The 144,179-nt window shown below is 46.7% G+C and overlaps 2 protein-coding genes and 1 long non-coding RNA gene across 8 annotated transcripts in view; 2 read left to right on the top strand and 1 right to left on the bottom strand.

The window, feature by feature from the left end:
• Positions 1 to 1,659, top strand: part of si:ch211-218d20.15 (uncharacterized) — a 4,049-nt gene extending 2,390 nt beyond the window's left edge. Inside the window, exons 5-7 of the mRNA XM_056426868.1 lie at positions 488 to 606; positions 1,301 to 1,446; positions 1,551 to 1,659. Of these exons, the coding sequence (XP_056282843.1) occupies positions 488 to 606; positions 1,301 to 1,446; positions 1,551 to 1,659 (374 nt within the window). The remainder of the gene's footprint in view (positions 1 to 487; positions 607 to 1,300; positions 1,447 to 1,550) is intronic.
• Positions 1,660 to 45,599: 43,940 nt separating this feature from the next.
• Positions 45,600 to 84,938, bottom strand: ppp2r3b (protein phosphatase 2, regulatory subunit B'', beta). 6 transcript variants are annotated; one of them, XR_008834610.1, is made up of 16 exons: positions 84,840 to 84,938; positions 83,902 to 84,298; positions 59,074 to 59,259; positions 58,651 to 58,754; positions 57,304 to 57,406; positions 55,882 to 55,956; positions 55,696 to 55,782; positions 54,785 to 54,941; positions 54,137 to 54,185; positions 52,256 to 52,345; positions 51,585 to 51,760; positions 50,146 to 50,264; positions 49,625 to 49,731; positions 49,196 to 49,517; positions 48,843 to 49,004; positions 48,071 to 48,159 (listed from the first exon to the last, which is right to left on the bottom strand). XR_008834610.1 is itself a non-coding variant. In XM_056439086.1 (14 exons), the coding sequence occupies exons 2-14, from the start codon at positions 84,253 to 84,255 to the stop codon at positions 48,021 to 48,023; spliced, it is 1,746 nt and encodes a 581-aa protein (XP_056295061.1). In that variant the 5' UTR covers positions 84,256 to 84,298; positions 84,840 to 84,938; the 3' UTR covers positions 45,600 to 48,020. The 6 variants fall into 6 exon arrangements, 2 of the variants coding, with proteins under 2 accessions (XP_056295061.1, XP_056295085.1); XR_008834611.1 differs by having other exon boundaries at positions 49,501 to 49,517; XR_008834609.1 differs by lacking the exon at positions 49,196 to 49,517.
• Positions 84,939 to 85,074: 136 nt separating this feature from the next.
• On the top strand, positions 85,075 to 126,579 carry LOC130209464 (uncharacterized). The gene is made up of 3 exons (XR_008834619.1): positions 85,075 to 85,176; positions 86,128 to 86,282; positions 126,503 to 126,579. It is a non-coding gene; the product is annotated as an uncharacterized LOC130209464 (long non-coding RNA).
• The last annotated feature ends 17,600 nt before the right edge of the window (positions 126,580 to 144,179 follow it).

Genomic DNA, 144,179 nt, shown 5'->3' with positions numbered 1-144,179 from the left:
AGTACAAAGCTGTCGACAAGCAGCTGGTTTCTGATTTAATATCAAAAGGCGAAGATATTTGCCTTTTTTTTTACTCTTTGAAAACGTCAGTTACGATCAACTTTGCAAAAGGAAGATTTCACACACGATACACTGGAGACGCATCCTGGCGCCTCGTTGTAGAAGAACACCGATAAACGGTAGTTTACGAAAAAATATAAATAAATGGGCTCCCCCTTGCCTTCACATTAAATGTATACACACGATAAAACACTCATCATCCTCCACGGCGAGCGCATCCGGCTGATAACCCGCCTGTGCTTTTATGTCCCGGTATGAATGTGGGACCGACTATTTTTTTTAACACTATGGTAACACTACCTGCTCTCCAGTGGAGGAGCTACATCATCATACCGGCTGTTCACGTGATTCAAATGCATCTTCCTCCTCCTCCTCACCCGCCATGAAGAAATGGACTCACGTGAGCCGATGCTTCCTCTTCCTGCAGAATACTTCTCCCACGTCGCCAGACTGAACCAGCTCCTGGTGTTGAGTCAGCAGCTGGAGGAAGACATCAGGCACCTGGGAAGTCACAGATACATCGCCCACCAGCTGTCGGTCATCTATGTGAGGAGGAAACATTCCCGTCATGCATCGCCCCCGCCGGCGTCCGAAATACACGAGGGCAAAGGGAAAAACTGCCCCTAAAAAATATAATTTTGCCCCCGACATCACGAAAGGGGCAACAAATGCCCCCAGAGTTTAGATAATTTAATAGCGTTTTGTTTTTGTTCTTTGCTGTGTGTGTATCTGTAGTTCCTGTACTCGGTAGGTACACAGAAAAATCAATAAATATCATTTTTTATTATAGAAAAACTAAGAAATAAGTTATAATTGTTGATAGTTGTTTACAAATTTAATAATAGCCACAAAGAAATAAGAAGAACATTGAATATAATTGTCATATTTATGTTTTGTTTGTTTTTTGTTAAAACAATCTAAGAAAACTCTTTGAATCTGTAGACTACTGCCTAATAGTCTAATTGTTGCCTTTTTAATGACAATTGCTCCTATACTGTAAGCATACTGTAGCATAAATAAGTGTATTTATTATTTTTAACAAAGGTTAAATGTTACTTCACAAGTTTCAAAAAGTGACCCAATTTCTTTTTAAATGCCCCTGGATTTCAGTCAATGGGGGTAAAAACGGACCCCTCAAAGATAGTTAAATGTCCACCCTGACCCTTCGCCCTCTTCTTGTCCCACTGTGCTTTTTGAACGCGTCTCTTCCTCTCCTCTTCCTCTCCTCTCCTCCTGGCAGCAAGTCGTCAGCTCCTTCAGAGGAATTCAGGCTTTCTCCGAAATGAAGAAAGACATCGAGGCCAACTTCAAACAGGTGAAGCGGTCTCTGGCAGCGGAGGAAGGCACCAGGCACTCGCCGCAGCTCGCCACCCACTACATCAACTGGTGAGTCAAGAGTCCACGCATTAGGTTGATGACGATGATGACGATGACGATGATGCTGCTTAGTGGAGCAACCGACTGACGTGAACTCTGCTCCCCGCGTATAGGATCTTAGAGCTGACTGAAGGCTTAACGACGGTGGTGTTGACGCTGCCGGAGGAGCTCACGGAAGACATCGAGCAGGCCGTGACCTTCGTGTCCCAGTTCCTTTCCTAACCCCCCCCCCCCCCCCCCCCCAATAAAACAGACGCCTCTACATCTCCGATGCTCTCGGGCATTTCTGGAGATTCTCAATGAACTGGTGTCGTCACGACTGTGAGAAAGGTGCTACGGATGCTCTATTTACAAATCATGTAGGTCTTTTTAATATATCGCTCCCCCCCACCTCCCCCGAATGTGGACCGTATTAGTCCCCTGTGTTGAGTCAATCGGAGATGAATGTAATGTATGAATCCCTCCTTGCACTACTGTTATATCAACTGTTATGCTTTTCTTTCTTTTTTTAACCTAAAGTGGAATAATAATAAAATTGAAGGAAAATAGGGAAATGTGTTTGTGTCCTCCCTGTCCCGAGCACATGTGATGCTCATGAGCTAAAAGGCGTGAACTTTGACTCCTCACTGCAGTTCAATCAGAGGATCCAAGTGAAGGATCCACATTAAAGACCCTGAATTCAAAATATACACTACCGTTCAAAAGTTTGAGGTCACTTAGAAATGTCTTTATTTTTCAAAGAAAAGCACTGTTTTTTCAATAAAGATAACATTAAATTAATCAAAAATACACACTATACATTGTTAATGTGGTTAATTAATATTCAAGGTGGAAGTGTTTGGTTTCTAATGAAATATCTCCAGAGGTGTATCGAGGCCCGTTTCCATCAACTATCACTCCAGTGTTCTAATGGTACATTGTGTTTGCTAATCACCTTAGAAGACTAATGTCTGATTAGAAAACCCTGGTGCAATTATATTAGCACAGCTGAAAACAGTTATGCTGGTGATATAAGCTATACAACTGGCCTTCCTTTGAGCTTGAAGTTTGAAGAACAAAATTAATACTTCAAATATTAATCATTATTTCTAACCTTGTCAATGTCTTGACTATATGTTCTATGAAATGTTCAATTCATTTGATAAATAAAAGTGAGTTTTCATGGAAGACACAAAATTGTTTGGGTGACCCCAAACTTTTGAACGGTAGTGTATATTTGTTCCAGTTTTTCAGTGATGAGCTCCAACACAAACACGACTTGTTTGGTTTGTTTCACATGAGATATTTTCTCTGTTTGGGTTTTTTGTCATTGAAGTGGGCGGGGCTCCGTTAACAAAGTAATTGATCATACAAGAGTATTCAAAAAACTGGTTATAAACACCCCAAAGTGTATTAATACTGGTAGCGTTCAACATTCTACTGCAAACGTCTACTTTAAAGTAGCATTAAGTAAAAACACCTCCTTTTGCAGAAATTAGATAGATACAGGTTATTAGTGAATACAGGAAACATTAAACACTATTTTCAGTAACAGTGACGATGAAAATATTGTGGCCTTCAATGTTTATGCCAAAAAAGTAGCCGGACACTTCAGGGAATCGAACCCCATCACAGTAAATCAGGAGTACCATTACCAGTGTCTTTTGCTATTTGAGGCTACATCGGAGGTAAAGTGTGTGTGTATCAAAAATCTCAAGGACTTTATTTTTTCAGCAGTTTGAATATTTCAGTTTGATCATGGAAATTTGGTTTAAAGTCATGGAGAAGTCATGGAAGTCCACTGCACTCTAGCGATGATGTCACAGCTCTAAGCTTCCCCACACACACTCATTGAAAACTGCAAGACGAGCTGAAAAACACATAACTAAAACGGGGACAGTTAAATAAATAAATATAAGAGCTATCTAAAAAATATGAATTATAAATCAATTATAAATTATGTCTTTAGCTGAATGTATGCCGATATTGTAAGCTGTTAAAGTTGGAAAAGTTTAAGCGAATTTGAAGATGTCATCCATAGGATCCCATTCATTTTTTATTCCATCAAAAAATAATCATTTCGAAATTTGAAAAGATAAAAAATATCTGAAAATATACAGTAATAGTTGAAGGTTTCGTCAAAGTTAGAACATTTGAATGGTGTCTTAAGCTGAAAGGATGACGATCTTAGAAGCTTTTAAAGTTGAAGACTTTCTCCATTGTGATCCCACTCAAAATAACCATAACATATTTATATTAATAACAGTTGAACAGTTAGAAATATGAAAAGTCTTCCCCACAATTCCTGAAGGAGCAGATTTTTTTAAATATTTGAATAGTTTCTATAGCTGAATATATGAAGGACTAGATGAAGTATGGAATAAATAGAATAAGTTTAAGTAAAGAACAATCGTTGGACTGCTGAAGCATCCCAACTAATAAACTTCCCAGCTGCTCCTTGAAGAACGAGTCTGGACCTTCCTGGAGGTCGATGACGTGGCGTCTCACGATGTCCTCTCTCCTGGTGTCGATGTCAGACTGAAACGGGGGCGACAAATCAAGAAATAAATTATTTTTTCCGTGTATGGCGAAAGAGAGGGGGGAGACCCATAGTCTGCTCGTTTAACGACTCCATTTTTTTTTTTTGTGCAGACACTCCGCGACGGCGCTTTATTTTTGTAATTGGTTTAATTAAATGCATCAGACATATTTAAATGTGTCACCTCTAAGAAGGGCGTGACTCGTTTTTTTGTATGTAGCAGCATCTTCCTTACTTTGAACTAGTATGAAGATAGAAATATTTTCTTAAATAAGACCGTTTTATGAGCATGTTGTGCACCGACAGATATGCTAGAGAGGTTCAGGTCATTTATGTTAGCTTTCTCTCATTCCAGGCTTCCTGATTGTTTTCACCTGTCATCCCACCTGTCTCCTATGCTCATCAGTGTCAGCCCCGCCCCTGATTGGTCCCACCTGTGTCTTGTTACCATGTGCTTAAATTCCCCTGTCTCCCAGTGTTCCTTGTCAGTTCGTCTTGTCTTTTGCCATGATCAGGTCAGGGTATTTTGTGCTCTTGAAAAGTTTTTGATCCCTCACTACGTGGCGCTTTCATTGCTCACTGCAGAACTGAAAAATAAAGTACTTACAAATACTTTATCTCTGGCTCCCGGGTCGTGCAATTGGGTCCTACTTCCTAAGTGTCTGAGTTCGTAACAGAGCAGACTGACCATTATGGACCCAGCCGACCCAAGAACGCTCACGCCGCTCTGTCGGTACAGGCGTGACGATTTTTCATCACGAGGAAAAGCTGGACAAAGTCAGCCAGGAAATACAAGAGCTGAGAGGACGCCAGGCCGGGTTCAGGAAGAATTATCTACACAGATGCAACAACTGGTTGCCCAAATGAATAATTTTTCACTCATCAACAGACTGCTCCTCCGGTGGCGTCATCCACAGCTGAGAGTTTGCCTGTCAAAACTCCAGCTGACTACCCAGGAATCAGGCAGTTTCTTCCCCTTTACGGCTGGCTCTTCCGGAGAGATTTTCCGGAGACTCTTCGAATTGCAGAGCCTTTCTGGTACAGTGTGATCTGCATTTCCAACACAACCCAGCAGCTTTTATCTGAGCATGGTAAAGTGGCGTTTATTGTGTCTCATTTAGCGGGAAGAGCTGCAGCCTGGGCTACTGCAGAATGGTCTAGAGACACCGAACTATGTTACACATTGGCCGATTTCATAGAGACTATGAGCCGCATTTTGACCATTCATCGCCTGCTACGGAGGCCAGCAGAAGACTGTTTCAAATCGTCAGCTCAACCGTCAGGTGGTTGATTATGCCATCGAGTTTCGTACAGCAGCAGCGGACAGCGGATGGAATGTTCCGGCTCTTCGTGGCGCCTTCATGACAGGACTTTCGAACCGATAAAGGACCAGCTGGCTCCATTGGAGACACCGGGATCTGGAATCCCTCATCGCTGTGGCCATCCGGATCGATAACCGTCTTCGGAAAGAGAGAGGGCGTCGGCAACCGAGTGTTATTCCCAGCTTCCAGAATTCGCCTCGGAGGTCGCGCCCAGCTGAGGATTTCAGCTCATGTTACCGGACCATCAGAGGACTACACTTCCGAATGACTCCGGTGAACCCATGCAGCTTGGAAGAACCAGGCTTTCGCTGGAGGAGAGGCAGCGCCGTCACGGGAGGTTGCTGTTTCTACTGCGGCCAGCGGGTCATCTACTCGCTTCATGCCGGGAAAGATCGTGCTCACCAGTCAAAGGAGGCGCTGGTGAGCAAGTTTCCAGACTTCCCTCCTCGACCTGTTACTCAGGTAGACATTTGTATTAACAATCAGACCATTGACCAGGGTGTGTTAATAGACTCAGGGGCTGACGAAAGCCTTATAGACTGGGGCCTAGTCAAACAGCTAAAAATAAAAACTGTCCCGCTATCTCATCCTGTTAGTGCCAGTGCCTTAGACGGCCGCTTGTTGTTCACAGTTACCCATTGCACTGAGCCCATACGGATTACTATAAATAAGGACCATACAGAGAGCATGCAATTTCATATTTTTGAGTCGGCTCAGTACCCGATTATTTTGGGGTTTCCTTGGCTGAAGATCCACAATCCTCACATAGACTGGCTTTCAGGGAAAGTTAAGGAATGGGAGAGGATTGTAAGGGCAGTGTAAACTTCGCAACCTGTTAATGCACCAACAGACTCTAGTAGGATCATTATAGATCACCCTGACTATCCTGATCTACAGAAGGTACCTTCCTGTTACCATGATTTAAAGGAAGTTTTAACAAGTCTAAAGCCTTGTCGCTACCTCCTCACCGAGATTTTGACTGTCCCATTGATCTCTTACGGAGCCCCCATTCCCAAGGGAGACTTTACTCGATTTCGAGACCTGAGAGAACAGCAATGGATGAATACATCTCCTCTTCACTCAAATCAGGGATTATCCGTCCTTCATCGTCTCCAGCCGGAGCGGGATTCTTTTTTGTGGGAAAGAAAGGCGGGTCTCTGAGACCTTGCATAGACTACAGTCCACTAAATGACATTACGGTGAAGAACCGCTATCCTCTGCCACTCATGTCATCTGCTTTTGAACTGCTTCAATCGGCCAAGATATTCACCAAGTTGGATTTAAGGAGTGCGTGTCACTTGGTTAGAATAAGAAAAGGGATGAGTGGAAGACTGGATACAACACTCAGAATGGTCACTATGAGTACTTGGTAATGCCTTTTGGACTGTGCAATGCACCGGCTGTTTTACAAGCTTTGGTGAATGAGGTTTTGCGGAATTCTTGAATATTTCAGTGTTTGTGTATCTGGATGACATACTGATTTTCTCCCCAGGCGCTAAATCTCATGTTAACCATGTCCGCCAGGTTTTGCAGAAACTACTGGAGAATCAGCTATATGTCAAGGCAGAGAAGTGTGAGTTCCACACAGAAGAGGTGTCTTTCTTGGGATACATAGTCTCACCTAATCATATCCAAATGGCTCCTGCGGACGTCAGTGCAGTATCCCAGTGACCCACACCAGTCTCCAGGAAAAAGGTTCAGCAGTTCCTAGGTTTGCTAACTTCTATAGGAAGTTTATTAGAATTTCAGTTCTGTTGCTGCCCCTCTGCATGTTCTGACTTCTCCTAAGGTTCCTTCAAGTGGACCCCCCAGGCGGATCTCGCTTTCCAACTTCTCAGAGATAGATTCACATCAGCTCCCATACTCACCATTCCAGATCCCCAGCGCCAGTTTATGGTCGAGGTGGATGCTTCCAATGAGGGAATTGGAGGAGTACTGTCTCAACGTTCTGCAGAAGACAACAAAATGCATCCATGTGCTTACCTGTCGCGGAAGTTGACAACGGCAGCGGAATTATGATGTGGGAAACAAGGAACTGTTAGCTGTAAGCTGCCTCGAGGAATGGAGACACTGGCTAGAGGTGCAGAGCAACCGTTTTAGTCTGGACAGATCACAAGAATCTAGAATATATAAGAAAGGCTAGCGTCTCAACTCCCGTCAGGCCAGGTGGACACTTTTCTTTAGTAGATTCAACTTCACACTCTCTTTTCGTCCGGTCTCAGAATCAAAAAACCCGATGCTTTGTCTCGTCTTTACGATCCCGAACCACTTGCGGTAGAGCCAAGACCATCCTTCCACTTAACCGTGTGATCGGAGCCTTTTCCTGGCAAGTGGAGTCAGGCGTTAAAGAGGCAAATGTCATGAATCCAGCACTAGCGAGTGTCCCAACCATCTGCTGTTTGTTCCTGAGGCTCTTCACTCCAAGGTCATCCACTGGGCTCACTCATCTGTGCTTTCGTGCCATCCGGGAGTAGCAAGAACAATGTTCAGGATTCAACAACGTTTCTGGTGGCCATCCATGAAGAAAAATGTGGAGTATGTAGCGGCTTGTCCGGTGTGCGTGTAATAAGACCTCATCTCAAGTTAAGATGGGCTTGCTCCAGCCGCCGATTCCCAACGTCCTTGGTCACACATTTCGATGGATTTTGTGGGGTTCCTTCATCCAGAGGCAAGACTACGGTTCTAACAGTGGTTGATCGATTTTCAAAGATGGCTCACTTCATCCCATTGACCAAGCTTCCCTCTGCCAAAGTCACCGCAGAGGTCATGATGAATCACATATTCGGATCCATGGATTCCCTAATGACATTGTTTCCGACAGGGTCCACAATTCATTTCCGCTTTCTGGAAAGAGTTTTGTCGACTCATAGGTGCCACCGTCAGCCTGTCATCAGGATATCACCCTCAGTCAAATGGACAGTGGGAGCGTCTGAACCAAGAACTAGAGACTACGCTACGTTGTCTCGTCTCCCGGAACCAGACCACCTGGGTGACCACCTCACATGGGTCGAGGTTGCCCACAATACCCTTCCTCGGGCCACAGGTCTCTCTCCATTCCATTGTGTCAATGGTTTCCAGCCTCCACTTTTCCCTAACAACGAGGAAGAGGTGATGGTTCCATCGGCACATGCCATGATCAGGCGTTGTCGCATGAGTTTGGGCTGGTGCTCGCCAGTCTCTTCTCCAGTTCAGCTCGGATGAAGGCTGTTGCGGACGTTCATCGCAGGGTCGCTCCTCCTACAGTCCAGGCCAAAAGGTTTGGCTCTCTACCAAAGACTTACCACTCCATGTCGCCTCAAAGAAACTGGCTCCGAGATTTGTGGGTCCGTTTCCAGTGTCCAGAGTCATCAACCGGCGTCGATGCGCTTGCAACTCCCAGGACCTTGAGAGTGCACCCAGCGTTTCACGTTAGTAGAATCAAGCGGTGTGTGAGCACACTTGTTCCCGCCTCAAGCCCCTCCACCGCCCAGTTCTTTGAAGGGGTGACGTTTACAAGGTCCGTAAGCTACTGGAGGTCCGTAATAGGGGAGGGCAAGCAATTCCTGGTAGACTGGAAGGTTACGGTCCTGAGGCTAGAAGCTGGATAGCTGCTTCATTTATCGTAGACAAGACTCTTATCCACGACTTTACAATCAGCCTGGGCCATCAGGAGTTGGCCCTAGAGGGGGGGGTACTGTTGTGCACCGACAGATATGCTAGAGAGGTTCAGGTCATTTATGTTAGCTTTCTCTCATTCCAGGCTTCCTGATTGTTTTCACCTGTCATCCCACCTGTCTCCTATGCTCATCAGTGTCAGCCCCGCCCTGATTGGTCCCACCTGTGTCTTGTTACCATGTGCTTAAATTCCCCTGTCTCCCAGTGTTCCTTGTCAGTTCGTCTTGTCTTTTGCCATGATCAGGTCAGGGTATTTTGTGCTCTTGAAAAGTTTTTGATCCCTCACTACGTGAGCGCTTTCATTTGCTCACTGCAGAACTGAAAAATAAAGTACTTACAAATACTTTATCTCTGGCTCCCGGGTCGTGCAATTGGGTCCTACTTCCTAAGTGTCTGAGTTCGTAACAGAGCAGCTGGACAGGTGATGTATTAGTCTCAACAAAATCATAATCTTTGAGTGATTTGATGTGATTTATTCCCGCCAAAAAAGAGATAAACATCTTTTTAATCTATTTTGATAATTCATTTATCAACGGATGAGTCGACACAATGACTGTTGGTCTTCAGGTTCAAGGACAATAAGTGCGTGTGCGTGTGTGTGTGTGTGTCAGGACACAGAGGGGTAATCGCTGTCTCTTCCACTCTGAGGTGTGCAGCAGCAGGTAATCTCATGTCTCCCATCAATAATGGCACCTTTGTTTGTTTTTTGTCTTCTTTCTATCTTCTTGTTCTTCACCTGTTCATCACCTGCTCTGCTCTTTTTGTATTGTTTGCGCATCAGTCTTTCCTGGACATGTGTGACGTGCTGACGGCTCTGCAGGTGTGGGATCCCACCTCCTTCAGCCCGCTGCTCTACACTCAATGTGCTCAATATGCGCTGTAACACCTCAGGGAAATGTCCGATCGACCCCAAACCCCCCAAAAAAAGAAATCGGAACTCTGGGACCTTTAAATCGAATTTACCAAAACATATCTGACCTGGTGATTCGACGCAGCTACCCACCCAGAATATGTGTGCCAAGTTTGGGGTCGATCGGATGTTTCCCTGAGGAGTTACAGCGTTTCAAAGTTTCGTCGATTTTGGGCATTCCAACGCCTATAGCGGGACGATTCCTGGGGCTACCGGGAGCAAAAGCACATGCCTGGAACCGGGTGGTCATGGGCTATCACGCGAAAAAGATACCGAAACTCTGGGACCTTTAAATCAAATTTACCAAAAAATATCTGACCTGGTTAGTCGGCGCAGCTACCCACCCAGAACATGTGTGCCAAGTTTGGGGTCGATCGGACGTTTCCCTGACGAGTTACAGCGTTTCAAAGGATCGTAAATCAAATTTCCCAAAAAAATATCTGACCTGGTGAGTCGACGCCAAGAACATGTGTGCCAAGTTTGGGGTCGATCGGACGTTTTCCTGACGAGTTACAGCGTTTCAAAATTTCGTAAATCGAATTTACCAAAAAAATATCTGACCTGGTGAGTCGACGCCAAGAACATGTGTGCCAAGTTTGGGGTCGATCGGACGTTTCCCTGAGGAGTTACAGCGTTTCAAAGTTTCGTAAATCGAATTTACCAAAAACATATCTGACCTGGTGAGTCGACGCCAAGAACATGTCTGCTAAGTTTGGGGTCGATCGGACGTTTCCCTGAGGAGTTACAGCGTTTCAAAGGATCGTAAATCGAATTTACCAAAAACATATCTGACCTGGTGAGTCGACACCAAGAACATGTGTGCCAAGTTTGGGGTCGATCGGACGTTTTCCTGACGAGTTACAGCGTTTCAAAGGATCGTAAATCGAATTTACCAAAAAAATATCTGACATGGTGAGTCGACGCCAAGAACATGTCTGCCAAGTTTGGGGTCGATCGGACGTTTCCCTGACGAGTTACAGCGTTTCAAAGTTTCGTAAATCGAATTTACAAAAAAATATCTGACCTGGTGAGTCGACGCCAAGAACATGTGTGCCAAGTTTGGGGTCGATCGGACGTTTCCCTGAGAAGTTACAGCGTTTCAAAGTTTCGTAAATCGAATTTACCAAAAAAATATCTGACCTGGTGAGTCGACGCCAAGAACATGTGTGCCAAGTTTGGGGTCGATCGGACGTTTCCCTGAGGAGTTACAGCGTTTCAAAGTTTCGTAAATCGAATTTCCCCAAAAAATATCTGACCTGGTGAGTCGACGCCAAGAACATGTCTGCCAAGTTTGGGGTCGATCGGACGTTTCCCTGAGGAGTTACAGCGTTTCAAAGGATCGTAAATCGAATTTACCAAAAACATATCTGACCTGGTGAGTCGACACCAAGAACATGTGTGCCAAGTTTGGGGTCGATCGGACGTTTTCCTGACGAGTTACAGCGTTTCAAAGGATCGTAAATCAAATTTCCCAAAAAAATATCTGACCTGGTGAGTCGACGCCAAGAACATGTGTGCCAAGTTTGGGGTCGATCGGACGTTTCCCTGAGAAGTTACAGCGTTTCAAATCTGACCTGGTGAGTCGACGCCAAGAACATGTGTGCCAAGTTTGGGGTCGATCGGACGTTTCCCTGAGGAGTTACAGCGTTTCAAAGTTTCGTCGATTTTGGGCATTCCAACGCCTATAGCGGGACGATTCCTGAGGCTACCAGGAGCAAAAGCACATGCCTGGAACCGGGTGGTCATGGGCTATCACGCGAAAAAGCGAAACTCTGGGACCTTTAAATCAAATTTACCAAAACATATCGGACCTGGTGAGTCGACGCAGCTACCCACCCAGAACATGTGTGCCAAGTTTTAGGTAGTCATCAGACATTTCGATCGCACATTTCCCTGAGGAGTTACAGCGTTTCAAAGTTTCGTAAATCGAATTTACAAAAGAAAAATCTGACCTAGTGAGTCGACGCCAAGAACATGTGTGCCAAGTTTGGGGTCGATCGGACGTTTCCCTGAGGAGTTACAGCGTTTCAAAGTTTCGTAAATCGAATTTACCAAAAACATATCTGACCTGGTGAGTCGACGCCAAGAACATGTGTGCCAAGTTTGGGGTCGATCGGACGTTTCCCTGAGGAGTTACAGCGTTTCAAAGTTTAGTCGATTTTGGCATTCCAACGCCTATGGCGGAATGATTCGTTCCTGAGGCTACCAGGAGCAAAAGCACATGCCTGGAACCGGGTGGTCATGGGCTATCACGCGAAAAAGAAAGCGAAACTCTGGGACCTTTAAATCAAATTTACCAAAACATATCGGACCTGGTGAGTCGACGCAGCTACCCACCCAGAACATGTGTGCCAAGTTTGGGGTCGATCGCACATTTCCCTGAGGAGTTACAGCGTTTCAAAGTTTCGTAAATCGAATTTACAAAAGAAAAATCTGACCTAGTGAGTCGACGCCAAGAACATGTGTGCCAAGTTTGGGGTCGATCGGACGTTTCCCTGAGGAGTTACAGCGTTTCAAAGTTTCGTAAATCGAATTTACCAAAAACATATCTGACCTGGTGAGTCGACGCCAAGAACATGTGTGCCAAGTTTGGGGTCGATCGGACGTTTCCCTGAGGAGTTACAGCGTTTCAAAGGATCGTAAATCGAATTTACCAAAAAAATATCTGACATGGTGAGTCGACGCCAAGAACATGTGTGCCAAGTTTGGGTTCGATCGGACGTTTCCCTGAGGAGTTACAGCGTTTCAAAGTTTCGTAAATCGAATTTACAAAAATATCTGACCTGGTGAGTCGACGCCAAGAACATGTCTGCCAAGTTTGGGGTCGATCGGACGTTTCCCTGAGGAGTTACAGCGTTTCAAAGTTTCGTAAATCGAATTTACCAAAAACATATCTGACCTGGTGAGTCGACGCCAAGAACATGTCTGCTAAGTTTGGGGTCGATCGGACGTTTCCCTGAGGAGTTACAGCGTTTCAAAGGATCGTAAATCGAATTTACCAAAAACATATCTGACCTGGTGAGTCGACACCAAGAACATGTGTGCCAAGTTTGGGGTCGATCGGACGTTTCCCTGACGAGTTACAGCGTTTCAAAGGATCGTAAATCGAATTTACCAAAAAAATATCTGACATGGTGAGTCGACGCCAAGAACATGTCTGCCAAGTTTGGGGTCGATCGGACGTTTCCCTGACGAGTTACAGCGTTTCAAAGTTTCGTAAATCGAATTTACAAAAAAATATCTGACCTGGTGAGTCGACGCCAAGAACATGTGTGCCAAGTTTGGGGTCGATCGGACGTTTCCCTGAGGAGTTACAGCGTTTCAAAGGATCGTAAATCGAATTTACCAAAACATATCTGACATGGTGAGTCGACGCCAAGAACATGTGTGCCAAGTTTGGGTTCGATCGGACGTTTCCCTGAGGAGTTACAGCGTTTCAAAGGATCGTACATCGAATTTCCCAAAATAATATCTGACCTGGTGAGTCGACGCCAAGAACATGTCTGCCAAGTTTGGGGTCGATCGGACGTTTCCCTGACGAGTTACAGCGTTTCAAAGGATCGTAAATCGAATTTACCAAAAACATATCTGACCTGGTGAGTCGACGCCAAGAACATGTGTGCCAAGTTTGGGGTCGATCGGACGTTTCCCTGAGGAGTTACAGCATTTCAAAGGATCGTAAATCGAATTTACCAAAAACATATCTGACCTGGTGAGTCGACACCAAGAACATGTCTGCCAAGTTTGGGGTCGATCGGACGTTTCCCTGAGGAGTTACAGGGTTTCAAAGTTTCGTAAATCGAATTTACCAAAAATATCTGACCTGGTGAGTCGGCGCCAGAACATGTGTGCCAAGTTTGGGGTCGATCGGACGTTTCCCTGAGGAGTTACAGCGTTTCAAAGTTTAAATCAATTTACCAAAAATATCTGACCTGGTGAGTCGGCTACCAAGAACATGTGTGCCAAGTTTGGTGGTCGATCGGACGTATCCCTGAGGAGTTACAGCGTTTCAAAGTTTAAATCAATTTACCAAAACATATCTGACCTGGTGAGTCGGCGCCAAGAACATGTGTAAGTTTGGGGTCGATCGGACGTTTCCCTGAGGAGTTACAGCGTTTCAAAGTTTCGTAATCAATTTACAAAACATATCTGACCTGGTGAGTCGGCGCCAAGAACATGTGTGCCAAGTTTGGGGTCGATCGGACGTTTCCTGAGGTTACAGCGTTTCAAAGATTAAATCAATTTACCAAAAATATCTGACCTGGTGAGTCGGCGTAAGAACATGTGTGCCAAGTTTGGTCGATCGGACGTTTCCTGATGAGTTACAGCGTTTCAAGGAAGGATGTCATCGAATTTACAAAAATATCTGACCTGGTGAGTCGCGCCAAGAACATGTGTGCCAAGTTTGGGGTCGATCGGACGTTTCCTGATGAGTTACAGCGTTTCAAAGTTTAAGTAAATCAATTTACCAAAAATATCTGACCTGGTGAGTCGACACCAGAACATGTGTGCCAAGTTTGGGGTCGATCGGACGTTTCCTGAGGAGTTACAGCGTTTCAAAGGATGCGTAAATCAATTTACCAAAACATATCTGACCTGGTGAGTCGGCACAAGAACATGTGTGCCAAGTTTGGGGTCGATCGGACGTTCCTGAGGTTACAGCGTTTCAAAGATAGTAAATCAATTTACCAAAAATTTTGGGGGCCCAACCCCCGGGGGGCCCCGGTTCCCTTTTATTCGGACCTTTTTGAAACCCAAGCTTTCCAATTTTTCAACTTTTGAGGAGTTGGTTTTTAAATTTGTTTTTAAAAAAAAAAATTTGCCTTTGGGATTTCCGGGGACTTTTTTTAATTTTGGGTTCAAATTTTTTTAAAAAAAATTTTTTACCCCCCGGGAACCCCGGGCATGGTAAAGGGGGGCCCTTTCAAATTTTAAACTTTAAAAAATTCGATGGGAACCAAAAACCCCCCGGGTGGGGTCCCCAAGGGGTTAAAGTTTTAAACCCCTTTTTGATTTTTCCCAAAAATTGAAAGGGGTAAGCCGAAGTTTTTCCAAGGGGGGGTATGGATTTCCAATTCATTTTTAAATTTCGCAATTTCCAAAAATTTGCCGGTGGGGCCGCCAAAAAAATGGTCCTTTTTTTGGGGTATCATTTAATTCATTTTAAAAATTTTTAAATCAATTTCCAAAAATTTGCCTTTTCAGGAAAAATTTTCCAATTTTGGGGCCGGTTTAAATTTAAAAAAAAAAAATTTCAATTTGGGGCCCCCGTTGGGGAAGTTTGGGTCGAAAAAAAATTGGGGTTTTTTTAAAAAATTTTTTAAAAAAAAAACGCCTTTCCCAAAAAATTTAAAAATTTTAAATAAACCCCCAAAAATTTGCCTTTTTAGGAAAAAAAAAATTTCCTTTTGGGGCGAAAATTTCCAATTTGCTTTTGGGCCCAAAAACATTTAAAAATTTGGGTCCCGTTTAATTTTCCCTATTTTAAAGTTTTTTAAAAATTTTACCTTTAAAAAAAACCCCTTTAAATTTTTAAAAAAAAAGGTTTTAAAAAGTTTGGGTATTTCCAATTTTTAAAAAGTTTTCAAAAAAAATTTCCTTTCCCGGGATTTAAAGGGGGAAGGGTTTGGGGACATTTCCAAAAGATTTTTCCCAAAAATTCTCCTTTTAAAAAGACTTTTGAATTTTGGAAAAAAACCCAATTTTTTTTGGGTTTTCAAAAAATTTTTCCCCAAAATTTTATCGGACCCCTGGGGTTTACGCCAAAGTTTTAAAAAAATTTTACTTTTGAGGGAGAAAAGGGCTTTTCCAATTTGGGGTTTTTCCCAAATTTAAAAGTTTTTTCTCCTGGGAGGGGGGCCAAGTGGTGAATTTTGGGGGGAACTTTTCCCGGGGGTTCGGTTTCAAATTTTAAAAATTTAAAAAAATTGATGGTGGGGCCCCCAAGCAGTTTTTTTGGGGGGCTTTTCCCTAAGTTGCGTTTCAAATTTTTAAATTTTTTACCAAAAACGACCTGGGGGCCCCCAAAATTTGGGGTCAAGGGCCCGGGAGTTTTTAAATTTTCTTAATTTAAAAAAAATTTTGATTACCCCAAAAATTTGGTGGGAAAAAGGGGTTTTGGGGGGAATTTTTGGGGTTTGGGTTTCTTAATTTCCCAAAAATCCCCTTACAAAAACCCCAAATTTGGGGGTTGGGCCGGGGGGTTTCATTTTTTTAAAATTTCCAAAAATATTCCTTTCCCCAAAACATTTCCAATTTGGGGCGAGGGAGCCCGGGGGGTTTCTTTTTTTGGAAAATTTCCAAAAATCTCCGGGATCGACCCAAAATTTAATTTGGGGGGTGGGGCCAAAAATTTCCGGGTTCAAATTTAAAAAGGGTAGGGGGAAAAATTTCCAATTTGGGGGGGGTTTTTCCAAACGTTTTAAAAAAAAAAAAAAAATTTTTGGGGGGAAAAACAGGGTTTGCCGGGGGTGGGGCCCTGGGGTTCCCGGGAAAAAAAAAAAATATTAGGGGGGTTCCCCAAAAATTTGAATTTGGGGGGGCGGGTGGAAATTTTTTTGGGGAAAAATTCGCTTTGGGGGATTTTAAAAAAATTTCCCCAAAAAAATAAATTTTACCAAAAAATTCGGGGGGGGCCCAAAAAAGGAAGTTTGGGGGTGGGTTTTGGGGTTAAAAAAATTTTTAAATTTAAAAAAAAAGACCTGGGATAAAAAAAATTTTTTTTGAGGACCCCCAAATTTAAAAAATTTTTTTTAAAAAATTTTTTTCCAAAAAATTGCCGGGGGGGAAAAGGAACTTTGGAATTTTGGGGTCCAGTTTCCCCGGGAATTAATTTAAAAAAAATTTTACCTTAAACCCCAAAAATTTGGAATTTGGGGTCGAAGCCTGGGATTGGTTTTTAAAGTTTTTTTTCCAAAAAATTCCCCTTTCCAAAAAAGACGGGAAGGGGGGAAAAGGAAAATTTGGGGTTCCTTTAAAAAAATTCCCCTAAATCAAAACCAAAAAATTCCGGGTGGGGAGAACTTTGGGGTTTTGGGGTCTTTTTTACGTTTCAAAAAATAAATTTACCTTTTGGGTGACCCCCAAGAACATGGTGCCAAGTTTGGGGTCGATCGGACGTTTCCTGAGGAGTTACAGCGTTTCAAAGTTTCGTAAATCAATTTACCAAAAATATCTGACCTGGTGAGTCGCGCCAAGAACATGTTGCCAAGTTTGGGGTCGATCGGACGTTTCCGGGGGGGTTTTTGTTTTTTAAAAAATTTGATTAAAAAACGCCCCTTTGGTCCCCAAAAATTTTAAAATTTGGGGGGGGGGTTCCAGCCCCCAAAAAAAAAATTTCCAAAAAATTTGGGTGACGGTCCCAAGAACAGTTCCAATTTGGGGGGTATGGGATTTCCAATTACAGCGCAAATTTTAATTTTTAAAAAAGGGGGAACGTTCCAATTTGGGGGGTATGGGATTTCCAATTAATTTAAATTTTAAACTTTTCCCAAAAAATTTGCCTGGGGTCGAAAAACAGGTAAGTTTTCATCATTTCCCTGGGATTTAAGCTTAAGGGGGTCAAACCCCCCTTTTAATTAAGTTTTTTTTAAATCAAAAAAAAATTGGGCCTGGTGGGGCCCAAGAAATTTCCAATTTTTCCGCCTGGGGCAGGCAAAGTTTTCTTTTTTAAAAAATCGCCCGGGGCCGGGAAAACATTTCCAAGTTTGGGGTATGGGATTTCCAATTGGGAAACTTTTTTTCCCCATCGGCTTTTGGGGTCACCCCAAAAAAATTTAATTTTAAAAAATTTCCGGGAGTCGGGAAAATTTGGGTAATTTTAAAATTTTTTTCCTGGGATTTAAAAAAAATTTGCCGGGGAAACCCCGGGGGGGCCTTTAAAAGGACGAAAATTTCCCAAAATTTTTTTTTACCAAAAAATCATGGGGTCGACGGGGTTTTTTTTTTTCCCCCCCAAAATTTTTCCGGGGTTTCCCACTTTCCTGAGGTTTCCGGGAAAAACAATTTAAAAAATAAAATTTTTTAAAAAGGGGGAAAAAACGGTCCGGGGGTACGGCTTTTCCCGGGGGTTAACGTTTCAAATTTTTTTTTCCAAAAATTTGCCGGTTGGCCAAAAACGGGCCGTTTTGAGGATTCCCCAGGGTTCAGGTTTAAAATTTTAAATAAAAAAAAATACTGTGGTGAGTCCCCAAGAACTTTGTGCCAAGTTTGGGGTCGATCGGACGTTTCCCTGAGGAGTTACAGCGTTTCAAAGTTTCGTAAATCAATTTAAAAAAAAACCCCCTTTGCGGGCCCAAGACATTTCCGGGTTTGGGTGGGAATTTTGAGGATTTTCCCCGGGAATTTTTCCCGTTTAAAAATTTAAAAAAAATTTACCCCAAAAACGACCTGGGGCAGTAAAAACAGTTCCGGGGGGGTTTTTAATTTAAGGTTTTTTTTTTGGGTTTAAAAAAATTTGGGGGGGGGTCAATTTTTTTAAACATTTCAAATTTATTTCAAACCCAAAATTTTGGGAAGGGAGGACCCAAGGGGAAGGGTTTTTTAAATCAAATTTCCAAAAAATTCATGGTATAATCCCCAAAAATTTGCCTTTTGGGGTCGAGGGATTTTTGGGGAAGTTGGTTTCAAAGTTTCAAAATCGTTTCCAAAAATTCTAGGGGGATCCCCAAAAATTTGCCTTTGGGGTGATGGGACGCCGAAAAAATTTTCCGTTTGGGGCACCTTTAAAACGCTTTTTTTTTAAATAAATTTAAAAATTTCCCTTTCCCCCCCTTTTTCCCCCGGGTCTTTTTTTTAAAAATTTCCCGGCCCAAAAAAAAAAATTTCCAAAAATTTTTGGGGTCGACGGATTTCCTGGGAGTTACGGTTTCAAATTTTCTTTTTCCCAAAAAAGGGGTTAGCAAAACTGGGCCAAGGGGGCAGGATTTTCCTGAGGGTTCAGGTTTAAAAGGAAAGAAAAAAAAAAATTTGCCCTTTAAAACCCCAAAAATTTGGGGCCTTTTGGGGTCGAGGGAGTTCCAGACATTTTAAAAATTTTTTAAATCAAATTTAAAAAAAAATACGCCTTATCAAAACCCCAAATTCCAATTTGGGGTGATGGGACGCCGGGGAACAGGTTTCAAAGTTTGTAAATCGAATTTCCAAAAATTCGCCTTAGTCCGAAACATTTCCAATTTTCACGGGCCCCGGGAAGACATTTTAAATTTTTAAATCAAATTTCCAAAAAATACGCCGGTTCCCCCAAAACATTTGGGGGGGGGCCCCCGGGGGGGTTTTTAAATTTTTTTAAAAAACCCGGGGCCCCGGGTCCAAAGGGGGCATGGCGCCGGGGTTCGGTTTAAAAGCAAAAAAATTTACCAAAAAATTACCATGCCCCCCCAGAACATTTTCCAAGGGGGGTGCATTTTTGGGGTTTCACGTTTCAAATTTTCAAAATCAAAATTTCCCAAAAAATATTGGGGGGGGCCCGAAACCAAGTGGTCCCAAGTTTTGAGGATTTTCCCAGGGTTTTTCAAAGTTTCGTAAATCAATTTACCAAAAAATACTGTGGTACGACGCCAAGTTGCCTTTTGGGGTCGAGGGAGCCCCCAAGACAGGTTTCAAAGTTTTAAATCGAATTTCCAAAAATACTCCGGTGATAAAACCCCAAAAAATTGCCTTTTGGGGTCGAGGGACTTTCCTGGGGTTTACGCGTTTCAAATTTAAAAAAATTTCCAAAAATTCGTTATCACCCCCAAAAATTTGCCTTTGGGGTCAGGGACTTTCCTGGGGTTTACGCTTTCGGGGAAAAAAAATTTTAAAAAAATTCTAGGGGATAAAAAAATTGCCTTTTGGGGTCGATGGCGTTTTGGGGTTGCGTTTCAAAGGTAAATAAATTTAAAAAAAAATATTCCCCACCCAAACGGGGCCCAAGTTTGTGTCTTTTTGGGGTTCAGCGCAAAGTTTGTAAATCAATTTACCAAAAATATCTGCCCGGTGGTCCCAAGAACATGTGTGCCAAGTTTGGGGTCGATGGGACTTTCCCCTGAGGAGTTACAGCGTTTCAAAGTTTGTAAATCAAATTTACCAAAAATATCTGACCTGGTGAGTCGGCCAAGAACATGGGGCCAAGTTTGGGGTCGATCGGACTTTCCTGAGGAGTTACAGCTTTTAAATTTTGAAATTTTACCAAAAATATCTGACCTGGTGAGTCGACCCAAGAACATGTGTGCCAAGTTTGGGGTCGATGGGACTTTCCTGAGGAGTTACAGTTTCAAAGTTTCGAAATCAATTTACCAAAAATATCTGATGGTGAGTCACCCAAAGAACATGTGTGCCAAGTTTGGGGTCGACGGACTTTCCTGAGGAGTTACAGCGTTTCAAATTTGTAAATCAATTTACCAAAAATATCTGACCTGGTGAGCACCCAAAGAACATGGGGCCAAGTTTGGGGTCGATCGGACGTTCCGGGGAGTTACACCCAAATTTTTAAATCGAATTTACCAAAAATATCTGACCGGTGAGCCCCACCCAAAGAACATTTTTCCAAGTTTGTCGATCGGACGTTCCTGGGGGTTACAGCCAAAGTTTCAAATAATTTACCAAAAATATCTGACCGGGGGGGAAAAACATGTGTGCCAAGTTTGGGGTCGATCGGACGTTTCCTGAGGAGTTACAGCGTTTCAAATTTTAAAAAAAATATCTGACCTGGGGCCCCAGAACATGGGGAAGGGGGTCGATCGGACGTTTCCTGAAGACAGTTTTAAATTTTAAATCAATTTCCCAAAAATATCTGACCTGGTGAGTGGGGTGGGGCCAAGTTTGGGGTCGATCGGACTTTTCCCCTGAGGAGTTACAGCGTTTAAAATTTTCTAAATTTCCCAAAAAATATCTGACCTGGTGAGTCGACGCCAAGAACATGTGTTGCAATTTTGGGGCCGATCGGACGTTCCCCTGAGGAGTTACAGCGTTACAAAGTTTGAAATCGAATTTAAAAAAATATCTGACCTGGTGAGTCGACCCAAGAACATGTGTGCCAAGTTTGGGGTCGATCGGACGTTTCCTGAGGAGTTACAGCGTTTCAAAGTTTTAAATCGAATTTCCCAAAAATATCTGACCGGGGGGACCCAAGAACATGTGTGCCAAGTTTGGGGTCGATCGGACGTTTCCTGAGGAGTTACAGCGTTTCAAAGTTTCAAATCATTTACCAAAAATATCTGACCTGGTGAGTGACCCCAAGAACATGTGTGCCAATTTTGGGGGTCGATCGGACGTTTCCTGAGGAGTTACGGGTTTACAAAGTTTCGTAAATCGAATTTCCCAAAAAAAATATCTGAGGTGAGTCACCCAAAGAACATGTGTGCCAAGTTTGGGGTCGATCGGACTTTCCTGAGGAGTTACAGCGTTTCAAATTTTCAAATTTTCCAAAAATATCGACCTGGTGAGTCCGCCAAAACATGGGGCCAAGTTTGGGGTCGATCGGACTTTTCCGAAGACAGCTTTCAAAGTTTTAAATCAATTTACCAAAAATATCTGACCGGTGAGTCGACCAAGAACATGTGTGCCAAGTTTGGGGTCGATCGGACGTTTCCTGAGGAGTTACAGCGTTTCAAAGTTTCGAAATCAATTTCCAAAAATATCTGCCCGGTGAGTCCCCCAAGAACATGTGGAAGTTTGGGGTCGATCGGACTTTCCTGAGGAGTTACAGTTTTCAAAGCAAATAAAATTTCCAAAAATATCTGACCTGGTGAGTACCCAAGAACATGGGGCCAAGTTTGGGGTCGATCGGACGTTTCCTGAGGAGTTACAGGTTTCAAAGTTTCGAAAATTTCCAAAAAACGCCCGGGGGGCCCCCCAAGAACATTGTGAAGTTTGGGGTCGATCGGACGTTTCCTGAGGAGTTACAGCGTTTCAAATTTCAAATTTACCAAAAATATCGCCCTGGGGCCTACCCCCCAAACATGTGGAAGGGGGTGTGGCTTCCTGAGGAGTTACAGCGAAATTTTTTAAATAAAATTTACCAAAAATATCTGACCTGGTGAGTCGGCCCCAAGAACATGTGTGCCAAGTTTGGGGTCGATCGGACTTTTCCCCTGAGGAGTTACAGCGTTTCAAATTTTTAAATCGAATTTACCAAAAATATCTGACCTGGTGAGTCGCGCCAAGAACATGTGTGCCAAGTTTGGGGTCGATCGGACGTTTCCTGAGGAGTTACAGCGTTTCAAAGTTTCGTAAATCAATTTACCAAAAATATCTGACCTGGTGAGTCGACGCCAAGAACATGTGTGCCAAGTTTGGGGTCGATTGGACGTTTCCTGAGGAGTTACGGGTTTCGTTCAAAATTTCTGAGGAGTCGCCCCATGCGTTTCAAAGGTATTTTCAATTTTTAAATCGAATTTACCAAAAATATCTGACCTGGTGAGTCGACCCAGAACATGTGTGCCAAGTTTGGGGTCGATCGGACGTTTCCTGAGGAGTTACAGTTTCAAAGTTTCAAATCGAATTTACCAAAAATATCTGACCTGGTGAGTCGACGCCAAGAACATGTGTCCAAGTTTGGGGTCGATCGGACGTTTCCTGAGGAGTTACAGCGTTTCAAAGTTCTAAATCGAATTTACCAAAAATATCTGACCTGGTGAGTCGACGCCAAGAACATGTTGCCAAGTTTGGGGTCGATCGGAGTTTCCCTGAGGAGTTACAGCGTTTCAAAGTTTCGAAAATCAATTTACCAAAAATATCTGACCTGGTGAGTCGACGCCAAGAACATGTTGCCAAGTTTGGGGTCGATCGACGTTTCCTGAGGAGTTACAGCGTTTCAAAGTTTCAAAATCGAATTTACCAAAAAATATCTGACCTGGTGAGTCGAGGGCTCCCCAAGAACATGTTGCCAAGTTTGGGGTCGATCGGACGTTTCCTGAGGAGTTACAGCGTTTAAAAGGGTCGTAAATCAATTTACCAAAAATATCTGACCTGGTGAGTCGACGCCAAAGAACATGTGTGCCAAGTTTGGGGTCGATCGGACGTTTCCTGAGGAGTTACAGCGTTTCAAAGTTTCGAAAGCCATTTATGGGCACCAAGCCAAGTTTGGGGTCGATCGGACTTTTCCCTGAGGAGTTACAGCATTTCAAAGTTTCGAAATCGAATTTACCAAAAATATCTGACCTGGTGAGTCGACGCCAAGAACATGTTGCCAAGTTTGGGGTCGATCGGACTTTTCCCCTGAGGAGTTACAGCGTTTCAAATTTTCAAATCGAATTTACCAAAAATATCTGACCTGGTGAGTCGACGCCAAGAACATGTGTGCCAAGTTTGGGGTCGATCGGACGTTCCTGAGGGTTACACGTTCAAAGTTTCTAAAAACAATTTTCAGTTTCAAAAAAGTTTCGGGGACCTAAATCAAATTTACCAAAAATATCTGACCTGGTGAGTGGGAAAGAACATGTGTGCCAAGTTTGGGGTCGATCGGACGTTTCCTGAGGAGTTACAGCGTTTCAAAGTTTCGTAAATCAATTTACCAAAAATATCTGACCTGGTGAGTCGACGCCAAGACATGTGTCCCAAGTTTGGGGTCGATCGGACGTTTCCCTGAGGAGTTACAGCGTTTTAAAGTTTCGTAAATCGAATTTACCAAAAATATCTGACCGGGTGGTGGCCAAGACTGGGCCATTTGGGGATCGGAGTTCCGGGGTTTAAAAGGGTTTCAAATTTTTAAAAAAATTTACCAAATATACCGACCCAGAACATGTGTGCCAAGTTTGGGGTCGATCGGACGTTTCCTGAGGAGTTACAGCTTCAAAGTTTAAATCGAATTTACCAAAAATATCTGACCTGTGAGTCGACGCCAAGAACATGTTGCCAAGTTTGGGGTCGATCGGACGTTTCCTGAGAGTTACAGCGTTTCAAAGTTTCGAAATCAAATTTACAAAAATATCTGACCTGGTGAGTCGACCCAAGAACATGGGGCCAAGTTTGGGGTCGATCGGACGTTTCCCCTGAGGAGTTACAGCGTTTCAAAGTTTCAATTTTTCAATTTACCAAAAATATCTGACCTGGTGAGTCGACCCAAGAACATGTGTGCCAAGTTTGGGGTCGATCGGACGTTCCTGAGGAGTTACAGCGTTTCAAAGTTTCGTAAATCAATTTACCAAAATATCTGACCTGGTGAGTCGAGCCAAGAACATGGTGCCAAGTTTGGGGTCGATCGGACGTTCCTGAGGAGTTACAGCGTTTCAAAGTTTAAATCAATTTACCAAAAATATCTGACCTGGTGAGTCGGCCAAGAACATGTGTGCCAAGTTTGGGGTCGATCGGACGTTTCCTGAGGAGTTACAGCTTTCAAAGTTTGTAATTTTCCAAAAATATCGACCTGGTGAGCCCGGTGCCATGTTTGGGGTCGATCGGACGTTTCCCTGAGTAGTTACAGCATTTCAAAGTTTCGTAAATCGAATTTACCAAAAATATCTGACCTGGTGAGTCGACGCCAAGAACATGTGTGCCAAGTTTGGGGTCGATCGGACTTTTCCCCTGAGGAGTTACAGCGTTCCAAAGTTTCGAAATCAAATTTACCAAAAATATCTGACCTGGTGAGTCGACGCCAAGAACATGTGTGCCAAGTTTGGGGTCGATCGGACGTTTCCCTGAGGAGGTACAGCGTTTCAAAGTTTCGTAAATCAAATTTACCAAAAATATCTGACCTGGTGAGTCGACGCCAAGAACATGTGTGCCAAGTTTGGGGTCGATCGGACGTTCCGGGGAAGGAGTTTCAGGTTTCAAATTTCTAAATCAATTTACCAAAAATATCTGACCTGGTGAGTCGACCCAAGAACATGTGTGCCAAGTTTGGGGTCGATCGGACTTTCCTGAGGAGTTACAGCGTTTCAAAGTTTTGTAAATCAATTTACCAAAAATATCTGACCTGGTGAGTCGACCCAAGAACAGGGGCCTTTGGGGTCGATCGGACGTTTCCTGAGGAGTTACAGCGTTTCAAAGTTTCGTAAATCAAATTTACCAAAAAAATCTGACCTGGTGAGTCGACCAAGAACATGTGTGCCAAGTTTGGGGTCGATCGGACGTTTCCTGAGGAGTTACAGCGTTTCAATTTTAAATTAAAAATCTGACCTGGGTGGCCCAAGAACAGGGTGAAGTTTGGGGTTCGATGGGATCGTTCCTTAAATCAAATTTGCCAAAAATATCTGACCTGGTGAGTGTTTAGAACATGCCAAGTTTGAAATTCGATCGGTTGTTTCCCTGAGGGTACATTTCGAATTTCGTAAATCAGTTACCAAAATATCTGACCTGGTCGACACAGCTACCACCCAGACAATAATGCCAAGTTTGGGGTCGATCGGACGTTTCCCTGAGAGTACAGCGTTTCACCAGTTTTGTAAATCGAATTTGCAAAAAAATATCTGACTAGTAGTCGACGCAGCTACCCACAGGACTTATGTGTGCCAAGTTTGGTCTGATGGACATTCCCTGAGGAGAGTACAGCATTTAAAAGTTTTATCGTCGAATTTGCAAAAATATCTGACCTGGTGGAGTCGACATATAAAATATATATGATTTGGGGTCGATCGGACGTTTCCCTGAGGTTAGCGTTCAAAGTTTAAATGAAATCAAATTTACCAAAAAAATATCTGACCTAATTGTTAATTAAGCCTTCAAGAACATGTATGCCAAGTTTGGGGTCGATCGGACGTTTCCCTAAAGGGTTACGTTTCAAGTTTAAGTAATCAAATTTATAAAATATAAAATATAATTGAGTGTTGTAAGAACATGTGCGCCAAGTTTGGGGTCGATCGGATAATTCCTAATAAGGAGGTACAGCGTTTTCAAAGTTTTGTAATCCAGATTTGCAAAAATATCAACCTGGTGGTGTGTAAGAATATGTATATGCCAAGTTTGGGGAATTGATCGGACCGTTTCCTGATTGCAGCATTTCAAGTTTCGTAATAAATCAAATTTACCAAAAAAATATCTGACCTGAGTGAGTCGGCGCCAGAACATGTGTACCAAGTTTGATTCTGATGGACGTTTCCCTGAGGAGGTACAGCGTTTCAAAGTTTAAATAAATCAAATTTGCAAAATATCTGACCTGGTAGTCAGCTACCCACCCAGAACATGTGTGCCATGTTTGGGGTGATGAGACGTTCCTGGTAGTTACAGCATTCAAAGTTGCGTAAATCGAATTTGCAAAAATATCTGACCTGGTGAGTGTGTAAGAACATGTGCCAGTTTGAAAGAATTCGATCGGACGTTCTAAAGGTACAGCGTTTCAAAGTTTAAATAAATCAAATTTCAAAATATCGACCTGGTGAGAATGACTACCCACCAGAACATGTGTAGGTTGGGGTCGATCGGACGTTTCCCTGAGGGAGTTACCTGGCGTTTCAAAGTTTCGTCTGTCAATTTACCAAAAATATCTGACCGGTGGTGGCGCCAAGAACATGTGTGCCAGTTTGGGTCAGTCGAGACATTTCCACGAGGAGTTACAGCGTTTCAAAGTTTAGTAAATCAAGTGACAAAATATCTGACCTGGTGAGTCGACACCAAGAACATGTGTGCCGAGTTTGGAATTCGATCGGACATTTCCCTGTGAGGGTTACAGCGTTTCAAGTTTAAGTAAATCAAATTTACCAAAATATCTGACCTGGTGAGTCGACACCAAGAACATGTGTGCCGAGTTTGGGAATTCGTCGGACATTCCCTGAGGAGTTACAGTGTTTCAAAGTTTAGTCGATTTGGGCATTCAACGCCTATAAGCGGGGCGATTCCTGGGGGACCAGCACATGCGGAACCGGGTGGTCTCATGGGCTATCACGCCAAAAAACCGAAACTCTAGGACTGCTGATCATTTCCATGTCGACCTGGTGAGTCGGCCTTCCAAGAACATGGCGCAAGTTTGCGAGGGTGATCGGACGTTCCTAAAAAAGGAGTTACAAAGCGTTTCAAAGTTTGCATAAATCAAATTTACCAAAAATATCGGCCTGGTGAGTCGCGCCAGAACATGGCCGCTTTGATTTTGGATGATGGACGTTCCTGAGGAGTTACAGCGTTTCAAGTTTAAGTAAATCAAATTTACAAAATATCGACCTGGTGAATTCTGACGCCAGAACATGTGTGTGGTTTGGGGAATTCGATGGACATTCTAATTTACAGCGTTTCAAAGTTTAATAAATCAATTTAAAATATCGACCTGGAAACGTCGGCGCTGGCTACCCACCCAGAACATGTGTGCCATGTTTAGAATTGATCAGACGTTCCTAGTTACAACATTTCAAAGAAGTTTATTAAATCAGATTTACCAAAAATATCTGACCTGGTGAGTCGAGCCAAAGAACATGTGTGCCAAGTTTGGGGTCGATCGGACGTTTCCTGAGGAGTTACAGCGTTTCAAAGTTTCGTAAATCAAATTTACCAAAAATATCTGACCTGGTGAGTCGACCCCAAGAACTTGTGTGCCAAGTTTGGGGTCGATCGGACGTTTCCTGAGGAGTTACAGCGTTTCAAAGTTTTAAATCAAATTTACCAAAAATATCTGACCGGGTGAGTCGACCAAGTTTAACAGCGTTTCAGAACAGTTTCAAGTTTGAAATCAATTTCCCAAAAATATCTGACCTGGTGAGTCGACAAGAACATGTGTGCCAAGTTTGGGGTCGATCGGACGTTTCCTGAGGAGTTACAGCGTTTCAAAGTTTCGTAAATCAAATTTACCAAAAATATCTGACCTGGTGAGTCGACGCCAAGAACATGTTGCCAAGTTTGGGGTCGATCGGACGTTTCCTGAGGAGTTACAGCGTTTCAAAGTTTCGATTTTGGCATTCCAATTAAGCGGGACGATTCCTGGGCTCCCGGACAAAAGCACATGCCTGGAACCGGTGGTCATGGGCTATCACGAGAAACCGAAACTCTGGGACCTTTAAATCAAATTTACCAAAAATATCTGACCTGGTGAGTCACGCAGCTACCCACCCAGAACATGTGTGCCAAGTTTGGGGTCGATCGGACGTTTCCTGAGGAGTTACAGCGTTTCAAAGTTTGTAAATCAATTTACCAAAAATATCTGACCTGGTGAGTCGACGCCAAGAACATGTGGCCAAGTTTGGGGTCGATCGGACGTTTCCTGAGGAGTTACAGCGTTTCAAAGTTTCTAAATCAATTTACCAAAATATCTGACCTGGTGAGTCGCGACCAAGAACATGTGTGCCAAGTTTGGGTTCGATCGGACGTTTCCCTGAGGAGTTACAGCGTTTCAAAGAATTTTCTTCGACCTGGAGTCGAAGTGTCCAAGTTTGGGGTCGATCGGACGTTTCCTGAGGAGTTACAGCGTTTCAAAGTTTGTAAATCGAATTTACCAAAAAATATCTGACCTGTGAGTCCGCCAAGAACATGTTGCCAAGTTTGGGGTCGATCGACGTTTCCTGAGGAGTTACAGCGTTTCAAAGTTTCAAATCAATTTACAAAAATATCGACCTGGTGAGTCACGCCAAAACATGTGTGCCAAGTTTGGGGTCGATGGGACGTTTCCTGAGGAGTTACAGCGTTTCAAAGTTTAAATCGAATTTACCAAAAATATCTGCCCTGGGAGTCACGCCAGAACATGTGTGCCAAGTTTGGGGTCGATCGGACTTTCCTGAGGAGTTACAGCGTTTCAAAGTTTGTAAATCGAATTTACCAAAATATCTGACCGTGTACGTTTGGGGTCGATCGGACGTTCCTGAGGAGTTACAGCGTTTCAAAGTTTCGTAAATCAATTTACCAAAAATATCTGACCTGGTGAGTCGACGCCAAAGAACATGTGTGCCAGTTTGGGGTCGATCGGACGTTTCCCCTGAGGAGTTACAGCTTTCAATGTTTCGTAAATCAAATTTACCAATATAATCTGACCTGGTGAGTCGGCCAAGAACATGTGTGCCAAGTTTGGGGTCGATCGGACTTTTCCCCTGAGGAGTTACAGCGTTTCAAAGTTTGTAAATCAATTTACCAAAAATATCTGACCTGGTGAGTCGCAAGACATTTAACCACCAGAAATTAAAGTTTGTAAATCAAATTTACCAAAAATATCTGACCTGGTGAGCCCCCCTGTGCCAAGTTTGGGGTCGATCGGACTTTTCCCCTGAGGAGTTACAGCGTTTCAAAGTTTCGTAAATCAATTTACCAAAAATATCTGACCTGGTGAGTCGACGCCAAGAACATGTGTGCCAAGTTTGGGGTCGATCGGACTTTCCTGAGGAGTTACAGCGTTTCAAAGTTTGTAAATCGAATTTACCAAAAATATCTGACCTGGTGAGTGGGACCCCCAGAACATGTGTGCCAAGTTTGGGGTCGATCGGACGTTTCCTGGGGGGGGGGGGGGGGGGGGGGGGGGGGGGGGGGGGGGGGGGGGGGGGGGGGGGGGGGGGGGGGGGGAGGGGGGGGGAGGGGGGGGGGGGGGGGGGGGGGGGGGGGGGGGGGGGGGGGGGGGGGGGGGGGGGGGGGGGGTGGAGGGGGGGGGGGGGGGGGGGGGGGGGGGGGGGGGGGGGGGGGGGGGGGGGGGGGGGGGGGGGGGGGGGGGGGGGGGGGGGGGGGGGGGGGGGGGGGGGGGGGGGGGGGGGGGGGGGGGGGGGGGGGGGGGGGGGGGGGGGGGGGGGGGGGGGGGGGGGGGGGGGGGGGGGGGGGGGGGGGGGGGGGGGGGGGGGGGGGGGGGGGGGGGGGGGGGGGGGGGGGGGGGGGGGGGGGGGGGGGGGGGGGGGGGGGGGGGGGGGGGGGGGGGGGGGGGGGGGGGGGGGGGGGGGGGGGGGGGGGGGGGGGGGGGGGGGGGGGGGGGGGGGGGGGGGGGGGGGGGGGGGGGGGGGGGGGGGGGGGGGGGGGGGGGGGGGGGGGGGGGGGGGGGGGGGGGGGGGGGGGGGGGGGGGGGGGGGGGGGGGGGGGGGGGGGGGGGGGGGGGGGGGGGGGGGGGGGGGGGGGGGGGGGGGGGGGGGGGGGGGGGGGGGGGGGGGGGGGGGGGGGGGGGGGGGGGGGGGGGGGGGGGGGGGGGGGGGGGGGGGGGGGGGGGGGGGGGGGGGGGGGGGGGGGGGGGGGGGGGGGGGGGGGGGGGGGGGGGGGGGGGGGGGGGGGGGGGGGGGGGGGGGGGGGGGGGGGGGGGGGGGGGGGGGGGGGGGGGGGGGGGGGGGGGGGGGGGGGGGGGGGGGGGGGGGGGGGGGGGGGGGGGGGGGGGGGGGGGGGGGGGGGGGGGGGGGGGGGGGGGGGGGGGGGGGGGGGGGGGGGGGGGGGGGGGGGGGGGGGGGGGGGGGGGGGGGGGGGGGGGGGGGGGGGGGGGGGGGGGGGGGGGGGGGGGGGGGGGGGGGGGGGGGGGGGGGGGGGGGGGGGGGGGGGGGGGGGGGGGGGGGGGGGGGGGGGGGGGGGGGGGGGGGGGGGGGGGGGGGGGGGGGGGGGGGGGGGGGGGGGGGGGGGGGGGGGGGGGGGGGGGGGGGGGGGGGGGGGGGGGGGGGGGGGGGGGGGGGGGGGGGGGGGGGGGGGGGGGGGGGGGGGGGGGGGGGGGGGGGGGGGGGGGGGGGGGGGGGGGGGGGGGGGGGGGGGGGGGGGGGGGGGGGGGGGGGGGGGGGGGGGGGGGGGGGGGGGGGGGGGGGGGGGGGGGGGGGGGGGGGGGGGGGGGGGGGGGGGGGGGGGGGGGGGGGGGGGGGGGGGGGGGGGGGGGGGGGGGGGGGGGGGGGGGGGGGGGGGGGGGGGGGGGGGGGGGGGGGGGGGGGGGGGGGGGGGGGGGGGGGGGGGGGGGGGGGGGGGGGGGGGGGGGGGGGGGGGGGGGGGGGGGGGGGGGGGGGGGGGGGGGGGGGGGGGGGGGGGGGGGGGGGGGGGGGGGGGGGGGGGGGGGGGGGGGGGGGGGGGGGGGGGGGGGGGGGGGGGGGGGGGGGGGGGGGGGGGGGGGGGGGGGGGGGGGGGGGGGGGGGGGGGGGGGGGGGGGGGGGGGGGGGGGGGGGGGGGGGGGGGGGGGGGGGGGGGGGGGGGGGGGGGGGGGGGGGGGGGGGGGGGGGGGGGGGGGGGGGGGGGGGGGGGGGGGGGGGGGGGGGGGGGGGGGGGGGGGGGGGGGGGGGGGGGGGGGGGGGGGGGGGGGGGGGGGGGGGGGGGGGGGGGGGGGGGGGGGGGGGGGGGGGGGGGGGGGGGGGGGGGGGGGGGGGGGGGGGGGGGGGGGGGGGGGGGGGGGGGGGGGGGGGGGGGGGGGGGGGGGGGGGGGGGGGGGGGGGGGGGGGGGGGGGGGGGGGGGGGGGGGGGGGGGGGGGGGGGGGGGGGGGGGGGGGGGGGGGGGGGGGGGGGGGGGGGGGGGGGGGGGGGGGGGGGGGGGGGGGGGGGGGGGGGGGGGGGGGGGGGGGGGGGGGGGGGGGGGGGGGGGGGGGGGGGGGGGGGGGGGGGGGGGGGGGGGGGGGGGGGGGGGGGGGGGGGGGGGGGGGGGGGGGGGGGGGGGGGGGGGGGGGGGGGGGGGGGGGGGGGGGGGGGGGGGGGGGGGGGGGGGGGGGGGGGGGGGGGGGGGGGGGGGGGGGGGGGGGGGGGGGGGGGGGGGGGGGGGGGGGGGGGGGGGGGGGGGGGGGGGGGGGGGGGGGGGGGGGGGGGGGGGGGGGGGGGGGGGGGGGGGGGGGGGGGGGGGGGGGGGGGGGGGGGGGGGGGGGGGGGGGGGGGGGGGGGGGGGGGGGGGGGGGGGGGGGGGGGGGGGGGGGGGGGGGGGGGGGGGGGGGGGGGGGGGGGGGGGGGGGGGGGGGGGGGGGGGGGGGGGGGGGGGGGGGGGGGGGGGGGGGGGGGGGGGGGGGGGGGGGGGGGGGGGGGGGGGGGGGGGGGGGGGGGGGGGGGGGGGGGGGGGGGGGGGGGGGGGGGGGGGGGGGGGGGGGGGGGGGGGGGGGGGGGGGGGGGGGGGGGGGGGGGGGGGGGGGGGGGGGGGGGGGGGGGGGGGGGGGGGGGGGGGGGGGGGGGGGGGGGGGGGGGGGGGGGGGGGGGGGGGGGGGGGGGGGGGGGGGGGGGGGGGGGGGGGGGGGGGGGGGGGGGGGGGGGGGGGGGGGGGGGGGGGGGGGGGGGGGGGGGGGGGGGGGGGGGGGGGGGGGGGGGGGGGGGGGGGGGGGGGGGGGGGGGGGGGGGGGGGGGGGGGGGGGGGGGGGGGGGGGGGGGGGGGGGGGGGGGGGGGGGGGGGGGGGGGGGGGGGGGGGGGGGGGGGGGGAGGAGTTACAGCGTTTGTAAAACACAGAATCAATTTACCAAAAAATATCTGACTTGTGAGTCGACGCCAAGAACATGTCTGCCAAGTTTGGGGTCGATCGGATTTTTCCCTGAGAGGAGTTGTCGAAACACTGGGGAATCGACTTATATAAAAATATCGATTTGGTGAGCCGACGCCAAGAAGATGTGTGTGCCGCCTGGGGTCGATCGGACGTTTCCGAGAAGTTACAGCGTTCAACGCTTCAGAATCGAATTTACCAAAGATCGACCTGGTGAGTCGACAAGAACATGTCTGCTGGAGTCGGGTCGAACGGACGTTTCCCGAGGAGTTACAGCCGCTTCAAAGTTCTTTTGCCGATTTATTCCACTTATAGCGGACGATTCCTGAGGCTGCCTGCGTAGCAAAAGACATGCCTGGAACCGGTGGAATATGGGGCTATCACGCCGCCAAAAGAAAGCGAAACCTGACCTTAAACCAAATTTAATGTGAATATCGACCTGGTGAGTCGACGCAGCTACCCACCCAGAACATGTGTGCCAAGTTGAGGAGTTACAGCGTTTCAAAGCCTGTAAATCGAATTTACAAAAAAATATCTGACTGGTGACACGCCAAGAACATGTGCGCAAGTTTGGGGCCTTCCATCGGATGTTTCCTTGAGGAGTTACAGTTTCAAAGATCGCATATCGACCTCCCAAAAAAGTCTGATCTGGTGAGTCGACGCCAAGAACATGTCTGCCAAGTTTGGGGGTCGATCGGACGTTTCCGAGGAGTTACAGCTTCAAAGCTCACAGCTGATTTTGGCATTCCAACGCCTATAGCTGGACGCATTCCTGGGCTACCAGAGCAAAGCACATGCCTGGAACCGGTGGCCATGGCTATCACGCGAAAAAAGAAAGCGAAACTCTGGGACCTTTTAAATCAAATTTACCAAAAATATCGGATCGGTGAGTCGACGTTAGCTACCCACCCAGAACATGTGTGCCAAGTTGAGGAGTTATGCTTCAAAGTCACTAAATCGAATTCCATAAAAAAATATCTGACCTGGTGAGTCGACGCCAAGAACATGTAAAGCAAGTTTGGGTCGATCGGAGCCTCGAGGACATACATGCTCAAAGTTTCACGATTTTGGCATTCCAACGCCTATAGCGGACGATTCCTGAGGCTACCAGGAGCAAAAGCATGCCTGAACCGGGTGGTCATGGCTATCACGCGAAAAGAAAGCGAACTGGGACCTTTAAACCAAATTTACCAAAATATCGGACCTGGTGAGTCGACGCGAGTTACCCACCCAGAACATGTGTGCCAAGTTGAGGAGTTACAGCGGTTTCAAAACACGGTAAATCGAATTTTACAAAAATATCTGACTTGGTGAGTCGACGCCAAGAACATAAAGTGGGTTTGGGTCGAATGGATGTTTCCTGGAGGAGTTAACAGCACAAGCCAAAGGATCGTATATCGACTTCCCAAAAAATATCTGACCTGGTGAGTCGACGCCAAGAACATGTCTGCCAAGTTTAACATCGGACGTTTCCTGAGGAGTTGTCGAAAGTTTCACGATTTGGGCATTCCACCTATAGCGGACGATTCCTGGGCTACCAGGAGCAAAAGCACATGCCTGGAACCGGGTGGTCATGGGCTATCACGCCGAAAAAAAAGAAAGCTAAAACCTGGGACCTTTAAATCAAATTCTAATAAAATATCGGATCTGTGAGTCGACGAGCTACCCACCCAGAAATATGTGCCAAGTTGAGGAGTTAAGAAGCCAAAGTTTTGTGAAATCGAATTTACCAAAAATATCTGATTCTGTGAGTCATCGCCAAGAACATGTCTGCCAAGTTTGGGGTCGATCGACGCTCTGAGGAGTTATAGCAGTTTCAAAGCCAGAATCGAATTTACAAAACATTGACCTGTGAGTCATCACCAAGAATGCCAAAGCAAGTTTGGGTCGACTGACGTTTCTGAGGAGTTACAAGGCTTGTAAAGTTTCGCTGATTTTGGGTATTCCAACGCTTATAGCGGACGATTCCTGGGCCAAGCAGGGAGCAAAAGCATGCCTGAACCGGGTGGTGGCTATCACGCGAAAAGAAAGCGAAACTTGGGACCTTTAAATCAAATTACCAAAAATACTTGACCCAGGAGTCGATCGTGCAGTTACCCACCCAGAACATGTAAAAGCAAGTTTAAACACCGTATTTCCCTGAGGAGTTAAGAAGGTTTCAAAGTTTCGTAACCCGAATTTACAAAAAAAATTCGATTCCAGTGAGTCGACGCCAAGAACATGTGTGCCAAGTTTGGGGTCGATCGGACGTTTCTGAGGAGTTACATACCAAAAGTTTCAGAATCGAATTTGCACTAAAACATATTCGACCTGGTGAGTCGACGCCAAGAACATGTGTGCCAAGTTTGGGGTCGATCGGACGCTTCCTGAGGAGTTACAAAGGTTTAAAGATCGTGAACTACCAAAAAAATATCTGACCTGGTGAGTCGACGCCAAGAACATGTGCCAAGTTTGGGTTCGACTGACGCTTCCTGAGGAGTTACAAGCCAAAGGATCGTACATCGAATTTCCCAAAAAAATATCTGACCTGGTGAGTCTGCCAAGTTTGGGGTCAACGACATTTCCTGAGGAGTTACAGCGTTTCAAAGTCATTTATTTTGGGTATTCCAACGCTTATAGCGGGATTTATCTTGGGCTACATTAGGAGTAAAAGACATGCTCTGGAACCGGTGGTCATGGGTTATCACGCCAAAAGAAAGGAACTTGGGACTCAAATCAAATTCTACTAAAATATCGGACTCAGGAGTCGACGCATACCCACCCAGAACATGTGTGCCAAGTTTGGGGTCGATCGCACATTTCTGAGGAGTTACAGTGTTTCAAATCGAATTTACAAAAAAATCTGACCTAGTGAGTCGACGCCAAGAACATGTGCCAAGTTTGGGGTCGATCGGACGTTTCCTGAGGAGTTACAGCGTTCAAAAGTTTCGATGAAATTTACCAAAACATATCTGACCTGGTGAGTCGAAGCCAAGAACATGTCTGCCAAGTTTGGGGTCGATCGGACGTTCTGCTGAGGAGTTACAGCGGTTCAAAGTTTCAAGGATTTGGGCATTCCAACGCCTATAGCGGGACGATTCCTGGGGCTACCAGGAGCAAAAGCACATGCCTGGAACCGGGTGGTCATGGGCTATCACGCGAAAAAGAAAGCGAAACTCTGGGACCTTTAAATCAAATTTACCAAAAAATATCGGACCTGGTGAGTCGACACAGCTACCCACCCAGAACATGTGTGCCAAGTTGAGGAGGAGTTACAGCGTTTCAAAGTTTCGTAAATCGAATTTACCAAAAAAATATCTGACCTGGTGAGTCGACGCCAAGAACATGTCTGCCAAGTTTGGGGTCGATCGGACGTTTCCCTGAGGAGTTACAGTGTTTCAAAGTTTCGTAAATCGAATTTACCAAAAAAATATCTGACCTGGTGAGTCGACGCCAAGAACATGTGTGCCAAGTTTGGGGTCGATCGGACGTTTCCCTGAGGAGTTACAGCGTTTCAAAGTTTCGTAAATCGAATTTACAAAAAAATATCTGACCTGGTGAGTCGACGCCAAGAACATGTCTGCCAAGTTTGGGGTCGATCGGACGTTTCCCTGACGAGTTACAGCGTTTCAAAGTTTCAAAATCAATTTGGGCATTCCAAAAATATCTGACCTGGTGAGTCTACGCCAAGAACATGTGCCAAGTGGTCGATCGGACGTATCCTGAGGAGAAAGCGAAACTCTGGGACCTTTAAATCAAATTTACCAAAAAATATCGGACCTGGTGAGTCGACGCAGCTACCCACCCAGAACATGTGTGCCAAGTTGAGGAGTTACAGCGTTTCAAAGTTTCGTAAATCGAATTTACAAAAAAATATCTGACCTGGTGAGTCGACGCCAAGAACATGTGTGCCAAGTTTGGGGTCGATCGGATGTTTCCCTGAGGAGTTACAGCGTTTCAAAGGATCGTACATCGAATTTCCCAAAAAAATATCTGACCTGGTGAGTCGACGCCAAGAACATGTCTGCCAAGTTTGGGGTCGATCGGACGTTTCCCTGAGGAGTTACAGCGTTTCAAAGTTTCGTCGATTTTGGGCATTCCAACGCCTATAGCGGGACGATTCCTGAGGCTACCAGGAGCAAAAGCACATGCCTGGAACCGGGTGGTCATGGGCTATCACGCGAAAAAGAAAGCGAAACTCTGGGACCTTTAAATCAAATTTACCAAAAAATATCGGACCTGGTGAGTCGACGCAGCTACCCACCCAGAACATGTGTGCCAAGTTGAGGAGTTACAGCGTTTCAAAGTTTCGTAAATCGAATTTACAAAAAAATATCTGACCTGGTGAGTCGACGCCAAGAACATGTGTGCCAAGTTTGGGGTCGATCGGACGTTTCCCTGAGGAGTTACAGCGTTTCAAAGTTTCGTAAATCGTTTGGGCATTCCAAAAATATCTGACCTGGTGAGTCTGACTACCAAGAACATGCCTGCCAAGTGGTCATCGGACTATCACTGAGGAGAAAGCGAAACTCTGGGACCTTTAAATCAAATTTACCAAAAAATATCGGACCTGGTGAGTCGCACCCACGCAGCTACCCACCCAGAACATGTGTGCCAAGTTGAGGAGTTACAGCGTTTCAAAGTTTCGTAAATCGAATTTACAAAAAATATCTGACATGGTGAGTCGACGCCAAGAACATGTGTGCCAAGTTTGGGTTCGATCGGACGTTTCCCTGAGGAGTTACAGCGTTTCAAAGGATCGTACATCGAATTTCCCAAAAATATCTGACCTGGTGAGTCGACGCCAAGAACATGTCTGCCAAGTTTGGGGTCGATCGGACGTTTCCCTGACGAGTTACAGCGTTTCAAAGTTTCGTAAATCGAATTTACCAAAAACATATCTGACCTGGTGAGTCGACGCCAAGAACATGTGCCAAGTTTGGTGGTCATGGGCTATCACGAGGAGAAAGCGAAACTCTGGGACCTTTAAATCAATTTACCAAAAATATCGGACCTGGTGAGTCGACGCTACCCACCCAGAACATGTGTGCCAAGTTGAGGAGTTACAGCGTTTCAAAGTTTAAATCAAATTTACCAAAAATCTGACCTGGTGAGTCGACGCCAAGAACATGTCTGCCAAGTTTGGGGTCGATCGGACGTTTCCCTGAGGAGTTACAGTGTTTCAAAGTTTCGTAAATCGAATTTACAAAAAAATATCTGACCTGGTGAGTCGACGCCAAGAACATGTGTGCCAAGTTTGGGGTCGATCGGACGTTTCCCTGAGGAGTTACAGCGTTTCAAAGTTTCAAATCGAATTTACCAAAAATATCTGATTCCTGGTGAGTCGACGCCAAGAACATGTGTGCCAAGTTTGGGGTCGATCGACGTTTCCTGAGGAGTTACAGCGTTTCAAAGGGACCTTTAAATGAGATTTACCAACAAATATCGGACCTGGTGAGTCGACGCATCCACCCACCCAGAACATGTCTGCCAAGTATGGGGTCGATCGCACATTTCCTGAGGAGTTACAGCGTTTCAAAGTTTAAATCGAATTTACAAAAAAATATCTGACCTGGTGAGTCGACGCCAAGAACATGTGTGCCAAGTTTGGGGTCGATCGGACGTTTCCCTGAGGAGTTACAGCGTTTCAAAGTTTCGTAAATCGAATTTACCAAAAACATATCTGACCTGGTGAGTCGACGCCAAGAACATGTGTGCCAAGTTTGGGGTCGATCGGACGTTTCCCTGAGGAGTTACAGCGTTTCAAAGGATCGTAAATCGAATTTACCAAAAAAATATCTGACATGGTGAGTCGACGCCAAGAACATGTGTGCCAAGTTTGGGTTCGATCGGACGTTTCCCTGAGGAGTTACAGCGTTTCAAAGGATCGTACATCGAATTTCCCAAAAAAATATCTGACCTGGTGAGTCTGCCAAGTTTGGGGTCGATCGGACATTTCCCTGAGGAGTTACAGCGTTTCAAAGTTTCGTCGATTTTGGGCATTCCAAAAATAGCTGACGATTCCTGGTGAGTCGAGCAAAGCACATGCCTGGAAGTGGTCATGGGCTATCCTGAAAAGAAAGCGAAACTCTGGGACCTTTAAATCAAATTTACCAAAACATATCGGACCTGGTGAGTCGACACCAAGAACATGTGTGCCAAGTTTGGGGTCGATCGGACATTTCCCTGAGGAGTTACAGCGTTTCAAAGTTTCGTAAATCGAATTTACAAAAAAATATCTGACCTGGTGAGTCGACGCCAAGAACATGTGTGCCAAGTTTGGGGTCGATCGGACGTTTCCCTGAGGAGTTACAGCGTTTCAAAGTTTCGTAAATCGAATTTACCAAAAAAATATCTGACCTGGTGAGTCGACGCCAAGAACATGTCTGCCAAGTTTGGGGTCGATCGGACGTTTCCCTGAGGAGTTACAGCGTTTCAAAGTTTCGGCGATTTGGGGCATTCCAACGCCTATAGCGGGACGATTCCTGGGGCTACCAGGAGCAAAAGCACATGCCTGGAACCGGGTGGTCATGGGCTATCACGCGAAAAAGAAAGCGAAACTCTGGGACCTTTAAATCAAATTTACCAAAAAATATCGGACCTGGTGAGTCGACGCAGCTACCCACCCAGAACATGTGTGCCAAGTTTGGGGTCGATCGCACATTTCCCTGAGGAGTTACAGCGTTTCAAAGTTTCGTCGATTTTGGGCATTCCAACGCCTATAGCGGGACGATTCCTGGGGCTACCAGGAGCAAAAGCACATGCCTGGAACCGGGTGGTCATGGGCTATCACGCGAAAAAGAAAGCGAAACTCTGGGACCTTTAAATCAAATTTACCAAAAAATATCGGACCTGGTGAGTCGACGCAGCTACCCACCCAGAACATGTGTGCCAAGTTTGGGGTCGATCGGACGTTTCCCTGAGGAGTTACAGCGGTTCAAAGTTTCGTCGATTTTGGGCATTCCAACGCCTACCGGGATCAAAAGCACATGCTTGGAACCGGGTGGTCATGGGCTATCACGCGAAAAAGAAACCGAAACTCTGGGACCTTTAACTCGAATTTACCAAAAAATATCTGACCTGGTGAGTCGACGGACTGCAGAGGGCGCTGTTGACCTTCGTCTGCGCACGCGCCGTCGTCAGGCCAGACTTTGCCAGCCAGAGTGCCGGTGAGAAGCAAAAGTCTTTGGCTTGTTGTCACTTCGAGTTGGACACGAGGTGTCCAGTGAGTGAGGAACAACTCGGAGTGAAAGTAACAATACAACAACAACAAATTTAAAGAAGAAGAAGAAAAAAAGTTAAAGAGCTGCACTAAAATAGTACTAGTAGGAATATGTACTTCAGTACTCATGAGAGGATACATTTGACCACTACACTGCTTAAATCAAGGTATTTTAGTCCAGTGGTTTCCAACCTATAGCCTGCCCCCCCCCCCCCAGACAGTCATGAGGTAAATCAGCATTAAAACACAAACACATTATATTAAATGCCCTTCTTCTTCTGAAGTCATCGATCATTTGACAGTTCGAAATACTTTTTCATGTTAAATCTCAATCTGAAAAGTTTACTATAGTATAACACACTTTAGTAAATGAGTGGGCTGGAAGTATAAAGTAGCGGGAAATGAAAATACGTGAGGAAACGGCAGTCAAGATGTTAAAGATAAGCTTTTGACCTACACGTGTTTTGGTGCGCGTGACATTTCCACTCAAACACACCGCGATGCGTTCGTGTACCCAGGGGGAGTGTGCAAGCCTGAACGCACCGGGGCGTTAACACAGCAGGTGGCGCCCTCGTTCTGTCTCAGCTCAGCCTTCTCTTTTCTCCAGCATGGCTGAAGAAACAAACAACCATGAAGATATTTAATGCCCTTCGTTTGGTTTAATAATTCTCAGTTATTCACACAATGGGCTCTGAGCCGGCAGTTGACCCCGTTAATGTCCTCAGGAGTGAAAGTGGCTGCACCGGTTTCTACTGAAGGACACGCAGCTTGTAAAGTTGATGACGGATGGTATGTGTACCCCACCCCCACCACCACCCTGTCCATTCTGGTAAAAAACATTGAAAACAAAACAAGATTGACGTGCTGGATACACTCACTGTTTGTCTTTGCAGGTACCGCAGGTTAATCCACTCACTGCTGACTGTAACTAAAACATTGCATTATCTTTACAACAGCTCCTGCTTCCAGAGGCATATTGCATCCAAATGTGGGCTCGTCCGTAGGAGTCGATGGCGGTTTCCTGGTGGGAATCTCCTAAACGTCCGACCAAATACAATACGGGATTATTGGTTTTTGAACATGCAATAAAAGAGCTATTGTTTTATTGGATTTGCCTGGTAACGGCTCTGTTATACAGACAGTGTTTTCTATTAGCTTGCCGGATCAGGGATCACGGGGAGGGCGAGGGCGCTGAGTCATATCATAAAATCAGGGCAATCTCTTTCCGTGAGAAAATTCCATTAACTCTGGCTCACCTCTGAGCCCATTTTATTAGCCCTGTGAAAGATTGAAGCCACATGGTGTCACAACCATAACTGCAGCCTTGTGCTATCTTTGATTTCCACCTGCGAAAGCCATCGTCCTCAACATTGTCTGCAGCGCTCCGCTTTGTTCTTTCCTTCTCGGTTACATGATTTCTCGTGAATAACCAGATCGGACACGATGGAGTGGGAATATGTGCATTCCTTTTTCCCGCCAAAACTAGACAAGAACATTGACACCCCTCTTCGTGTCCGTAGGGTACATATACAAATACCAGCCAGTTTGGTTAACTTAGCTTAGCTTAACAACTGGAAACGAGGGGAAAGAAACTTTTTAATTAAACATGACATCACAATTTGTGAGCTTCTGAGCCAGGCTAGCTGTTTCCAGTCTCTATGCTAAGCTAAGTGATCTCGCTGCGGAGTTCCATTTAACGCACAGACATCTGGGGAGTGGGATCAATCAAGAAAGTGTATTTTCCCATCCAAGATTCCAGAGCTATTTGAGTGTTTTTTACCTTCGCATTCTGAGAATGCGGAAGGTTATGTTTTGATCGCTGTGTATTTATTTATTTCTTACTTATCATTTGTGTCATTTAAGGTTTATTCTCGTGTAGGCCTATACTCCGAGATTTCACAAAATGTTTGGTTTAAAGTCTTCAAAAGCTCCTGGAAATCCAAAGGTCAACATGTGTCTGAACTCTGTTCGGAGTGTAAATAAAAAGCATCTTGCGTTTCACGAGGGCCGCCGACAGGGGGCGCTGTTGCTCCAGAAGGAACCTGACTGGTCTCCTGGTTGCAGACACGAGGAAAGCTTGATCCAGAGACGGAGAAGTCCATCGTCCCGCTGAGGACGTCGAGCAGCGGCCACGTGGCTCCCTGCGTCCTCACAGCGCGGTGGTTATGATATTTAATATCACGGGCCATTCACTGTGTGCATAGTCGAGCTGACAGCTGTCAGAGCCACGTGGTGAGAACCAGTTCCGCAAATCAATCAGTCAGGTTCACTTCCTGTAAATGCTGACGTTTCATTATGAAGAAAAATTCTGGACAAAAAACACAGACATCCAATAAAGACAATCAGCTGCTTTTGTGTTTTGTTGTTTTAAAATAATAATTACAACTAGTAGTAGGCCTAGTAGTAGTAGTAGTATTAACATAGTGGTAGTCCTGATTCAGCCCTAACTATAAGCTCTGTCAAAGAGGAAAGTCTTAAGTCTACTCTTAAATGAGGTGACTGTGTCTGCCTCCCGGACTGAAGTTGAAGCTGGTTCCATAAAAGAGGAGCTTGATAACTGAAGGCTGTGACTCCATTCTACTCTTTAAGACTCAAGAAACTACAAGTAGTCCCTCATTTAGTGAGCGCAGCTCTCTAGTGGGGCAATATGGTACTACAAGCTCCTTAAGATATGATGGACCATCACCAATCAAGGCTTTGTAGGTTAAGAGAAGAATTTTAAAAGTGATTCTCGATTTTACGGGGAGCCAGTGCAGAGCAGCTAGTGCAGGAGTGATGTGATCTCTTTTCTTAGTTTTAGTGAGAACACGAGCTGCAGCATTCTGGATCAACTGGAGGGACCTAAGAGACTTATTAGAGCAGCCTGATAATAAGGAGTTGCAGTAATCCAGTCTCGAAGTAACAAACGCGTGAACCAATTTTTCTGCATCTTTTTGAGACAAAATGTGCCTGATTTTTGAAATATTACGTAGATGAAAGAATGCAGTCCTTGAGATTCACTTGACGTGGGAGTTAAAGGACAAGTCCCGATCAAAGATAACGCCAAGATTCTTTACAGTGGTGTTGGATGCCAGGGCAATGCAGTCTACAGAAACCACATCACCAGATAATTGATCTCTGAGGTGCTCAGGGCCGAGTAAAATTACTTTAGTTTTGTCAGTTTAACATCAAGAAGTTGCAGGTCATCCATGTTTTTATGTCTTTAAGACATGCTTGAAGTTTAGTGAGCTGGTTGGACTCCTCAGGTTTGATCCATAGATATAATTGAGTATCATCTGCATGACAATGAAAGTTTATGGAGTGTTTCCTGATAGTATTGCCCAAAGGAAGCATGTATAAGGTAAATATAATTGGTCCAAGCACAAAACCTTGTGGAACTCCGTGACTAACGTTGGTGGTTATCGAGGCGTCATCGTTTACAAATACAAACTGAGATCGATCTGATAATTAGGATTTAAACCAATTTAGTGCCGTGCCTGAAATGCCAATCGACTGCTCCAGTCTCTGTAACAGGATGTCATGGTCAATAGTGTCGAACGCAGCACTAAGGTCTAACAAGACCAGTACAGAGATGAGTCCTTTATCAGCACTATGGTCTAACAAGACCAGTACAGAGATGAGTCCTCTACCAGCACTATGGTTTAACAAGACCAGTACAGAGATGAGTCCTTTACCAGCACTATGGTCTAACAAGACCAGGACAGAGATGAGTCCTTTACCAGCACTAAGGTCTAACAAGACCAGTACAGAGATGAGTCCTTTACCAGCACTATGGTCTAACAAGACCAGTACAGAGATGAGTCCTTTACCAGCACTATGGTCAAACAAGACCAGTAGAGATGAGTCCTTTATCAGCACTAAGGTCTAACAAGACCAGTACAGAGATGAGTCCTTTACCAGCACTAAGGTCTAACAAGACCAGTACAGAGATGAGTCCTTTACCAGCACTATGGTCTAACAAGACCAGTACAGAGATGAGTCCTTTACCAGCACTAAGGTCTAACAAGACCAGTTCAGACATGAGTCCTTTACCAGCACTAAGGTCTAACAAGACCAGGACAGAGAGGAGTCCTTTATCTGCTGCCATTAAGAGGTCATTAGTAATTTTCACCAGTGCCGTCTCGATGCTGTGGTGTTTTCTAAATCCTGACTGAAACTCCTCAAATAAACTATTATGATGTAGAAAGTCACACAACTGGTTTGCGACCACTTTCTCAAGGACCTTGGAGAGGAAGGAGGTTAGAGATCGGTCTGTAGTTAGCCAACACCTCTGGATCCAGAGTGGGCTTCTTCAGGAGAGGTTTAATGACAGCTACTTTGAAGGAATGTGGTACGTGGCCCGTTAGCAAAGACACATTGATAATATCTAATAGAGAGCTGCCAATTAAAGGCAAAACGTCTTTAAGCAGCCTCGTCGGGATGGGGTCCAAGAGACAGGTAGACGTGTTCGAAGTAGAAACCGTTGAAGACAGTTGGTCAGGGTTGATGGAGAAAAAACATCCAAATATACACCAGGGCATACAGCGGTTTCAAGGCCACTCCACTTGAGGACAGATCGGCACTGGTTGAGGGCAAGAGACATTTTTTTCTTCTTCGTTTAGACATAAAACGAATACAAAAATGTCAGACAAACATAAAAATATATATACACATACATATGCACATACAAAAAAGGACACAATGATTTATATACATATAAAAATAAATATATATATATATACATACAGTGCATCCGGAAAGTATTCACAGCGCTTCATTTTTTCCACATTTTGTTATGTTACAGCCTTATTCCAAAATGGATTAAATTCATTATTTTCCTCAACATTCTACACACAACCCATAATGACAAAGTGAAAACTGTTTTTTGAAATTTTTTGCATTTATTAAAAATAAAGAACGAAAACATAACATGTACATAAGTATTCACAGCCTTTGCTCAATACTTTGTTGAAGCACCTTTGGCAGCAATTACAGCCTCAAGTCTTCTTGGGTATGATTCCACAAGCGTGGCACACCTATTTCTGGGCAGTTCCTCCCATTCTTCTTTGCAGAACCTCTCAAGTTCCATCAGGTTGGATGGGGAGCGTCGGTGCACAGCCATTTTCAGATCTCTCCAGAGATGTTCAATGGGGTTCAAGCCAGGGCTCTGGCTGGGCCACTCCAGGACATTCACAGAGTCGTCCCCAAGCCACTCCTTTGTTATCTCGGCTGTGTGCTTCGGGTCGTTGTCCTGTTGGAAGATGAACCGTCGCCCCAGTCTGAGGTCCAGAGCGCTTTGGAGCATGTTTTCATCCAGGATGTCTCTGTACATTGCTGCATTCATCTTTCCCTCAATCCTGACTAGTCTCCCAGTTCCTCCCGCTGAAAAACATCCCCACAGCATGATGCTGCCACCACCATACTTCACTGTAGGGATGGTGTTGGCCAGGTGATGAGCAGTGCCTGGTTTCCTCCAGACATGACGCTTGGCATTCAGGCCAAAGAGTTCAATCTTTGTTTCATCAGACCAGAGAATTTTGTTTCTCATTGTCTGAGAGTCCTTCAGGTGCTTTTTTGCAAACTCTTGGCGGGCTGTCATGCTTTTTACTGAGGAGTGGCTTCCGTCTGGCCACTCTACCAAACAGGCCTGATTTGTGGAGTGCTGCAGAGATGGTTGTCCTTCTGGAAGGTTCTCCTCTCTTCATAGAACAACGCTGGAGCTCTGTCAGAGTGACCATCGGGTTCCTGGTCACCTCCCTGACCAAGGCCCTTCTCCCCCGATCGCTCAGTCTGGCTGGGCGTCCAACTCTAGGAAGAGTCCTGGTGGTTACAAATAGTGTTGTTACGAGATGTGCCGACACTTCGAAGCGTGTGTCGAGTAATGGAGGGGGCGTTTCCTCGAAGCGCGTATCGAGGCTTGCTTCATTTAGGGGAGGAGCCAAAAATGATGACGTCCGAAGCCACGTGACTCGGGAAGTGGTTCTGATATTGCCGGGAGGTTTGACAGCAATATAAACCCCTCAGGCTCCATTCAACATGTGGGTTGTTGGTTGAGAGTTTGGAGTTTAGAGAGAGAGATAGTTTGGAGAGTTAGGAGAGTGAGGAGAGAAGGATAGGTGATAAGATGGAACTGTTGAGAAACTGTTATTTCTGAATAAAAATGAATAAAATGTCCCTTGTCCTGTACATCACTGTCCAAGTTACACACGCATATTCAGTGCCCTCTTCCTAGCTACACACACACACACACACACACGTTCACTGTCCTCTGCCCATGCCATTTTCCTAGTGACATAATAACATTATTACACAACCTGACATATCATATGATACTACCATTTTGGGAACATTTACACACACAGAATACATTCAAAAAATATTTTATTATGCACATATGTGATAATTTATGTACAGAAATGATTTGGTCATACATTTTTGTAATTCATAGTCATTCCCAACAGCCATAACAGACACAAAAATGCAATGCATCACATTATGTGGTTCAGATACAGCTGCCTGTGATTATGCACTTGGCCAGTAGGTGGCTTCGTGAGCACATGAAGCTTCGAGAAATGAACCCTTTCTCGAACCAATTGGCTGAAGTGGTTCGATGCCTCATGAGGCTTCATCTCACCATCACTAGTTCCAAACTTCTTCCATGTCCGGATGATGGAGGCCACTGTGCTCATTGGGACTTTCAATGCTGCAGAAATCTTTCTGTCCCCTTCGCCAGATCTGTGCCTCGATACAATTCTGTCTCGGAGGTCTATAGATAATTCCTTGAACTTCATGGCTTGGTTTATGCTCTGATATGCACTGTCAACTGTGATACCTTATATAGACAGCTGTGTGCCTTTCTCAATCATGTCCAATCAACTGAATTTAGCACCGGTGGACTCCAATCAAACATCTCAAGGATGATCAGTGGAAACAGGATGCACCTGAGCTACATTTTGAGTGTCATGGCAAAGGCTGTGAAAACGTATGTAAATGTTATGTTTTTTATTAACAGATTTGCAAAAATTAGCAAAAAACAGTTTTCACTTTGTCATTATGGGTTGTTGTGTGTAGAATGTTGAGGAAAATAATGAATTGAATCCATTTTGGAATAAGGCTGTAACATAACAAAATGTGGAAAAAGTGAAGCGCTGTGAATACTTTCCGGATGCACTGTATACATACACACACACACATGTATAAAGTAAATGATACATTTGTGATCAGTGTTTAAAGATTTGATATTTTAAAATGGGAATTGCTTTCGTGGGGTTTGTAAACAGAGAAATGTTTTATCCTCATTCAAATAATGTCAGACTCAAGTATTCATTAGAGGACCGAGTGAATCAATATGTGTGTAACCCCCGGCCCATGTAGCTCTGTACAATATACGATGGGCGGGGTCCTGGGTTGTGTTTAACAGAGGGACGGTGCAGCCAACCGGTTCATAATGCACGCCACAGCATATTTATTCACTAAACAAAACAAAACTAAACACCAATCCCCATACAACGAAAACCCACAAAATGTATATAACTCGCTCTCTCTTCCTAAGAACCTCTACAATACCACAAATACAACCACCACAACAAAAATAATAAATATCACAATTAAAACAAATAACACAAATCCACTCACACCACACCCTAGCACACGCACACCAACCACGGTCGTTGCTGGAGATCGTAGTGGCCTTAATCGGTCATGACCGTTTCACTTGTGTGACGCTACATGATAATCGCGAGTATATTATCAGGGCTACATGTGTAAAGCTTTTCCCCATCTTCACTTCCATACTGTACCTGAGTGGAACATTATTTTTACATTTGGATCATTCAGATCCAAGATTTGTCAAATTGTCCTTTAGGATTTATGTTCTATTGTCCTGCCTGACACTTTATTATCGCTAAAGTTTGCCAAAATCTACTCGTGTATTCCTGTAAATTAATTTAAATATAATATAAATAGTCCAGTTACATTTTGCCAAGCTGTAATATCTATTGCATCTATGTCTTTGTGAATATATCAAACCGGTTTTCACTCGATGGATGAAATCAAACTGCAGTCTCGTCTTTACTCTTCCAATAACCACGGCTTTATTATTCAAGAAAAGAAAACATTTTAAAATCGGTTCCTTTTGTTCCGTCAAAAGTACATTCAAAATAAGTACTTTATAACAGAGGAAAAAAAGAATTTTGTCTCAAAACATTTTTCCCCATATCATTTACAACACAGCAAGCACCAAATAAATATTTACAGATATTTATAAATTCATCTCTAATAATTTAATAAACCCATCTCACACATAAAGACATTCTATCATAATGAGTACAGACCTGTACAATATACAGTGTGTGTGGCAGTGTGAGCTCTCTGTGTGTGTGTGTGTGGAGCAGGCCCAGCGGTGGCTTGTTTGGCATTTACATTGAAGGCCTGTTACAGCCTCCAGAAAGCGTTCTCTCTGGATGAACGTAACGTGAGCCAAAGACTTCAGAGGAGGAGGAGTCTAAAAAAACCTGAATCTATTTCTTTCTGCCCGACCAATCAGGGAGCTGCGCTGTGTGAAGACGTGTAGCTGCCGGCGTGGATGTGACCACGCAGCCGGCGGTCGGGTGACGTAACACTCGGCCCCCAAACATGTATTAAAAAAAGCACACACACTACTTTCTTTCCCCCCGCGTTGGCGCAGTGGGGTCGATCGACGGTCGGCGTGTGACATCACGAAGTCAGACTGGGTGGGATTCATTCCCTGGCGCCGCTGGTGGGAGGACGCCGCGGGGGAGGGGCGTCATTCAAAGTCATCTTCGCATTGGTACTTCTCCAGGTCCAGGTTGCAGTGCGGACTGGGGATCTCGAAGAAGTGTCTCTTCGTCAGACCCAGCTCGGCGGAGATGTGCTGCCCCAGAGGGCTCAGCGCCGTGTCGTACCTAGACGGACACACGGAGGAGCGGGTCAGCGGCGGGGTCGTTCGGACGCGGTCCACGTGGAACAGTTTGACGGTCGGGGGAACAAGACGCATATTCGGCTCAAAGCCAGTTTGTTCAGAAGGTCACACAACAACACGCCTACTGGCCCTTTAAAGATTCAAACCAAACTGGAACCACAAAGGCCCAGCTCAAGGTCAGGATCAAGACCGTTACCGTAACAACCTGGGGTTTACACTTTGGTGAGGAGTTTGCTTCTTGGAGGATTCTTCTCACACGGCCAGGCTAACTCCGTTACCCTGTGTTCCAGTATCTGTGCTAAGCTAACTATTATTCATTAATCATGCAAGTATGGGAGCGGGGCCGATCTCCTTCAAAGTTCCCAGTTTGTCAAACTATTCCTTTAAAGACGGGAGATTTTCAACCGGAGGGCACAACAGGAGCGGCACAGAAGGGACGGACAGCAGGAGAGGAGGAGAACAACACAGAAAGCCCAGTTCAAAAACAGACTCCCAGCTCTCAGACACGTGTGCTTTCTGACCAAACATCTGTCTGATGTCAACGGGAGGCTCTGATTGGCTGGGAGGGTGAGAGCAGAAGCTAGAAGTGTGATTCAGGACTAGAGGAGGAGAGGAGGAGGAGGAGAACACTTAGTCCCTTGCTGGTTCCTTCCCTGGGTGTCTTACCTGTCTTTTAGGAGTCGGCGGTGTTCCTAAAAACCGCCACACAACAACCCGCCGTCGGCCTCATCTACCACGGCTCTGCTGCCGGCCGGGACGCGTGACCTCTGACCTCAACCGTCACTGCCGGCCTGCAGTCGACTCTGATCTACTACAACTGGGCTGTTCCTGCCAGGACATAAAGTCCATAAAGTGTCACGCTTCCACATTTCATAACCACAACACTCTTGACTTTATACGTGTTTGTACAAGAGCTGCACAATAAAAAGTTTTTTTAGCAAACTCAAAAAATTATGACACTTAGCAACGCTGTTGAAGGCAAACTGGAAAGTACAAAAGAGACATTAACTCCTACTTACTGCAAAAGGAATCAAAGCAACTTGAATAGATCACATGATTTGTCACATGTGTGCCTCCAACTGGAACAGCCAATCAGAGACAAGGATGTACATCGACTATATCATCCATTTCTTTAAATAAATCCTTCCATCGAAATAAATAAATCTAGCCAGTTATTAAATAAAATGTTAGGCTTCAAAAGCTGAATTTTTGGGGGTATATTTGTACCAGCAACTAATAACATTGTAATATATTTCAGGTGTCCACATGGGGGTGAGATGGAAGTAGCCGCTGGGAGCTGTGGGACATCAGAAGGTTTCCTTACGCCAGTGAGTGAGCTCTCTTGAGTCGTTCCATTGGAGTTGGAAGAAGCACAATGAACAGATTTTTGTTAAGCTCGCGAGTAGGAATCAAGGTGAAGGAAAGGAGGAGATGAGTGTTCCACTTACTCGTCGTTGCACTGGTCGTTGGCGGCCTCCTCGGCCACCAGGATGTCGTACTCCTCGGCGGCATACTTCTCCCAGTCTGAGAGCTCCTGGCCGTCCGTCTCCATCTCCTTTAAGACAGGACGAGCAACGTGATCCAGACAGGAAGTCTCTCTCTCTCTCTCACTCACTCTCTCTCTCTCTGTCACTCACTCAGTCACTCTCTCACTCTCACTCAGTCACTCTCTCTCACTCTCACTCAGTCACTCTCTCTCACTCACTCAGTCACTCTCTCTCACTCACTCAGTCACTCTCTCTCACTCAGTCACTCTCTCTCACTCACTCAGTCACTCTCTCTCACTCAGTCACTCTCTCTCTCACTCAGTCACTCTCTCTCTCTCTCTCACTCACTCAGTCACTCTCTCTCACTCACTCAGTCACTCAGTCACTCTCTCTCACTCTCACTCAGTCACTCTCTCTGTCACACTATCTCTCTCTCTTTTTCTCTCTCTCTCTCACTCACACACACACTAGTTCAACCGTACCCGTATGATGGAGAACGGGTCTTTCTGCTCGTGGTCCAGGTACTTCTCGATGTTAAAGAAAGTGTCGAAGAAGATGTGGGACATCTTGCATCTCTTGAGGTCCCGCAGGGTGATCTTACCTGGAGGGCCGAAAGGGGACGGATGAGTTACGGCTTTATGGGTTATTAAACTGCTCATCCAGATGTGGGGGTTCCCAGCAGACCTCCTCCTGCAGTGAGACGTGTTTATGAGCGTCTGTCTATTTCTGCTAAACGTCTGGGACACAATTTGTGAAAAAATGGCCACCAGCAAATTCTTGCTTTTATTTTTTAATTAATCCGTCAATCATTTGCATCAATTAAATGACTCATCTAGTCTCAAATGTTTTTTTAAAGTCTAACAAGTTATCAAGTGCTCCGTCAAGTTCTTTAAATAATTTTGCTTGACAACAACAAAACAAAAGATATTCTATTTATAAACATGTGGCAGCACATCTTTCAGATTTGAAAAACCGGCAAATGTTTGAATTCTCACCGGATCGATTACAAAATGCTTCTCGATATAAATCAATTTCCTCCAACCCGTTTTAGAAACGGCGAGTCAGAATCAGGATGAACGGAGCTGGTTTTAAAACATCCTCCTGCTCTCCTCGTGCAGCTGCTCCGCGGCTCACGGCCGCCGGCAGCAGAGACTCGACCAGCGGAAGCTCGACCAGCGGAAGCTTTTCAAGCGCTTCCAATCTGGAACTTCCAGAGTGGGCGGAGCCCCGCCGGATGCTTGGAGGCCGCCGCCGGCTTGCCCGACCTCAAAGATGCCGCGACTTGCTTCAGACACAAGCGGGCTTTCAAAGGGATGAACCGAAGTCTCAAAATCAACTATGAACCCAAACGGATAGATTTCTGAAATGTAGTGATTTAAAAAAAAAAAAAGAGTGTTATCTTTGTTTGAAGAGAACAGAAAGGAGACTTTCCACTGGTGAGAGAATCGAGTTTAGCATTCCACGACATTGAAGTATTCAAGACCCCCTCTGGTTGGAGAACCCGGCCCGCCTCAGCGGGTCAGGATATTACGTCATCACCAAATGTAACATCTACATCTCACATGCAGCTCGGACCGGAGTTCCCCCAAAGAATATCACATTCAATCAGACATCTGAACAGACTTATCCATCTCTGAAAACGTTGGCGGGGCCGACTGTTGGGGGGAACCTTAAAGTAAGAAGCAGTTGCATCTCGTATTACTCGGCTCCACTCGTGCCGCAGAGCACCGGGCCGACCCAGGGTCACATTCAGGGGACCGGTGTCTTCCAAATGGCTCGGGGATAAAGTGCTGGAGGGGATTAGTTGACAGCGTGGACGACACCAACAGCTGGCACCGGTCAGCGCGCCGCTCATCTTTATGTCGCCGGAAACTGATAGGACGTTCTAGTGTGTGCGTGTGATCGTAAAACGGGCTCTGACCTTCGACCTCAGGTTTGACGAGGTCGAGCATTTGGCAGAGGCAGTCCTCGAAGGGAAGGGGCTCGATGGCCATGGTCTCCAGCCTCTGGCACTGGTCCTCGTAGAAGTACTCCAGCTCGTACATGCTGAGCACGCCGTCACCGTCCAGGTCCATGCAGCGGAACCAGTACTCTATACTGGACACGGGTGGGAAGGAAGGTGAGGTGAGGATGAAGGCTTTAACCCTCCTTTTACCTTTGCGGTCAATTTGACCCCATTCAATGTTTAACGTCTCTAAATAAATGATTGACATCATTTTTTTTGCTTCATATTTCATGACTTTTCCTAATTTATTGGGAACAACTGGAAGAACATAACATTCACATGATGATATGTTTTCACTGTCCTGAACACAACTTGTACGCATCGGTGTTCTTCGGGCTCAATTTGACCCCAGGCTGTTTTTCACTGTGTAAAACATATCAGAAATATCAACTTTTTTATTTATTTAAAGGGCTATTTAGTTAGTCAACAAACAAACATAAAGTACCTGACACTTAAACTTGGGAAACAATATTAATTCTAATCATTTTCTGGAGGTTTTAATTGCTGGAGTCAAATTGGCCCCAATGGTAAATGATGTTAGTACATTTGAAGGTAACAGGAGGGTTAAAGAAACGGAAGATGTGTACCTGGTGTCGGTCTTCTTGTCCTCCTCGGAGATGAGGAACCAGACGAAGTCGGCGTAACTGAGCCGCCCCTCCTTGTGCACCTTTCGGTCTCTGGCGGAACAAACCACAGACGGATTAAATGAGTCTTTTCTCAAATAAAAAGAACCGCTGGGCTCCCTTTGAAGTCTGTGGCCTTCTCCCCTTACCAGGGTTTTTCCTGGGTCAAAATGGGTCTTCGGTGCTCTAAAAAAAAAAATTTGGCACGCTGCGCGTGCACGGTCTATATTGCCATGTCACCGTAATTAGCAGACATCTATGTATCTATATTATTTTTTTCTGAAATAATGGAGGCTATGCTTGAGGAAATCATTTTGCTTCCACTTTAGATTAAAATAGATAGGCTAATAGATTGACAATAGTTGAAATCGTTAATCAGACTTTTGTCAGCATTTTGAGTGGAAATTTCATTTGCATTTGTACAGGTGTATTCGTGCACATCGGGCTGGTGAGTGACCAGCAGCTGGCCGCTCTGTCCATTGGCGCACCTCACAGTTGCGTATTGATCAGACAAGAAGACATGCTTATCAACTCGATTACTATTAATCAAAACAGAACGAGGGTTCGGCTGTAGCCGACTTGAAACATACTAGAGATGAACCGATCAGGTTTTTTGGTGCCGATCACTGAAATCAGTACCTGCCGATCCGATAATACCGATCACCGATCACTGAAATCAGTACCTGTCGATCCGATAATAACGATCACCGATCACGGTGTCGATTGAAGCATTCTATTTATTGTGTAGCATTATTGCCTAGGACTATGAGGAAATACATATATAAAGCAACTCAAACATTAAAGAAATTACAGATTTCTTTAAACATTTAGGACTTTTAATTTGAAAAATCTTTTAATTGCGACAGTACATATCAGGGACGTCCTAAACACATCTGCATCAGTCGTTGCCTGGGACTCTGAGGGAAAACATATCTAGAGCGCCTCAAACATTTAAAAAATGACATTTCTTTCACCATTTAGGACTTTTACTTTGAAAAATGTCCTAATTGATACATTAAAATGTATTGATTGCTATTGTAGGGGATTTCAGATATGTATGGAACACATCTGCATCATTCATTTCCTGGAACTCTTGGGGAAATCTATAAACAGGACTTTTCTTAACATAGAAAAGTCTGACATATTTTTATAAACTCTTCCTTGGTTCAGTAAAAATGTTTTAATGTTAGCATAATTTAAGCTAAATCTCAGAAACGATCTATAAAGATACAAAATCAGTTCATTGTTTACTTGTATATGTTAGTGTATGATTTGGCGACATCTTATTTTGAAAAACGGATGTTGTTTCACATGGTTCTTTCCGCTAATTTTATCAAAACCCTCGCGCGCTCCCGATCGAATGTGTTTACCGTGAGCATCAGTCTCTAGGGGCAGACATGTGAGAGTCGGCTGAGTCGACCCAGAGATTCAACTCGGGGGACGGGGACGCCGCTCGGTGCGTGAGGATCCCCTCGTGGTCCTCTCACTCTGCGGCCCTCGCCGGGCGCATCGTCTCCGTTGCTATGCGCCGCGATTGAAACGTCTGATAGTTCTCACAGATGTTACGTCATCTGATCGGCCAAGTTTGATCGGCCGTTTTGAGAACGCCGATCAAAACCGATAATGGGAATATCGGCCGATATGGATCGACGCCGATCAGATCGGTGCATCCCTAAAACATACTATTGAGAACATATTCGCTGACATGCACGTGATGAACAATTTTTATTTATTTCCATCGCGGACTTTTTTTTGCCTTAGGCGCTCGGGATTTGTCATAGGCGTTCGGGAAAACGGCTTAGGCGCGCGCCCAAATTTTCTCTATGCAGGAAAAACCCTGCTTACCTCGTGACTGTTCCTGAGAAGAGTCTCTCGATCATCTTATTGGAGAGGGCTGTGGGGGCGGGGCATGACGGGGGGGGGGGGGGACAGAGCAAAGAGAGAACTTAGAATCCAGACTTTTGGAAATATAATTCTCTCATGACAGTTTTCACGCTTATTCACAACACACACAATTAATCCTTAGACTGAAAACACAGACTGTCTCGTGTAAGCGCTCGCTCTCTTTCTTCTTCTTCGTGACAATTGTATAAATCTTCTGGTCTTCATTTTGGCCCATATAGTGGTGGAAACTGTTCCCGACATGGTGTCAGTCGAGCAGAGGATAAATGCTGCTCTCTCATTCCCCACCCCCTCCCCCTCCTCTCATTCGCAGACCAAGAACATGTGGCGTGGAGTGTCTGGGGAGGAAGCGCCGAAGACGTGGTCTTGTGAACGTGTCTGTGGGCGAGCGGGAACAAAAACCCGCGACCGGATAATGTTTACGAGCACTTTTTAAATCGTTTTCCTGGAGTTTTGGGCTGGGCGCACAAAACAATGAGGATGGTTAAAGGAAAGTGTGTGTTCTGACAAGGCACGTGTCCCTTGAACTGTGTGTGTGTGTGTGTGTGTGTGCGTTTAGAAGATATACAGTTTTTCCAGGCGTGTGCACACCTTGGTCGCCGTGCTGTTCCAGGTCCTTCTGGTCGATGTAGAGGTCGTGGTCGGTGTCCAGCTCCCAGAACTTGCAGTAGATGACATAGAAATGTTCGTAGGAGAAGAACTCGGTCAGCTGGTTCACGTCTTCTTCCTGCTCCAGCAACGCCAAATTCTACGAGAGAAGAAGAAGAAAAAGAAGGTCATGGCCTTGAGAAGTTTTTGTATTATTATTTGTGATCAACATCTTTTAAATATACACCAAATTGCCCATGATAGTTTACAGGCCGGCTTCCTAGATAATGTTTTAGCTACTGTACTCAACAATATGGTGAGAACAATGTAAACAAAACAAAAATAAAGTGTGGCCCAAACTACAAAAGATAATATTAGAATTACCCTTAGTTAAACCAGACATGTTTAACACAGCTTTTCTTCAAATCAAGTGGAAGTATTAGTTAATAAAGATTCATATTTAAACTTATGAATGTGCAATTAAAGACACGTTTATATGAAAAAGCTCCCACTGGTACATTTAACCCTCCTGTTACCGTTAGGGTCAATTCAATGTTTAATGTCGGTGTTCTTTGGGGTCAATTTGACCCCAGGCTGTTTTTCACTGTGTCCAATATATAAGAAATATCAACTTTTTTATATATTTAAAGGGCTATTTAGGTAGTCAACAAACAAACATAAAGTACCTCACACTTAAACTTGGGAAACAATATGAATTCTAATAATTTTCTGGAGGTTTTAACTGCTGGGGTCAAATTGACCCCACGGGTAAAATATGTTAGTAAATGTGAAGGTAACTGGAGGGTTAAAACAATCAATATTTCTAGAATTTTAAAGAACCAAAAGACACCCTTAGCATATAAATTATATTAGAGTGAAAAAAAACACATTGTTTTGCAATTGTGGTCACGTACCTGAAGAAAATTACTTTTCCTGAGCTCGGTGCACGTTATCTTTCCCGTCCATGAGCGGTTCACATTGTAGAAGATCCTCTGGATCACCTGCGAAAAACACCGGCGGACAGCGTCATCACGAGTGACTGAGCAAAGCGCCGGCTGAACTCCATTAGTGGCGTTTCGATGAGTCACGTGGTCGCGTACCGTGGTGATGTAGCGCGAGTGAAAGTCCGGCGCCTCCTTGAGGAAGGCCAGGCCTGCGTGCGAGTTCACCACGTCCTGGACGGAGAGAGCACAGGCGTCTCACTCGGCGTGTACCGACATGTCTGCCTCGCTTCCACAACACACCCCTCAGAAAGAGAGGACAGCTCGGCGACATGCTGCGCCGACAACAATGAGGAAAACACAAGCCCGGACACATTTCTGGAGTTTCTTTTTCACGGAGACGAGTGGATGGCAACGCGCGCGTGGCGTTGTCTTTTTTGAGCGACGGGTACACGTGACAATCGGAGCAGGCGTTGAAGGGCCGGCTTGTTCAGACATTCGGAGTCGTCGGTGTCCATCTGCGTCACTCCGTCGTGACATGTGCTTTATTCATGAAGCCGTGTCAAGTCAAATGGCTCCGGGCTTTGCTGGGACGGGCCAATTCAAATGTTCCTTTGAAGGCACGGAGCACTGGGCGGACCGGTTGTGGGACGAAATTAAAGCGGACGGGACCGCCGGAGAGAAGACGCTCGCCGGTGACGGCTCTGAACCGTCTCTGCCCTCCTGCCACCGGGCCACGCTGCCTTTCAGCCCAACTGGAGCTACATTATTGCCATGAACCCCCCCCCCCCCCCCCACCCGTGTGTTTTTTTCTTCTGTATTCTACCCCTAATCCCTTTCTGCCGGGGGGAGAGAGATTGTTGACAATGCGGAGGCGGTAATGAAATTAAAAGGCCTTATTTCCGCCGTGCCTCATTGACTTTGTGTGTGAGAAATTAAATCATAGAGAAACACATAAATCACGGGACGCGGGAAACAGGCGGGGACAGTCAAATCGACTCCACTGCAATCCGCCTTTCATTCATCAAAACAGTCAAAGGCGATTCGCGGAGCGGGGACCGTGCAAATTAAACGGCGGGTGCCATGATGCATCTCTGCCGGCGTGCTGACGGCGCAGCCCGGCCGCTCCTGCCGGCATGAGAATGAGTCGGGTGGAGGGCGGGGCGGGAAGGGGCGGGGCCTGTGCGGAGCGCCAACGGCTCGTCAGAAGGGATGAGAACACAGACACAGCAGTTCCACATGTCGAGGCTGACCACGCGGTCAACACGGCGATCTATGAAACCGTCCGGTGAAGCCGGAATTCAGGATTTCCAGGATCATTTTTAGCGATATCTTGCGTGTATCATATTTCCATTGTCATCCTTTCCTGGTTCATTTCTACTACTGATTAGACCTCCTCGCAGGATACTCCCCCTCCACCGTGTCACCGGCTTACAGTGAATTAGTGCCCCGCCACAGGAAAAAAAAGCGCCACTTCAAGCAGGGCAGCCTCTAAATTAAGCCGCCTCCCCCCCCCCTCAAGCCAATGCAATGCTGCCATGCCAAGTCCAGCCCTCTCCCTGGGTGGGCTGCAGCCAGTACCTGCAGGAACGGAATAAGGTCGTCTTGTTCCAGGTAATTACAGCCAGGCTTGGCCAAGAGGTGCATGAATTTAGAAACGTCGTCGTGACAGGTCTGCAGGGTTCTGGGGAAGAAAAGAGAGAACAGATGGTTGCACGGTTACTCCCTCCTTTTGGCTCTTGTGTTCTCTCTTTGTTTTAATCATTCTTTCAAGAGCATACGTTATGAAATTCCGTCCCCCCCCCCCCCCCCTCATAAGTGCAAGTGCAGGTATAATGCATTCTAGAATTAGGATTCCGAATCGCTGCCCGGTGATTACGAGCGCCCGAGTGGTACGCGAGCGACGGGGAAATAGGGCGAGCGGTCGGATGTGGCGGCCTCTCGTCTGAGAACGACGAGGTTGGGAGCTCGAGTCAGAGGCCAGGTCTACCCGGTTCTCTCCAGGCGCCTTAATACGAGAGCCAGGGTTTTTCCTGCATAGAGAAAATTTGGGCGCGCGCCTAAGCCGTTTTCCCGAGCGCCTATGACAAATCCCGAGCGCCCAAGGCAAAGAAAAGTCCGCGATGGAAAAAATAAAAACTGTGTTCATCACGTCAGCGAATATGTTCTCAATAGTATATTTCAAGTCGGCTACAGCCGAACCCTCGTTCTGTTTTGATCAATAGTAATCGAGTTCAGTGTTTCCCCTAGGTTTACAGCTTCAGGGGGGCGGGACTAGTGCCGCTAGCCATGTTGGTGCCCTAAGCTTAATTTGAGTGTGCTCACCCGTGTGCTCGCATCACGGCAGAGCTTCGATGCCGGCGCGCGCATCGCTCTGTCGCACGAGCCGAGAATTGTTTGCGTGGGGGGGGGAAGACGAAAATTACAGAGTGGCGGGTGGAGATTTCACCCTGTTATAATAGTCGGGGAAACACTGGAGTTGATAAGCGTGTCTTCTTGTCTGATCAATACGCAACTGTGAGGTGCGCGAATGGACCGAGTGGCCAGCTGCTGATCACTCACTCAACAGCCCGACCTGCACACATTTTTTGGGAGCACCGAAGACCCATTTTGACCCAGGAAAAACCCTGGAGAGCGCGGATGTACGGGCACCAAGAGCACGGCCGGCGTTACAAATGCCCCCGTGGCGGTCCTTTCAATTTCACGCGGAAAGGCCCTGAAATCAACGCTTATACTCGAACGCACTGTGCGCCTCATCGCCTCCTCCTCTTTGCGATCGGTGACTTCCGTTTGTAAACTAAACGGATAGCGTTGCGACGGCGGAGACGCCCGTCGTCTCAGCGAGTCGTCACCGTCGTTCAAAGGGGGGGATTGTGCGAGTGACCCGGCATGGCGGCGCGGCCCGAATAAGGAGAGCCATTGTCTTACTTTCTCCACATAGCCACGAACTTGTGGACGGACACGAAGCCGGTCCTGTCGCCTCCGGCCGAGCAGAACAATGGCATCTTCCAGTAGACGGGACACTCGCAGGCCTGGGGAGACACGGGGAACAGAAGCGTTGGGGAAGTGTGTGGCGTGGAGCTAGAGGAGGTACACGAGGTCTGTAAAGCATGAAAACACGACACGGTGACCCCGGTGGTTTCGACGAGCAGCGTCGAGTCACTTCAAAGACCCGGAGGGAATCCAGCTGTCATTTATCTTTTCACTCAGGCTGCCCTCAGCCCCCCCAGGGAGAGCATATTTTCCAAAGAGGTTTAAAATCAGCAACGTCGGTTAAGTCAGGGAGCTCGTGAAAACAATTTTGCTGGGTGGCAGCTTTCACCGCCGCGCCGCAAACGCACGCGTCCTCACCTTGGCGACCTGCCCCATGTCCTCAATGGTGGCCCTTTCATTTGGGAATCGGGAAAATGTTTTCTCGACTTCGGCAATGAGGCCGTCGATGTTGACGTTGGCTTTGGGCCGGCCCTGCGGGAAGTAAAACTTTGGAATGCTTTCGCTCAGCGCTGTGGAGACGGGCTCCTGCGTCCTCACCTGGGCCTGAAAACACACAGACACACACTGTTAGCCACTGACGCTAGCAACAGCTAGCGGCTCAAGCATTCCGGCAGAAGGCCACACCTCCCCGAGCCTCATCGGGGAATAGTTGTGACTACGCAGTACGAGATAGTTCGTATCCATGTATCTGTAACCCTGTAATATGTTTTCCATTTTGATTATCACTCTTTAATAGCTTTAAGTTAAGGCGTGTCAAGTGTCACTAATGGCACACTTTGACTCAATCATTCCAGTCTGTTGTTGGAAACAACAGACTGATGTGTTGATGTCATCTGATATGGTCACACCGTACACCCCGGCACGTTCGCTCCGCTCGGCAACAGCCAATCGTCTTGTGCCTCCTGCACCTCGAGCTCATCACTCTACATCCAGCCTGTTTGCTGTCCTGGCTCCTCAGTGGTGGAACGAGCTCCCCACTGACATCAGGACAGCAGAAAGTCTCTACATCTTCCGCCGGAGACTGAAAACACACCTTTTCCGACTATATCTGGATTAAAACACAGATTAGCACTTCAGTGGCACTTAAATAGCTCTTATTGTGGTACTTTTGTAGTTCGACTATGTTGAGGAAATGTTACTTCCTGTATTCTTGTTGCTCTTAGTTTGTACTCTAGGTTGAAATGCACTTATTGTAAGTCGCTTTGGATAAAAGCGTCTGCTAAATGACATGTAATGTAATCTCGAGTATCGGTCATCGCTGGAATACGATCCCCAGTCTGTGGCGTCACAAAGTAAACGGTCTTTAAAACGTACATTGTTTAATCTAACTGCAAACAAAACGATATTTCTAAACACCATGAATCTAACAAGGAAACCACGAAATATAAGTGACTTCCTCGTGTTGTGATCCGTGGGAACCTACTTGGAAATGATGTGTGAATTATAAATACGGACTGGAATTTTGACAAGTTGAAGATTTTCTTAACCCTTGTGTTGCCTTAGGGTCATTTTGACCCGAATCAATATTACACCCTCCCCCCGCCTTTGGGTCATTTTGACCCGATTCAATGTTTCACCCTCCTGTTACCTTTATATTTACTAACATATTTTACCCTTTGGGTTCAATTTGACGCCAACAATTAAAACCTCCAGAAAATTATTAGAATTAATATTGTTTTCCAAGTTTAAGTGTGAGGCACTTTATGTTTGTTTGTTGACTACCGAAAGAACACCGACATTAAACATTGAATGGGGTCAAATTAATCCTAATGGGGGGAGGGTGTAATATTGATTCGGGTCAAAATGACCCTAAGGCAACACAAGGGTTAATGACGACGTAAATTCCGAGGAGACTTTTTGATCTTGTAAACAGCGTGACTCGTGACTCACGTATTCCAGTAGGCGTCGACTGAGCCAGCGCACACACAACACAACCCCGTGGCCTCAGAACACACACACACACACACACACACACACCGACATTGGCATGTGTCGGCAACTTTTGTTTCGTCTGCGTTGACGAGGCCAGTCCATTAAAAATACCTCTTCTTTAATGGACAACGGCGATAAAGGACAAGGCGATGGCAACGTCGCCGTGTCAGAGAGCTCCCTTCACATGGGCTTAGGTTTGAACGAGGGCGGCACGGATCCACCTTTTTCAGTCTAGACGCCGAATCGCCTCGAACATCGTAAAACTAAATGTAACAAATAAACACACAAGTGTAAGTTAACACCTAAATTAACAATTCAAATGTAATTTTTTTTTATTGCAGCAATACATTGCCCAGAACTTAAACAGGTACTACAATTTTGTGTGTATAATGTAGTAACATGAATAATTGAATGGAATAGATTGGTCAACATTGATACTGGTGCAGGACCTGATTAAAGCAGATATAAAGGAGTACGAGGCGTATGTGTGGGTGTTCTCTTTGGGGTGGCGAGTGTGGATTTAGGGGTCTTCTAGCTCATGATCAGATGAAATGCTGAGCTTAATTTGTTACGGTCTTCATAGCTTTTCAATACACGACAGCACGGGAACGTCCTCCTGACCACTTCTCTTTGTCTTTGTCTTTTTAAGTCCAATAACGATGATATAATGCAATTATCACTGACGCAACGACACGTCTCATTCCAAACGTGTGTGATGCGTTACGCCGAATGAGCACAGCTGGGAGCAGATCACATGTATTTATAAGACATCTCTCGATGAAGACCTTGCTGACGAAGAGCACGTGAAGCCATGAAGCCGCACACTTAAGGAGCCAGAATGCATCAGGATCAACGTTTGTTATGTTGCACGTATCGGCCACTTACTCAAACCAGCTCGAGCGGCGCATGTTTCGCTCTCGGTCGTCATCCCAAACCCAAAGACGACGCACGTGACCGATTTGCCAACTGGATCGGTTTCCACGGCCTCGAGCGAGAACACACACGCCATTGTGTTGCTTCTTTCGCTCAGACACATTCTACCAATTGTTCTCAAGTCTCGCTGGATTTGGCAACGCCCACATAAGCGTCACGAAAACCTTAAAATGACAGTCGGAGAACTAAATCCAGCCGTATCCAATTCTACAAGTGGTGTGTGTCAGCACTGAAGTGAACGGTTCTGCTGGATTCGGCTCACTTCAACCGGAGGAATGAGGAATGCTGCTGCTCCTCTGCTCTCCTCCGTCCTGCGCGCCGCCGTCAGCCGTGGCTATAAAAGGACATAAACATCTCCCGTCGCCGTCGCTCTCTCGCGCCACGCTCGCAGAGCTCTCTCGCGCCACCGCTAAGCCGCGTGACATTTTGCACGTTCACGACGGCGGGGTCTGGAAAAGGACAGTAAATCGAACAACAGACCACGCAAGATGACACATCCCCCCCCGAAATAAACCCGGCTCACGTCTCATTTCTCTCGACAGAAGAATGCCCTGACCCCAAAACAGCTGCAAAAAGTAGGTGTGATTGCGCAACAATCACCTTGTTTAATTGCGCAGCGAGCTAGTCGATGAAAAGTCGCCTCGGGACAGTGACGCAACTCATTTGTCCTCAAAGTGCAGCGCGCTCCAACAACACCTGGAGTTCACCTTTATAAAACAGGGGAGGAGTGAGGGACAGGTAGAATTACCGTAAAAAAATCAAAAGTGGCCTTGAATAAAGAGAATACGTAGCAACGCGAGATACCGAGACGTGAAGCACACAAATACCAGCGGACGTTGCCGGGAGGTCACGCTCACACACTCGACACCTGCCTGTCCTTGCTGGAAGGCTCGGAGTCTCTTCTTGAAGCGAGAGGGCAGGACAAAGTCACAGCCGCGTGCCAGCAGGGCCAACTCCTTCCTCAGGTCCGGTTCCTGGCGCAGAGACAGCTCCCTCATCCCCGCTCCGGACAGGACGGGGAAGACATGAACGCGGGAAAACGCGACGCCTCGATCCGCCTTTATCCCCCCGGCTGTGCGGATGGCTCGGTGCGCCCTGTGAGCGCGAGGCGGCGGCGGGAGTCCTCCGTGTCCCTGTGATCGTCCTCTGTCAGAGCGAGAGCCTCTTAACGCGAGGCAGCAGCTGCTACTGTGACTCTCTCTCCCGTTCCAGATCCGGTCGCACAATCTCAGCTCTGCCTGTTGCTGCTGCCGTCGCACACACACACACACACACACACACACCGCACAGGGTCAGGGAGCCCTTGCCTCAAAGCCGGTGGGGAGATAAGAGGCGGCGGGGTGTTTGTGTGCGAGAGTCACTGGGATGGGAGGGGTGTGCGCGATGGATCTGCCCTTTCCAGTTTGCATTCCTCGGCGCTCGTGGAAGGTTATGCAAAGAGACGGACCTGTTGTTGCAGCTCGCAGCGGCCCGGGAAGCCAAAAGAGGGATGCGCCTCGATACCGCGGCGACACACCGCTCGTGTTCACCGGCTTCCTCTCGGAACATCTCCCACACAAACAGACGCATTCAGGGTTCTTGCACATTTTGACCAGTGGAATTTCCAGGACTTTAAACCAAATTTCCATGACCAAACTGAAATCTCGGTATAAACATGAAAACTGTAGAAAACTTTGCGTATTGAGAGCGTACGCCGGCTTATATTTTGAGCATCTTTCTTTAAAAAATTAATTAATTATTTCAAACTCGGCGTAAATGAACAGGTGATTATAACAAATTTCCATGACTTTTCCAAAACTTGTAGGATTTAAGTTTATTTCCATGACTTTTTCCAGGCCTGGAAATGACCATTTTAAAATTCCATGACTTTTCCAGGTTTTCCATGACCGTACGAACCCTGTGCATTGCTTGTGCTCCGAGGCCTGGATGCCCCTTCCTGTTGGACGGCACCCACGGACGCTAACGGGGGGGGGGGGGGGGAATTATAAATAAAAACCCAGAAGTGATGGAATATGTATTTCAGCCACATGCTAATTCCGCCTGCATCTGTCACCAAATCTGCCTGAAAGCATGAATCGCAAGAACAACCGGCAGACAAAATAAACCTAATGAGGCGTTGGCAAAGAAACACACGACCACGGTACGACTCCTTTATAATAGATAACAAGAATGTAGGTCAAATAGACGTATCCGATACAACGATTCTGCTTCTTATCTAAGGGCGGTCGTTGTTTTGCCTACCCTTTGCAAGTCTGGGCTGCCAGCCATTCCATGTCTTATTATAGTCGATGGGCCATATGGGCGGGCGGGGGGGGGGGACATGTCAAATTCAAAGATTGATGACCAAACAAGTCTGCGCCTATTAAAAGCACCAGTATGGGCTGTTTGCGGAATCCAAGAAACTGGACCTGGAAAACAAGGGTGTGTATCTTTAGTCCTCAAACAAACATCTACATCCGGGCGCCGCTTCCCCCGGAGCGACGGCAATTTCATCAATTCTCCACCAATGTGCGGATCCAACCGCTCGGGGGTCGTATGGAGAGCCCAGCACCTCCCTCTATCCTCCTGCTGTTTTTGTTGATTCAGCAGAAGTGGTACAGACATGTCCACGCCAGCAGGCTATTTGAACAGACCTACGTTTTTGTTGTTGTTATTTCACAAGTCGACAGCTTTCCACTCAAACCCAGTTCCTGTTGTCGTCCACGCGGGACACTGCAGGCGCTCGATGAGGCGTTCGTTTGACGGCTAACTTTTGTCCCCAGGGCTCCAGACTGCGACCAAATGGTCGCATTTTGCGCCTAAAATTAGACACAGTGCGAGTAAATTTTTCATCAACTCGCGCATGCGCGACCAGTAAATTAGCAGATTTCTTTTTTTTATTAAATATTTTTGTTGCTTACAAACTTGCTCTACACTTCAGCCCACTATAGTTAGCGGTAATGCCTGAATGACTGGTTTGCTAACCGACATTAACTCCAGAAGAAGAAGAAAGGAGACGAAAACCGAAGAAGAAGGCTGGCCTGTGTGTGAGAGGGGGGGGGCTAATGTGTGAAAAGAGGCAAACCGCAACGGAGACGCAACGAGGGCGAGGGCCGCAGTCTAGTGAGAGGTCCACGGGGGGATCCTCACGCACCGAGCGGCGTCCCCGTCCCCCGAGTTGAATCACTGGGTCGACTCAGCCGACACTCACATGTCTGCCTCTAGAGACTGATGCTCACGGTAAACACATTCGATCGGGAGCGAGCGAGGGTTTTGATAAAGTTAGCGGAAGGATTTAAGTGACAACATCCGGTTTTGCAAAGTTAGCGGAAAGAACCACGTGAAACAACATCCGTTTATCAAAATAAGATGTCGACAAATCATACACGAACATATAAAAGTAAACAATGAACTGATGTTGTATCTTTATAGATCGTTTCTGAGATTTAGCTTAAATTATGCTAACATTAAAACATTTTTACTGGACCAAGGAAGAGATTATAAAAATTCGTCAGTCTTTTGTATGTTAAGAAAAGTCCTGTATATAGATTTCCCCAAGAGTTCCAGGAAATGAATAATGCAGATGTGTTCCATACATATCTGAAATCCCCTACAATAGCAATCAAACTATTTTAATGTATCAATTTGGACATTTTTCAAAGTAAAAGTCCTAAATGTTTAAAGAAATCGGTAATTTCTTTAATGTTTGAGTTGCTTTATATATGTATTTCCTCATAGTCCTCATAGCAATAATGCTACACAATAAATAGAATGCTTCAATCAACACCGTGATCGGTGATCGGTATTATCGGATCGGCAGATACTGATTTCAGTGATCGGTGATCGGCACCAAAAACCTGATCGGTGCATCTCTAGAAACCAACAAATGTTTTGATTGGCCACATCGAAGTGCAACATGCACATGCTCACGGTATGTTTTCTCTTAAAATATGTTTAAACTCAATACAGTAACTTCTGAAGAGTTCTCTGTTGTGAATGTTTTGCAGTTCATGAAGGCAAACAGGCATAAGATTGTATATTGTCAAATTATTTATCAGTAATACAGTAAAAATGATGGGAAAACTTTGCAAGTCGATTTATAGTGTGTCAGGGTTTTTCCTGCAGAGAACATTTGGGCGCGCGCCTAAGCCGTTTTCCCGAGCGCCTATGACAAATCCCGAGCGCCTAAGGCAAAAAAAAGTCTGCGATGAAAAAAAATAAAAACTGTGTTCATCAGGTGCATGTCAGCGAATATGTTCTCAATAGTATGTTTCAAGTCGGCTACAGCCGAACCCTCGTTCTGTTTTGATCAATAGTAATCGAGTTCAGTGTTTCCCCTAGGTTTACAGCTTCAGGGGGGCGGGACTAGTGCCGCTAGCCATGTTGGTGCCCTGAGCTTAATTTAACACTGAGGTGTGCTCACCTGTGTGCGCGCATCACCGCTGAGCGAGGCGCGCGCCGGCATCGGAGCTCTGGCGCGCACGAGCCGAGATGAGTTGTTGACAGGGGGGTGGGTGTGGGGGTGGTGAGAGTGTGCTCACCCGTGTGCGCGCATCACGGCAGAACTTCGATGTCGGCGCGCGCATCGCTCTGTCACGCGAGCCGAGAATTGTTGACGGGGGAGGGGGGGGGGGAGAGACCCTGTTATAATGGTAGGGGAAACACTGGAGTTCATAAGCGTGTCTTCTTGTCTGATCAATACACAACTGTGAGGTGCGTGAATGGACAGAGCGGCCAGCTGCTGACCACTCACTCAACAGCTCGACCTGCACGAATAGACGGTGCGCGCGCATCGCGCAAACATTTTTTTTGGGGAGCACCGAAGACCCATTTTGACCCAGGAAAAACCCTGTGTGCGCCCCTAAATGTTCTGCTTGCGCCCCTAAAATTTTAAGTTAGGGGCCACTGTGCTCCTAGTAAAAAAGGTTAGTCTGGAGCCCTGGTCCCGGTTATCAATTCAAATCAAACGTGCAAAGGAAAGCACCGGGGCCGAAGAAATGAAGTAGAGACAAATAAAACACGGGTAGATCACAACTGTCAGCTCACGAGGAACACGGTTCTGTCCGACCTCGTGTTGGCGCAATCAAAAATAAGTCTGTTTTAGAGACGGCGGTTTAGAAGACAACAAAGGATTAGGATGCGTTTGTTTACATATGCGGCAACAGTCCTGTCGGTCTTTTAAAATAAATAAAACACACGGTGTGAACAGCAGGGGGTGGACTGAGGAACACCTCTTTACAAACAACCGGAGCCCTTACAGTAAGAGCACTGTACGTCACACACACACAGACACACACACACACACATACAGACACACACACGCACAGACACACACACACACACAGTCACAGACACACACAGATACACACATAGACACACACACACAGACACACATACAGACACACACAGTCACACACACACACACACACACAGACAGACACAGACACACACCTCTCTGGCTGCTAATCTGTGCGCAAACAAAAGTATTCATTGACAAAAAAAGAAGGAGCGCGTCTTTTTTATTTAAAATGAAATGATTTCCATGACTGCTGCGGTTGTTCTGTGTTCACACCAAAAGCACTGTGAGTTCTTCACGCGAGAAGATCCCACGCAGAGTCACTGCACGGACACCAATGGTTGCGTATGACACACATTTTCGCCGGGCAGCACGAATGAGGCGAATGACACGAATAGAGCGAATCTGAAAATGTGCCCGACGGCGAATAAAGCTGGGTTAAGTAATAATGAGTCGGAAAAGGTACCAAAAAAGTGGCTGCGGCGAAGGTATGCGCTCTACCGAGTGCCCGTTCTAGTGCTTATATGTTGTTGTGGTGAAAACCGGGTGGTAAAGACCATTTGGGATTTTACAGATTACAGATAAAAAATTTAATCTGATTTATCCAGAAACACGAGTCCAGTCACGTCCTTTAATTACCCAACACGTGATGTTATAAAACACACTGCGTAAGGTACTAGCGGCAGGTCGAGCAGTGAGAACTCCCAGGTGTCGGATGACTATTCATAAGTTGTTGACGTCGTGTTTTAGTCGAGCTGCCCTAAAAAAGGCGAGAAGACATTCAAGAGACGACATGCGAGGCTGATGGGCGACCGCAGTGGAGACGCATATCACAGGAGGGTGGAGCAGGACCGATTAGAACTCTCCCAGAGGGCTTTCTCAAACTGTCAATACAAGCAAACACAACATCACACAAACCGTGGCTTTAGTTTCTGCGTCGCGAACATGATTGAACCAGTTGCATGTACCATGGTACGCCCACGCAGAGGGAACATCCCAGTGGGGGCGGAGCTAGAGCGTCCTCTGGCCCGATACACCCCGATTGGATGTCTGAGGACTGGATTTGGGATACATGTGAACGTGGGCCAGAAATAGGCCCGATTGACTGTCAACATGGACCCGGGCGAAGGCCGGCGAGTAGAGCACGATGCGAGCGGACCAGCTGGCTTGCGTAAGAGCAATAACGCAGGCGCGGCGCCGGACTGTTCCGACGCCGTGGGGGTTTGTCGGAAGATCCGTGTGGACCGCATGGCACCAGGAGCAAAGGGTCAGGACCCGAACACAGAGAAGCTGCAGGGAAGGCGTGACAATGCTCCGACTTTAAAAATGACCCCAATTTGATATCGTCAGGGTTTTCACAACGGGGAGAGTCCAAACGACGTGGCGAGTGCGAGTGCTAAGCTAACCGGGCTTATTACCTTCGCATTGAAAATGCGGAAGGTAATGTTTTGATCGCCGTGTATTTATTTATTTGAATGCGTGTTACTCGCATAACTCAAAAAGTATTAAACCGAATCGCATGACATTTGGTGGGATGATTGGTTATTATCCGGGGACCATTTGATTAGATTTTGGGATCGATCGGGTCAAAGTCATGAAAAGGTCAAAATCTTCTTTTTACCATAGCACAATCAATTTCTAACCAATTAACATGCAACTAATGCCAAAATGTTCATAATTCAATGCCCAATCGTGTGATATGCGAAGGTATGCGCTCTACCGAGTGCCTGTTCTAGTTCAGTGATGGGTTGATGTATAAAGAAAAAGTCAAATGACTGGGTTCTTACACATTTTGACCAATGCATTTCCAGGACTTTTCCATGACTTTAAACCACATTCCCATGATCAAACTGAAATCTCGGGAAAAAAACATGAACAATTCAGAACATTTTGCGTATTGAGAGCGTACGCCGGCTTATATTTTGAGCGTCTTCCTTTAAAAAACATGTTAATTATTTTAAACTCGGCGTAAATGAACGTGTGATTAATACAAATTTCCATGACTTTTCCAAAACTTTTATGATTTACGTGTTTTCCATGACTTTTCCAGGCCTGGAAATGACCTTTTTAAAATCCCATGACTTTTCCAGGTTTTCCATGACCGTATGGACCACGAATGAGACGAATGACAACAGGGTAAAGAAATTAAAAAGGCGTGAGATAACGTTCCATAAAGTTAAAACAAACAAAAAAACTGGCACAGTGCACAAGGTGCCTTTGTGCTCCAGAGATATTTGTAAAATGCTGACGTACTTAGCCACCTCATATTTCTTTGTACCGTCCCAAAAAAGGCCTTAATCAACCGATTCACTGTTGAAACCCAACGTTTGGAATGGTACACTTCATACTGAGAAATTCCCAAGACTGCACAAGAAACGGACTTGTGGGAAACCCTCCGACACCTGGTTCTTTCTGACAGCTCAGGCCACCGAGAACGTGAGCCTGGAGCCTCGCTTCAAATAGCTTCGACGTTGCTGAGCGCGACCGGACACGTTACCAGAATACATCTTGCGAAAGAACCCGTGATCCTAAATGCGGACGCTGAGAACTGAAGAAAAAAAACCAAACCCTCGGAGTAAATGTATTTATACTGATCTATAACGCTAAAACTATCGAGTGTCTGTGCGTGACCTATTGCACTCGTACCGCAGAGGACACGTCAGCTGTTGAGCGGAAAGCCGGGCTCTTTATAGGAAAGCCGCTATTTACTGTACGTGGTGCAAATGACAAATCTATGACCGCGTATTTGGAAAATGAGCAGCTTCTAATAGAAGTTGTTTCAGAGAAAATTACAGAGAGGATGAATGTGCTGCCACGCCTCATCCCATTGGCAGAGCGCTGGGTGTCTCATGCCAACACAAGGCAACCGAGGCTATCTATATCGGCGTCTGATGTCAAAGTCAGACCAGCTGTTGCAGCGAGACATTAATTGAATTTTTGAGTAATCCTTCGAAGAATGCATTCGTATGTAGGAATTCATCTTGTTGGCTTTAAATAGTAGTATTACTTTATACTAGGGCTGCAACTAACGATTATTTTGATAATCGATTAATCGGTTGATTATTTATCGATTAATCGATTAATTGGATAAAAAAACAACAAAAAAAATGTCAACCCTTTATTCAAAACAGGGTCCGTACGGTCATGGAAAACCTGGAAAAGTCATGGAATTTTTAAATGGCTATTAGCAGGCCTAGAAAAGTAATTGAAAAAAATAAAATCCCAAAATATTTGGATAAGTAATGCAAATTTGTTTTATTCAAATGTTAATTTACACGGTATATATACGGTATGCTTTGGAATTCTCATTGTTAGTTTAAATACTACATCTTCTCACTTTGTCACGTATAGACAGAGTTTTCACAAAATGTTTAATCATGGAAATGTGGTTTAAAGTCATGGAAAGGTCCTGGAGACCCACTGGTCACCATGGTGATGAACCCGTCACAAACAGACTGACAGCTTTCCTCTCCTGAGCAGTGGTCCCCATGTGGACCGGCCCCCTGAACAATATCAGAGACGCGTTCAGATTTATTATTTTTTTCACCTGGCTAGCTGCCGTTGAGATTGCAGTGAGACGCGGAAAAAATGTGAAGTGGTGCTCTTCGCAATAAAACATCTTTGATGAGACGTGTCGCGTCTCGGCCAATCAGCGTTCAGATGTCCACAGCGTTTGGGAAGTTAGGTTAGCTTGAATGTTAGTCCGCTACATCTACTGATGTCACGCTGCACGGTGTAGCGATACTAACAAAGTACCCGTACGTTAAAAACAATGTGATTTAGCATATTTTTAGTATCGATACTTAATTAAAAGAGCGATCAGAGCTCACGCGCTGCTCCGCTCCGTTAAATGTCTGCTCACGCAGCGCTCACAGCGTCGTGGCTTATCTCCGTTGCAAAATATTTTCCGCTATCCGCCACGGAATAAATAACCACGTTTTCTACGTTATACTCTTGTGGAAATGCCGCACACGTCGTGACATGTAGCGCCCTGGTGTCTGGGGTCATAACGTCACCCGTCGGCGCACTTAGCTCCGTGAATGTCTCCGACGACGTGAATGACTTCCGCTTCCAGCGCCACGTGAGCAGCAGCAGCCAATTAGATTCATCAACAGAGGAGCAGCTCAGCGCTGATTGGCTCTCACAACGCAGCGTTCCGTCTCTCCTCTCCCTCTCGCTCCGCTCTTGTTTCTCCTGCGCCGCTCTGCGCTCAACTCAACTTTGTTTATACTCCGTGACTTATTGAGCACTGTAATAATCGCGCGACAACGAATCGATAATGAAATTCGTTGCCAACTATTTTAATAATCGATTTTTATTGATTTTATCGATTAGTTGTTGCAGCCCTACTTTATACGACTTCACGAACGCTTTAATACTGAGTGACGCGGTGAGGCCACATGACACGACGCACATCACAGAGGAATATGCACAGACTGTCCAGCAGTTGTGTGTTATTAATCTGGGAGAGGGGGGGGGGGGGCAAATGTATACAAGCATGAAGGTGATTTGGACTTAAAAAGTCACTCTGTAGAGCGCATACCAGGGTTTTTCCTGCATAGAGAGAATGTGGGCACGCGCCTAAGCCGTTTTCCCGAACGCCTATGACAAATCCCGAGCGCCTAAGGCAAAAAAAAGTCTGCGATGGAAAAAAACAAAAAAACAAAACTGTGTTCATCACGTGCATGTCAGCGAATATGTTCTCAATAGGGATGCATTGATCTGATCGGCGCCGATCCATATCGGCCGATATTCCCATTATTGGTTTTGATCGGCGTTCTCAAAACGGCCGATCAAACTTGGCCGATCAGATGACGTAACATCTGCGAGAACTATCAGAGACGTTTCAATCGCGGCGCATCGCAACGGAGTAAATGCGCCCGGCGAGGGCCGACAGAGGTCAGAGGTCAACGAGGGGATCCTCACGCACCGAGCGGCGTCCCTGTCCCCCGAGTTGAATCACTGCGGTCAACTCAGCCGACACTTACATGTCTGCACCTATAGACTGATGTTGACGGTAAACGCATTCAATCGGGAGCGCGCGAGGGTTTTGATAAAGTTAGCGGAAGGATTTACGTGACACAACATCCGGTTTTGCAAAGTTAGCGGAAAGAACCACGTGAAACAACATCCGTTTTTCAAAATAAGATGTCGACAAATCATACACAAGTAAACAATGAACTGATTTTGTATCTTTATAGATCGTTTCTGAGATTTAGCTTAAATTATGCTAACATTAAAACATTTTTACTGTACCAAGGAAGAGTTTATAAAAATTAGTCAGTCTTTTGTATGTTAAAAAAAGTCCTGTAAATGGATTTCCCCAAGAGTTCCAGGAAATGAATAATGCAGATGTGTTCCATACATATCTGAAATCCTCTACAATAGCAATCAAACAATTTTAATGTATCAATTAGGACATTTTTCAAAGTAAAAGTCCTAAATGTTTAAAGAAATCGGTAATTTCTTTAATGTTTGAGTTGCTTTATATATGTATTTCCTCATAGTCCTAGGCTTATCTCAGTTCAACCAAGTCCACAAACAAAAATAGAATAATTTAGCAGTGTTTGATTTTCGACACTTTCATCCTAGCAATAATGCTACACAATAAATAGAATGCTTCAATCGACACCGTGATCGGTGATCGGTATTATCGGATCGGCAGATACTGATTTCAGTGATCGGCACCAAAAAACCTGATCGGTGCATCTCTAGTTCTCAATAGTATGTTTCAAGTAGGCCACAGCCGAACCCTCGTTCTGTTTTGATCAATAGTAATCGAGTTGATAAGCGTGTCTTCTTGTCTGATCAATACGCAACAGTGAGGTGCGCGTATAGATAGAGAGACACAGACCGTGCGCAACATTTTTTTTGGGGAGCACCGAAGACCCATTTTGACCCAGGAAAAACCCTGCATAACACAAGATTAGGCATTGAATTTTGAACATTTTGGCATTAGTTGCATGCCAATTGGATAAAAATTGACCGCGCTATGGTAAAAAGAAGATTTTGATCTTTTCATGACCGTGACCCTGACCTTTGACCTGATCGATCCCAAAATCTAATCAAATGGTCCCCGGATAATAACCAATCATTAGGGATGCACCGATCTGATCGGCGCCGATCCATATCGGCCGATATTCCCATTATCGGTTTTGATCGGCGTTCTCAAAACGGCCGATCAAACTCCGAGCGATCAGATGCCGAACAGCTGCGAACTATCAGACGTTTCAATCGCCGCAACGGAGACGATGCGCGGGGCGCGAGGGCCGCAGAGTGAGAGGTCCACGAGGGGATCCTCACGCACCGAGCGCGGCGCCGTCCCCCGAGTTGAATCTCTGGGTCAACTCAGCCGACTCTCACATGTCTGCCCCTAGAGACTGATGCTCACGGTAAACACATTCGATCGGGAGCGCGCGAGGGTTTTGATAGTTAGCGGAAGGATTTAAGTGACAACATCCGGTTTTGCAAAGTTAGCGGAAAGAACCACGTGAAACAACATCCGTTTATCAAAATAAGATGTCGACAAATCAAACACTAACATATAAAAGTAAACAATGAACTGATTTTGTGCATTTTCTACCTGTGAGGCGAGACTACTGACTACTTGGATCCTGCTAAGTATCTTCTTTAAACTAGTTTTATCTGCTAAAGTTACTGTTGTATTTGTTGTTTAAAGCTGCTAGATTGTTAGTCTGTCCTGTTTTAAGGAGTTGTTTTGGTAGAGAGGTGTGTCCTGTGTTCCGACACCTGAATCTTCACTGATTGGACGAGCGATCGTCACCTGGTTTCTATTGAGTGTCATTTGAATACCAAAAGCCAAGGGGCGGTGTCAACGCGGCTGGCTGAGTGTCTTTAAAAGATCTCCCGGGGCCAAGTCTGCAGTGTGCATTTTCTACCTGTGAGGCGAGACTACTGACTACTTGGATCCTGCTAAGTATCTTCTTTAAACTAGTTTTATCTGCTAAAGTTACTGTTGTATTTGTTGTTTAAAGCTGCTAGATTGTTAGTCTGTCCTGTTTTAAGGAGTTGTTTTGGTAGAGAGGTGTGTCCTGTGTTCCGACACCTGAATCTTCACTGATTGGACGAGCGATCGTCACCTGGTTTCTATTGAGTGTCATTTGAATACCAAAAGCCAAGGGGCGGTGTCAACGCGGCTGGCTGAGTGTCTTTAAAAAGATCTCCCGGGGCCAAGTCTGCAGTGTGCATTTTCTACCTGTGAGGCGAGACTACTGACTACTTGGATCCTGCTAAGTATCTTCTTTAAACTAGTTTTATCTGCTAAAGTTACTGTTGTATTTGTTGTTTAAAGCTGCTAGATTGTTAGTCTGTCCTGTTTTAAGGAGTTGTTTTGGTAGAGAGGTGTGTCCTGTGTTCCGACACCTGAATCTTCACTGATTGGACGAGCGATCGTCACCTGGTTTCTATTGAGTGTCATTTGAATACCAAAAGCCAAGGGGCGGTGTCAACGCGGCTGGAGGTAATTGGCACTAACTTGGGCTCATAACCGGGTGGGGTTTTTCGCGTCAGCTGTAGCGTCAGCGTGACTCATCGGACGAAGACTCGGAGGACAAAGACATAGGAGTCTTCCGTTGGAGTCGAGACTCGGAGGACAAAGACATAGGAGTCTTCCGTTGGAGTCGAGACTCGGAGGACAAAGACATAGGAGTCTTCCGTTGGAGTCGAGACTCGGAGGACAAAGACATAGGAGTCTTCCGTTGGAGTCGAGACTCGGAGGACAAAGACATAGGAGTCTTCCGTTGGAGTCGAGACTCGGAGGACAAAGACATAGGAGTCTTCCGTTGGAGTCTTCGGGGGTGGCTGAGTATTTCCCCATTTTTTGAATATGTGTGTCTTTTCCATACCTGTGCGTATCTCTACTCGTAGTTACTATAGGACTCGCTCATTCATGTACCGGAACCCCTCCTCTGTTATCCTTCCTACCCGTTCTACTCACACCCAGCAGCTGGTCACAGGAGGCCTCTGGAACTGTCAGTCAGCCAACCGCAAGGCCGACTTCATCTCTGGCTTTGCTGTGGAGCAGTCGCTTGACTTCCTGGCTCTCACTGAGACCTGGATCACAGCAGACAACACGTCTACCCCGGCTGCTCTCTCCTCTGCCTTCTCCTTTAGCCACACACCCAGACCCTCTGGTCGGGGTGGAGGTGCAGGTTTACTCATCTCACCCACATGGTGTTTCTGTCCCTACCCGCTTCCACTCTTTATCCCACTGACTTTTGAGTTCAGGGCTCCAGACTGCGACCAAATGGTCGCATTTTGCGCCTAAAATTAGACACAGTGCGAGTAAATTTTTCATCAACTCGCGCATGCGCGACCAGTAAATTAGCAGATTTTTTTTTTTTTTATTAAATATTTTTGTTGTTTACAAACTTGTTCTACACTTCAGCCCACTATAGTTAGCGGTAATGCCTGAATGACTGGTTTGCTAACCGACATTAACTCCAGAAGAAGAAGAAAGGACGAAAACCGAAGAAGAAGAAGGCTGGCCTGTGTGTGAGAGGGGGGGGGCTAATGTGTGAAAAGAGGCGCACCGCAGCGGAGACACAACGAGGGCGAGGGCCGCAGAGTGAGAGGTCCACGAGGGGATCCTCACCACCGAGCGGCGTCCCCGTCCCCCGAGTTGAATCACTGGGTCGACTCAGCCGACTCTCACATGTCTGCCCCTATAGACTGATGCTCACGGTAAACGCATTCGATCTGGAGCGCGCGAGGGTTTTGATAACGTTAGCGGAAGGATTTAAGTGACAACATCCGGTTTTGCAAAGTTAGCGGAAAGAACCACGTGAAACAACATCCGTTTATCAAAATAAGATGTCGACAAATCATACACGAACATATAAAAGTAAACAATGAACTGATGTTGTATCTTTATAGATCGTTTCTGAGATTTAGCTTAAATTATGCTAACATTAAAAATGTTTACTGTACCAAGGAAGAGTTTATAAAAATTAGTCAGTCTATTGTATGTTAAGAAAAGTCCTGTATATAGATTTCCCCAAGAGTTCCAGGAAATGAATGATGCAGATGTGTTCCATACATATCTGAAATTTTCTACAATAGCAATCAAACAATTTTAATGTATCAATTAGGAAATTTTTCAAAGTAAAAGTTCTAAATGTTTAAAGAAATCGGTAATTTCTTTGATGTTTGAGTTGCTTTATATATGTATTTCCTCATAGTCCTAGGCAATAATGCTACACAATAAATAGAATGCTTCAATCAACACCGTGATCGGTGATTGGTATTATCGGATCGGCAGATACTGATTTCAGTGATCGGTGATCGGTATTATCGGTGATCGGCAGATACTGATTTCAGTGATCGGTAATCGGCAGATACTGATTTCAGTGATCGGTGATCGGCACCAAAAACCTGTGCATGTTGGCCACATCGAAGTGCAACATGCACATGCTCAAGGTATGTTTTCTCTTCAAATATGTTTAAACTCAATACAGTAACTTCTGAAGAGTTCTCTGTTGTGAATGTTTTGCAGTTCATGAAGGCAAACAGGCATAAGATTGTATATTGTCAAATTATTTATCAGTAATACAGTAAAAATGATGGGAAAACTTTGCAAGTCGATTTATAGTGTCAGGGTTTTTCCTGCAGAGAAAATTTGGGCGCGCGCCTAAGCCGTTTTCCCGAGCGCCTATGACAAATCCCGAGCGCCTAAGGCAAAAAAAAATCTGCGTTGAAAAAACAAAAAACAACTGTGTTCATCAGGTTCATGTCAGCGAATATGTTCTCAATAGTATGTTTCAAGGAGGTGTGCTCACCTGTGTGCGCGTATCACGGCAGAGCGGCCAGCTGCTGATCACGCACTCAATAGCTCGACTGCATGAACAGAAGGTGCGCGCGTAGCGCGCAAAATATTTTTCTGGGACCACCCAAGACCCATTTTGACCCAGGAAAAAGTGCGCCCCTAAATTTTCTGCTTGCGCCCCTAACATTTTAAGTTAGGAGCGACTGTGCTCCTAGTTAAAAAAGTTAGTCTGGAGCCCTGGAGTTCCATGCTGTGAGGGTGACTCATCCGGTTCAACTTCACATTGTTGTTCTCTACCGTCCCCCTGGTTCTTTGGGAGATTTCTTGGACGAGCTAGACGTCCTCCTATCGAACTTCGCGGAACACGGCCCCCCGCTCATCCTTCTGGGTGACTTTAACATCCAGACAGAGAAGTCATGTGATCTCTTACTCTTACTGTCTTCCTTTAACCTCTCACTCAGTCCCTCCCCTCCTACTCACAAAGCCGGCAACCACCTTGACTACATTTTCACAAGAAACTGCTCTACCTCTAACCTCACTGTGACTCCTCTCCATGTCTCTGACCACTTCTTCATCTCTTACTCTCTCTCGCTCTCTGGTACTGACAACCCACCCATATCTACAGACTCTGCACCTGTACGCCGCAACATTCGCACCCTCTGCCCCTCCTCTCTGGCCTCCTCTGTCCTATCTGCTCTCCCCTCAACTGACTGCTTCTCACTCATGCATCCTAACTCTGCCGCAGACACTCTCCTCTCTTCCCTGTCTTCATCTCTTGATTCTCTTTGTCCTTTTAAGACACGACCGGTTCGGAAATCCTCTCCGGCTCCGTGGTTGTCGGACTCGTTGCGCCGAGAGAGCCACCCTCAGCGACGATAAGAAAATGGCGAAATCGAATCAAGCGGAAGACCTGCTCTTCTATCAATCTCTCCTCTCCTCCTTCTCTTCCTCTATCTCTGCAGCCAAAAGCTCGTTCTACCTGACCAAAATTCAGTCTTCCTTCTCTAACCCCAAAAAACTCTTCTCTATCTTTTCCAACCTCCTTGATCCCCTGTCCCCTCCTCCTTCCACCCTTTTGCCGAGCCACTTTGTCGACTACTTTACAAACAAGATAGACGACATACGCTCCTCCTTTACAAATCCATCTTCTATCACCTCACCAACACTAACTTCTTCATCCCCTCTCTTTGCTCTTTCACCCCCTTGTCTCCTAATCAAGTTCTTAGCTTGGTGACCTCCGCCCGACCGACCACCTGCGCCCTTGACCCCGTCCCGTCTCCCATTCTCCAGGCTATTGCTCCTGACCTTCTGACCTTCCTCACCCATCTTATTAACAGCTCCCTCTCAACTGGCTGTTTCCCTAACTCTCTGAAGGAGGCGAGAGTCAACACTCTCCTGAAGAAACCCACGCTCGACCCGTCTGAAGTCAGCAACTACAGACCGGTCTCTCTTCTTCCTTTTCTCTCCAAAACTCTGGAGCGAGCTATCTTGAGCCAAGTGTCCTCCTATCTCCACAGTAACAACCTTCTTGACCCTCACCAGTCTGGATTCAAGGCCGGCCACTCGACAGAGACTGCCCTCCTGGCTGTCTCTGAGCAGCTTCACACTGCTAGAGCAGCCTCTCTCCTCTGTCCTTATCCTTCTCGACCTTTCTGCAGCATTTGACACCGTGAACCACCAGATCCTGATCTCTTCTCTTCAGGACCTGGGGATCTCAGGCACTGCACTCGCTCTTTTCTCTTCCTACCTTAAAGACCGCACCTACCGGGTAACTTGGAGAGGATCTGTGTCTGATCCTTGTCCTCTCACTACTGGGGTTCCTCAAGGCTCCGTCCTGGGTCCCTCCTCTTCTCTCTGTACACAAATTCTCTCGGCTCTGTCATACGCACTGATGACTTCTACTACCATAGCTATGCTGATGGCACCCAACTGATCTTCTCGCTTCCACCGTCCGAAACACAGGTGGCGGCACGAATCTCTGCCTGTCTGACTGACATCTCTCAGTGGATGTCTGCTCACCACCTGAAGATCAACCCTGACAAGACTGAGCTACTATTCCTTCCAGGGAAAGGCTCCCCCACCCACGACCTGACTATCACCTTCAACAGCTCTGTGTTGGCCCCTACCCTGACTGCCAGGAACCTCGGGTGACACTCGACAGTCAACTCTCCCTGACGGCCAACATCGCTGCGACGACGCGTTCCTGTAGGTACATGCTGCACAACATCAGGAGAATATGTCCTCTTCTTACTCAGAAGGCGGCGCAGGTTCTGATCCAGGCTCTGGTCATTTCACGCCTTGACTACTGCAACTCCCTCCTGGCTGGTCTACCTGCTAAGGCCATCCGACCCCTGCAGCTCATCCAGAATGCAGCAGCTCGACTGGTCTTCAGCCTCCCGAAATTCACCCACTCCGCTCCTCCACTCTCTCCACTGGTTACCGGTGGCTGCTCGCATCCGCTTCAAAACACTGGTCCTGGCGTACCGTGCTCTAGACGGATCGGGCCCCGTCTACATCCGGGATATGGTCACACCGTACACCCCGGCACGTTCGCTCCGCTCGGCAACAGCCAATCGACTTGTGACTACTGCACCTCGAGCTAATCACTCGAAATCCAGACTGTTTGCTGTCCTGGCTCCTCAGTGGTGGAACGAGCTCCCCACTGACATCAGGACAGCAGAAAGTCTCTACATCTTCCGTCGGAGACTGAAAACACACCTTTTCCTGCTATATCTGGATTAAAACACAGATTAGCACTTCAGTGGCACTTAGATAGCACTTACTTATGGTACTTTTGTAGTTCGACTATGTTGAGGAAATGTTACTTCCTGTATTCTTGTTGTTCTTAGTTTGTACTCTAGGTTGAAATGCACTTATTGTAAGTCGCTTTGGATAAAAGCGTCTGCTAAATGACATGTAATGTAATGTAATTTTGTATCTTTATAGATCGTTTCTGAGATTTAGCTTAAATTATGCTAACATTAAAACATTTTTACTGTACCAAGGAAGAGTTTATAAAAATAAGTCAGACTTTTGTATGTTAAAAAAAGTCCTGTATATAGATTTCCCCAAGAGTTCCAGGAAATGAATAATGCAGACGTGTTCCATACATATCTGAAATCCCCATCACTGGCAATCAATCAATTTTAATGTATCAATTAGGACATTTTTCAAAGTAAAAGTCATAAATGTTTAAAGAAATCTGTAATTTCTTTAATGTTTGAGTTGCTTTATATATGTATTCCCTCATAGTCCTAGGCAATAATGCTACACAATAAATAGAATGCTTCAATCGACACCGTGATCGGTATTATCGGATAGACAGATACTGATTTCAGTGATCGTATTATCGGTGATCGGCAGATACTGATTTCAGTGATCGGCACCAAAAACCTGATCGGTGCATCTCTACCAATCATCCCACCAAATGTCATGCGATTCGGTTTAATACTTTTTGAGTTATGCGAGTAACACGCATACAAACAAACAAATAAGTAAATATATAAATAAATAAATACACGGCGATCAAAACATTACCTTCCGCATTTTCAATGCGAAGGTAACAAGAAAAATAGGAAAGCTCTTGGGAAAAATTCACTCTTGCGAGTGTCCAGCAAAGCCTTTTACGTCCTCTTCCTTCCTTTTATCAATGAATCATGTCTCATCTGGCCCCACAAAGGCCTCAGTGAGACGCTGTTTGTATGATCACCTAGAACTGAGATATCCTGGCAGACAGGATCAAAAACTGTGACGGGTGTTTCATTTTGATGCGTTTTAGGCATGTCTTTTCTTCCATTTATATCGTTAGTTTAAAAAAAAATAGGCTACATAAGAAACATATGAAATGTGCTTTTGATGTGAAGATTATGTGAGTCATGCAAACAGGTGTTCTTTCTACTCTCTGCATTTTGGCTCTGTTTTTTATTGGTTTGTGGTTTGAGGTTTTTTGCTTCATATTTCACAACTTTTCCTTATTTAAAGAGGACGACTGGGTAAACATAAAATAAACATGATTACATGTTTTCAATGTCCTGAACAAAACTCGTGCACATCGGTGTTCTTGGGGTCAATTTTGCCCCAGGCTGAAATATCAACATGTTATAGACCTATTTTATAGGTGTGGGTTGTTTTGGATGATATTGAGGTTACTACAACTATAAAATGCAATTTTTTAAATCTTCAAAAAGGTTTTGGGCTCTAACACAACCAGCAAACCACAGATAGTTCACACATGACGCGGGGGAAGGGCAAACATGTTCAAGTTTACACAGCAGCCTTGTACACACTTTTATTTAAGGGCTATTTAGGTATCAACAAACACACATTACGACCCTGACACTTAAACACGGGAACTAATTGGAATTAGAATAATTTTCTGGAGGTTTAAATAGCTGGAGTCCAACTGAACTCGAGGGTAAAAGATGTTCGTATATTTGAGGGTTAACTGCGTTGTACAGCTTTGTTTCTTCTATAATTGAAGCAGCCCGAAAGCAACAACAACAAAAACGCTATTTAAATGGAAACATGAGATCAGCAACACACAGACTAACAGAGGAGCCAGAGTGGCAGTGATAGGCTGGGTTCAGACACTCCCACCTCATACCACACAAATTCGCAGGCGAGGCCTGAACATTTGGAAAGTATTTGCCTAATAATCACGACATATGCCTTCAGACATGGAGGCTCCACGATGATAGCGCAAAGTGGACAGCCCCCCCAGTGCCTTTGATCTTGTTGGCTACTCAGCAGCCCCTTGTGGCAAGCCTTGGAAAATAGAGACCCCCGAGGATACATTAGGGTCAACTTTGAGAAACTACAAATTGAAATCTGTAAACGGGCGGGATGGCTAAAATAAACTAAATACAGCCCCCGAGTGTAGGAGTTGACGCTACATATGGAGTGAGTACCAAACACCATCTCCCGGTACTCACCTGAGTAACTCACTGAAAAAGTAATGTGCACCCCTGGGTATAATCATATGGAAAAAGGTCAACCACACCAGGGCTCCAGACTGCGACCAAATGGTCGCATTTTGCGCCTAAAATTAGACACAGTGCGAGTAAATTTTTCATCAACTCGCGCATGCGCGACCAGTAAATTAGCAGATTTTTTATTTTTGTTATAAAATATTTTTTTTGCTGACAAACTTGTTCTACACTTCAGCCCACTATAGTTAGCGGTAATGCCTGAATGACTGGTTTGCTAACCGACATTAACTCCAGAAGAAGAAGAAAGGAGACGAAAACAGAAGAAGAAGGCTGGCCTGTGTGTGAGAGCGGGGGGGGGGGGGGGGGGGGGAGTGATTGACAGCAGGAAGGGGGGGATGATCACGGTTATAGGCTAATGTGTGAAAAGAGGCGGGTCTTGGGGGTTATCGCGCGAATCCAAAGATTTTACATAGCGGTGTCTCCTGTAAACAATGAATGGACAATGGCGAAGCGGACTATCAGTTCGTACTTTCTTCCTAAACCTAATGATATAGAGAAGACAAATCCCGAGAATGAGTCAGACTCAGATTGTGAGGAAACGGTCGTGGCGAAAAAAGGCAGGAAGTTCAGCTTTCGCGATGAGTGGCTGCGCGAGTTCACCTGGCTGAGGTATTTCAGGGAGACCAATTCAATGAACTGTACATTCTGCTGTCGATTCCCACAACATGCGGGGAACACGAAATGTGCTGATAAGACTGGCACTACACAATTAAAACACGACACGCTGATCAAACACAACGCCAGTCTGAAACATAAAATGTGCCGCGACCTGTGCAATGAAAGTGCAGCTCCACTCCCAGTCGCATTTAGAAGACAAGAGGCTGCTAACCAGTGCGCCAAGGAGGCCGAATTCAGGGCTCTCAAGTGTCACGCATTGAGCGTGACACTCACGCATTTCGGTCTTAAGTCACGCACTCCCGTCACACATCGTATTTCTCACGCTGAAAAAAACTCTCGGCTATTTAATGTTTTAATGTGCCGCAGCGCGCCAACATGAGCTGGCAGCGCTGCCCTCACCGTGGAGGAATCAAGCGCTCCCCTGGAGTTCTGCTGTGAGGTGCCACTTATCAGCCAATCAAAAAAAAGAAATGGGCTACACAATAGCCAATCAGAAAAAACCCATATCTGGGTAAGATTCAATCCAGCAACCAATGAAAATAAAGCATCCTGGAATTGTGCGCGACTGACTAATATCCGAAAATTGCGTTCTGGGGGGAGGGGGGGGGGTATTTATCAGTAATACAGTAAAAATGATGGGAACACTTTGCAAGTCGATTTATAGTGTGCACCCCTAAATTTTCTGCTTGCGCCCCTAACATTTTAAGTTAGGGGCCACTGTGCTCCTAGTAAAAAAAAAGTTAGTCTGGAGCCCTGCACACACTCAGTAACTCCTTCCATTTGCAATCGGATATTTATGCCACGTCTGATATGAGGTGCAACTTTTGGTTGTCGGTGCACTGAGCAAACCTACGAAGGCATAATCACAAACCGCAGTTACGTTTAGCCCTCTTTCACAGCCGACATGTTGGCCTGTCATGATAGGAAAAGCACCAGTGTTATTAATAATAATAATATTGGCTCCATTTTATTCAAATATACCACGAAGCCATGACAGTACACCAGCATGCACAATACCAGAACGAGAAGCAGCGATCCATTTTTTGGGCCTGTGCTTTTTATACAATAACATGTTAAAACTTATTCTGGCAAAAAAAGGCCTACTGGCACGGTTCTTGTGCAACTGTGTGCAAATATAATGTAGTTATAGATGTTATGGTTGACAGGACTAATTTCCTCGGTCAAAGCAAAGTGATCAAGCAGGCATGTGCTTGTTTTGGAGGTGGATATTAACATAGCTTGACAAACATGCAATTCATAACAAGCTAATGAAACTGGAGAGTGTACGGTCTACAAAAACACAAGACAACCTTTTTAACCTATATGATAAAGATACATTTTAGGATTTACTTCTCTTCAATGTATATTGCAAAAATAATGCTATATTCCTCTCATATATATTCATCTCTACCTGCCCCAGATCTTACTGCGAATACCTCTTGCAAAACCAACAGAGCTTTGCAACACACACTGTAGTCACAGGTACCTCAGGTGGCTCTAGGAATACAGCCAATATTGCAGGACACGCCTTTTTATTGATGCTCTTAAGAGCAACTTTACATGACCTTGTGACAGCCGCTGAATCCTGTTTGAACATGTGACACGGTTTCAGTGTTGTTCAATATCCTAATTGACCGTTTCAGTCGAGAACTTGCCTTTTTTGTGCTGACAGACCTCCGTAGCACCCGGCCATTGGCTCCGGTCACTCTGGTATTGCTGCTGCTGCCCGAGGGCAGTGTGCTGGCAGACGGAGGGCTGGAGGGAGTACGGATGGGAAGGGGCTTCTTCTCCGCCAGGTTCTTCTGGGACGCCACATTGTTGTTCTCGTTGAAGGTCGACAACCTCTTGTCCCGGGCGTCCTCGCAGCTCCGGTCGATGCGCTGTCCGCTTTTGATGATGTCAAGATAATCTTTGAGCAGCGATTGGGTCGCGGTGTCACTCAACCAGTTGAGAAACAGCTCGTCCACTTTCATCTTCAGGACTGGCTGGAGGACTTGAGGGGACGGCATCCTGCCGGGAGATCACCTGAGGCTCGGACCAACGTAACGTCACCTGTGTAGAAATATAAAAAGGGGGCGTTAACATCACGGCCCACCACCCTGGTTCCGTATTTCAAACACGAACCCCAGCCCCCTCAAAGAACACGGCCACACTGTAGAGCTATGACACGGCCACGTTATTGTAAATACAGTGACTGATATAAAGCACCGCTTCCATTGGCTCGGGGTCAGTCGTCCTCTGCATCGAGGACACAGCTCCACAACAACTGACGTTATTGAATTTCTAGCGGGAAGCGCCAATGCCCCACGGGGGAAGGTGCACGTGAACACATATTGTCCCAGGTATCGTGGAGCTAGTTTAAAAATAACTCAATTGTAAAAAAAAAAAATGCAGCTGCCATATAAACACAGCGAGCGTGACGTAGCTGCCAGACGTCCACGACGAGCAGGGTCTCCAGAGTGACTCCACGTTGGTGTGAGCTCGTTAACTATATTAGCAGCAGGCGTGTGCTAGCTCCGTTAGCTCAAACGAGCTACCGTTCGCCCTGGTAGTTGAGGTACCGATCTGGGGGTGAATTCACGGGGAGGCCTACCGCGTCGAGAGGACCCTCGAAGTTACTTCCTTCATCGGCGAAGCTGTCGCGCGCGTGGCGCGTGTCCGTTGACCCGAATTCCAAAAACAACGCCGCTGTATCTCCGGCGGTCTTTTTTTTTTTTTTTTCGCCGAGCGAGAGCAAAGCACACAAGTGCCACTTCTCGGACTCTCGTCCCCCTGGTAACCACAGCGTGTTAACGCGAGATCTTCCGCAGGGTGAGAGTTCATACTCTGTTTTTTTCCAGCCCCACGCGTTTCTTTTTTTCTCCATCCAAGAAGATGTACTTTCAACGCCCACCTGTTCAGAGAAGGAGTCTGCCTCGCTGCTCACTGTGGTGTGTACACTGATATGTATCCTCTCTTTCATTAATTCTTTTGCTGCAGTTTTCCTCATTATAAGCCTCAGTAGGCCTACTCACTCAGTGGGGACATAAAGATGGAATTAGTGCCGGTTTAAAATACTCCAAGTTCTGTTTGCAAAATATTACAAAAATATAGAAAATAAAGCAACACTTGTGCTGCAGAATGGCCCCTGAAAATGTTACGTTAGACTAACGTTACTACTACTACTACTACTACTTCTACTATTACTACTACTACTGCTGCTACTACTACTTCTACTACTACTACTACTACTACTAATACTACTACTAGGCCTAATACTACAACAGCTACTGCTTCTACTGGCCTAGCTGCTACTAATGTTAGCTAGCTCATCGATGGGGAGAAGTTGCACTACTTCGAAGACTGTTTGGCCTGTAATAATCAACAATGTGTATTATATGTACATTCTTAATTCCAAATATATGAAGTAGCTTTTATGTAGAAATCAAGTGGAGTAAAAAAGTAGTAGCCTATTTCAAGAAAAAGTCAATTGCCTCAACATTGTACTCAAATACTGAATGTAATTAATGCTTAATGTAGTTACATTCCACCTCTGCGTGCACCAAGTCCATCTGGCATGAACGCTGTACGACACTGGTGGATGCAGGCATTCTCTATTTTGTATTTTTGTGCAAGTTGAGACACCTTGATGACAACTGTTATATAGATAGATGGTGTTGTTGCAACCCATGACCCATCTACATTCCTTTTTTTGTCATTTCACGACCCTCTGGTTCCTACAATGCACATTGCAGGTCAACTTGGTCATCGCTGCGGGACGCCTCCAGGAAACGAGTCCTGTGTGACCAATTTGGCCTCTTATAAACTTGATCCTGACTTTCCGTGCATGAATAGCAATGACACGTCTGCGCCTGATTCCACCCGCTCTTCTCTCCTCGCAGCCTTCTTCATCGCGGCAGCTGGGCCCAGCACCTGGTGTGTGTGTGTGTGGAGTTGGACATTCTTATTGATTTTCTGGAGAGGAGGAGTGGTCCCAGACATCGTGGCTCCCCCGCCGTGCCCCCCAGCCCCAGCGTAGAAGGCAACACAAGAAGAGGTCAGTGGAAAAATAATGGGCACCGTATTTGACACCGGGGTCAAAAAAATGGAGTAGAATGACTTCAACTGCGCGGACTCTGTATCTCGTACTGAATCCAAGTCAATCAACGTGTATGCGTATTTAAGAGATAAAGAAACTCGTTCTGGTCGCGCTCGAGCGGCCAACATGTAACGTGAAAATGATCGGGACCCCGCCCGTGATCACAGTCAGGAAATGAATGCTGCAATAACAATTTTCCTGGGAATTATTTTCACTTGCACAAGCATTGCAACCAAAAAACAACAACTTGATTACTCCACGTCTCTGTGAACACAGTGTTGCTGGGTAATTAGACCGATTATGCAGGCAACATAACAACATGGTCTAGACCAATCTGTCCCTCTTGGCAATGACAGATTATAGCCCCAAACTAAACTTTTTCTCTCTTGTTTTATTTGTGCGTGTGCTTTTTATTTTTTTAATACCTACTTATTTGTTGCTTATGCTTCTATTTGTTGTACTTCCACTGAGATGCGAAGCGTTAGTTCTCAAAACGGACCACAAAAAAAAAGAAAAAAGACATGTATGTTATATTTCTCTGTATTTTTAGCATGAGAGGCATTCAGGACACCTCTCACCTGATTCCTCCTCCTCCTCGCTCGTAAAGCGCATTCAAAGTGCCTGCGGACTCTCGAGAGGAAATTAATGGCGGTTGCGCGGCTGTGGAAATTATTGACCGAATTCTCCTGATTGCTTCCCTTGATAGCGCCAGTGAATCAAATCTGAAGCATTCAAAGTTGTCTGAGGGCCCGGCACATAATGAGAAACCTCTTTGTTCTGCGTTTTGGAGCCTAATCAATATCAGAAATGAGAAGAGAAGAAAAAAGAAAAGGCGAAGGTCTCGAAAACTTTTAAGCGGTGCAACTTTTCAAAGTGTAATTACAGTGTACAAATAGGATTTTACCCAAAGCAGTGTGCATGTTATTTTTATTTATTTTTTCACGCCTTGAAGGACATTTCAAAGGTTCGGCCCAAGCTGAAACCACAGGGGGACAGCTGGTTAGCGTAGGAAAGTGTTAGTGAGGAGTTCATGTGCATGCGGCTCTCCCTGACTGCTGTCAGCGATGCTGTACGGGCGCTCCGCGAAGCGGCCGATCGGCAACGCGCTCTAATAAGGAGAGTGAATAAAGTTGAAAGTGTTTGTGTTGTAGCTTCGTCGAGTTATTCGGACAGTATTATTGTCCATGCACATAATAGGCGATTACTTTAAGGTCAATTTTGTTTTCGTGTTGCGCAAGTTAAACACAACTTTTTAAAAAAGGCTCATTTACGGATTCATGTTTATTTCTTTTTATTTATCGACTTAAATTTCACAGTCAAGAAAGGCGCCTAATTAAACTGTAACTTCGGGCTTTAGGCAGCTGTAATAACACAATTAATGTAAACAAAGGTGGATGGTTTGAATAGTACTTTGGCAAATACTTTCCCCCATCACTCACTGCCTTCTGACATTCGAACAAAATGGACTCCCAGATGGTTGTCATTGCCAAAGGTTTTTTGGGATCCTTTGATTCCGATCCAAGCCTTTATATCTTGTGATCGCGGCGCAGCTAACCTTGAAGTTACAAATATCCGGTCTGGTCTGTCATTTTCATACAAAAGGTACTTTTCAGATTAAATCTCCAGTTTAAAGCGGGGGACGTAAAGATCACACGGCGACATCGGGTTGAGCTGCTCTTTCAAACTGTGTTCAGCAAATCTTTATGCCAGACGTAAGTCCAACGAGTTCTTCTTCTCTTCTGAATATTAAAACGCTATCTGAATAGTTTTAACAGATTCCCCCCCCCCCCCATTTTATGAAGAAAAAAACAAACTGGCTTGACATGAATCTAAAATACATGAAAAAAGTACAACATACATATGGGTTTGACTTACACTCTGGAACATTATTGTAAAATTGAATCTACAGTTGTCTGTGACACAATGCAGTCCGTGGTAGTTTAAAAAAAGAAGTTAAAAAAAGGCTCCGAATTTTATTTTAGAGTGGTTGAACAGAACATTTTAAATGCCGAGTTCAGTTACGCAGCTGTACAGTTATGAAAATATCAAGTTCTGTGGATACTCGATGCGTCCTTCCTAGAACGACCTGTCACACAAAGTATTCCTCACACACATTGAGTTCATTTTAAAATAAAAAGAAGGATAAAAAAAAGAGAGATGGGGTAAGCACTTGGTACATTCAGAGAGGGGTTATTCCTATCTAATTGGAACACAGAGGAACTACACACACACACACACACACACATAAACCTCCTTATTTGAACTGTTTGGCAAATATTCAAACAACTCGCTGACCTCACAAGTCAAATGTCCTCCCGTTGCACGATCACAAGTGAAACCTCCACCGGCTAACGAGCCTCACTGTTGCCTCCGCGTGACACCTGTGCACAACGTGAACGTCTTTAAGAGCGATATCGGCGTGACGACAGCGCCGTACCTCTTCCCAGCGGTGAGAATTCAGGGCCGCACGCGTGTTTTCATCTTCCCCCGTCGTCTCTTTCCTTTATCCCGACCGCGCAGAGACAAAACTAAAATCTGTAGCTCCTATGACTGATCTTATTCTCTTTTTTATTTAGAGTAAAACATTTAAAATCCCGATTGCAAGTTTACCTGCACATGTCGTTGACGTAATAGGATTTCCTCATTATTTCAATTTATTGACACAAACTGTGCAAATTGTGGGAAAAAGAGAAAAATTGTGATTTCCTGTTTTTGTATAAGCCGGCTGTTAATTAAAAATGACTTATTGTTCATTTACGGTACATTTCTTCAGAGTTTTCTGGTGAATATAAGCGTTTCAAGCAGAGAAACTACCAAGCAGCCACTCTGTATGTTTCATATACTTTCTTAACAATCTAGAAGTTTACATTTTTTGATACGGCTTACAAAATGAACCGCGGCGCCGACCCCCCCCCCCCCCCAAAAAAAACAAGTCACCGGTGAGTGGTGAGCCTTCTCGTTGCTCTTTCATGGCTACACTGTAAACACGCGCCACCGTCTTTTAAATATTTTTTCACAGGCAGGTGAATCAAAACTGTCTTCAGTCAGCATTTAGATTCCTAATGTGCTGGGGGTGAAAAAAGAAGCCGAGCCACAGAGGAGAGGAGGAGAAGAGGAGAGGAGGAGAGGAGGAGACTTCTTTCATTCAGGCGCTTCACTGGCGCTCTGAAGTTAGCTCCCTCCATCGGAGATGACTTTAAAAGGGAAACAATGCCTCTGCATGTTGGGGCCTTTGGAGATGGTTCTCTCTTCATCACGGAATAATGAAAGAGTTGGAGAACCTGGCTTTACACACACACACACACACACACGTACACACACGTACAAGAGAGTGCATGACATGGGCCTGCAGAGGGCACACTTCACCTGGGATGCTTCGGGTGCTACACCTTTCTCAGTCTCTCACCCTCTATCTCACCACACACACACACACACACACACAGACACACAGACACACACACACATACACACACACACACAGACAAAAACAGTATTAATTTTGAATGTAATCCTCTCATATCAGGCACTGAGACAGTATGATTTAGAGGTGATTTTACGGCAGTTATTCTGCATCACTTTCCGACGCTTGCCTCCGATTCCTCCTTTTAATGAGACAGGCCCATCAAGACGGAGCAGTGTGTGTGTGTGTGTGTGTGTGGGTGGGGGGGGGTTGATATCCTCTGAGGGCCACGTCGTGCAGGAACATTAACGTTCGTAATTCACGGCAAAATCAAGAGCGATATTTTGTCGGAGCGGAGGGGTCACACCAATTACCAGTTGTTTATTGTTCGCCATTGTTGTGTTTACCGCAGTCTAATCACATTTGGAGGTCGGCCACGGCGCTACATCAGCTCCAAGTGGAGGAGCTCTTTTGAAGCCTTTCATTTTCTCTCTCCCCATACAACACGCTGCCTCTGCTCTCACGATAAAATAAAAAAAATGAAACAAGCATTGCGTCACTCTCCAAGTCAGTCGAAATTTGAGGAAATTGCGCGTAAATTGGTTACCTAAATAAAAAGATACACTACCGTTCAAAGGTTTGGGGTCATCCAGACAATTTCGTGTCTTCCATGAAAACTCACTTTTATTTATCAAATGAATTGAAAATTGAATATAAAATATAGTCAAGACATTGACAAGGTTAGAAATAATGATTAATATTTGAAGTATTAATTTTGTTCTACAAACTTCAAGCTCAAAGGAAGGCCAGTTGTACAGCTTATATCACCAGCATAACTGTTTTCAGCTGTGCTAACATAATTGCACAAGGGTTTTCTAATCAGACATTAGTCTTCTAAGGCGATTAGCAAACACAATGTACCATTAGAACACTGGAGTGATCGTTGATGGAAATGGGCCTCTATACACCTATGGAGATATTTCATTAGAAACCAGACGTTTCCACCTAGAATAGTCATTTACCACATTAACAATGTATAGTGTGTATTTTTGATTAATGTTATCTTTATTGAAAAAACAGTGCTTTTCTTTGAAAAATAAAGACATTTCTAAGTGACCCCAAACTTTTGAACGGTAGTGTATATCTTTTTGCATGCTAATGTTTGGCTGGACGAAGCCCCCCCCACACACACACACACCTTTTTCCTTTTTCCTTCTTGCCCCTCCTATGGAATAGTAAGATTCGTGGCATGAAAGCAAGAAAATCATGGAAATCAGCGAGGCCTTCATTATACCAAGGTCATTACAGCTGGCTTTTATCCTCCTCTGTACTTATAGGAGGTAAGGGAATCCTATTCTCCATCACCCAAGGCCTCACCTTTGAACACACACACACACACACACTCAAGCAGGCTCACACCAGGGCCAGATTTGTTCTCTCTCTCACACACACACACACACACATACACACACACACACGCATCAGTTTCTCTTTCAATTGGCCTCCTTGAATTTCATCATTCACTTTCTCATCACATTAGCGGGATGTGCTAGTGGTCGGCGTGCCTGCACATAGAGGGGCGGCTGTTACTTCAGGAAAAGACTGAATAATGCACGCGGAGCAAAAAAAATATCATAGGGGGGGGGGCCTGGAACAATCGGCAACGGATCTCCTCATACCGTACATATGTGTGTGAGAAACAGGCAGGAGTGTACATGAAGAGTGAGATACATAGAGGTAAACTGGAAAGTGGGCCAGGCCGTGGAGGGTAAGGGCTCCGAGGTTCTGTTTTATATGGTGAGCCGCATCGAGGCGACCGACCAGCCGTACAAGAAGCTTCGATTCCCACGGTCACGTTCTGTTTCTTCGCAAAGCGGATCAAGAGCGAGACGCCGAGCAAATTGGAGCAATCCTGTTGCCGAATAGCCACCGACACTCGCGGAGCGACGCGGAGCTCTAACCGCTAATTGAGCGTCTTCCCACATAAAGGTTTGTAAAATCATTCATTAAGTTCTTGTAATCAGCCCATTAATTTAAAAAGTAACCCAATTTAGAGCGCACAAAAAAAAAAATTTAATAGTCCTAATGAGCATCACAAGACTTTGAGTTGAGTCTTCCTCAATGGCCCCATAAAAAAAAGAAAAAAGGAAGGGGGGGGGGGGGGGGCGGGGGTAGCTGTGATCTTGAGGGGGGAGGAAAGCGGTCCGAGCGATGGTCTCTTCCGTCTGTCTCGGGCGGCTGTGTCTGATTTGAAACTCTCATTGATCTGATCCCACCAACAACCGGCCTGCATATCAAACCCACGCCGCGATTATTATTTTCTGTGCGTACGTATGTGTGTGTGTGTGCGTGTGTGTGTGTGTGTGTGTGTGAAGGCTCGTAGCTGTAAAAGGTGAAAAAGAGGAAAGCCCCGAGAGGGAAAATGCAGTCAGGGTTCTGTGCTGTCGCTCGTACCAGCGCCGGCCCTCACTCTGCATCGCAGATGCCGCGTGGCCGTCAGGAGGGTTTGTTTCTGTTTTGTTGATGTCCTGAATCCTCGATTCCGGCTCGCCTCGCAGGACGAGCCTCGGCTCCGGACCGGAGTGGACCGTCTTCCCGCCTCTCACCGCTGCGATACTTTCCCTAAACGTCGTCATCCCGGCCTTCGAGAGATCTCGTTTCATGCAATCACACATAAATAACACAAACACACGCAAGCGAATGCACCCCTTGTCCAGGCGTTCTTTGTTTGTTGTCCACGGAGCCCCCCCCCCTCCCCCCGCTCGGTATAACAACCCCTCCGCTGCTTTTTCCGTGTCGGAGGGTTTTCTGTGCAATGGGGGTGGGGGAGGCTGCTCCTCAGATCGGGACTGGCAGAGGCGGCGCCGGAGAAAGGATGAGCGTCCGGCACCTGATCGGACAGGATCAATGAAAAGCAATTAGATGATAAGTGTGTGGGAGCAAAACGCGTCGGATCATTTATTGTTCCGGAGGATATCCGAAGCGGGGCAGAGTCGGATCTCGGCGGCGAAGGAATTTCGACGATGCCGCCGCGGCGTCCTCCGGCATTAACGCGCTCCCGTCTCCTCGCGCTCACGCGTTTTGCCTGACGTCTATTGTCGTCGCGATGTGCGGTTATTAAGAGACCGGGGCTTTTCTCAGCGGGGGAACGGAAAAAAAAGAGGAGAAAAAAAGGAGGCTGAGCCGACAACAGGTTGGGCCTCCCTTTGTGTCTTTGTTTCCAGCGCTCCGCAAATATATATTCATGCTCCCGATATGCTCCCAATGGCACACATTTGTTTATAATCTCTGTTTATTTGGGTTGAATACATTAAGGGAAACGTAATAATAATCATTTGTGAGATGTAGAGATGGAGGAGAGGCTTCCCCGGGACAGAGCTGGACACAGGGAAGCGGTGCCTTGGTATTTGAGGAGAGGTGAGGCTAAACGGGGCCGCCGGGTTCCGTGTGGGCTGAACACACACGTTCTGAACCATTGCTGTGCTAGTTTTTCTTCAAATGTGTGTGTGTGTAATGGTGACACACGAAGAATAACTCGGCGCGCCATCCGGGCATTTCTGTTATTTCTTTCTGTTCCTGCTTCATAATAATAATAATAAAAATAATAATGTACATTTTATAACAAATTCTTCTCTGCATTGACCCATCCGTAGTTATTCCGGAGCAGTGAGCTGCACTGAAGCCCCCGGGGAGCAACTGGAGGTTCAGTGTCTTGCTCAAGGGCACTTCAGCATGCAGCTAGCGGGTAGAGCCGGGGGATGGAACCGGCTATACCTCGTGGTTTACGGGGGCGACCGCTCTCCCCCGATGAGCCGCGGCCGACCCTAAACCCCTCGTTCGTGGCTCCTTTTCAAACCGAGTGGAGGCGGAAAAATATCGCTGGACTCCCACGTCGTCGTCCGTTTGTTCACACGTGTGCAAAAACAGGAAAGACAGGAAATGAACGTACGCGTGGACAGCGGAGCACGTGCGGGAGACGAGGGCCTCGTCGACCTTACCCTGTTAGAACGGAGAGAGAGAAAAACATATACCCAAGCGTCTTTGGGTATTTAAGCGTCTTTGGGTATTTAGAAAAGCGCTATAGAAGTCTGAATTATTATTACTATTATTATATTTAAAAGGCTGCGAAGAGATCGGACCGCACACACGAGCACACCTCTATAAGTCATGAAACTAAAGGCAGCCCGACCCATAATCCCTTGAATTGTGCAGGTGCTAATTCTAAAGAAGCCGTCCCTCTCCCCGAGGCGCTGTGTGCATTAACCCAAACTGCTGGTGTTACTGCTGCCGTCAGATCGGAGGCCCGTGGTGGTGGTGGTGGTGATGGTGGTGATGGGGCCCCGGTCTGGAGAGGCTCAGTCCTCAGTGCATCTCCTCCCTTCCGACACTAGATGGCTGTCTGTGCTGCGTCTCCCTCCTCGCGCTGTTATTGGCCTCCAAGAAATGCAACGGCAAAGACATCTTTTTTTTTTTTTTTCCTTCTTCTTTTTTTTTCTTTTTATGTGTGTGTGTGTGCTCATAATGCTTCGAGACACTGGGGTTATGAAAACACTCGGCTGCGCAGACGTGTGTTTTGATGTTTTGAATTTGCCAACCCTTCATTTCTTTCATGAAGTCACGAGCGGCGGTTTAAATATCCCGTCATCACAAAAGTCACGCACAGCCGAGCGCTCGCCGAGGGGTCAGAGGGCACGCGGGTAGATTTAAAAATAAACTCCACGCAATTTCAATTTTAATATATATTCCACGGATCTAGATTTTTTTTGAACTTTTTAAAAATTGTATTCATTATTTTCGCGGATCAGTAAAAAAGCTTCAATTAAACTGACGGATTTCAAAACAAGTCGAGGGCGCCGTTAGCGTCAAAAGACGCCACGGAGCACGTTATCTCTCATCCCGGTTATCCAGTAATTATTCCGGCTCCACTCCCGTGCGTTGTGCGAGCGGCTATTTGTAGTTTCATTATGTGCAGTAAATGCGACCGCGTAGAGCACTTGGTTCGCAGTATTGACTTTGAAGACGGCCTTTTCTTCTCCCTCCTCTTCTTCAGAGGCCGTCCGTCTCTCTAGCCCGGAGCTCCCAGACCGCACAGCCGGCCAGTTAGCGGCGGCCCTTTTTATTATGATGTCAGCGCTTCGCTTAAAGAGCGTTCAATATCTCCAGGATGACCGTTGGAGGAACATCGATAGCATAACACAGACGGCTACTCCTCATAGCCGCTCGGTTCGTTTGCTCATTGATCTATCGGTGGCCAGCGGCGTAACGGAATTAGCCGAGCAGTGATTATCGCGACCGGGAACAGGTTGTTTGTTTGTTTTCTGCACCCCGCCGAGGCTTTTTTCTTTCCAGACGGGAGGGCCTGGCGAGTGCACACGCGCTCAGTGGAGTCTGCGAAAGCACGAGCGCATTCAAAACAAGTCCTCCCGCATTATCTGGAGGGAAATGGCAACAAACAAAAAAAAATAGAGAGAGAGAGGCTCCCAAACTGCTGGGGCGAGTTATGCGATTTCTCATTTGACCCTCGACTGGAGACAGAAGGTCCCGAGGCTAAAAAAAAAAAAGGCGAGGTGAGGCGAGGGAAAGGAGGAGGACAGGAGGCGCAGTTAAAACAAATGAGCGGAGGAGTAGGAGGAGGAGGAGGAGGAGGAGGAGGAGAAGGCTTATCAGGCCCCCCCCCGGTCTGATTCGCAGACCTATTAAAATCTAAAAGATGGAGAAAACAAGCGGCCCGCATTCAGAGCCCCCCCCCCCCAGATCACTTCAGCAGCACTGCGGTTATTGGGTGCTGATGTTAGCGCGTACATTCTCTCATTAACACTCTCAATGGTGAGCTTGTAGCAGGATCCCTGCACCCCCCCCCCCCCCCCCATCTCTCTTCTTTTTTCTTTTTTTTTACAACCCCAACAGCTGGAAAAACAAAGATTTCGGATTCATTCAACAGGTGTCGGGCCTATTTTCATCCTCCCATTATTGAGAGAAGTTTGACGATTAAGGTGCTGAGTGTTTTTGTTTGTGAGCGTGTGCGTGTGTGTGTGTGTGTGCGTGCCTCACACATCTCGATCCGCCTCGCCGCCGCTCTGTAATTCATGCAAACCCAAATGAAAACCTTCTTCGCGATATGCAGATTTCTTTATGCAAAGCAGCGTTACCTATGGTGCGCGGATGGCAGCTCCCGCCTTTGATCAGTCTCCCTGACATTCTCTAACTACGGAGAAGAAAAGAACTTAAAAAATTGTAAAGGCCCCTAATTGAAGTGAACATAAAAGAAGATACATGGTGTTAATTGGTATACGCTAAGAATAATCTAGACCTCGGAGACCACTGTCCCTTACCGCCCTGCCAAAGTGTCAGGATTTACATCTTTAATTCAAGATTTTCCCACATTAATTACCTCGCAGGCGGCGGAATACGCATATCACTTCATTTTAAAGTATAATAAACATCCAAATAGTTCCTACCCCAACCCCTCCCCTCCCCCGCCATGAATATCACATTTTATTCTCGTGTTTGTGTGCAGAAGCCGGGCTCTGCTGTTCTTACGCAGGCTGTGTGCATAACTGAAGGGAACACCGGACACAAACTTTAATCATAATCTTTTCATAAAAATAAAAGAAGAAGCTTGTTGAAGATGGAGAATTAAAGATAAGGAACACATTCAGAGGTCACGGGCCTGTTTACGGACACCACGGCAGCGGCTTTGGATTGTGACGTGTTTTCAGAGCAGCGTATTTGTCACGGCGTAACTTTGGCAAGACAACTAATTTGTGTGTGTGTGTGTGCGTGCGTCTGCTTTGCAGTGAAGTAAAGCAATTTGAACACCGAGCCCCGGTATGACCTTTGATTATGAGAGGAATACAGCGCCGCTCATATCCCGGGCCTCTCGGTTCCCTCTCAACATGATGAATGGGACACCCTCAGCTGCAGGACAAAACAACCACTCGAGGATCCAGGGTGACACACACACACACTTACATGCACGTGTACACACACACACACACATACACACACACACACAGGCAGAAATGCTGACAGACAAATGACACTCTGATGGAAAGTGAAGCACTTTTAAGTCCTTAAATGCCACCAGCAGCACACGCACACACACACACACACACAATGTAATATTACAACACCTACACTTATCTCCTTGTGTTTAAAGCACATTTAACACCGCGCTGCCCTTGAAGATAACCGGCTAAGCGGAGGCTTTTATCTCGGGAGCAGAGAGACATTTATTAGCAGGAAATAGAAACATCCGTCGTGGCTTATTGAAATCGTTTCAAAACTTACCCAAACGTGGTCGAAATTATGCAGTTTTATTAAGCAACAATGAGCAGTTTATGTAAACACAGTTCAAGAGAGCGCCGCTCCTGTACACCTTAAAAAATCCTCTTTATTTATTTGTCTCTTCTCCAGAGCAGTTTTTTTTTCTTCTTTTTTCCGGGGTTTTCATCGTAATTTATTGGCTGTTGAAGCCGATTTGATACGGAAACCTGCAGGGACATATTAATTAAAATAGCAATCTAATTAGCATTCCGCTGTGACCCAAAAGTTGAATATTATTAGAGCCGCAAACCGTCGGCTGCGATTTAAAGAGCTTACATGACAGTGGGGTTGAAATTCAAAGAGCTGGAGATAATGTACACACAGATCAAAAGAACAAACGGTGGGGAGAAAAATAACGCAGAGAGAAGTTTTACATTTCCTCACGAGGGAGGGAGGGGCGGGGCGGGGGGGGGGGGGTGCACACTCCTGCAACACACTCTCACTCTGCATTAGGTAGCGGGGTTTCATTTAAGGCCCCTCTGAAAACAGAAGTCTGCCAGATATAAACATGGCCGCCCTGACTGTCTGCTCCTTATTCACAGAGCAGGGGTGGCCTAATTTTTCTTTTGGGGGTGGGGTTCTCGTGAGTCTTCCGTCACAGCGGTGTGACTCCAGTTCTCTGGAGACGGGAACGCTGAAATGCGTTGGCGGCGCCACGGGATCACGAGGTGAAACTTTTCACACGACGAGCAGGATCAGTGTGCATTTTCTACCTGTGAGGCGAGACTACTGACTACTTGGATCCTGCTAAGTATCTTCTTTAAACTAGTTTTATCTGCTAAAGTTACTGTTGTATTTGTTGTTTAAAGCTGCTAGATTGTTAGTCTGTCCTGTTTTAAGGAGTTGTTTTGGTAGAGAGGTGTGTCCTGTGTTCCGACACCTGAATCTTCACTGATTGGACGAGCGATCGTCACCTGGTTTCTATTGAGTGTCATTTGAATACCAAAAGCCAAGGGGCGGTGTCAACGCGGCTGGAGGTAATTGGCACTAACTTGGGCTCATAACCGGGTGGGTTTTTTCGTCAGCTGTAAGGCCAGCGTGATTTAAGACTGGAGGACAAAGACATAGGAGTCTTCCGTTGGAGTCGAGACTCGGAGGACAAAGACATAGGAGTCTTCCGTTGAGTCGAGACTCGAGGACAAAGACATAGAGTCTTCCGTTGGAGTCAAGACTCGGAGGACAAAGACATAGGAGTCTTCCGTTGGAGTCAAGACTAGAGGACAAAGACATAGGAGTCTTCCGTTGGAGTCAAGACTAGAGGACAAAGACATAGGAGTCTTCCGTTGGAGTCTTCGGGGGTGGCTGAGTATTTCCCATTTTTGAATATGTGTGTCTTTTCCATACCTGTGCGTATCTCTACTCGTAGTTACTATAGGACTCGCTCATTCATGTACCGGAACCCCTCCTCTGTTATCCTTCCTACCCGTTCTACTCACACCCAGCACCTGGTCACAGGAGGCCTCTGGAACTGTCAGTCAGCCAACCGCAAGGCCGACTTCATCTCTGGCTTTGCCTTGGAGCAGTCGTTGACTTCCTGGCTCTCACTGAGACCTGGATCACAGCAGACAACACGTCTACCCGGCTGCTCTCTCCTCTGCCTTCTCCTTTAGCCACACACCCAGACCCTCTGGTCGCGGTGGAGGTACAGGTTTACTCATCTCACCCACATGGTGTTTCTGTCCCTACCCGCTTCCACTCTTTATCCCACTGACTTTTGAGTTTCATGCGGTGACCGTTACTCATCCGGTTCAACTTCACATTGTTGTTCTCACCGTCCCCCTGGTTCTTTGGGAGATTTCTTGGATGAGCTAGACGTCCTCCTATCGAACTTCGCGGAACACGGCCCCCCGCTCATCCTTCTGGGTGACTTTAACATCCAGACAGAGAAGTCATGTGATCTCTTACTCTTACTGTCTTCCTTTAACCTCTCACTCAGTCCCTCCCCTCCTACTCACAAAGCCGGCAACCACCTTGACTACATTTTCACAAGAAACTGCTCTACCTCTAACCTCACTGTGACTCCTCTCCATGTCTCTGACCACTTCTTCATCTCTTACTCTCTCTCGCTCTCTGGTACTGACAACCCACCCATATCTACAGACTCTGCACCTGTACGCCGCAACATTCGCACCCTCTGCCCCTCCTCTCTGGCCTCCTCTGTCCTATCTGCTCTCCCTCAACTGACTGCTTCTCACTCATGCATCCTAACTCTGCCGCAGACACTCTCCTCTCTTCCCTGTCTTCATCTCTTGATTCTCTTTGTCCTTTTAAGACACGACCGGTTCGGAAATCCTCTCCGGCTCCGTGGTTGTCGGACTCGGTGCGCGCCGAGAGAGCCACCCTGTAGCGACGGAAAGAAAATGGCGCAATCGAATCAAGCGGAAGACTTGCTCTTCTATCAATCTCTTCTCTCCTCCTTCTCTTCCTCTATCTCTGCAGCCAAAAGCTCGTTCTACCTGACCAAAATTCAGTCTTCCTTCTCTAACCCCAAAAAACTCTTCTCTATCTTTTCCAACCTCCTTGATCCCCCCTGTCCCCCTCCTCCTTCCACCCTTTTGCCGAGCGACTTTGTCGACTACTTTACAAACAAGATAGACGACATACGCTCCTCCTTTACAAATCCATCTTCTATCACCTCACCAACACTAACTTCTTCATCCCCCTCTTTCCTCTTTCACGCCCTTGTCTCCCAATCAAGTTCTTAGCTTGGTGACCTCCGCCCGACCGACCACCTGCGCCCTTGACCCCGTCCCGTCTCCCATTCTCCAGGCTATTGCTCCTGACCTTCTGACCTTCCTCACCCATCTTATTAACAGCTCCCTCTCAACTGGCTGTTTCCCTAACTCTCTGAAGGAGGCGAGTCAACCCTCTCCTGAAGAAACCCACGCTCGACCCGTCTGAAGTCAGCAACTACAGACCGGTCTCTCTTCTACCTTTTCTCTCCAAAACTCTGGAGCGAGCTATCTTTAACCAAGTGTCCTCCTATCTCCACAGTAACAGCCTTCTTGACCCTCACCAGTCTGGATTCAAGGCCGGCCACTCGACAGAGACTGCCCTCCTGGCTGTCTCTGAGCAGCTTCACACTGCTAGAGCAGCCTCTCTCCTCTGTCCTTATCCTTCTCGACCTTTCTGCAGCATTTGACACCGTGAACCACCAGATCCTGATCTCTTCTCTTCAGGACCTGGGGATCTCAGGCACTGCACTCGCTCTTTTCTCTTCCTACCTTAAAGACCGCACCTACCGGGTAACTTGGAGAGGATCTGTGTCTGATCCTTGTCCTCTCACTACTGGGGTTCCTCAAGGCTCCGTCCTGGGTCCCTCCTCTTCTCTCTGTACACAAATTCTCTCGGCTCTGTCATTCGTTCGCATGGCTTCTCCTACCATAGCTATGCTGATGACACCCAACTGATCTTCTCGTTTCCACCGTCCGAAACACAGGTGGCGGCACGAATCTCTGCCTGTCTGACTGACATCTCTCAGTGGATGTCTGCTCACCACCTGAAGATCAACCCTGACAAGACTGAGCTACTATTCCTTCCAGGAAAGGCTCCCCACCCACGACCTGACTATCACCTTCAACAGCTCTGTGTTGGCCCCTACCCTGACTGCCAGGAACCTCGGGTGACACTCGACAGTCAACTCTCCCTGACGGCCAACATCGCTGCGACGACGCGTTCCTGTCTGTACATGCTGCACAACATCAGGAGAATACGTCCTCTTCTTACTCAGAAGGCGGCGCAGGTTCTGATCCAGGCTCTGGTCATTTCACGCCTCGACTACTGCAACTCCCTCCTGGCTGGTCTACCTGCTAAGGCCATCCGACCCCTGCAGCTCATCCAGAATGCAGCAGCTCGACTGGTCTTCAGCCTCCCGAAATTCACCCACACCACTCCGCTCCTCCGCTCTCTCCACTGGTTACCGGTGGCTGCTCGCATCCGCTTCAAAACACTGGTCCTGGCGTACCGTGCTCTAGACGGATCGGGCCCCGTCTACATCCGGGATATGGTCACACCGTACACCCCGACACGTCGCTCCGCCGGCAACAGCCAATCGACTTGTGACTACTGCACCTCGAGCTAATCACTCGAAATCCAGACTGTTTGCTGTCCTGGCTCCTCAGTGGTGGAACGAGCTCCCCACTGACATCAGGACAGCAGAAAGTCTCTACATCTTCCGTCGGAGACTGAAAACACACCTTTTCCGACTATATCTGGATTAAAACACAGATTAGCACTTCAGTGGCACTTAGATAGCACTTACTTATGGTACTTTTGTAGTTCGACTATGTTGAGGAAATGTTACTTCCTGTATTCTTGTTGTTCTTAGTTTGTACTCTAGGTTGAAATGCACTTATTGTAAGTCGCTTTGGATAAAAGCGTCTGCTAAATGACATGTAATGTAATGTAATCACTCAACGGAGAGTTCAGTCGCTCATCATCACACAACTGATGCTACTTCTCTTATTATGACCGTGTTATTACGATTATAGTATTACCATTGTGTTATTACCATTATATTATTACCATTATTATTACGATTATATTATTACGATTATATTATTACCATTATTATTACGATTATATTATTATGATTATTATTACGATTATATTATTACCATTATATTATTACCATTATTATTATGATTTCGGGCGATGTCATCGTTTTCACATGTTCACAAAGAAGCACACGATCCGTCTTTTTATCTCAAAGCGGTCTTCTTGTTCTTGTTCTTCTTGTTCTTGTTCTTCATGTACTTTTTGTTCTTCTTCTTGTTTTTTTTATTGTTTTGGTTCTTCTTCTTCTTTGTCTTCTTGATTTTGTTGTTCTTCTTCTTCGTCTTCTTCTTCGTCTTCTTCTTCTTCAGCATAAAAGCACGTTGCCCTCGTTGGGCAACTTTAGCTGCTGACGTGATTGCCGGTTTTGTGATAACCAACTTTAGCTTAACTGGAGTCTTTATCGAAGTCAAAGTGTCCACGCCTCGAAAGGAATCATAAAAGTAAAGATGTATTATCAGGAAAACAATTCACGTAAAGCATCTAAAGTGGTGGAGTCCTTTCTTAGATATTATTAGTATTGTGAATATTGAGGCATTCTAATGTCACAGCAATGTCATTTTAATAATGTTATACCCTGCTGGATACTTTAACCCATAACAACTTGTCTCAGAAGGCCGGAGCTGAATCATAACTTTCAACTGGTTGAGTAAAACCTTACAATACTGACAATGGAGCATCGAGCAGCATGAGCATGGGCAATCAGTGAAGCTCCTCCCAGTTGATACCGCGAAGGCTATAAATATCCTCTGTTTACAAATCAGATAAATACATCAATATACACTACCGTTCAAAAGTTTGGGGTCATCCAGACAATTTCGTGTCTTCCATGAAAACTCACTTTTATTTATCAAATGAATTGAAAATTGAATAGAAAATATAGTCAAGACATTGACAAGGTTTGAAATTATGATTAATATTTGAAGTATTAATTTTGTTCTTCAAACTTCAAGCTCAAAGGAAGGCCAGTTGTATAGCTTATATCACCAGCATAACTGTTTTCAGCTGTGCTAACATAATTGCACAAGGGTTTTCTAATCAGATATTAGTCTTCTAAGGCGATTAGCAAACACAATGTACCATTAGAACACTGGAGTGATAGTTGATGGAAATGGGCCTCTATACACCTCTGGAGATATTTCATTAGAAACCAGACGTTTCCACCTAGAATAGTCATTTACCACATTAACAATGGATAGTGTGTATTTTTGATTAATGTTATCTTTATTGAAAGAACAGTGCTTTTCTTTGAAAAATAAAGACATTTCTAAGTGACCCCAAACTTTTGAACGGTAGTGTATATTGACACATTTGTCCACATCTATGAATTCCTGTAATGATCTTATCATCCAATGGCTCTAAAAAATGAAAATGGCAGCACCATTTTTTCCCCCTGCTAGATGTTTCATGACGGGGGGGTTGAGTGGAGGTCAGAGGTCGCTTCGCCGCTTTGGGGAGGGGGGGGGGAGGCCTCCAATCGCCGACGTGTTCCATCACGTCACCAGAACGTGGCGTTTCCGGCTAACGTCGTGTTAACACGCCACAGCACGCACATTGGGCCTCACGCGGGTCACGACCAATCAAAACAGCCCTCTGACGGGTCAGCGCACAGCGGCGCTGCTCGGTGTTACTTTAGTTTAACCTCCAGGGCTTCTCGGCTTCCTCTCTGCATCCCTTCAAGGAGAGTTGTATTTTCCCGCACAGCCTTTCTGTGTGTGTGTGTGTGTGTGTTTTTGCCTCCACAAGTGGGTGCGTGAACATGTGTCCCTGCAGTGGGCCGGCGCGCCAACGGGCCGGTGATAATTACTCATTAGTATTCATTAGTGTGAGGCGCTGGCCGGCGCGGGATCATATCGAATCACGGTTTTGACGAGGCCGCGGCGCGGGTCGGCGAGCAGCCGCTAATTAGGCCCAGCAGTCAGGAGCCATTTTCCTTTGCACAACACGGGAGGCCGAGAGGGAGAAGATGCAACCGCCGGGGAGGAGAGGGCGTGTGTGTTTTATCAAAAGGCGAAGCCGACCCTGGCCTCACCGCCTCCCCGTCTGGCTGCAGCCGAGTGGCGTGACCTTCCCTCCATCGCTCACTCCTTGACCTTGGTCGCCCGCTTTGTTCGCCTGTTGCTGTGTTCCCGTCTTCTTTTTTAGCTGGAATTCAAACTGAATTTCCTTTTCTCTTCTCTCCTCTTCCCTTATCCTCCTCTGCGCCTACCTCGTCCTCATCTCCTCTCCTTGTCTTCTCTCGTTCTCCTCTCGTCTCTGATTCTCTCCTCTCCTACTCCTCATGCTCCTATATACTCTCATCCTTTTCTCTCCTTTCCTCCTCCCTTCTCTTCCCTTCTCCTCTCCTCTCCCCATCCTCTCGCCTCTCCTCTCTTCTCCTCTATTCTCTTCTCCTCTCCTCTCTTCTCCTCTATTCTCTTCTCTTCTCCCCATCCTCTCCTCTCCCCTCTCCTCTCCTCTCCCCTCCTCACCTCTCTTCTCCTCTCCCCATCCTCTCCTCTCCTCTTCTCTATTCTCTTATCTTCTCCTCTCCTCTCCTCTACTCTCCCCTCCTCTCCTCTCCTCTATTCTCTTCTCTTCTCCTCTCCCCATCTTCTCCTCACCTCTCTTCTCCTCTCCTCTCCTCTCTTGCTTGTTTATTTCATTCCAGCGTGTCGGCCTTTGTTGTTTATTTGTGGTTCTTTGCATGTCAGTGGTTGATAATAACAGCAGTTATTATCCCTTACAGACATAATGGTTACACGGTTACCATGATGGAGGAGCGCTCTCCTCCGTGGAACGCCGTTAGTGTGGTGAATGCGACGGAGGCCTAACTCAATTAATGTAATGGGAAGATAATTACACCGGCCGGGACCGAGCCGGACCCCATGCATCAAAACCCCCGCTCGGCCCCCGCGGGCCGCGAGAGGGACGAGACCCGCGAGCCCGGCGAGGTTGAAGGCGTCCGGCCGGCTGCAGCCGTCAGAGCGCACCTGACACGGGAGGAAAAAGAAAAGAAGAAGAAGATTTGACAGCATTGAGGAAACGAAAGAGGGTCAAACAGTCGAGCTGCTGGGAGGCGGAGAGCGAACGCCCCGAGTCCAAATCCCCCCGGAGATGATGGAGCTTGTCCTGTCATCACATAACGCCACGCTTACCTCGACTCAGGAACCTAAGACACTGGCAACCCCTCTCTCTCTCTCTCTCTCTCTCTCTCTCTCTCTCTCTCTCTCTTCCTCCTCCTCCCGTTCACTCACACACAGACGTAGGACGCTGGCGGATCAGTGTGTGCATTGCGTAGCCTCCCTGTATCCATGACATGATTCCAGATTAGACAAAATTCCCTAAAGTGGATGGCATGACGCCCCCCCCCCCCTCACATCCCCATCCTCCTTCATTCTCTCCCTTCCCTCCTCTCTCTCCCCCCCTCTGTCTTTTTTCACCCTCCTTCAGATTCATGACACCGGCACATACAGGTGCACTTGACAGCTCTCAGATCGGCGCCGTGGAAGAGGGAGATCCCAAAGTGAGTCGGGTTAGCCGGGTAAATCTATCAGGGGTCCGCCCGGGAGGAGGAGGAGAAGGATGAAGAGGGTGTGTGGAGGAGGGGCAGAGGGGGGGGGGGGAGAGCCAAGGGATAGGTGGAGAAGGGGAGAGGAGAGTGAGGAAGAGAGAGGCCTCGGTGGGGCCCCGCTGAGCGCATGAGCCTCCATGCTGGGCGCAGCGCGGCTGGCTGACAGTTGTGCTCAGCCTTCGCTGTAATAATGAATACAAGGAAACTCCCTGCAGATTACACATCTTCCGTGTTTTGACATTGACCTTAATACATAATTTAACCACAAAGCCTGGAGAGTGTGTAACGAGATAAGAGAGGACCAGAGGGTAGGAGAAAGGAAAAGGATGCCCGGGCTAAAACATACAGGCCCCAAAATAATACGATTTCTCTTTTTTTAAAGGCCTCAGTAATGACTCTAATAAGACGGAGAAGACTATCGCCCCCAGTCAGATGTGTGGGGAGGGGACAGGAGCATTGAAGGTAGAAGAAGAGTACATCTGTGTGTGTGTGAGGGAAATGCAGTGATTTTCTAGCTTATCGACTTCCCAGTGGGAAGAAAAAAAGTAGTGCTGCTAAACCACAATAGAATAGTAATGTGCCAACTCTGGCTGTGTGTGTGTGTATGTGTGTGTGTGTGCTGATGGGCAGAGCGTGATACCCGAGAGGTATTTGTCACTGTCAGTATCACTTCCTGGTCTGTGAACCTGTGTTTTCCTCGGGGTGTGCGAGCGCTGTGATGTTTCGAGTGACTGTTTAAACACAGCGGCGTTTTGCTGAGCCAGCACTCTCGCTCTCTCGCTCTCTCGCTCTCTCTCTCTCTCTCTCTTGCCACAGGTTATGTCACTCCAGCTGAGGTCACAGTGTCACACACACACACACACACAGCCTGTCTTGAAATGCTCTCTGTAGCCGAACTCCTCAAGAAGAAAACTCTTAGACTGACGCAGCTCAGTGGAAAATGTCCGGTGCATAATCCATAAAGGATCAACGTCAGCAACGGGATTTTAATCATCGTTGTTTTAGTTTGGTGCATTCCCTCTCTTTTTCTTTAGATAAAAAAGGGAAATCTCACTGCACATTTATTCATGCATTAACAATCGTTACAACCCAATTACGCAGGCGATTACATCACCGGTTGGCCGTTAGGTGCTGCAAAAAAACACAGATGCAGATATTAAATATGAATTACAGAGGCCGTATCTGCCCCCCCCCCACCCTCATCCTCTTAACTCCTCTCAAACCCTTTCGTCTTCGGGCTCTACAAAGACAGACGCTTCTGTAATTGAAGCAGCGCGTCAAAGCCGGCCTTCCTGTCCGCGCGCAGCCCTCTGATTCTCGCTCTTCTCATTAGTGTCATAATTACAGACGTCGGGGGGGGAAAAAAAGCGAGGGGGCCCCGGTGCGAGCCCCCTTTTTGGGGCGAGCGCTGAAGGTCAGAGCGCGGGGGCCCCTCGAGAGCGCTGTGTGGGTGGGTGGGGGGGGGGGGGGGTGTGACCTCCTACCCAGTTGAGGCCGTGAAGATGTTCTGGACCCGGGGCTGCTGTGGTTCACGTGGAGGTGCTGCTTTGCATGGTAACAAGCCGGGAACACGTTGATGAATGAAACATGAAACATTCGATGAGCTTTGCTGCTTTTTCCTCGCGTTTTCCCTCTCCTCTATCATCCCTCCATCCCTCCATCCATCCATCCATGTGGCTACCTGCGGTCACACCTGTCAGTGTGTCCCCAGGCCTTGGCCTCGGTCGGTGTCTCTGAGCTCTTCAAGGGATTTTATTTGGCTGCGGCCTAACCGGCCCTGAACTGCCTCCAAACTGGTCCAGCTGGGTTGGACATTAGTGTGTGTGTGTGTGTGTGTGTGTGTGTGTGTGGACTTCCGTTACCACAGAGAGCCACAGCTATGACTGCGGTGGCAGTGGTGCTTTGGTGCTTTGCCATCAGGCTTCCCTCAAAGGGGCCGTGTCAAGACAGAGAGAGTCTTGGTCCGGGTGTGCGTACATGCACGTGTGTGTGTGTGTGTGGCGGTGCAGGGCGGTGCTCTACTTCTGCAGCAGTAATCTAATGAGCCTGTAAACACACTCATTTGACATCATTAATTGGAGGAAGATCAGAGATCCGAGATGGAGTGTGTGTGTGTGTGTATTGGGGGGGGGGGTAGCGGTTGGAGGATTCTCCCAACAGAGAGGGTTCTCTCAGATCAAAGATTTAGTGTGAAATCCTTGATTATACGACAGAGAGACACATTAGAGGCAGTTTTCTGCCAAGCTGAGTGTTTGGTCAGTGCCAGCAGCAGGCCTCGATCTCACCAATGAGAAGCACTGAAGCGACACACACACACACACTCACACACACAAAGCCGCCCTCTGTTTTGTCAATTTTAAACCATGAGTGAACAAATCAAAGTTGGCAGACGGGGGAGTTTGTCTGGCCCCGGTTGATTTTATTTATTGCAGCGATTGTAAACACATTAAGCTTTATATATATATATATGTATATTTATATATATATTTATTTATTTATATATATTTGTCTTTGATTTTCTCTTTTTTCTTTTTTTGGGGGCAGCGACAAAGTGTCCGCTGGCACTTTTGAAAAAAGTTTGGGGTCTTCCTCAGTGACAGTCACAGAGCTCCATTAGTTGTAATGGTGCTGCCATGCGGCTTCAGTCACACTCGTCAGCTGGATCTAAGCTGGGGGGTAGCGGGGGTGCAGTGGCGGAGTCTCTCTCCACCAGTCCTCGGCTCTGACTGTAACCCGGGCCGGTCCTTAATGATCTATCTGTCTCCCACCCTCACATACAATGGCCCCACACCGCTGTTCGCTTTCATTTACAGAGCGCCAGCCTCTGAACTCCCCTCATCAACCCTTTGTTCCTGGCTGTTTCATGTTTTGTTTTGGGGGGGATGGGGGGTGGAGGTGGAGGTGGAGTGGCATAGCTGTGTAGATGGGATACTTTTGAGCGCACGCGGTTGAGAGAGACTGCCGGAGCGGGGGGAATATATATTTTTTACAGCGCGATGTATTATGAAGATTTCACTTCCTGCCTTTGATTGTGCGCTGACAGTTGTCCTTCAGCCGCCTTTAAAGTCCCACTTTCAATCCCTAATGGCTGTCATGTCGCTGTGCACTCTGGACCCTTACTCAAAGTGTCATTGGCATAATGGTCGGCAGCCGTTGGCCTCTTTTGATCATCCATGCTGTGCGAGAGCCGGGAACACTGAGGTGTGTGTGTGTGTGTGTGTGTGCGCACTGCTTGCTCCTCTGCTTGGGCTGCCACTCCTAGGCAAAGCTTCACGACCGGAAATCTAAAATTCACTTTCAAATAGTTTTCCTCCTGTTCTTGGCGCCTAATAGCCGAGCGGTGGAAATTGGTGTGTGTGTGTGTGTGTGTGTACTCATTAAAGGGGTAGCGTGTGTTTCTACTGTATCAGCATCTCAGGCTCAGCCCAGCTTGGCACTCCCTCAACGGTTATGCATACTCCGACAAAAGGATGAAAGGCCACGAGGGAGCGAGGGAGCGAGAGAAAAACCAGGGGAGAGCGAGAGGGTGAAAAGTGTATGTGTGTGTGATAGTGAGCTAAGGCCTTGGACCGCCGGAGCCAAGCTATACACTCAAGTTCTAACACCCCCGGCCCGGCGTTCATATGTATTAAGCTGGTCCAAGATACAATCACGCTCACCGGGCCAGAGAGGAAACATCTAAGCCAGCCCCCCCCCCCCCCCCACACACACACACACGCTCCCCCCGTGTGCGGCTCCAAGCTTGTCACCTGTGTCACTCGTCCAGGACACCGCAGCAGCTTCCGGCTCTGGTCCAGGTGTTATTCGTCCGGAGCCCGGGGCGCCGAGCGCCATCCGCGTTCAAACGGGAAGAGAGACCCGGGAGCGGCGGCGGCGGCCGGAGGGCGAGGAAAAGTTACTCTGCTTCAACATTCGCTCAGGAGAAGTGTTGCTGAGTTTGAAAAGAAAGAAAAAAAACTCCCACGGCAACGTGTAGAGAGAACCCTCCTCTCCTCCTCTCCTCCTCTTCTTCGTCCGGCGTGGCTCACATCCCATCATGCCTTCTCCTTTTGAGCCCAGACGGCCTGAACCCAACATCTTCTCTTTCTTTTGTTCGCGCTCATTGTTTTTCTTGCTTTGTTCCTGCAAATCTTGATCAAACAAAGCTCCCCGCCTCCCGCCGTCTGGACTCTGAACTTAGTATTCCTGAAGGCGTCCGCGTCGACAGTCGGACATTTGATATGCGTACCGGTTTGCGGTAGCTCCGGATCACTTTTTTTTCTAGTCTAGTTTCCTCCAAAGAAAAACGTTGGTGTTAATCGATTTGTCTTTGGACTTTATTTATTTAATACACACACACTCTTCCCCCCCCCCCCCCCCCTCTATCCACAGAGGGATCCAGATCAGAGCGCTCGGCCAGGATGGCGTGTGATGTAAAGTTCTGGAGAATAAAAGACGTCTCTTCCAATAACATATTTCCCCGCCTGTATTGAAAGACGTGTCGATATCAGTTACACCTGGTTGGAAAACAGAGAGTTCTCGGCTCCTGAAAGACAACGCCACAGCAGTCGCTCCCCGCCTGAACGACTGGGACATTAAACATGCAGAAAGCAGGGGGAGGACGCGAGGGAGCGAGCGTTCAAAGGCAACAACAACAACAACAACAACAACGCATCACAAACAAATAAAGTAATAAACACGTTGCTCGCCGCGGTGCGTCTTTCCAGGAACAGAGGGAGCGGTTTGCTGTACAGAAAATACAATTTAAAAAAAGCCTCATTTAAATGACCATTTAGTGGGCTGTGAGTCCCCAGATCGCCTCAGTTACCCCCCCCCCCCCCCCCCACTGCCCCGAGGATCTATTTCTGTATCTCTGTGATATTCCAGCGATGTTCGACAGTGAGCGTTTCCTCGCCTCTCCGTGCCCCCCGAAAGCCTCTTGCCGAGAGGCAGCTGATCACACGGGCTCCTGGTGAGAGGAGCCGAGGAGCGTCCCCGCCTCCTGGTTCCCCCTGACAGGACTGTCAGAGCGTGAGCGCGCGCCGGGCCCGCAGACCAGACGCGCTAACACCCGCAGTCCTTCGCCAAGGCTCTCAAAGTGCTGACACAGCTGCCCTGGGCCTGGCGCTGTTGTAGACAATTAATTCAGGCAAGCCAGAGGACGCCCTCAGACAGACAGACAGACGAGAAGGGGTCCTGTGCGAAGAGGAGTCTGGCTCTTTGTTCCCTGCTGGACACATCACGACTCCATGAAGGAAGCTCACACATGAAGCCTACCAGAAGAGTGGGACTACTGTTCTCTCTCTCTCTCTCTCTCTCTCTCTCTTTCTAACACTCTCACTCTGTCAGCAATATTCAAAGTATCATCATTGGTGTTTCTTTGGACTTTGGACAATATTCGGTCGAAATACAAAAGCCAAAAAGGAGAAACCCCTTCAACATTCGCGTTGTCACAAAATGATATTCAGGCTTTTGACGTGATGCATAATTAAGGGGCGTGTCCCTTTGAGCAAAAGGCGCCGTCTCAGGTCGCGAGCCGCTCGCTGTCATCTCTGCTGCATCACCTCAGACCCGACAAGCCGCCCGGACGAGAAAGCCCCGCTTCTAGCTTCACAGCGGCGCCTCAGAAACCCGCGGGCGATGTCACTGAGACTATAGACCCCGTTGGTCTTGAGCTTCAGGATTTTTTGGGTGTTCTGACCTCCTGGTCATCAAAAATTGGACCAATGAACGAGCTCGACCCCGACCGTCAAACGACTCGAGGCGGAACTGAAATGAGCCGTATGTCCATCACCGTTACCAAACCGCACGTCTGAATCTTCGACGCTGTTTTCCAAAATAATGTGACTTTTTTTTATTTTGTATCTTCCTCTGAAAAATGAAAATATATTTCACCCCCAAATGAAAAAGTGGGTACATTATAAAAAATCCTTCTCAATAGCTGCTTGCGAGCACTTTTTTCAGAAGATGAAGATTTAAAAAGAAAAGAAAAAAATGTTTAATCAGCTGGCGGCTTCTGTTGCCAGACCTCCATTCTGATTGGAGTCTTAATCTTTAGTCTTTAGTGAGACCTTGGGGAATCCGTGTTCATGGATGCTCTTGCTTCGGGCCTCTGGCTTAATCCTTTACCACTTCCTGTGCTCGTTTGCTAAATACTCTCAATTAGGTGGCCGGCGGGGCGTTTTGCAGCGATCCGAGAACTGACCGCTCAAGTTCCGCTTGACCTTGGTTCTTTAAAGACACGACTCCAACATCTCTCTGGGTCCACTTCCATCTTCACGGTGAATTGATGATTAACTCCCAGCATCAATTAGCATTCCGCGTGCAGAGGAGTAACGAGGAGCCGATTACAACAACAAAAAATACACGTAATCAATTATTTATTCGCTCTTAATTACAGTGAGTTTTACTCTCTTACGGCAGCGGCAGTTAAATTAATGACCTTCAGCTATCTTCATGTGAAATTGCCGCGGAGCGGAAGAATTTGCCCATAACCCCCACAGTGAAACAAAGCAGCAGAAACACACACGCGCAAACACAGACAGACAGACAGACAGACACACACGATTGCAGAAACTCAGAAAAAGGCACTGAACAAGGGAAAGAGAGGGCGAGAGAGAGGGCTGGAAGAGCACGAGAGAGCACGAGAGAGAGAGAGAGAGAGAGAGAGAGAGGGGACTGGCACTGACCGTGTTTACATGCATTCGAAGAACTGGCTTAGTCGGACTGAAATCGAATTATCCGTTTCATGTAAACACCTTTGTTCGACTATGTGTGGTCCGACTACGATCCGATTAACACCCCTGGATAACTCGATCCGATCCGGTTGATAATTCGACTATCGCGGCATGTAACGGTGAATTGGATTAGGAACTGGACTTTGCGTCTTTGCGCACGCTTGAGATCCCGCCGCCCTCCTCCCCCCTCCCTCCCATGTCGTGACCCGGAAGTCAAAAGAGACGATAATGTCATTATTAACATCATGCAAGAATTGTAGAGGGATGTAGCTTCGCCTTGCTCTCTGTTCGCCATCTTTCTCGAAATGTTGATGTTGTTGTTGTTGTTGTTGGTAGTGGTGAAGAGGTCAAGCGGAAATGGCTGTATCACCACGAGTTGTAATGAAAACAGCGCCACCTATCGTATCGGATATGACATGCTTTCAAAGGCCAATGATTCCAATTACTCACTGCCATGTATATTGGGATAACAGCAGATCCCCCAAAAGATAGCATCGTCCGACTAAAGCAAGATTCGAATTATACCATCATGTAAACGCACTGACCGTCTGTCAGTCAGATGCCCATGAGCCTCGCACGGTGTCACCCACACCACCGAGCCGTCTGTCGAGGCCACCTGCCTCATTATGGGGGGAAATGTATGCATCTGGGGCAGGCGCTGGCTGCCTCCTCCTCAGCATGGGCAGGGGAACCATTACTGCATCATGTTAGCAAGCGGTACACACTGCATGCACACACACTGTCCTGAGGGAGGGAGGGAGGAAACTAGGGAGCCAAGAGTTTTTACTGAATGGACTGGAATATTTTTGGAAGTGACTCTTGTGTGTGTGTGTGTGTGTGTGAGTCTCACATGAGTTCAGGAATGGACATATAGCGTCGAGGTGGACTCTAGAGGTAAAGGTGCGGGATCTTTGAGGACGTTTGGCAGATAATACAAGAGTTAAGTGTGTATGTGTGAAAGCGAGTGGACAGCTAATTGTGTGTGTGTGTGTGTCCCTCTGACCCATGGGGTCCAGCAGCCAACCAGCACGCACAAATGGAACAAACTGATCGCGACAGGAAACTTTCCCCCCGTCCGTCCCTCCCGCTCGCCTCCCGCCCGATACCTGGCCCGAATACCATTAGAGCCTAATGGAGCGCGGTGTGAGGGACAGCCCATCACGGCGGCGTCCCGTCAGCGACACCGACATGTATCTTGGTGCTCATTATCATCCTTGAACAGCGCCAATTTACATCTGATGCTCCGACTAATTCTGCTGCAGTGTTGTCAAGAGGCATAGGAAGTGGCCTGGCCGTGATGACAGCGCGGCTGTCAGGAGCCCGTGGATGGAGGATTCCTCGGGGCATGATTTAATGCCCATGTCAAGCCCCGCTGTCAGCCTCTCTCTCTCTCTCTCTCTCTCTCTCTGCCTCTCCCTCCCCGCGCTCCTTCTCTCCATCCAGCCATTAGGATTCAGCCAGCGGAGAGATGGAAGCGATGGAGCTGGCGCCCGGCCTGCTTAGGATTCACACTCTGGGCATGAAAATAACACGCCTGGTTTCACAAGTGATTACCCCTTCCCTGTAAACTACAATTAAGGGGTTTGTTTCCGGAGAAACGGGAAAAACGTGCGCGGCCGTAACCTTTTTTTTCTTCTCCACGGCGGCTTGTTTGTCTTATTTCCGTCGACAACTTCTCCGTGGTGTTTTTCTGAGTTGTTTTGGTTTTGTGCGGTTGTATAACACACGCCCCCCCCCCTGTTGGAGGATTAACATATTGCATGATGTCTCTGGATAGTTCCCCGTGCACTATGCAATCCTTTCTCGCTCTCTACATATTTACTCTGGTCAGGGTGGAGTGGAATTTTTTAGCAGTTGTAGTTTATTTGTTGTTGCATCTCGTGAAAAAGTTTATTTACCAGACGCATCTCCGCGGCGCCGTGCGCGAACCAGCGTACGCGCGTCTCGTTTGTTTTATTATTTCGAGACAGACTGTCTGCTTATCTGCAACAATAGGCCAAACCCGAGACGCCTGACCTCCGCTGACCCCTGCGAAAGGTCAAAGGTGAGAGGGGCCACAGATGGCCGGAGACAGGACGGAGAGGGGACAGAGGGGGCAGATATTTCACGACCCCACAACACAAGAGGAGAGGCCGGAGGTTATGTGAGATCTGCAACAAACAAAAAATACATCGTGGCCTCCCCGTCTGTGTGATGGTATTTCCACAATATGGCGCCGCAATATGGCGCCCGGGCCACCGGCTCCTCTCTGCTCTAACGAGGCGGTGACGGATGATCGCAGCCCTTGTGCGGCTTGAAAAAGAACGAACGGTGCTTGTGCTTCGCCGACGCGGTTATCGTGCGAGTCAACGGACTTTGAGATCACAGATGCGGCACTTATCCCTAAAAAAAGACACGGCACGCTTGTGTGTGATTGTGTGTGATTGTGTGTGATTGTGTGTGTGATGATAGCCGTTGTTTGTCAAGTGCTGAACCTCTTAGCTGCAGCTCAGCAGCTGGCGAGCTGAAAAGAGGCGAGCTGGGGGAGCGGGCTGGACTTGGGCCCGGTCCATATGGCTCAGGGTGGTGAGTGTCTGGTATAGGGCTGCAACTAACGATTATTTTGATAATCGATTAATCGGTTGATTATTTTATCGATTAATCGATTAATCGGATAAAAAAACAAAAAAACTTTAATTTTCAACCCTTTATTCAAAACAGGGTCCGTACGGTCATGGAAAACCTGGAAAAGTCATGGAATTTTTAAATGGCTATTAGCAGGCCTAGAAAAGTAATTGAAAAAAATAAAATCCCAAAATATTTGGAAAAGTAATGCAAATTTGTTTTATTCAAATGTTAATTTACACGGTATATATACGGTATGCTTTGGAATTCTCATTGTTAGTTTAAATACTACATCTTCTCACTTTGTCACGTATAGACAGAGTTTTCACAAAATGTTTAATCATGGAAATTTGGTTTAAAGTCATGGAAAGGTCCTGGAGATCTACTGGCCAGCATGTGGATGAACCCGTCAGAAACCAGGCATGAAAACGGGTCAGGAGTGAAAAAGGTGAGAAGGCTAGGCGGGGGGGGGGGGTGCTGGTGACTTCCACGAACATCGATGTTGGACGTTGTATGATAATCTATAGGTCCTCCATTCTGACACCAAGTCAGTGATCGGGCCCTATAATAAAAGTAATATTGTGTATAATATGGTCATTCATGAACCAACTTCCTTTTTTTTTGGCGTGAACAAGTCTTCAAGTCTTGTGTTCTGCTGAGCATTGAGTCTGTTCCTTGAGTCTGTTCCTTGAGTCTGTTCTGCCTCTACCTGGTTGTCACGATCTTCTACATACCTGCCATAAATATCATGATACTGATAAAATGCCATAAAAACAGTATACCATAAATAAGACACTGGTATATTTATCTATAATAGTAATAAATAAAATATCTGTATGGTTCACTTTTTAACAACTTTTTCAACACTGAACAAATGGCAGTAATATTAGTATTAGCCTACAAGATATTAATGAAATTACATGGAGCCATCATAGCATTGATTATACACTATGGAGCCATTAGTCTGTATCTGACCAGATGATACCGAGTTCATCAGGATGAGCAGCTGTAGAGTTACAGAACTTTACAGACTGAACTTAAACATTTCACTTCTGGCATCTTTTTTTATTTTTAAAGCCGAAAATTCCGCCACTTAACGCCCCTCTCTGTTAGCGCTGCGCAGTGTGCGCAGACAGCTTGACACAGAGCATCGCGAGCGCTCTGATCCCGCGCTCTTTTAATGAAGTATCGATACAAAAAATATGCTAAATCACATCGCTCTTAACGTACGGGTACTTCGTTAGTATCGCTACACCGTGCAGCGTGACAGCAGCAGATGTAGCGGACTAACATTCAAGCTAACCTAAACCACCAAACGCTGAAGACATCTTGACGCTGATTGGCCGAGACGCGACACGTCCCATCAAAGATGTTTTATTGCGAAGAGCACCACTCCACATTTTCTCCGTGTCCCACTCCAATCTCATAAACGCCGGCCGGCCAATTGACCCCCCCCCTACCCCAAAACAAAAACTCTTCGGATCTACACGATTCACGTAAGTCACCTATTTTGGTTTCAAAACGGCAAATTTCGCCGAAAGGTGAGGGATTCTCATGCCTGAGAAACAGACTGACAGCTTTACTCTCCTGAGCAGTGGTCCCCATGTGGACCGGCCCCCTGAACAATATCAGAGACGCGTTCCCATTTATTATTTTTTTCACCTGGCCCGCTGCCGTTGAGATTACAGTGAGATGCGGAAAAAATGTGAAGTGGTGCTCTTCGCAATAAAACATCTTTGATGAGACGTGTCGCGTCTCGGCCAATCAGCGTTCAGATGTCCACAGCGTTTGGGAAGTTAGGTTAGCTTGAATGTTAGTCCGCTACATCTACTGATGTCACGCTGCACGGTGTAGCGATACTAACAAAGTACCCGTACGTTAAAAACGATGTGATTTCGCATATTTTTAATATCGATACTTCATTAAAAGAGCGCACGATCAGTGCGCACGCGCTGCTCCGCTCCGTTAAATATTGTCTGCACGCGCAGTGCTCACACAGCGAGTGGCGGCGTGGCTTATCTCCGTTGCCTTTCTCCGTGGAAAAATATTTTCCGCTATCCGCCACGGAATAAATAACCACGTTTTCTACGTTATACTCTTGTGGAAATGCCACACGTCGTGACATGTAGCGCCCTGGTGTCTGGGGTCATAACGTCACCCGTAGGCGTACTTAGCTCCGTGAATGTCTCCGACTACGTGAATGACTTCCGCATCCAGCGCCACGTGAGCAGCAGCAGCCAATTAGATTCATCAACAGAGGAGCAGCTCAGCGCTGATTGGCTCTCACAACGCAGCGTTCCGTCCTCTTCCTCTCCGCTCTTGTTTCTCCTGCGCTGCTCTGCTCTGCGCTCAACTCAACTTTTGTTATACTCCGTGACTTATTGAGTGCCGTAATAATCGCGCGACACAACAAATCGATAATGAAATTCGTTGCCAACTATTTTAATAATCGATTTTTATCGATTTTATCGATTCGTTGTTGCAGCCCTAGTCTGGTATAAACCGGTATTCACCGGTGTACTTTCCCCACTGAAGTGTGAGAAATCTACGCAGATCAATTAATGAAATGGCAATATTTAAAGACAAATAGTAATCCATGAATCCATGGTTAAACAGGTACATGTTAAAAGGATGTCCCCGTCACTTAATTAGAAAATAGATTCATTAAAGAGTCCACAATCTAAAAAATGAGTATTAAATAGAATTTACATTTTTTTAATGCATTTTAATTTCAATGTAATTCATCATTTTGTTTCCTCTATACTTTTCCTTCATTTGCCCACCCTGTTGAACTCTTCCTCTGTGATTAACTTTAACTTTCATTCTGTGAGCCGTTCAGTGGTCCATGAGCAGCCAGGTGAGGAAACAGGTGCAGGGAAGAGAAGGGACACCCAGATACATAAAGGATGTAGATGTATGCATCAGTTCAGTTCATTATGAAACTAATCATGTGTGGACAGCAGCGCCTGTGTCCTCTGTATTTGCACTAAATCCCTTTACAGCTTCCCGTTATCAGCTATTCAGGCTTCTCCACAGCCTGTGTGTGGAAAACAAAGAAAGGGTGATTTTAAGATTTTATAAGAGTTAAAGAGTTAATATGGATTAAAAATTCCTGACTCGGCATTAACATATGATTGAGAACCTCCTGACTGAATAACCAAACTTGTGCTTGATAATTTGGCGCTCAATTAAAACCCCTGATGTATAACATATATATATATATATAAAGCTTAAAACAAAGGAATGTGTAGATATCCCTGGTGTTACGGTATCCTGTGGAGTTGTTGACCACCCGTGGACTTCTTCTTCTTCTTCTTCTTCAATATCTACAGGTGGCAGTAATGAGTCTAGAAATGTCTCCCAGAAAAGGGGAAAGAAGAGGAAGGTAAACAATCCAGGAAGTAGAACACTTCTGCAGATCTGGAGGAAGATAAGTGCATTCCTCATGTTCGTCCTCCAGGACAAAGGCAACACGTAAAGTTGAGCAACACTCAATGGAAATGGAAACTTTACTCGTCATCAGGAAAACCCTTAAACTGGAGGAAGAACGCCACAAAAATCAACTAAACTGAATCTTTTGATGGCGTGTTTTTTTTATAACAGTACAGTTGTATTGCACCGCACCATAATACACGGCTCTATGTTCCTGGTCTCTGAGTGGTGGAAGCACATCATCCCCCCTACCCCAAAGCATCTCTGGACATTTGTTGAGCCATCACCATATAAATATGACGAGAAATCGACTTTCAAACATTATTTTGAACAGAAAAGAGGAAAACTAGAATGGGCACTCGGTAGAGCGCATACCTTCGCATATCACAAGATTGGGCATTGAATTATGGACATGTTGGCATTAGTTGCATGCCAATTGGATACAAATTGACCGCGCTATGGTAAAAAGAAGATGTTGACCTTTTCATGACCTTGACCTTTGACACGATAGATCCCAAAATCTAATCAAATGGTCCCCGGATAATAACCAATCATCCCACCAAATGTCATGCGATTCGGCTTAATACTTTTTGAGTTATGCGAGTAACACGCATACAAATAAATAAACACACAGCGATCAAAACATTACCGTCCGCATTTTCAATGCGAAGGTAATAATATCTTTTCTCAGAAGTGTAGTTGTCCCAGTTACAAACTAGATTTATTCGTGCGTCATTTGGGTGAACCGACCCTCGGCTGCTCGTGTAAACGAGGCGGAAACCGGCGGATGTCACACTGTCACCGGGAAGAAGCCCCAACTAACCCGCCGCGGTTATTATTTCCAGTTTGCGGCTAACTTCCAGTCCGGGCGTGGAGATTGATGGATACCCAGAGTGCTCCTGCGTGTCTTGAAGGGAACTATTGATCGCTGGTGCCGTCGGTTTCACCCTCCATTTGTTGATCTGCCCATGAAAGCCCAACTGCACGGATCATAATAGAAATAACCTCGGCTCTTTTTTTTTTTATGATGTTTGAGACAAAAGAAAAGAAAAGGCCACGCCACGTTTTTGGCTCCGGGTGGACGGAGTTGCGTCTTCCGTGAGTTTCGTTGGACGGCGCCGCAATGCAAAGGGAACGGGGCGGCGCCTCCGAGTATGAGGGCACAATGATCGCAGACATTCTGATAACGGCGCTCTCAGCAATATGACACGACTCCGCTCGTTTGCTAAATTGTGTTTAGAGTCGTTTTTGGGGTTTTTGTATAGAATTTTTTTTTTTACTCTTTCTCCCCCCCCCCCCCCCCACACACACACACTTTAAGAAGAGAAGAGATCATTAGCCCAGGACTGTTCAGCCATGCACAGAGGAAAAAATGCCATCAAAGTTGACAGAAAATGTCCTTGTTCTCTAATTTATAAACAAAAAACACAGATTCTCCCTTTCATGTGGCTTCTTGGAGATAATTATGACGAGATGAAAGCAGTTAAATTCCTCCCTCTGTTCTCTTGCTCTTCAGACGGTTCCCCCCATTGTCAAAAATGGAGATGAGACTTCATGTGGCTGTCATTGCCCGTGTCCCTGTCTCCCTCTCGCCTCTCTTATCCTCCTCCTCCTTGTCTCTGTCTCTCACTCCCTCTCTCTCTCTCTCTCTCTCTCTGTCACTGAGTTTCACTCTTCTTTGTCAGTTTTTATTGAACTCTGATATCCCAATCTGTAATGTTTTCAGAATTGTCCATCACTCAGTCGCTATCCGTCTGGAAGGTTGCCGTCCCCTCGCGGAGCGACGAGCTTCTATCAGCTCCCTGACTCGGATGGTTTCAAGCCCTCAATCAAAGGGACGGAGAAGTCTCCCTCTTGCATATGTTTCTGTGCACGCACACACACACACACACACACACACACACACACACACACAGGCGGTGTTGATGGGATGTCTACACACACACACACCCTCTCACACAGTCTAAGGCGACGGGGCTGGTGCACTGCAAGTGTGTCGTGCCACGCTGTGGTGTCTGCTTGTGTGTGTGGTGTGTGTGTGTGTAATGTGTGCCCTCTTGGGAGGTAATTACCAGAATAAATACAGTAGAGGCCACGGCTGCTAATTTATGCCTCATTGTTGACAGTCTGAGTATTGTTTAACATGCACAGAGAAGGCCCTTGGTGTTGTGTTGCATGATCCTCCGTGTGTGTGTGTGTGTGTGTGTGTGTGCAGCGCCTCCTTGTTTTCTCTGATTGTCCTCTTACTCCTCTCTGTGTCTGCGACCCTGCTGGTTAATTAGCTGAACATACACTGATACTGATTCTGCTTTTTCCTGCCAACTTTTCCATTTGCATGTCGGGCCTCATCACAAGCTTTTGTTTCTGCCTTGCGTGTCACGGGAAACACTTCACACCTCCGACTTGATTTGTGTTTATTGCTCTGCTTAGAATCAGCTGTACCCGGAGGAGGTGGGAATAAAGGTGGAGTCAGGCACGATGGTGACGTGATGGTGCGTTCAGACGGACGACGGCGATGACTGAAAACAAAAAGATGCCGCTCCCTTGTTCATTCAAATCTGATCGACGTGTTCACCTGCAACCGCAGACCCCCCCCCCCCGCCACCCGCCACCACCACAACCACTTTCTGTTGACTGTTCCCGAACCGTGCAGTTGTTATCAGATCGGCCAGCTGTGGCTTTAAACGCCTCGTGGACACGCCGCGGGTTTGGCGAGCATGAGAGGATGGAGAGAGGATGGAGAGAGGATGGAGAGATGGTGGAGAGATGGTGGAGAGAGGATGGAGGAGCACACAGCGGAGCGACCGAGAGCTGCTGAGGCCCAACTGTTCTGGTGGAAGTTCCAGACGCTGCGACCCAAATGAGGTTTGGAAGGAAGTTAACACTCAGTCCGGAACTTTTAACGATCGCCTGGGTCTATCAAAGATATTGGATATTAATTCATTAATAATAGATACTAATGAGCTTTGAAGTGGGTGCACTGTTGGACGTTAGAAGTCCCCAGTGACTAATGATGAACCCTGTGAAAACACCTTTGAGGTGCTGGGGGCCGGGGGGGGGGGAGTCTTTGTATTAGAGCTGATTGAGCCGGTCCGCGGCCCCGGCTTCGTTACAGCCGACCACTTACCCCCGAAACTCTCTCGGCTGAGGAGACCGCCGATGAATTTGTTTAATTGAACGTAAATAATGAATTCCCAAGGAAGAGATTTGGCCCGGTTGTAATTGCCGGAGATCAGACGGCACGACGCCGAACTTCAAAACGGCCGAGCCAGGCGGTCGAAAGAGAAAGAAGAAATGAGCGATATGAGATGGGGGGGGGGGGGGGGGACAACAGAGGAGGAGTAACAGAGACGGAGCCGGAGAAAAGACGATGGACTAATGAGGAACAAAGACCTAACGAGTTTCGCGAGGATAATGAAGTGTTTCCAAAGTCGTCTTTAAACTGGGCGAGATGAAATGGGGCGCGGCGGTTGTTTCTGACTGACGGGCCACGGCGCGGAGAGAGAGGTGATTCCCTATTCCTTTATATTACCCACTCTCTCTCCCTCATCACTCTCTCCGCTCCCCGACATTGATTCTTGAATGAGACTATGTTATTAAATAATTAATAGCCCCTTTTCCCATGATTGATGATTTGCATGGCTCGAATATTAGAGCTTTCCAACCAAACGCAGCTTGTTCTAATGTCATCATCTTGAAAACATGTCAAACGCTGTTTACCCACTTTGTGCGGCGATGTTGTCTTAAGTTCTGGGCTGCCGAGGCCCCACAATGCTCAGCGGTGGGGCGCCGGCTACAAGGCCCCTGAGTTCTGACACAAATGCCAAACACGCATTGCTAACGCGGTTTTTAAATTATAGCGCGCGGTTCCAGCATGCTAACGCACGGTTCTGCATGCTAACGCACAGTTCCAGCATGCTAATGCATGGTCTAGCATGCTAACGCACGGTTCTGCACAGTTCCGCATGCTAACGCACAGTTCCGCATGCTAACGCACGGTCCAGCATTCTAACGCATGGTCCCGCATGCTAACGCACGGTTCTGCACAGTTCCGCATGCTAATGCAAGTTCTACATCCTAACGCACGGTCCCACACGCTAACGCACGATTCTGCACGCTAATGCACGGTTACGCACGCTAACGCACGCTAACGCACGCTAACGAGCGGTTCCGCACGCTAATGCGCGGTCCAGCATTCTAACGCACTGTCCCTCATGCTAACACACGGTTCCGCATGCTAACGCACGGTCCAGCATTCTAACGCACTGTCCCTCATGCTAACGCACGGTTCCGCACGCTAACGAGCGGTTCCGCACGCTAACGCGCGGTTCCACATGCTAACGCGTGATTCCGCATTCTAACACACGGTTCCGCATGCTAACGCACCCTAACCCGCGCAGAAAGGAAGCGACATGCACGGTAAGCCGTGGCAGTTTCTCTTTCCACTGGAAAAGCCGTCCGTTCCCCAAAAGAGCCGGTTCAATCGCCACCGCGGCGCTGCACTCGGCTCTGAGTGGCAGCGAGGCCGGTCTGGGAACAGACTGTCAGACATATTGAGTCTACCATCGCAGCGCCGTATCACAGGGAGACAGCACATCAATGCCGGGAGAGACACTCGCATTAAGATTTCCCTTTTTAATTTGACTGGGGATTGAAGTGGAGCGCTAAATTACGCCGTCGTTACGCCCCAACGCTCAGGCGCCCCTCCCTCCCCGGCAAGTGTTTTTTTGTTTGTTTCGCTTATTTATTTACCCCCCCCCCCGTATGCTTTACTTATTCATTCATTCCGATAGTCAGATTTTTTTCCTGAGAGTGTGTCAGCGCGTCGCTCGGCGCATGAAAGCGCTTTGCGCGGCGTTGTGTCTGCCGTGTTTAGACGCTTCCAAACATGTGCACGGCTAAATAATTTACGGAGCGACCGACTAATGACAGGCAGTGATCATGTCGAGACGAAGAGGCCTGGGTGACTGCTGATCAGGGACGGGGCTCGTCTCTTCCCCTCACGCTCACTGTTTTTGTTGTGTGTGTGTGTGTGTGTGTGTGTGTGTGTGTGTGTGATGCCGTGGGTTTGGGAAGGGAATATGTTTGCGTTGGTGTCTCAGTGCTGCAGGAAGCTGTGGAAGATTACAGCTCACTCCGCTATACATGGAGAGGAGGACTGACCCCCCCCCCCCCCCCCCCCCGAGACATTTGTAGAAAATTGATTTTGAGCTCCGTTCATCACTCGGGGTTTTGGAGTGTGACAGGTCGTTCACTGTGTGGACCAGGGAGCTGTGAGCTCTGCATACTTTAAGTTCCCAGGACATTTAACGGAGCATTGCATATGAACCTCAGATTGAGTGCGGCGCGGACTCGCTTTACCTCTGATGGTTGTTTACGACAGAGGTTTATGCTGTTGGACTCCATCACCCCCCTCCCCCCCCCCCACTGGTCATAACACCCCCACCTGCTTACGGACTAAATCTGAGACTATTGCTTTTATGACGCACTTTAGAAGTGTTTTATTTTGAAGAAAATGTGAGGAAAAGATTTTTAAAGATTCGCAATGTTCTTTATTTTTTTGTTTTGGTTAACAAATCCCATGACATGTCGCACCCCTCTCCCCCCCACAGCGCTCAACAGCGTATTCTCATACAGCGGTTCATATCCCACAAAAAGTCAAGCGACGCGTATCGAGTTACGCTCGTTAACGTGTCTTTTCAAAAATAAACTTCGGCCTTCACAGGAAACACGAGCACTCCGCGGGGTTGAGGAGCAGATCGGCATTCGGCTTCAGAATAACCGCCAAAGTGCTTCAGCTGCACGACGCACGTTACGTGACTAATGAATCCCGTTTTACTTTTTCACGTTTCCCACGAGCGGCGGCGATCTGCTCATCAAACCCCAGCGCCTTTTTTTGATGGAACGATGGAGCTCTGTGGCACGGAGGAATCACGTGTACCTGCAGCTGAGCCTGCACAGGCAACCGTTGCGTACGGAGGATCGCGTCGTTGTTTAAAGAAATATTTTTTTATGGGATTTGTTGACAAATGGCAAGAAATAGAAAATCCTCAAACATAGCCTTTAAAAATACTTATGTCACCTCAACATCTGACTGACTTTAAACTGTGATGTGTGACATGAGATCGAGGTGAAAATCAGTTTAGCCCCATCTGGGTGTTTTGTGATGGGACATCACCTCACATCTTACTTCTTATATTTAAAATAAAACACTTTTGCTCATTTATCTGTGTTGTATCTGCAATCTTTGAAATCTAACTCTTCTTCCTTTTGAGTTTGAATGCACTTATTGTCTGTTTTTCTTTTGCACGAAAGCCACATGAATCTAATGTAATATCATAAATCTGGTATTCAGATCGGGCTCAGATGACGGCAGATTAATGCCACTCAGAGATCTCCATAACTAAGCGCTGTGTTTTCATAGAATAGCTCCTGTGTTCTCACATACACAATCAATTACCAACAAAGATATTCAATAAGAAGCCAACGAGCTCAAGAAGAATACAAAAACAACAACAACAGAAACCCACGTATAGCACAATAACATTCTCCTGAAACCTCTGCTCCCCTCACTATGAAGGCACATTGAAGAGGAGCGCCGCTCCCTGGGGCTTACCAAGTATCTGATCTATTATGCAAAAAATCATTAGGCTAAATTAAAAAGCTGTTTGAGGGTAACCAGATCCTTTAATGAGGTCAGCGAGCAGAGCAGCGACATTTAAACACAACCCTGGAACAGAAACAAGAGACGAGGGGAAGGGGGGGAGGCCATCGATTATCAATCACGTAGGTCATTATCTCTCTCTCGCTCTCTCGCACGCACAAACACACTCAATTTTAAACACATTCCATTCCTCTCCCTTTCTCCCTCCATCTTCATCCGACAGGTAAACCTTTTTTTTGTCGTTTCGGTCATCGTCTCTTTAAGCTTCCCTCACACCGCCGCTGGTCAGCGGGAGACAATCAGTAATCAGGACGGATCCTGCACATCTCGCTGGTGGGACCCTTTGTTTTGAAGTGTGTGTGTGTGTGCGTGCGTGTGTGTTTAGGTTCAGATGACAGTCTATCCTAGAGTTCCTAGGAAAAAGTCTTCCGTTTATTTGGCGTGGCGAGCGCCTCCGTCTATTTAATTAGCGGTGCTGAATCTCAAGCAGTCTACAGATCTAAAAATACAACCAAAACGATGTTAAAGAGACAGGATACAGTAAAAGATGACAATTCTGATAATGCGGCTCGGTTTTGATAAAGATATACAGCCGGATGTGTCCCACCTGCCTCCTGAAGCAATGCATGCTGGGTGAAGTGTGTGTGTGTGTGTGTGTGTGTGTGAGCGACAACAAAAGGCCTGCTTTTTCTGCACATTAGCTGCATTGATTTCTAAACAACACAGATGCTCCTGATTATATTTACATCTCAAAACCATAAAACAAACACATTATCTGAATCTTAATTGTATGACAGTCAAAGCTTAAAAGCATAAAGTGCTTCATCAAACGGGACCGTTGGCCCCGTCACGTCACGCAGAAAGCCATTTGACTAAAGGCTAACGCGATAACCCGTCTCCTGGAGCTGCTGGGACTAGTTATATAAAAACATATATATATATATGTATTTATTTATCTATATATCTATATATGTGCCGCAAGAGGGTCACTGAGAAGCTTGTTTTGGGTCATTTGGTTAATATCTTGCAAGACATTTGGACTCAAGAGGACTGCAGCGTTGTTATTACAATGTTGTTTTTACAGAATAGAAACAAGGTTTCTGGATTTTAGGAACTAAACCTGAAATCTTAAGCCTTGGCAAGAAAGGAAAAACAACAGTGCAACAATGTTCTATTTGTTGAAATTGATGAAAGCAATCTTTGTATCCAAGCGTTAATCTTCAGACGACCCAGTTAGTTTATCGTCGAGCTTTCAGCACAACTCCGAGAGTCTAGTTGGACAGGAGGTACGAAGTGGACATAATCACAGCGGCGTCACCCATCGGTTTGTGGACATCGGTGTCGATTGTCTATTGCCATTTTATCTTTTGGGAACCAGAAGTATCGTGAGGGGGTGGAGCCGAGTACAAGCGAGTGTTGAATAAGACATTTTTCGGCCAATTAGCTTTCAAGAAGTAAAAACACTGAAAGTTCTCAGACGAAAACACTGACGACGCTCAGACCAGACAACAGCGTGTGAGTGACCTGTCAATCACCGTGTAGCCCCGCCCCAAAGCATGCGCTGCTCTCTGGTCTGTTTGACTCCAGATGGATCATAGTTTACTAAATCTACTGAAAACTAGTCTTGAAAATAAGTCGACTTGAAACTAGAGATTGAGACATAAACTCATGTTTAATGTTTGAGGGAATAAATCAAGATAGAGGTCATTTATATAGACTTCTATACAACCAGAGGAGTCGCCCCCTGGTGGTCAGGAGAGAGAATGCAAGTTTGAGGCACTTCAGCATTCAACTTCATTTTTCAGAGTTTGTCAAATCAGTAATTTTGAAAAGTACTGATGTGAAAATGATTCATGTTTTTCAAGTTCACCTGGTTTCATTGCTTATATAAAGTTATTCTAACTTTACGGTTCTGGTTCTCCCTCACAGCCCGGATGCAGCAAGCAGCTGTTTGTAATGATGAGTCGTGGATAAGTCCATGATACACTACCTGCACTAAAACAAACTGGTTAGTATGGCTAAAAGTACTCACTATTCTCACTGGTAATTGTTTGGAGAAAAAAATTAAAGTTTAAATATTGTACAAACATTGTTTATGTAATCTTATGTTTTTAGGTTTGTTTTATGACATCTGCCTCTCGGGACTACAGATGAGAAATATCCTCTTGGCGCATTGACAGAAATGTTTTTATAAATGTGCACACTGTCCCTTATCAAATAAAACAAAGAAGAAAAACAGTTAACCGTTAAGGAGCCGAATATTTCCCTCCAGGGTTGGAGGAGACCAACACAGAGCTGAAAGGAGAATCAGTGTTGGACCAACTTTTTCCAGGTGGCCTTAAACACAACTCCAAATGAAAGCTAACGCTGCGCCACATTTACTGGATGTCCGAATAAGTTGTTTCACGATATTAACTCAGAAGCTGATCAGTGTTGTGTTAACAGCTTGTTGTTGCTGCCCCCATTGGGCCAAACAAGTGTTTAACCCTCCTGTTACCTTCAAATTTACTAACATATTTTACCCTTGGGGTCAATTTGACCCCAGCAATTTAAACCTCCAGACAATTATTAGAATTTATATTTGTTCCCAAGTTTAAGTGTCACTTTATGGTTGTTTGTTTGTTGACTAACTAAATATCCCTTTAAATAAATAAAAAAGTTGATATTTCTTATATGTTTTACACAGTGAAAAACAAATTTATTAATGTATAAGTTGTGTTCAGGACATTGAGAACATATCATCATGTGAATTTTAGGTGTTTCCAGTTGTCCCCAATAAATTAGGAAGTCATGAAATATGAACCCCAAAAAAATGATGTCAATCATTTGTTTAGAGACGTTAAACATTGAATTGAATGGGGTCAAATTGACCCCAAAGGTAACAGGAGGGTTACAAATCTTTTTAATTATTTAATTTTCTCGTAATTAACACTTTTTGTGTTGGTGCAGGTTATTTTTTACCTTTTTTTATGATCGTCTGCACTGTCAATCGTTGATCCCACTATAGCTAAAAGCGATTGTTGGTCCTCTGCTTGGCTTCACTCGGGTGTGTGCATACTTCGTGTGCATGTGTGTGATGTTTGGAGGGTTGATTAAAACCTAAAATAGCTTCCCGCTGATGTACCCAATCAATCACTATCACCCTCTCCGACCTCTGCTGACCCCGTCCTCTCTCCATCCCTCTCTGAAAGTCTCCCCTGTCCGTCTGACTGAATGTCTACGTCCATTCTTCTCATGTGGCATCATCTCTCCGTCACCCGCCCCGTGCTCTGGGGACGGTCTGCGCTCGTCTGTCCGCGTATGTCGACCCCTTGACCTCCGGGGAGCCGAGTGAGAGGTCTCAGTCTGGGCCCCGTATCAAACGGGACAGTTGGCGCGGCTCAATCAGATGCGATTACGGCGGCTGCGATTAGCGCTGTCGGTGCGCGAAGCGAGGCCACGGCGAGAGGCGAGCGATGTGAATAATGGAGGAGCTGGCGGCTCACCGGAGAGCGGCGGCCTTCAAACACGTAGCCGGCCCTTTAATGCCCCGGCCCTGATCACTCTACACCTGTGGGAACGTGTTCGCCCGGTCAGGCGTGTGTTTTCTAGCAGGCTGTTATAATGTTACTCACAGTCTGTCAATGGCGACTGTCAGCTGCAGAGAGAGAGAGAGAGAGAGGGGGGGGAGAGAGAGAGAGAGAGAGAGAGGGGGAGAGAGAGGGAGAGAGAGGGAGAGAGAGAGAGGAGAGAGAGGGAGAGAGAGGGAGAGAGAGAGAGAGAGGAGAGCGAGGGAGAGAGGGAGAGAGAGGGAGAGAGAGAGAGGGAGAGAAAGGGAGAGAGAGGGAGAGAGAAGGAGAGAGAGAGAGGGAGGCGGGAATGCCTTGAAGGAGACGCAGCGTTTATTTTTTCACACAGCTTTGACAGTTGTCAGCTGATCCGAGGACAATTGTAAGAACACCTGCTGGAGGCTTTTGGTATCACGCGGCCGTCTCTGTCAGGGTTCGTATGGTCAAGGAAAACCTGGAAAGGTCATAGAATATAAAAATGGTTATTTCCAGGCCTGGAAAAGTCCTTGAAAAAAAATGTAAATCCCAAAAGTTTTGGAAAAGTCATGAAAATTAGTTGTTTTCATATGTTTATTTACACAGTTTGATTAAAATAATAAACATATATATATAAATATGTATTCTTTTAATCAAACTATTGTCCCTTATTCATTCTTGTCATTTAAGGTTTATACCCTTGTATACACGGAGATTTTACAAAGTGTTTGGTCATTTTAAATGTGGTTTGAAGTCCTGGACATCCACCGGTCCCCATGTGTATGAACCCTGACGTCATGGTGATCATTCAGAGGCGTGTCTGACAGGGTGGGATGGTGTTGACAGGTATTCATATTCATAAATGGAAAGGAAACACATGAATTATATTTAGTCGATAGCTTTACTCAAACTGGATCATTGCATAGGCCCAGAAGTCATGCCCATAAATAAATGATGAGAGGTCACCAACCTTTTTGAAACTGAGAGCTACTTCAAGGGTACACAATACTACGAAGGATACTTGTTTGATATAAACGTCCTGAATAATAAATGTGCACAGATCACCTTTTATTAATAATAATAATAATATATGATCACATATAAATGTTAATTATTCCTCACAATAGTTTTAGCAATAATTTCCACAACAATGATGGTAGGAATCAGAGATATTTAAACATGCAACATTTATTTCTGTTAACTTGCTTCAACATTTGAAAGTCAGTCACATATATATTTTTGTAAATATATTTGACAGTTTTGTATGAAGCACATATTGTGTTCAAAGTCACAACATTTTTTTACAAATTATTTTTAAAAATTAGGAAATCATTAACTGTCATATTTAACAAATCATGAACTCTGACTGGACAAATTCTCAGATGTGTAAGATTTTTTTTAAATGAACTTTTTTAATGAATCATATTACTTTAGTACGAATCACCAAATCTGCAGCAACTTTTTTTTCCTTCTTTTTCTTTGTCTGTTAGTGGGAAGCCTGGCATTGCGTACTGGTCACCAGCGTACGGTAATCTGGAGTATAATTTGACACTGAGTCTGTGGATGTGCATCATGAGACGTGTTCTGTGTGTTCTTCATGGACTTAAAGTCAGAAAAGCCTGATTCACAGATCGGTTGAGCCAACAAGGAAACTCTCATAGCTGATGTACATCTTTGCACTTTTCTGTGTCCACAAGGCACCAACAGTTGGTGCAGACTGACGGGTTTTGAGGTGGAGGTCGTTTTACAACGCAGTTGCTCAGCAATGAATGTCACGTCCACTCACAGAAAGGATTTTAAACGAATGACACACGTGGCTCGAGTTGATCAAAGTCTCAAACTCTTGCCCTCGTCTGTTTAGGTTCAACATTGATGTTCAAATGTTTAATTGATGTTTATGAGAAACAGTACAGGAGGGACTTAGGACCCAGGGGGCGGTCGGGTGGAAAGGACGACCTGGGACGGGGAGCATGGCCGGGGAAAGAAGAGTTACGATGAAGAGCGCTTTGTTCTCGCGGCTTATGTGTATCAATAAACACGACAGGAGAGTTCTAGGAACGTGCATCTCCTGCAGGAGTCTCCCTGTTCCCACGTTTCACCTCGACGAGCTCCAAATCCACGAAACCGGCCTGACGATGAAGACACCTGGTCCGAGCCAGGTCAGAGCTGACGATTGGCCAGCCTGTGTTCGAGGGTGGGACTTAGCAAAAGAGTGTACCGCCACATTTAAGCTTTACCTATAACCGCATACAGGGTCCTGTGATTGGTCAGCAGGTGATCTCACCTGTGGCGTGATGGGGATCTGATCTTCTGCGGCCATGGCGTCAGATCTAGGATCAGTGGAAGAGAGGTTAGAGGAGCAGTTCATCTACAGGAGGAGGGGGGGAGGGGGGGGGGGCGCATGGGAGCAACCATTTAGCTCAATACGCGGGACGTCCGGCTAATACCAGACAGTTGTCAACCGCACACATACTCACTCTGGCTCTCTCACACACACACACACACACACACACAAACACACACACACACACACAGTGTATTTTAACACAAGCTTTTTTCGTTTATATCTGTTTTTTTATCTTTTAGACATTGTCCTTTCTTCGTGTAGCTTCCCCTCAGCCGTATTGGCCGCCGCCCAATTAAAGAAATCACCGACATCGCCTTCTCAGTGGCGGCGGGGGGGGGGGGGGGGGTCGTATGCCAATCCTCCAACCCCAGCGGCCTTTGGTTGTATCCACACATCGACGCTCCATTGATTCTGATCTGTCGGATGTGTGATGGTGATGGGGATGGCAGATGAGAGAAAGGTGTGTGTGTGTGTGTGTGTGTGTGATTAGTGCTTTGAGCAAGAGAGCCCCAGTGTACTTTAAAAGTGTGATTGGACCTGCACACCATGCTCCGTGCCGGCACGCTATCTGTGTTCTTCCCGTTTGAGTGCGACGGAGCGGTCCGCCGTGACCTTTCGGCGGCGGCCCTGCAGCTTCATGATTAGAGGGTCAGCGGCTGCAGCCTCCAGCTGGTCCCCTTCAATCCCCGCCGCCCGCCGCCGCAAATAGGAACCGGTTTGATGACATCACCAGTCACACAGAGGCCGGTGGGAAGCCCGCCCTCTGGGATAGTGCTAATGAGGAGTGCCTAGCTCTCTCCCTCTCTCTCTCTCTCCCTCTCTGTCGTCTTCTGTTTCCCATCTGCTGGACACTTCCACGGGTCCGGGCTCTGTTTCAGAGTCGTCGGCCGGATCCCGCGGTACGGACCAGAGACGCCCCGCGGCTCCCGCACCTCTCTTAACGACTCGCGCGCGGGAGACCGGAAACTGGTCCGGCGAGCGGAGGGCCCGAGCAGCCGGGCCGGCTCGCCGCTTTTCCTCGTCCCTCAGATCTCCCGAAAGCCTTCGCAGCGGGAGGTCACCTCCACCGCGGTCCGAGGGAACGGGAGCGCGCCGACGCTGATCTGTCGGCCTTTTCGACACGGGCCGGATTCATCGGTTCGCCGCGTGAGAAGCAGCGTGGCGCTCGCTGTCGTCTCGGGGCGAAGCGTCGCTTAAGATTCGAGGAGTAATTAGTCACGAGGGAGAGTCACGAGTAAAGATAAAATGACTCGTTTGCTGTTGAATTAACATGAACAATGGCACGGGAAGGCAGCGGCGGCAGGCAAAGAACAAAAAGCTCCTCCCCCCCAAGAAAAATGAAATGTTATCAATATGCAAAATTGACTGATGTGTTTATTTCAGGCCTTTTTTGGTTGAAAGTAGAATTTTAGTTTAGATGGGCTATTGGGATAGTCATTACAAATTCACAAACACAATAACGATTGTACCACATTTATCAGATGTTGCTATTTATTGTGAGCAAGCTGTATTTCTTCTTCTTTCTTCTCGTTTCTTCTTCTTTTTCATCCCATTTCCACGGAGAGTCGAGGCCGCGCCGCTCTCCCCTCACATCTGCCAGAGCGGCGAGGTTTTGAACTCCGACCGGCGGTTGAAAGACGACGCGGTCGGCGGTGTGCGATGCGATTTTGAAAACCTCAAATCTTTTTCTTTTTTTTGACTCTGATGAAACGAGAGAGCCTCGCAAAAAATATATATATATAAAGATAAAATCAAAAGACGCAGCTCACTTTCTTTGCCCCTGCTCTGCATGTGCAGCTGCAGAGGTGTAAAGCGCTTTGAGAACTTTGAGCTGAACATCTTTTAAAGGGAGAGCGTCTCACAACACGACCATCCGTGTTGTTGTTTCCCTCCTCTGGTGACACGTGTTTGCCGAGCTCTGATGTCGCGCGATGTGGCTTTTCCACGCATCCCTCACTTCCTGCACACCTGCATCGTGTCACGGCGGAGGGCGGAGCTGCGGGACTCGGTCGAGGCGCTCTTCATCTCGTCATTTTGTTTTGATGAAGTGCTCGCGTGTTGAACTGGGGCTTTTTATTCTCTCTTTTTCTTGTAATCACCGCGTTGGGCATGACCTCACATGACGTGACCGATGTAATCAGGATATGGAGATGAGCTCAAAGCAGATGTTGCTTTGGCCCTCGTCAAACCGTCTCTCCAACATGACTCATTTGGCAACGTTATATATTAATAACCAGCTTCTCCTCCTCCTCAGCTCCGTGTCCCCGAAAGACATTACCACATCTTGTCTCGATAAATATAGAACTGCGCAGTGTCTTCGGCAACGCAGCCGGACAGAGGAGTGAAGTCAGACATTGGAGGTGCCCCAGCCCGATGTCTCCCGAAATCCAGAGAGAAAAAAAAGTCCCGCGGCATGAATAAAAACCATTCATCACGCCGCTTTTTGGACGCCCGCTTGGTTAGCCAGCCGGCCGAGACGCGTGGTTAGCGTCAACGGTGAATTAACGTGGTTTGTAGTCGGGAGCCGAGGTTAATTCTGAAGTCTTAAGCGAACACGCCGGCGCCCACTCACACATGTTGGACATGTTTGAGGGAGATGATTGGAGGGAATGAAAGAGAGAGAGAGAGAGAGAGAGAGTTTTTGCTCCGGAGCACCAACTGCGCTGCACATTTTTCATTTCCCGCCGAGTTGAAAAGATCAGGTAATTGAAAAGGAGACAATCCAGCAGCCAAGGCTCCGCAGACGCCAACGGAAAGCTTCAGAGATATTATATTATTACACGTTGGGTCCTGTCTTTGGGTTTTTCTTTTTCGCTTTGGGGCCTGGAAAAAGAAAAAGAAGAAGAAAAAAAAGGCCCGATAATGACAACACCTGAAAAGTGTTTTTCCGCGGGGCTCATGCATCATTGTCAGCGCCGCCGATGAGAGCGCGCCGTTTCTCTTTGGATGGGCGACGTCAACGGGGGGAGACAGCCGGCTAAAGAGAGGCTCAGAGACGGGGGGGGGAGGGGGGGGGGATTCAGTATGTTCTCTAAATGCAAAGTACATCGTAACGTAATAGAAATCAGACGTTCAACATCTTCCTCTGAGACACACCTCCCCCAAAATAGCAGAACATGTTGTTAATACTTTTTTGGGGGGAGGGGGGGGGGATTCTGTACATTTTTGCAATGTGACGGCTATTCATACCGCCGACTCGTCGCGGTGATCGTATCGAAAGTTGTGTCCCGCAGCAGCCCCCCCTCCCCCCGTAGAAATCCACACTGTTAATATTCATTATCAGATGTGGAATAACTCAAGAAACACGAATCAGTCAATTGTCAGATCTGAATGTGTGAAAGAAGAAATAATAAATGCTGAAAGTAAAGTAAAGCGGATCACTTAAATACGAGGTGAACAATACGATGACTGCACATAGTCCGTTCTATCGTGGCGCTGTTGTTGTTGTTGTTGTTGTTGTTTTCCTATATGGAGGAAGGTTAAATGCAAATGTAAACAAATGAAAATGGATTCGGCTGCAGGAGCACGCCGCGGAGACTTAACATGCATGTCAGACCGGAATCCTTCATGTTTAGGACGGGTCTCATTTCTCCGAGCTCACTGCCCTCCTTCAAGCCTCCCCGAGTGGAATTTGTCTAAGATTAATAGTTTTATGATTTATAGGCTTGGCAGCGTGTGAGCGGCGACGCACCTCCGAGCAGCCAGATATACAATTATCCGCCGCTCTTGCCCTATATGAATGCCATTTCCCCGACATCCCTCCTAAAAAGAGACGTGGGCCATTTGTCTCCCTCGCTGCCTCCTCACCCCGCCCGGTAATAAGCCATCTGCTGGATCCCAACATGAAAGATTAAAATGATATACAGTATGAAAGCTCTCTATTCAGTTGCTAATGTCCAAGATTCGGGGGACGCAGAGGCCAAAGCTGTCATCTCTCTCAGGAAGAGGTAATTATCACTCTTCCTCCGAGGGGCGGCCGCTGCCTCGGCCTCGGCTTCGCGCGGGACCCCGGCCCCCGTGCCGGCTGCCACGGGCCGAACCTCATTTAGTAAGCCAGAACAATGCCCGACCAAATGTCTGGCTAATCCCCACCATCCTTTGTATTCATCGAGGGCTGGTCGCACGGGCCTGAGGAGAGAGGGCCCCGCTGATTGTGTGTAGGTGTGGACCAGAGAGTGTGTGTGTGTGTGAGGGCAGGGGGTCAACTTCAAGCCCACAGTGCTACAGGCGAGGCGGGTGATTATTTCACTCACTATCATTGAGTCTTCGTTTGTGTGATCGCATGCGGGGATATGTGTGTGTGTGTGTGTATGTCCCATGCTTGGGTTGGTTGGGGATCCCTTGTAAATAAATTGGAGATTACAGTGCGACACATTTGTTGTGTGAGTTTGATCTACATCTGAGAAATGGTGTTAAATTGGCGAGGTACGGGAACGGACCGACCGCGAGACGCCCGGCGGAGTCGGGATGGAGCGAGATTGAGGGGCGGCTCCTCGGAACGTTACCCAACCGGATGTTTGGCAGAGAACTTTCAGAAATCAAAGTTATGTCGCCTAGACTAGACGGCGCAGTACCGACCCAATCCTGAATATCACCGGGAACACCAAATGAGAAAATGGCCACGGCAATTTACGCCGTTTCATGTGTGATGATGTGGCGGCGTGATGCGTTCCGGACCATCCCATTTACATAATATAGAGGTTCATAATATAGAGGTTCATAATATAGAGGTTCATAATACAGAGATTCATAATATAGAGGTGCATAATACAGAGAGTAATAATATAGAGTTCATAATATAGAGGTTCATAATACAGAGGTTCATAATATAGAGGTTCATAACAGGTTCATAATATAGAGGTTCATAACATAGAGGTTCATAATACAGAGGTTCATAATATAGAGGTTCATAATACAGAGGTTCATAACATAGAGGTTCATAATACAGAGGTTCATAATATAGAGGTGCATAATACAGAGAGTAATAATATAGAGGTTCGTAATATAGAGGTGCATAATATAGAGGTTCATAATACAGAGAGTAATAATATAGAGGTTCATAATATAATATAGAGGTTCATAATATAGAGGTGCATAATATAGAGAGTAATAATATAGAGGTTCATAATACAGAGGTTCATAATACAGAGGTTCATAATATAGAGGTTCATAATATAGAGGTGCATAATACAGAGAGTAATATAAAGGTTCATAATATAGAGGTGCATTATATAGAGGTGCAGCATACAGCGAGTAATAATATAGAGGTTCATAATACAGAGGTTCATAATATAGAGGTTCATAATATAGAGGTGCATAATATAGAGAGTAATAATATAGAGGTTCATAATACAGAGGTTCATAATATAGAGGTGCGTAATACAGAGTAATAATATAGAGGTTCATAATATAGAGGTGCATAATATAGAGAGTAATAATACAGAGGTTCATAATATAGAGGTTCACCATATAGAGGTTCATAATATAGAGGTGCATAATACAGAGTAATAATATAGAGGTTCATAATATAGAGGTGCATAATACAGAGAGTAATAATATAGAGGTTCATAATATAGAGGTTCATAATATAGAGGTTCATAATATAGAGGTTCATAATACAGAGGTAATAATATAGAGGTTCATAATATAGAGGTTCATAATACAGACGTTCATAATATAGAGGTTCATAATATAGAGGTTCATAATACAGAGAGTAATAATATAGAGGTTCATAATACAGAGGTGCATAATATAGAGGTTCATAACAGAGGTTCATAATATAGAGGTTCATAACATAGAGGTTCATAATACAGAGGTTCATAATATAGAGGTTCATAATACAGAGGTTCATAACATAGAGGTTCATAATACAGAGGTTCATAATATAGAGGTGCATAATACAGAGAGTAATAATATAGAGGTTCGTAATATAGAGGTGCATAATATAGAGGTTCATAATACAGAGAGTAATAATATAGAGGTTCATAATATAATATAGAGGTGCATAATATAGAGAGTAATAATATAAAGGTTCATAATATAGAGGTTCATAATATAGAGGTGCATTATATAGAGGTGCAGCATACAGCGAGTAATAATATAGAGGTTCATAATACAGAGGTTCATAATATAGAGGTTCATAATATAGAGGTGCATAATATAGAGAGTAATAATATAGAGGTTCATAATACAGAGGTTCATAATATAGAGGTGCATAATACAGAGGTTCATAATATAGAGGTCATAATATAGAGGTGCATAATACAGAGAGTAATATAAAGGTTCATAATATAGAGGTTCATAATATAGAGGTGCATAATATAGAGGTTCATAATACAGAGGTTCATAATATAGAGGTTCATAATATAGAGGTGCATAATACAGAGAGTAATAATATAGAGGTTCATAATATAGAGGTTCATAATAGAGAGAAATAATATAGAGGTTCATAATACAGAGTAATAATATAGAGGTTCATAATATAGAGGTGCATAATATAGAGGTGCATAATACAGAGAGTAATAATATAGAGGTTCATAATATAGAGGTTCATAATAGAGAGAAATAATATAGAGGTTCATAATACAGAGGTTCATAATATAGAGGTTCATAGTATAGAGGTTCATAATACAGAGTAATAATATAGAGGTTCATAATACAGAGGTTCATAATATAGGGAGTAATATAGAGGTTCATAATATAGAGGTTCATAATATAGAGTAATAATATAGAGGTTCATAATACAGAGGTTCATAATATAGAGGTTCATAGTATAGAGGTTCATAATACAGAGAGTAATAATATAGAGGTTCATAATATAGAGGTGCATAATACAGAGAGTAATAATACAGAGGTTCAAAATATAGAGGTTCGTAATATAGAGGTTCATAATACAGAGAGTAATAATATAGAGGTTCATAATATAGAGGTGCATAATACAGAGGTTCAAAATATAGAGGTTCGTAATATAGAGGTTCATAATACAGAGAGTAATAATATAGAGGTTCATAATACAGGGGTTCATAATATAGACGTTCAGAATATAGAGGTTCATAATAGAGAGGTTCATAATAGAGAGGTTCATAATATAGAGAGTAATAATATAGAGGTTCATAATACAGAGGTGCATAATATAGAGGTGCATAATACAGAGGTTCATAATATAGAGGTGCATAATACAGAGAGTAATAATATAGAGGTTCATAATACAGAGGTTCATAATATAGAGGTTCATAATACAGAGGTTCATTATATAGAGGTTCATAATATAGAGGTGCATAATACAGAGTAATAATATAGAGGTTCATAATACAGAGGTTCTTAATATAGAGGTTTATAATATAGAGAGTAATAATATAGAGGTTCATAATACAGAGGTTCATAATATAGAGAGTAATAATATAGAGGTTCATAATATAGAGGTGCATAATACAGAGAGTAATAATATAGAGGTTCATAATACAGAGGTTCATAATATAGAGGTTCATAATATAGAGGTTCATAATACAGAGGTTCATAATATAGAGGTTCATAATACAGAGAGTAATAATATAGAGGTTCATAATACAGAAGTTCATTATATAGAGGTTCATAATACAGAGGTGCATAATACAGAGGTGCATAATACAGAGAGTAATAATATAGAGGTTCATAATACAGAGGTTCATTATATAGAGGTTCATAATATAGAGGTGCATAATACAGAGAGTAATAATATAGAGGTTCATAATACAGAGGTTCATAATATAGTGAGTAATAATACAGAGGTTCATAATATAGAGAGTAATAATATAGAGGTTCATAATATAGAGGTGCATAATACAGAGGTGCATAATACAGAGAGTAATAATATAGAGGTTCATAATACAGAGGTTCATAATACAGAGGTTCATAATATAGAGGTTCATAATACAGAGGTTCATAATATAGAGGTTCATAATATAGAGGTTCATAATACAGAGGTTCATAATATAGAGGTTCATAATGCAGAGCTTCATAATATAGAGGTTCATAATACAGAGGTTCATAATATAGTGAGTAATAATACAGAGGTTCATAATATAGAGAGTAATAATATAGAGGTTCATAATATAGAGGTGCAGAATATAGAGGTGCATAATATAGAGGTGCATAATACAGAGAGTAATAATATAGAGAGTAATAATATAGAGGTTCATAATACAGAGGTTCATAATATAGAGGTTCATAATATAGAGGTTCATAATACAGAGGTTCATAATACAGAGGTTCATAATATAGAGGTTCATAATATAGAGAGTCATAATAAGTTAAATACAATTACAATACATAAACAATTACAAACCTCTATTTCCTCTCTTTCCTCTGATCCAGCTGGTTTCATGTTTCGGCTCCTCGTCTCGTCCGAGAGATTAAAAAAACACGATGAACTTTATTGTCTTGTCGATTCCTCGGGGAGAAAGTTTCATCAGCTCTTCACAGCGACTGTTTCTGAACGTGGGCCCAAATATCTTCACACATATGTAGAAGTGTGAAAACACTCATGATATACAGGACTGTCTCAGAAAATTAGAATATTGTGATAAAGTTCTTTATTTTCTGTAATGCAATTAAAAAAACAAAAATGTCATGCATTCTGGATTCATTACAAATCAACTGAAATATTGCAAGCCTTTTATTCTTTTAATATTGCTGATTATGGCTTACAGCTTAAGAAAACTCTAAAATCCTATCTCATAAAATTTGAATATTTCCTCAGACCAAGTTAAAAAAAAGATTTATAACAGCTGAGTGTTTGTCAAGGCTCAGGAAACCCTTGCAGGTGTTTCGAGTTAATTAGACAATTCAAGTGATTTGTTTAATACCCAACTGGTATACTTTTTCATGATATTCTAATATTTAGAGATAGGATATTTGAGTTTTCTTAAGCTGTAAACCATAATCAGCAATAAATCAGAATAAAAGGCTTGCAATATTTCAGTTGATTTGTAATGAATCCAGAATGCATGACATTTTTGTTTTTTGAATTGCATTACAGAAAATAAAGAACTTCATCACAATATTCTAATTTTCTGAGACAGTCCTGTATATATATATACATACAAAATTATTATTATTTGTATTAAATGTCTTATTACATTTTTTATTGATTCTGATCTAACCTAATCAGACTTAGTGACAGCAACCAACAATTAATTTGATTATGCAATAATGTCCTTATTTTACATCAATCGTTCAGTTTATTTAGTAAAAAAATAAAATAGACAATATGACGAACCCATTAATGTAATCAGTTGACGATACATTTTCATCAACGGCTCAATGAATGGACAGTGGACAGTCGTTGATGCATGATGGTGCGACTGTGTGGCGGCGTGACGGCGTGATGGTTGACGGCGTGGCGGTCAGGTGGAGGAGATCCAGAGACTCCCGTCCCGTTAGGTGAGCCCGGCTGTCTTCGCTCCCTCACCTCCTCGCGTCAATCATCTCTCTGCCCCCCCCCCCCCCTTTTCAACTCCCCTTCCTTCCTCTCGTTCTCTGGACCAGGGGAGACGCTGCCTCTCTTCCAGCTTCCTCTTCACCCCCCCCCCCCCACCTCCCTACTCATCCTCATCTCACAGCCAGAAGAAGAGGAGAAGCTCCCCTCATTCTCCCTTTCGTAATACAAGCCTCAATTATGCATAAACGCGTCAGTTGGCCGTTCAAAGAGGAGCGACATGGCCTCCAGTGGCGAGCGCTGTCTGAAGACATATCCCACGCTGACAGCGGGGGGCTTAATGCGCGTCTCGGTGACTGTCCTGTCTCTCGCAGCCCACCCCCGTGTGAGACCCGTCCTCGCCATCGTGGCGTTAAACATATTTGATGGAACTTCAACCCTGCCAGAAAGTGAATATATATATATATTTATATATAAATATATCTGTATATATATTTATATATATATATATATATTATTATTATTTATTTTTATTTTTGTTATACCTGTCAGCTTGGCTGTTGGCTTCTCTTTTCCTATTCTTGACCTTAGATGTCCACCAGCCTGTTGAAATGACATTATAAGAAAGCCGAATTGTTTGAATTGATACCTTCAGGAACCAAGATTTACTGCATTCAAATCTCTTCACTCTCCAAGTCGTGCATGTCTAAGTGAGACTGTGAGAGTGAGAGAGAGAGAGAGAGGGAGACCACTCTGCTGTCTTGTCCTCTCTATTTCTGCCCCCCTTTCATCCGAGTCCAACTGTACCTTCTCGGGGAGACGCCGTGAGTAAATGGCTGTCAGGCCTCCTGAGTGGATTAAAGTGGCCTTCAATTACCTTCAGGGTTGACCTTATGAAGCTGGTTAACTGAAATCCTCAACCCCAACTTTGCGCCCTCTAATTCGGCCTCGCCCGCACGGGATGACAAAAACACACATTGGTGCTCGCAGCATTATAAAAGACCTACAAATAAAACGGGATGGAAAGACCTATCATGTAAAAATAGGTTAGGGCTAAAATAATTCATTCTGGAAGTTTCCCCCTTTTTTTTTTACCCCTGATTTTTTTGGGGGCGAGATCAAAGCGTGGCTTCAAGTATAATTAACCAAACGAATGCAGATCCCAGACCTTCTGGCTGCGGGGGGGGGGGGGGGGGGGCCTTGGAGGGATCCCCCTTCGCTGGAAATCCACGTCAGATTTAAATAATTAATATGACACCTTGAGCTCTGCAGAGAAAGAGGGGCTCCGTGTTGGAGTTTAGAACAATGTCACTGCCGAGTGTAATGCTGTTTGTCCCCATGAAAATGAGCAGGGGGACAACGCAGCCACTCCATTGTACGGCCTTCTTGGCGGATCGAGGGGGTGGAGGGGGGGGGGTCTCGCTCCCTCCTTTGTCATGCTAACGGGGGCTTTAAGGGGCCGTTGGTAAAGAAGGCCCGCGGCCCGCGCTGCGCTCCCGGGGCCCGGGCCGAGGCGAGCCGGTCCGGGCTCCGGGGACTTGGAGCCGGGGTCATTTTCTGGTTTTTAATCCTCTTAATCCCCGTTAGAAGGGGCTCGCTGGAGACAAATCCGCTCCCAGAGGTCCTTAGGATTCAAACGCTGCGCTTGAGCAACTGTATCATTTGATAACAACAATGGTGGAGGACAGAGGGAGAGAGGGAGCGGGGACAGACGGGGGAGAGGAAGAGGAAGAATAGATAGAAATCCACGTCGTGATTGCGAGAAATATAGATTTTTCTATCTTTGCCCTCTGGTTATTAGCTGTCCTCATCACTGGGCCCCTCTTGCACCTTTTTCTTTTTTGGGGGGGGCCGGTCGAAGTTTGGGTCAAAGTGGATAAAAAACCCGGCGGCCGGATCCACGACACGCACAGCGAAACGCCCGGTCTGAACCTCATGCTAATGACCCTTATGTCGCCCTGTGGTCCGTGAAGAAGAGGCGGCGAGCTCTCGGCTCCCCGACGCGGACAGCACGGCGGCCCCCGATTTTTTTTTCCCCCCGAGCTCAGAGAGGCTGGGGAGCCAGAGATAATCCAGAGGGCCCTATTCAAATTAATACACTCCTGTTAACCTCATCTCAGACATGCTCTCTTCATTATCACTCAATTAAAACTGCATATGTGAACAGGCCGGGGCCGGAGAGGCCTCAGACTGTCTGAGCCCGGTGACCGAGCCGGCGGGCCAGGAGGGAGGGAGGGAGGCGGAAACACGGACGGATCACAACCACCCGCTCATCGTAAAGGTGTGTGATTGTGACCAGGAGAGACATAATCCACCAGCTGGAGTTGTGATTCATAATTAGCAGGTATCACAGCGGCATCACGGGCTTCGCTCTGCTCGCGTGTGAAGGAGAGTAACGCGTTTTCTTTCTTCTTCGTCTCTTTTTGTTGTTGTTGTTGCCATTGTGAAAAAATGACTTTTAATACATCGCAGACGACTCTCTCCGCCTCTGTCGTTCCCAATTGCGATAATAAGGCGGGACGGTTAGCCGGAGTCACGATTCCCCCGCGGCTCCCAAACAAACGTCCTTCCCCATCGGTCGGCCGTTCGACAGCAGAAGCGAGGAACGAAGCGGAGGGAAAAGACACGGCACATCCCTTCTGTGTTGAACTTCCTGCTCTTGTTTCATGTTTGGGAATAAGCACCGATACTCGCCGTCATCTTCCTCTTCCTCACGCTGCCCACCGGCCCTCCCCCCCCGCTAAGTTGCCCGGAGTGGAGTGTATGGATTGTGTAGCGCCTTCTTCCCGGCGCTGAGCCCCGGTGTGGGAACAGGCTAGCTGTCTGTGTTCCGCATATAGCCCGAAGCCAAAGGCTGAGGAGGAGCGAGCAAAACAACAACCACAAGTCGGGCCTGTCTGCAGAATGCCAGGACCGCTTAGTGGTTGGCAGCCTCCGGCTCACCGGGGCCGCACGGGCTGTCATTCGCCGGGAAAGAAAAGTTCCCGCAGACAGGTCTGCGTGCTCCTCGGAGGGGAAGAGGGCAAATCACCCTCCGAACACCCGGTCCGCATACGGGACGCCGGGGCTCGGACGCCGACGGAATCTTCTCTCCCCGAATGAATTTGAAATTCCTGGAGTTGAGTTCGGGGGAGCGCAGCTGGGAGGACACACACCAAATCTGTGTGTTTCAAAGGTTTCCGAGCCGCTACACCTGCTCCTCGAAGTACCTGGTGTCGGGTGAACCGCCGCCTGCCGCTGCCAGAAGGCTTTGAGCCACATTCGGAGGGAAAATGCGACCGGAGTCTATGGCGACGGTCAGTAATTGTCGATGTCATATTTACCAGGTGTTGGCCTCATTAGCGAACGGTTGAGATATCACCGGATCAGAAACACACGGAAATGTGTTATGTTAAATGGAAACGTGCTTCTGGTTGAGCAGCCGGAATCGTTCATCCACACCCGTCCGCCCATTATCCGGAACCGTTTGTCCTATTCAGGGTCACAGGAGGGGGGGGCATTAGGCAAAGGACAGGTTGCCAGACTGTGGCAGATGAAGGCAGACAAACATTCACACCTACGGGCAATTTAACCCATGGGGAGGACACGCCCCCCCCCCCCCCCACACACACACACACACAGACGGGCCTTTCAGACCGCCATCTTGCCTCGCTGCTCCACCACCAGGCGGCCCGCTGGACTGATCATTACCAGAGCGTCATAGAGTTTGGCCCCTTTACGAATTCGTGGAGAAAATTGTGCAAAATCCCCCCCATGAAACATTATTTTTGTTATTTTGTGGTTTGGGATGTTCAGCTGAACATGGAGTTCATTGAACGGCCACTAGGTTGCCTTTAAAGGTTGCATCCTTTAAAAAATGTATACGAATCAAATCCGTCAACTGGGTTTTTGTCTTCATTTTTTTAACTACTACCCCCCACGACCACTCCCGGGGCATTCCCTCTGGGCGTCTGATGATGGATTCACATCGGAGTCGTTGAATGTCCTGCGCGTCAGCATGGGATCGCTTCGGGAGGAGAATAGTCCGGTAAACAATGAAAGCTGCTGCACTGCAGAGAGCCAGGAGCATCCAATCAAAAACTCAGAGTATATATGTGTATCGTATATTTGTCTATATGAATTTGACCCGCCAGGAAGGTGTGAGAACCACACAGGGGCGTTTTCAAAGTGAGAGTGCCGGATCGTTTTTGTTCTTCCACATCCAGAGATGTCAGACGCGCCATCCACACGTCGCTCTCAAGTTCCGAAACATTTGAAATGGGAACGTCTGGGCTTAAAAAGTTAAATAAATAAATAAAAAAGGAATCAGTAGTTATTCTG

This window comes from Pseudoliparis swirei, chromosome 2, assembly GCF_029220125.1.
Source record: "Pseudoliparis swirei isolate HS2019 ecotype Mariana Trench chromosome 2, NWPU_hadal_v1, whole genome shotgun sequence".
NCBI lineage: Eukaryota > Metazoa > Chordata > Actinopteri > Perciformes > Liparidae > Pseudoliparis > Pseudoliparis swirei.
Note: the sequence above shows the minus strand (reverse complement) of the source record. Positions and strands in the feature narration are given on the sequence as shown.

Coding starts and splice junctions, on each gene's coding strand:
- ppp2r3b (XM_056439086.1), bottom strand. CDS start 84,255: ATGCCGTCCCCTCAAGTCCTCCAGCCAGTCCTGAAGATGAAAGTGGAC. Junction 55,783..55,881: donor ACTCGCGCTACATCACCACG/GTACGCGACCAC, acceptor TGTTTTTCGCAG/GTGATCCAGAGGATCTTCTA. Junction 48,160..49,624: donor AACGACCAGTGCAACGACGA/GTAAGTGGAACA, acceptor GTGTCCGTCTAG/GTACGACACGGCGCTGAGCC.